Genomic DNA, 141,801 nt, shown 5'->3' with positions numbered 1-141,801 from the left:
CCAAGGACTACTAAAAGAAGATGAAGATTGCTCATTTTCAGCTTTACTGATTTGAATGTTCCCACAAGAAGATCCCACAGTTTTAAAGTGTTTTGGTGGTTTACAATTACAATATTTTGAGCAATTTGTCAAACTACCATTTTGCACGTACATTTAAACCATCATGAAAGACATGGTGTGTGATGTTTCTACACAACTCGCATTTGGTTATTTTTCATAAGCCTTCATGTTTCACTTACAACCAGCTTTTTCCTCAGCGCTCACCATTATCCATAATAAATAGCACCTATTAAAAATCAGGTATGGCCCAAGTCCAAAAATTGTAATATGAGAAATGGCCAGTTTTTGCAGATACTTCCTTGAACACTACAAATACAGCATGTGGAATCCATGCTGTCGAATACCTGCCCAACTAAATGAATGTTTTGCATTTGTATTGTGGATTATATTTGCATTTTTGTGAAATATGTCCATTAAGAAAAACTAACATGAAGGCTTCGTGAAATGCAGTAACTAAACAACACCTTAACATATTGCCAAGCCACCAGCTATCCATGTTGTCAAATGATTAAGTTGACGCTTATAATTAATAATTCCCTGAATTTAAATGTAACAAACAACAAAGTATTTGAAAAGCTTTATTTGTTACTAATAAAGTAATGTTTACAAAACATGTATCAAAACTTTTTTTTTATTGTACAAGTTTGAGCAGTCACACAAATTTAATTCAGAATTCGTTCAAGTTTGGAACACATTTGATTTCCTTATTTTGATTTTGGCAACTTGACTGTATTTACATATTCTTCAGGCGACTATGCTACATACCTTACTTGTTGTAAGGCATGGGAAGATTAATGTAGTCAGCAGGGCTCTTCAGTCTTATCTAAAAGGACAGGTGTGCTATCAAATATGAGTCATCAAGAGACCAAAATCAAATGATTAAATAGCTGGAATCAGATGACGTTCCTGCTTGGCTGGAACCAGCCCTTTGGTGATAGGCACACAACCTGGCATAGAGTATAGGACAAAAGTTGGTTAAAAAATCTGTAAGATCAAATATAATTATATATTATTATATACAGTGGGGAAAATAAGTATTGAACGTGTCAACATTTGTTTCAGTAAATATATTTCCTATGAGGTTATTCACATGAAATTTTCACCAGACATCAGTATTAACTCAAGAAATCTGGAAATATAAAGAATTCACAACATTGAAGTCCATAAATAATATTATGTGTAATGAAGTGGAATGACACAGAAAAAAGGTATTGAACACGCTAACTGAAATTTATTTAATACTTAATGGACAGAAATCTTGCGAGGAGCTCCTGTGTATGGCTGGTTGATGACGGAGTGATGTTGCTTCCACTTGCGGATAATGTCCCCAATGGTGCTTACTGGAGGATTCAGAAGTTTTTAAATACGTCTGTATCCGATTCCATCAATATGCTTTGCAACAATAAGGTTGTGAAGGTCTTGGAAGTGCGCTTTGCTTTTACCCATCCTGAGATGTTTCTTGTGTGACACCTTGGTAATGAAAAGCCTTTTTATAGACCATCAGTTTACTAACCCAGCTGATATTAATTTGCACAGATAGGAGGTATAATTACTTACAGATTTCAGCTGGTTCCTTGCCTTATCTTGCCTTGGAGAACTGCTTTTTCTTAGCGCGTTCAATACTTTTTTCCTGTGTCATTCCACTTTATTACACATAACTTTATTTATGGACTTCAATGCAGTGAATTCTTTATATTTCCAGATTTCTTGACTTAATACTGATGTCTGGTGAAAATTTCATGTGAATAACCTTACTCAAAAAAGTAATCCACAACAGTTTACTAATTACTACTTTAAAATTGTAATTTGATTACATTACTGATTACTGCATGTAAAAAGTAATCATATTACTAATTATTTTTCAAGTTAATCAAAACCTATCAAACCTACAAAAATACACTAAAAATTGAAACTCTTTCAGTAATTTTAGTCTGCCAATGTACGATCAGAAAAAGTAGGATTTATCATAAAAACTTGCCTCGTGTTGTCACTGTTTGTAGGACAACCATACCGATAAAATATAAAACTTTTCTAACTAGGCTAGTGTGGTGTCGCTAGCCAAGGGGAGGCACAAGTAAGCTATCATTGTATGGGTTTAGCTGCTACAGTGTCATGCAGAGTACATTATCTTTCCTTATGCTCTGCTCATATCATGTTCACAAAAACAGGAATTCATATAGACATTTACACACCTTGTTTTCCTGCTCAGCATCAGAGGATGTTAGTGTTTCAGTTTAAACCCCTTTACTGGTTTAAAAAAATATATATATCCATTTTACCTCACACTGACTTTGTGAGTTAGCGTTTGGCAGAATTGAGAGCGATTTTATTTAAAAAATGCATTTTACTTAATATTATTTTCTTAACAATAAATTTGTAACGCAAGTATCATAATTCTATTGACACCAGTAACTGTAATCAAATTACATACATTTAAAATGTAATGCGTTACATTACTGCGTTATCAGAAAAAGTCATTAGAATACAGTAATATGTTACTTTGTAACACGTTATACCCAACTCTGATTATTCCATAATTCACAGGTTTGTTAAATTCTAAATTCCCTCTCTCATAGAAAGTTTGAACAATTCTGATCATTGTTTTTGTTTGTGCACCTGCTTGTGATATTTTCGAATGGACTTAATTGGTTCTGTTTCTCAAAACACTGTGTAAACAAATGAGTCATTTAAAACACAGCAACGCTAACCAGGATAAAGCAGTTAAAAATGATGAGTGAATGAATGCTGTAAACATGTAGTGCAGCTTGTTAATGGCCTTTCTTTGTCCCATGAGCTTCATATCTGACTGCCTGCTCATGCTTGCATGAGACTAAAAACCATTTGTGTTTTGTTGCAGTTAGGGGATCTTTAACTGTGAAGGGTGTCTTAAAGCATGTAATAACAAGTAAACAAAACATAATTTATAGTATGTGCAACATCATGACAACCTGTAACATTAGCCTGAGTAACTTAAAAATTTGGCACATTATTCCAAATACCTGTGTTACCCTTTTTGTTAGACAGCTGTCATGGGTCCTTTTTTTTTTTTTAATATTCTCCTATAGCTTACAGTCATATGCATAATTTACTTACTTTAAAAATGTTAAGAAAGCTGTATAATTAAAATATATGTACTCACTCCATTAACTATTAAAAATAATTTGGCACTTCCTTTATACAAATTATTCCATAGACTTCAGACAAATCCCCCTCCTCCTCTACTATCATCCTCATCAGCAATCAGTTTCCCTTTCTTCTTCATCTGTTTCAGTCTCTTGGCCAGGCAGCTTGCAATGCCCAGAGCACCTCCCTTGAGGAAACGCACAAAATTGTCCCCAACCAGGGGACCCATGGCAAAAAGGCCTGGCTCAGCACTGCATTCAAATGTGTATGGGTTTATATCCACTGGGTTGTGCCTACAGGAGATGGGCTTGCTGGGGTCCAAACCCAGGTACCGACCATGCTCCTTCAAAAAGGACAGACTAGGATAGGTTCCAATAAGAACCAGCACCATTGACACTTTGAAGGCTCTCAGAATGCCATTCGATCCCCTTAATATGCAGTGCATGTCAGGCTGAAAAGAATGCACGCAGTGCTCAGGGAAGCTGGTGTAGTCTTGGTGCAGTTTTGTGGAAGCATTATGAACTGCAGGGTTGGCACCAGGGTTGACAGTGGGGCTTGCCAGGTAGGTCTGAGAACACATCATGTGATAGACCTTGTGATACTCAGGGTATATCGTTTTCGGTAGTTGTTTGAAGATTAGACTGGGATCATCGGTTTGCTTACGGAATGTATGCAGCACAGGAATGCTGTTGTTGTAGGCACACAGCACAGCATCAGCTGCAGTAAGGCCTGCTCCAACCACCAGGACTGGGTCAGAAGCAGGGCCCAGGTTCTCATGGTGGTTGATAGCTATGCCAAGATCACACACACTGTGGAACACGTAAGGAAAATCTTCCCCTTCCACACCTAAGCGAGCTGGCAAGTCAGATGCCCCAGTTGCTAAGACAACATTCTCAGCAAAAAGGCTAAAAGGAATATGGGTGTCACCCTGAAGCTGCTGGTAACCCCTGACCTCCCATAGTCCCTGTGAAAACCCCTGAGGAATCCTGCTGTCTCTAATGTCCTCCATGTCCTTCTTTTTCCTGCTATCCTCCTCTCCTGTTTTACCTCTTTCATTCTCTGTTGCATTTTTAAAACCCTTCAATTCCTTGTCCCTTCCACTGTTACTGTTTTCTGTTCTGTTTTGACTACAGGGGTCAAACCGATTTTCTATTCTGTTCCTCTGACCGTTTTTGGTGTCATTTTCAATCCTATCTTCTTTTTCAAAGCTAACGTCATGACCACGGTGGAGTTTTTGAATCGAGGTGACATAGGCGTTGTCTACAAAGTTCTTCTGGAGGCCCATGATCTTTACATAATTCTTATAGTAGGAGGAGAGCTCGTCTGGAGTGGCCCGGTCATTGGTCACATTCCTACAGGAAAGACCAAAGCTTGCATCAAGAATCACCACAACAATTGGTACTAGTATCCATTACAGTTTGTCAGATAAGGTTCACACTGTAATAAAAGGCTAACTGCAGGTTCCATACCAAAAACACACAATGATTAATGAACTTATTATTGATAATATTTAGTATTAGGGATAAAATCCTTAAGGGTACATTTCCAAATGCTGCAGGAAGTGACATAAGATGACATAAGTGTAACAGCACATCATGGTTGGACACTCAGGTTGCACACTCAAATACAGTACACATTTAAAAAAATAATAATAATTTAAGGTATTTAATTAGTACCTCCTTTTTTCAGGGGTAATGTCCCTGTAGTTGACCCCTGGCAGCTCCATCCAAATCCCCAGACTAATGGTGAGAATAGATCCTTCCATTGCCTAGGAGACAAATAAGGACAAGAAAATCAAAAAGGGAGAAAAGCTCTACATCTTGCTAAGTGCTTTCATTATCAGATACTACAGCCTATACTAGCTCTTGATGGGACAATGTTTTCCATGCTTTTCAAAGACTACAATCAACTTGATTCAAAACCGAGGCACTGCGTACTGGCCTGGTGTGCCCAGCAATATGTGATAAATAATTTTTGCTATGGATTAGAACAACAACAAAAACACAGTAAACCTTTTAAATCTAAGTTCACTCAACAATCATAGTGTGAGATTCCCTACTTTGCATTCCCTAGTATATGTTAGATAATTCCTGCCTATATAAAGTATTTTTATACAAACTGAAATACAGTGCCCTCCACTAATATTGGCACCCTTGGATAAAATATGAACAAAGAAGGCTGTGAAAAACTGTCTTTATTGTTTAACCTTTTGATCTTTTGTTCAAAAGGTTTTCACAAAAATACACTGCTCTCATTGATATCAAACAATTGCAAACACAACACAAGTTTATAAAAAAAAATGTCTGGCAATTACTGGCAACCCTATGAATTCATATGAGAAAAATATATTAGTATATTCCCATTGATATTTAAATTTTTTTTAGCACACCTAGGAACAGGAAATTGTTCAACCATGACTTCCTATTTCACAGGAGTATAAATATGAGGTAACACATAGGCCAAATTCCCTTAGTCATTCATAACAATGGGTTAGACCAAGGAATATAGCTGTGATGTGCGGCAAAAGGATGTTGAGCTTCACAAAATGGGAAGTGGCTATAAGAATATAGCACAAGCATTGAAAATGCCCATTTCCACCTTCAGGGCAATAATGAAGAAGTTCCAGTCAACTGGAAATGTTATCAATCCACCTGGAAGAGGATGTGTGTCTATATTGTCTCAACACACTGTGAAGGTTGAGAGATGGTTTGGGTGGCCAAATAATCTCCAAGAATCACAGCTGGAGAATTGCAGAAGTTACTTGTGTCTTAGGGTCAGAAAGTCTCCAAAACTACAATCTGAAGTCACCTACATCACCACAAGTTGTATGGAAGGGTTTCAAGAAAAAAGCCTCTACTCTCATCCAAAAACAAATTCAAGCGTCTTCAGTTTGCCAGACACTACTGGAACTTCAAATAGAATCTGGTTCTATGGTCAGATGAAACCAAAATAGAGCTTTTTGGCAATAAACACCAGAGCTGGTTTTGGTGCACACAGAGAGGTAGCCATATGGAAAAGTACCTCATGCCCACGGTTAAATATGGTGGTGGTTTTTTAAAGTTTTTCTGCCACAGGACCTGGACATTTTGTTAGGATACATGGCATCATGGACTCTATCAAATATCAAAAGATATTAAATGAAAACCTGACTGCCTCTGCCAGAAAACTTAAAATGGGTTGTGGTTGGATCTTCCAGCAGGACAATGATCCAAAACATGCATCAAAATCAACATAAAAATGGTTTACTGACCACAAAATCAAGGTCCTGTCATGGCTATCCCAGTCCCCTGACTTAATAAAGACCCATAGAAAACCTGTGGGGTGAACTGAAGGAGAGTCCACCAGCATGGACCTAAAATGTGAAGGATCTGGAGAGATTCTGTATGGAGGAATGGTCTCAGATCCCTTGCCATGTATTCTCCAACAAAAAGACAGCACTGTTATCTTGGCAAAGGGAGGTAGCACAGAGTATTGACTAAAAGGGTGCCAATAATTGTTGAACACCTATACTTAATTTTTTTCATAAACCTGTGTTTTGTTTGCAATTTGATATCCATGAGAGCATTTTTGTGATTTTTTAAACAAAAGATTAAAAGGTTAAACAATAAAGACATTTTTTCATAGCCTTCTTTGCTCATATTTACCAAGGTGCCAATATTAGTGGAGGGCACTATATGTATACATGTACATTCCATGGCCAACAGCAATGAATCTCTTGGAACTCAAGCTGAACTCACTATATTCCCAGACAAGGCTAAGCCACTTGTGCCTTATCAAAGCAGTTCTTGTTGAGCAACGCAACCAGGATTGAGTCCCAAGTCTCAAGTGTACTCCAGGCTACATCTTTGCTCCAAAAGCAGGCTTATTTCAATGGATAAGGTTGTTTTTATTTTAACCAATATGCATGGAAGTGTGTGCATTTACATGAGCACACATTACATGTGTGTAATGATATGCAATGTGGCTGAAATATAAAATATATTCATAATCAGAAAATAACTCCAGAAAAAACTCATAGTTCATAAAGCTTACACACAAAGCTTTGGCATGTATGAATGCTGTTTTTAAGGTTGATTTTAACAAGGTTTATGTTCAGTAAGTTAAAACTCTTTTGTCAGTATTGGAACAGCAAGGCCAATTATTTTGTTTTTGGTATACACTGAAGACATTGGGGTTTGAGATAAAAAAAATAAATATGAGATGTGTCTAGATGTGTTAAATAACTTAGAACATGGCAGCTTTGGTGGCAGACCTCCCAATTTTTAGATGAGCAAAATAGTCTTAAAGTAATTAACACCTTAATATTTGGTTGCATATCTGTTGCTTGCAATAATGGCATCAAGGCAAGGCACTTATAATTCTAAAGCACATTTAAAACAGCCACTGCTGACCAAAGTGCTGTACAATCTAACAAAAATTAGAAAATAAAATACGTAAACTGACAAGAAAAAAACATCTGGATCATGTGCAGATCCTTTCCATAACTTTTGTGTCTCATCTCGGTCACGTATTCCTTGTAATGAAGGTAGGACAGATGTAAATGCAGGTAAGAGTTTAATGAGAGATAGACAGGCAGACAAATCTAAAACACGAGACAATAGCGAGGTCAAGAAACAGGCAAAGGGTCAGGTGATTGGCAAACAGGCATAAACAGGACAAGACTAGAATCGAGAACGAGAATAAGATCAAGAACCATGAAACAAAACGAGGAACAGGGTAATATCGCTTGGTACAGTGGTAACACTAATACTTTTAGGTAACACTAAGACATTGTAGAAAACAGTCTCTTTATACTGTGGAGTGAGTGTGTGAAATTGTATGAGAATGAATGAGTGTTCTGGGCACTGCGGTCCATGGTGGCCATGTTTGTAGTCCGCAGTGCAGGATGGGAAATGTAGCCACTGGTTTGCTGTGATATGACAATCTCTGTATTTCTTTGCGAATTCCAATCAGACTTTACCATTCTTACTGCTGATGAGTGGTTTGCATCTTGTGGTATGGCCTATTCTATATTTCTTTTCTCTAAGTCTTGTTAAAACGGTGGATTTTACCTTCACCCCGCCCTGTAGAGGTTCTTGGTGGTCACTCACTGCTGTTTTTGGGTTTTTCTTCATAGTTGTCACAATTTTTGTGTCATCAACTGCTGTAGTTTTCTTTGGATGACCTGTTTTTGACTAGTTGTTAGTACACCACTGTACACCTTCTCTCTTTTTCAGGACATTCCAAATTGTTGTATTAGCTATGCCCAATGCTTATGCAATGACTCTGATAGACTTTCCCTCTATACTTTTCCCTAATAATTTCCCTCTACTACTATTATATTATAGCACAAACAAAAGAATTGGCCTTGCATTCCCATATGTTTGAGGTTACTGTATGTATCTGTACAGTCAAGTCCATACGTATTTGGACATCATTATTTTAGCTGTCTACAACAGTATATTTGGAGTTGAAATTAAGTAATAAACATGAGCTTAAAGTGCAGACTTTCAAATTTTGGAGTTGTTTGATGATGATTAAAAGGGTGTTGCATTTGGCAATTTTCCGGTAGGCTGATGAACAGCTAGAAATGACAGTCTAGCCTCATGAATGTGCATAAACTTTCCGACATTCACCTGAGCTCTTATTGGAACTATAGCACAGTAAACTGCATCTGACATCTTTCAAACTTTGTACCCAATATTAAATGTTGACAACTTGCAAATCCATTGTTCAGCTGTAAACTGTTTGAACAGAACCTCAGCTGAGATTTCTTTGCAATTTTTTAAGAATTAGGCTCATTTTAATGCCTAAACGAGCTTCTGGAGATGTGATGCAGGCCACCTCTTCTGATGAGCAACCTTTTGAAAAGCCTTGTGAATGATTCTGCCCATTCTGAGGTGGATCAGGTCCAATCAGAGATGTTGAAAATGTGCAAGGGAACACCGACCAGCTGAGTGCATGTTGAAAGCCGAGTGCAAGAATTGTGAGAAGCACCATCTAGAACAAGTGCAGAAGGTATCACGGTGAAGAACACTACTGGGCCTACACATAACAGGCCGATAAGCTCCACCTCTAAAACACTGTATATGGACAGACCCACAGGAAGCAGTAAGGTGCTACTAGTGATGAGATTGGTCATTTACAAAATGGTGATAACTCACCTGACACTTAGTCTCTGTTAAATGTCAGATCAGAGCATACCATCTTGCTCTACGAGGCAGCTCAGCAGCTTGGGCTTGAAGGTATTCCTGAAGATCTAACTTTGTGTACAAGTCTGAGAAGATGTGCTGCATGTTATCCCTACTGCCACAGTGTTATTCTCAGTTTCACATGCTAACCAACCTAATAAGATCTTCAACATCCATAGAGCATTCACTCCAAGAGCTTGGACTTGGTTCACACACTTACCCAGTTGCAGCCCTCAAGAATATGTGTCATAATATCAAGAGCCTGTCTCTACAGCCCATCAACTGTGCACAACTGTCTACACAGCATTTTCTCTACTGAAGAGGCATATAACCTATGCAACCTTCTCAGTGAGGATAGAATTGATCTTCATCAGTGAGCTAGCAACTGCCCAAACCTCATTAGTCATCTACTGCAAGAGTCTATCGGAAAGTGCCGATCTCTGGTTTAACCAAGACACTGCCCAGAAGAATGCACTCTTTGATTGATATGGCACTGCCAGTCTGATACACTTGGTTACAAGTGTACAGTGAGAAACTGCTCATTGGATATGACCATCCACATCTAATATCTCCAACTGATCCAGTTCATTTGGGCCCCCTGGAGGATGCAATCAATACTCAGCTGGGTTGGTCATGTCAAGGCCCCTCCAAGCATCTGAAGCACAGTTTTACATCTCATCAGTGTCTCCTGACATGAGATGTGCACAGACATACCCTCCGCCTCTGAGCGATTCAGTCAGGAACAGAAACTTTGGTAGCTAGACACTTTGCATTACAGAAGCAAAAAGTTGCTAACTCGCTTCAGACAGACAGGATACAGAGGCCATTCAAATACTGGAGTATAAGACAGCTGGGGTTGATGAAGACAGAGTCTTATGGTATGCCACTCCAATGTTGTGGAAAAGAGACCTACCCCATTGGTTACTACCTACCCCCAAAAGCACTATTAAGCTATCTGTGTTCCAGGAGCCAGGCTACATGAGGAAAATTCCTCCAGAGGAATTACCTGGCAGACCAGAATAGAATTGCTACTCTTTCTCTTATAGGGAGAACTATAAGGGCACTATATTGAACAATTATCTGTTACGTGGACTTGTGATGGGTGCCATGCTGCTCTGAGTCCTCTGTTTCTGGGAACATCCCTTTGCAATAAGCAGTGAGATCAAAGGTAAGTTCCATCAGCTTATTCTCCTGTCACATGATCAGCCTCTCCTAGGATTCCTATGGAGTCCTCCCATTTGGAACAACCTCACGCCCCAGCTGTGCCATGTTTGCCATGCAGAAACATGTGATAGACCACACTGAGCCTGGAGAAGATATGTGCACATCAGTGGAATGGTGTTTCTATGTAGACAACTATCTACAAAGCCTTTTCTCTGGTGAAGAGGCAAAGCATCTGGTGGGTAAGCTATGCAACCTTCTCACTGAGGATTAGTGTGACCAGATGCAAACAGACCAATTGTGGGACATAACACAAGTAGTAAGTCTGTGTAGGACAATGTGGGACATACTTCCGACACCGAAAGGCCTACCATTTTGATGTCTATCTAAATTAATAAGACACGTACACTCGGCCCATTTTTTATTTATGTCTTTGGTATCAAACAATGCAACAAAGACAACATTACTGCATAAAAAAAATTAATGAAAAAAAAAAGGATTTCTATGGCTTGACCTCACTTGTGTCCAGTTTGAGTGAAAGGTGACAACCCTTTGATGACAGGCTTTAATACTTTCTTCAGAGCCATTAGATGAATGCTAGATTTGGCCACCGCACCCTGGTTTATAACTTACTGAGATATTATAGTAGAAACATGAGAAAAAAATAACTAAAACCTTAGTGTAACACTTTCCTAGATTCAGGTAGGGAATGAGGAAGCTGGAGGCAGGCTTGGAACAACTCAAAAGGCGCTATATTCTTTATCTTTTGCTTTTCAAGCGGTTTTATTTTATAGATACACATGCACACACACTCTGTTGGTTGGCTCTCTTTGTCTTTCGAGGCAGCCGTCTCTCCCGTTTTTATTCTCGCCTTGGCTCACTGCAACACAGAACGATCATTACTATAATTCCCCGCAGGTGTGCAATACTTACCACTCACCATCTCCGGCTCCGCCCTCCATTCACAAACCGCCGCTCTAGCATGCCCACGTTTCCACACTTAGACTGTTCAAAACTGAGTTAACGCTTTATTTCCAATCAAAATGCGGAACATCATCTCAAGTTGTGGGATGTGGGACAAAGGACTAAAATGCTGTGCATTACAACACAAAGCAGGACGTCTGGTCACCCTACTGAGGATAGACTTGACTTTCATCAGTGGGCTAGCAATTGCCTGAACATCATAAATCATTTACCGCATGAGTCTAAGTCAGGATTGATATGGCACTACCAGTCTGATACACCTTGCTACAATCACGGCCAGATAGAATACTATATGAATGCTATACATATTGGATAGACTCAGTGACAGTCCTTACAAGACTTCAGTCAGAATCCTGCAAGTTCAAAGTGTTTATGGGCACTAGTATTGCTGAAATCCAGGAGCTAAACAATGCTAAAGCGTGGCGTGCTATTGACTAAGAGTAATCCAGCTGATGGCATCACATAAGGCAGGACATTGTTACAGCTAACAAAGCACAACCACTGGAGTTAAGGCGCAACCTTCCTCTGGCTAACAGAGTCAAATTGTGCTAGAGGACCAGCAGAAGCACTTTCTGATGTCACAGAAGAGCTGCAAAAGTCAAATTTCTGGAGAGCCATAAGAGCTGATCATGAGCTACTTAACCTCAATGTCATCCAGCAAAGCACATTCCTGGAGGTGGTAGAAACAGCAGCCCAGTTGCTTCATGGAGTCGCTTAATGAGTCCTCTTTTAGCTGATGACTTCAGAAAGGCTGAACTGGATGTCCTATACTGAGATCAGAATGAAAACATTCTGTTTGAGATTCCCCAATTACAGGCAGGAAAAGCAGTCTCTACAAGTAGCCGGCTAGCGACACTGGCCCCAGAATATGACACCAACACCCAGCTCATGCATGTCAGAGGCCATTTCTGGAAATGTGAGCATCTAAGCCAGAATGCCAAACACTCAATTGTGCTGGACCCGGCACATCAAATCACCCAATTTCTCATTAAACACTATGACAACCAGCTTCATCACTCTGGCCCAGAGAGGGTATTTCCAGAGAACAGAAAGCACTTCTGGATCCTAGAGACTTAGAGAGGCAGAGGGTCAATCCTGCCCCTTGTAGCTGGAGGCTCTTTTGCCCACCTTGTATTCTACAAGTATAGACTGCTTTGGCCCCTTCCTGATCATAGTAAGCATGTGAAATGAGAAACATTGGGGTATAAGTGCCTTACCAACAAAATGGTCCATATCGACCTCATTTCAAGTATGGATTCAGACGCTTTCCTGATGCCACTTTGCTGGGTTGGTTCTATGTTATTATGGAACTAATTTCAAGGGTGCTGACACCGAACTGCAGCAGCCCACCACAGTCGAATTTGTCACGCCCATTTTCATAATGAACCGAAAATATTTTCACACTTCTCAAAATAACATAAAAGATCTCTTTTTTGTGCCATTGCTTCGGCAAAGCATCTCTCACTCTCCATTCAATAGGTTTCTCCCCATTTGGAGAAATATTGGATTGATTCCCACATGTTTGCTTCACATTACTTTAGACAGAATCATCATTTCTATACATTTTCCAATAAATGATGAGATCTGATGAACATTAAATGTCATATAACCCTCAAAATCCATATCAGATCACAATTGTAAGTTAGTTTTTGAGTTTTAGAGTCTTGAACAAAAAACAGTATTAATCTCAAATTTTCATGCATAGCTTGATGCAAGGCAGTATAACTGAAGTTGAAATGTGTGCCAAACATTTAAACCCATTGATAAACTGCATGTTCTTCTTAACTAAAGAAGTATACAAACAGTGTGCTCCAAATGCATTTTTTATTTTCATTCATTTGGCTAATTTGCAGTTACCTTCATTTTCAAGTCAAATCGGCCCTTTTTAACAGGCTTTAAGGAGAACACCTGGCTGCCTGCCTGAGGGTCTCCATCAATTGGCCGAGACCAGAGGAATTCAAATACAAAAGGGCATTAGAACTGTTTTTCTCAAAGCCCAGGAAAATTAAATGTCCAAATTCAGGGTGCAGTTTGCCAATAGGAACATAGGGAGAGTTGATCAATACCATGTCCTCATCCAATACATTTTTTAATTTATATACAGTATCTCACAAAAGTAAGTACACCCCTCACATTTTTGTAAATATTTGATTATATCTTTTCATGTGAAAACACCGAAGAAATGACACTTTACTACAATGTAAAGTAGTTAGTGTACAGCTTATGTAACAGTGTAAATTTGCTGTCCCCTCAAAATAACTCAACAAACAGCCATTAATGTCTAAACTGCTGGCAACAAAAGTGAGTACGCCCCTAAGTGAAAATGTACAAATTGGGCCCAATTAGCCATTTTCCCTCCCCGGTGTCATGTGACTTGTTAGTGTTACAAGGTCTCAGGTGTGAATGGGGAGCAGGTGTGTTAAATTTGGTGTCATCGTTCTCACACTCCCTCATACTGGTTACTGGAAGTTCAACATGGCACCTCATGGCAAAGAACTCTCTGAGGATCTGAAAAAAAGAATTGTTGCTCTACATAAAGATGGCCTAGGCTATAAGAAGATTGCCAAGACCCTGACACTGAGCTGCAGCACGGTGGCCAAGAGCATACAGCGGTTTAACAGGACAGGTTCCACTCAGAACAGGCCTCGCCATGGTCGACTAAAGAAGTTAAGTGCACGTGCTCAGCGTCATATCCTGAGGTTGTGTTTGGGAAATAGACGTATGAGTGCTGCCAGCATTGCTGCAGAGGTTGAAGGGGTGGGGGGTCAGCCTGTCAGTGCTCAGACCATATGCCGCACACTGCATCAAATTATTCTGCATGGCTGTCGTCCCAGAAGGAAGCATCTTCTAAAGATGGTGCACAAGAAAGCCCACAAACAGTTTGCTGAAGACAAGCAGACTAAGGACATGGATTACTGGACCCATGTCCTGTGGTCTGATGAGACCAAGATAAACTTATTTGGTTCAGATGGTGTCAAGCGTGTGTGGCGGCAACCAGGTGAGGAGTACAAAGACAAGTGTGTCTTGCCTACAGTCAAGCATAGCGGTGGGAGTGTCATGGTCTGGGGCTGCATGAGTGCTGCCGGCACTGGGGAGCTACAGTTCATTGAGGGAACCACGAATGGCAACATGTACTGTGACATACTGAAGCAGAGCATGATCCCCTCCCTTCGGAGACTGGGCCGCAGGGCAGTATTCCAGCATGATAACGACCCCAAACACACCTCCAAGATGACCACTGCCTTGCTAAAGAATCTGAGGGTGAAGGTGATGGACTGGCCAAGCATGTCTCCAGACCTAAACCCTATTGAGCATCTGTGGGGCATCCTCAAACGGAAGGTGGAGGAGCACAAGGTCTCTAACATCCACCAGCTCCGTGATGTCGTCATGTAGGAGTGGAAGAGGACTCCAGTGGCAACCTGTGAAGCTCTGGTGAACTCCATGCCCAAGAGGGTTAAGGCAGTGCTGGAAAATAATGGTGGCCACACAAAATATTGACACTTTGGGCCCAATTTGGACATTTTCATTTAGGGGTGTACTCACTTTTGTTGCCAGCGGTTTAGACATTAATGGCTGTGTGTTGAGTTATTTTGAGGGGACAGCAAATCTACACTGTTATACAAGCTGTACACTCACTACTTTACATTGTAGCAAAGTGTCATTTCTTCAGTGTTGTCACATTAAAAGATATAATCAAATATTTACAAAAATGTGAGGGGTGTACTCACTTTTGTGAGATACTGTATATATATATATATATATATATATATATATATATATATATATATATATATATAAAAGTCAATTTTGTGTTTTGACCATTTGTGAACCACGTTAGACGCTGTCTTGTGTATCATGCTTTGTGGCTGTGACTTTTTTGCCGTATCATCACCATTCATATCTATACAACCAATGTGTTTATGATTAAATTACTACTAGAGCACAAAATGGTTTACAACAGCACAAAGTTCTTCATAGTTCTAGCCTCTTAATTTTGCTCTCAACTTTTAACTTAAAATGTACAATATTTTCTCATGGGGAGCATGCCCCAGGACCCCCCTAGAGGGCCAGAGGTCTCACAAAATCCTGAAGGAAACACTGCGTTTCGACCCAGACCTAGTCACTCCAAACATCCTCCTGATGGGGCTGTCTGATGCCTCTCTACTGCAAGAAGTATATCTAGAGTCAGAGCTAATGAGTTCAAAGAGATGGAGGCACAGCCAAGTCCTGGCCAAGCAGTTCTGTGCCAACTTAATCAATTATTACTTACTATCACTCGTCTCACCAGAAGTGTTTGAAGGAGAAAAAGGATTTGGCTGTTGGTACAGTGGTGATGATTGTAGACCCTCCGGCCCCAAGGGCCCTCTGGTTCATCGGTACAGACAAGGCCATCCAAGGCAGGAGGAAGAGCCAGGACTGCCAAAGTCCTGGTGAAGGATAGCATGTATCTCTGTCCAGTAGCAAGATTAATCAGACTCAAGTTGGGCAGGGGTAATTCTTAAGGATGGTGGATAGATGGCCTATCAAAAGCAAATCTGTACCACAGATTTGGTGGTGGCTGTACAAAGGCCACATATCTTTGGGTTTGACTGCTAACTTCACCTTGTTCCATTTGTCCAATGCAGGTTTTGAGCAGGCAATAAGTAGCCCACCTACTTGCCATTCTCAGGACCCCGATTAGGACATTTTGACCCTAGTACTATACTCGATACTACACAGAAATATGCCTATTCCTATACTTTTCATTTGTTGGAATCTCCCTCACTCTGCGTTGTTTAAACAGTTTCGTACGTGTTAATTAATGCTGACTGTGTGTCTGCATCAAAGAGACCACACACAAATTAACCTAAAGGGTCAATTTGTATAAACCAACTTGATTGTATCCATGTTGTTGGTGTAAAGACTTTTAATAAAAAAACCCCCTCATTTACAATTACATCTTAGTCAAGTGTTCTGAACAAATGCCCTGTGGATATTGCCTCTGTACAATACCGGCACACTTTTAAATTCTCTAACTTTATAGACCAATAAATTGTAAATAACACTTTCAGCAAAATCAATGTATATTGGGCAGGAAGATGTAAAATATGTTGGGCATGCTCCTGGCATGAAAGGACATGTCCATGACAAATATGGGTAGGATATACAGTCATTGGTTACACCATTGAAAGCTGGATGTTTAATTTTGTTCCATTTCATTTTGTAAAATGCTGATAATGGATCATGCAAACTGTGTCATTAGTAAGTTTCAATTGAAAATGGAAATTGGGGACACAGTGGCTTAGTGGTTAGCATGTTTGCCTCCCATCTCCACCCTGTGTGTGTGTGTACAGTTTACATGCTCTCTCCATGCTTCGGGGGTTTCCTCCCCAGTCCAAAGATAAGTGCTCTAGGCTGAAAGGCACCTCTAAAATTGTCCATAGTGTGGGAATGGGTGTGTGAGTATGTGTGCCATTGTGCCCTGCCAGGGTCCAGGGTATCCCCCGCCTTCTTCCCCCTGGGATAAGCTCCAGCCTCCCCATGAGCCTGTGTAAGATAAGCAGTATAGAAAATGTATGGATATAGACATACATAGATCAGTGTGAATAACATTGATTATCTCATTATAGCACCTGTAAATGAGTGGGATATATTAGGCAGCAAGTGAACAGTCAGTTCTTGAAGTTGATGTGTCAGATATGGATGTGTCCACTCAGCGCTGGACACTCCATTAGGCATTATAGGCAGTTGAGGATGAATACTGCCTAGGGCACCAAATGGGCTAGGACTGGCATTGTGCTGAAAGCACTGCTGAAAGCACCTACAATGGGCACGTGAGCATCAGAACTGGGCCATGAAGAACATGGCCTGGTCTGATGAATCACATTTTCTTTTACATCAAGTGGATGTAAAAGAACCAAGAATGGCGGTAAACCAAGATGGCAATGCAGTAGTATGCAGCGGCCACATCGGATCCTCTAGTATGGTGCATGTTACGTGTAGCCTACACCAATTTGGAAACATTTTAAACAGACATACATCGGAAGCACTGGTGTACATGTCTACAATCACCAAATTCTGCTGAACATTGGAGAACAAAGCTCATGAAGAATAAACGATGGGCTGTGGGATGAGCTACGAGACCTCAGGCTACTATGCAAACCAGGCCGTGTGACTGCTGTATTGCCTGATACCACTGGCCGGAAGAGAGCATGCTGGAAACGGTGTGCGAGGCACCGGAATCGTGGAAAGTGAGCCGACATCCGTGCTAGGCTAAAGGCTAACCCAAGCCGTCCAGCTTTACCATCTATTCTCCTCTCCAGTTTTCGCTCTCTTGACAATAAACTGGACCTACTCAAACTACAGCTAACTACCCAGCGTGAAATCAGGAACTGCTGTGTTCTCATTTTTACGGAAACATGGCTCAATGACAGCATTCCAGATGCAGCCATTCAGCTTGCCCGGCTAACCGCACATAGCACCGACAGGATAGCAGCAATGACTTGCGGCGATGGTCTGTGTGTCTACATAAACAACGAATGGTGCAGGAATGCCGTTAGGGTTTCAAGCTACTGTTCGTCACTGGTGAAGTTTATGACTGTGAAATGCCGACCATACTACCTGCCCAGAGAGTTTACCACGGTGCTCATTGTTGCGGTGTTCATTCCACCCGGCGCTAACATTAAGGAAATGCTAAGTGAACTCAACGGAGCTATCAGTAACTTACAGACAGCGCACCCCAACAGATTTTTCATTGTCAACCTGTGGTACAAACACTTTGGACCTTGTTTACACTAACATTCATGGTGCTTACAAGGCTGCACCCTGCCCCCACCTCAGTGGCTCGGACCACATCTCTGTTATGCTAATTCCAGCATACAGACCACTTCTGAAACGTGCCAAACCGGTTCTGAGACAGGTGAGAACCTGGTCTGAGAGCGCCATCTCAGCACTTCAGGACTGGAATATGTTTAGAGAGGCTGCTACATACCACAACAGCACAGACAGAATATACAGCATCAGTAACTGGCTACATCACTAAATGCACAGATGATGTAACTTCCTTCAAGACCATCAGCACACGTGCAAACCAGAAACCGTGGATGACTGCTGAAGTGCAACTGCTGCTGAAAACCCGAGACACTGCCTTCAGGTCTGACGACAAGGCAGCCCTCTGCACAGCAAGGGCCAGTCTGTCCCAGGCCATCAGAGAGGCAAAGCGCAACTACGCAGAAAGAATCCACAGTCACTTCATAAACACCAAGGACACAAGGCTTATGTGGCAAGGTATTCAGGCCATCACAGACTACAAAGCTACACCACCTGTCTGTGATGATGATGACGCCTCACTCCCAGATACCCTGAATGATTTCTACGCACGGTTCGAAGCACAGACCAACATGCCAGTGAGGAAAACCACCCCACCTCCCACTGACCAAGTACTTTGTCTGTCTGCAGTAGATGTCAACAAAACTGCCAGGAGTCAACCCATGGAAAGCTGCAGGTCCCGACAACATACCTGGCCGGGTGCTCAGGGAATGTGCTGATCAGCTTGCAGATATCCTCATAGACATCTTCAACATTTCCCTGAGCCAAGCAGTTGTTTCAGAGTGCTTTAAGACGACCACCATCATCCCTGTGCTGAAGAAATCATCTGTGTCCTGCCTGAATGACTACCGGCCTGTTGCACTCACACCTATCATCATGAAGTGCTTCGAGTGGCTAGCCATGAAACACATAAAGAGCAGTCTTCACACCACACTGGACCCGTTTCAGTACGCATACCATCCCAGCCGCTCAACAGAGGATACCATATCTGCTACCATCCATCTGTCTCTGACCCATCTGGACAAAAAGGACAATTACGTAAGGATGCTGTTCATAGACTTCAGTTCATCATTCAACGCAATCATCCCACAACAACTGACAACAAAGCTGAGCCTGCTAAACACCTCCCTGTGCAACTGAATCCTGGACTTTCTGACCAGGAGACCACAGTCTGTCATTGGCAACTCCAACTACAGCACCACCAACACTGGTGCCCCCTAGGGCTGTGTGCTCAGTCCACCCATGTTTACCCTGCTGACTTTTGACTGTGCTGCAAAGTTCAATTCTATTCACATCATCAAGATTGCTGATGACACTACAGTCGTGGGACAGCTTATGATGAGTCAGCTTACACCCCTCCAATGCCATGGGCAATGCTATCATCAATCAGTTATAGTTAGGGGAGATGACAGGACAATGGAATATTGCATATGGTCTCAGAAGCCTAATGGGCAGTCATAGACCTCTGCTACCCCTTTAGTAGCAAGGGTCACTGCTGTTTACGTGTCTGGAAGGGGCCCAAGAACATGACTTGGGCTTGCACAAGTCCTACTGAACTCCTACTGAACTACTGAATGTCATTTGGTCATTGAAATGACTTGACAAGCTGTCATTTGAGGGTTTTATATGGCCTATCCATTTGACTCTGCTGGATTCTAGTTTCTGAAACCTGTGTCATTCTCTTCAGGGCTTCTTTAGCTACAGGCCCAAAGAGCAAAGCTAACACATAGGTAGATTTCACTGGATTGATTTACAAATCCTGGCCTATGAGTCTCTCTGCCAAGAGGAAGGTTTCATTAAGCTCCATCACAGAGGGGTCAACAACTGCAGATTGGAGCACTCATTCCAATGCAAGCAACAGAATGGCAAATGAATTGACTGTATGCACAATCTGCTTGTAATACACTGCCTAGCCAAAAAAAAAAAAAAAGTCGCACACTCTAAAATTTCCTTACACCACCTTTACTGTAGCTTCGATTACAGTCTGCATTCATCATGGCATTGTTTCGACAACCTTGTGCAACGTGACAACATTTATTTCCATCCAGAGTTGCATTCATTTTTGGCCGAGATCTTGTATTGAGGATGGGAGAGTCAAACCACTCTGTGAAGTCTGTAAAGTCTTTCACACCCCAAAGACTTTCAATGCGGTTAAGGTCAGGACTCTGTGGTGGCCAATTCATGTGTGAAAATGATTCCTCAAGCTCCCTGAACCACTGTTTTACAATTTGAGCCCTATGAATCTTGCCATTGTCATCCTGGAATATGCCTGCGCCATCAGGGAAGAAAAAAATCCCTTGATGGGGTAACCTGGTCATTCAGTACATTTAGGTACTCAGATGACTTCCTTTTATTGCCGCATAATGTTGCTGAGCCTGGACCTGAGCAATTGAAACAACCCCAGATCATAACACTGCCTCCAGAGGCTTGTATAGTAGGCACTATGCATGATGGGTGCATTGCTTCATGTGCTTCCCTTCTTACCCTGATGTACCCATTGCTTTGATATTGGGTAAATCTGGACCCATCAGACCACATAACATTTTCCATTGCTCCACAGTACAATCTTTATGCTCCCTAGCAAATTTAAGTAGCTTTTATCTGATTAGCCTCACACTGATTAGGCCACACAGCTGTTTAGTCCCAATCCTGTAAGTTCTTGTCGCATTGTGCATGAGGAAATGCTCTTACTTTCACTATTAAACATAGCCATGAGTTGCACTGTCAATTTTTTACGATGTGACTTCACCAAGTGTTTTAAAGATCTCCAATCACGATTATTCAAGATTTTGAACATTCATTTTTCCGACCACATTTCTTCCTCAAAGTAGACAGTTCACCACTCTCCTTCCAGGTTTTAATAATGCGGTGGACAGTTCTTAACCCAATTCCAGGGATTTCAGCAATCTCTTTAGTTGTTTTCTTTGCTTGATGCAGGCCAATAATTTGCCCCTTCTGAAATACAGTAACATCTTTTCCCCGACCATACGATAAGTTTTCCTACATGGTTGTTTACAAAGTGAGAAGTTACACACTACATCAGTTAGGGTTAAAAGAATTGTTGCCAGCTGAAACATATTACTCACTGCAAAAATGATTCAATCATAGGCTCTTAAGTATTTGCTTATAATTAAATCCAAACAGTGACCTTTTTTTTTTTTGGCCAGGCAGTGTAACGTATACCATGTTAACTAAAGTGCACACCCTGAAGTTCAGTTGTGGTATAGCAGACAGTACAAAACTTCCTGTAATGCTCTCAATATTGTCTTTAGACTGTGGCAAAGTGAAATCCTTTGTGACAGGTACTGCCTTCATATTATGACACCACTTATTTTATTATACCAACGTAACATTTTTTTTCCTCCCCAAAACAGCAGTTTCACACTGAAAATAGAGCCTATTCATTAAGTTAATAATGACTTATAGCGTAAAGCATTACACCAAATAACAAATTATAAAATAAGACACATTGAAGATTAATAAGTCCCAACCAAAGCAATAAACTTATATTTACTCATTGTGATAAATGACCCAGTTATCAAAATGAATTAGAAAAAAGAAACATTATTTTGAAATTTCTTTGGATATTCTAATGGTTTATTTCAGCTACAACAGTTTTATTTATTTATTTATTTATTTATTTATTTATTTAATCATTTTGACATATCAATTAGGAAATGTAAAGCTCAACTAAAATCTGGGCAACACTGTTGGAACTCTATGAATTTTGGATAGTAACAATTCTTTTTTTCTTTCTTTTTTAAATTGATGAGGCAGTGGAGCCATTGCTTGTTTGGTCAACTGGAAAAAGTCACTCACATGCCAGGCTCCTCCTGGTTTGCCCTTGCCTAGTACCACATGGGGGATGTGGTGCTGCTTCTCCAGCTTCCACTGCAGTACTGAAGGAATCTCGAAGCCCAAGTCAGCATTTGGGTGAAGTAATGTATCGAATAGTACAGCCACTGGGTTGCCTGAACGACCCTCTAAACCCTCACACAGATATTCCAGATCCTACACACACACACACACACAGTTATTCATGTATGTTTATTTCATTTCATGTTAAGCTTGCATACCTGATGGGAATTATTAAACCGGTGCTAAATTTGATTTCAAAGACGATGAAACTATGAAATAATGTGAAAATTTTCCACTGTTATAAGCAATCTGTTAAAACAGTAACACTTTCACATAGAATAACTCATAAAATTACAATATTTTTATTGTAACATTTTGCTAATTGCATTTCTTTCTTAATAAAAAAAAAAAAAAAAGAGGAAGAAAATGGTTTCTCTGGTTTGCATCTTGTATGTTTGTTTTAAAACTTACCATACCCAGTTAAGCATATTTTAATATTTCTGGACCAGAAAATGATGTTTTGTGATATCTTTTGTTATCTACACCAATATCTGACTTACCTGCTCTATAATAGGCAGATGCTTAGCCTTTTGTAGTTTTTGGTAAAGTATGGGATTAGGATGCTCGGCTGCTGGATCTAAGTAAGGAGCATAGCCGCTCAGTAGATATGATAAACAGATACCCGAAGGGCCGTTTCCTGAGGGGAAGAAACATTATGCTAGCTTCCAAAATTCCAAAACTGCTGTACCTAGTATAAGACAGTTTTTTGTATATGTTCTTTACTCACCAATGATTATGACTGGAACAGTTGGAGGGCAGTCTCTGAGTAGAGGGCTTTCATCCAGAAGAGGCATTGCTACAGCCTGAGCTGGCACTGTGTGAATAAGACATCAGTTACATGAAGTCCAAAAGTATTTGGACACTGACACAATTTTTAATTTTATTTTGCATAATTATACCACCCTAATGAATTTGAGATTAAGATGTGATAGAAATGTAGACTTTTATTCAACAAAAATGTAATAAATTTAACAAAAGTATTGCATCAACTGTTTAGGAATTATAGCCATTTTTACAGATTCCCTCCATTTTCACAGGCTCAACTGTAACTGCAAATCCTTTGCAGTCAATGACTGCTTGAAATCTGGAACCCATGGACATCACCAAATGCTGAGTTTCCTCCCTTGAGATGCTTTGCCAGGCCTTTAGTGCAGCTGCCTTCAGTTGCTGCTTGTTTGTGGGTCTTTCTGCCTTCAGTTTTGTCTTCAGTAAGTGAAAAGCATACTCAATCGGACATTTTAGAACATTTAATTTAAGAGGTCATCAGACTTTTAAAAACATTTAATCTCTTTGCCTTAAGAAGCTCTTGGGTTGCTTTTGCGGTATGTTCTGGGTCATTATCCATCTGTACTGTGAAGTGCTGTCCTATCGGTTTTGCAGCATTTGAATGAATCTGAGCAGAAAGTATAGCTCTATACACTTCAGAATTCCTCCTGCTACTTCTATTAGCAGTCACATCATCAATAAACACCAGTGACTCAGTTCCACTGGCAGCCATACATGCCCATGCCATAACACTCCCTCCACATGTTTGACAAATAATGTGGTATGCTTTGGAATATGAGCCCTTCCTTTCCTTCTCCATACTCTTCTCCTCCCGTCATTCTGTTAATCTTGCATCAGTACTGTTATTTTTTTTTCTTTCTTTTTTTTTTTTTAAAAGAAGTATTTTTTAGCAAAGTCTAATCTGGCCTTTCTGTTCTTAAGTGTTAAGTGTTATGCATCTTGAGGTAAACCATCTGTATTTACATTCATGAAGGCATCTCTTGATTGTAGACTTAGACAATGACATGCCTACCTCCTCCAGAGTGTTCTTGACTGGCTAGGTGTTGTGAAGGGATTTTTCTTCAACAAGGAAAGGATTCTGCGATCATTAACTTTAGTTGTCTTCCATGATCTTACAGGCCTTTTGGTGTTCCTGAGCTCGCCAGTGCATTCCTTCTTTTTAAGAACGTACCAAATTGTTGATTTGGCCACTCCTAAAGTTTCTGCAATACCTCTGATAGGTGTGTTTGTTTTTTTCAGCCTAATGAAGGCTTCCTTCACTTCCACTGACACCTCTTTGGACCGCATATAGCGAGTTCCCATAAACAGCTACCAAATACATATTCAATGCTTGGAATGAACTCCAGACCATTTATCTCCTTAATCTGTCATAAAATAGCAATGAAACAGGCCACGACTGGTCATGAACCTGCTTTTCAGTCAATTGTCCAATTACTTTTGAGCCTGTGAAAATGTAAAAAATTACAATTCCTAAACGATTAATGCAATATTTTTGCTAAATCCCTTGAATTAAAGCTGAAGGTCTACACTTCAGTCACATCTTGATTGCTTCATTTCACTCTATTATGTTACTGGCCAGTACATAGCAAAAAATTTGTTCTAAATATCGTCAACTATGATGTTAGTGGGATTGCCTTTACAGCTATATTTATTGCTTTTTAGAACTTACGCTAAAAATAATTATTAAAATATGATGGCACAGTGATTTGATTAAATCTGATACAATCCCCCAAAATAATCATAATTACCTCAAATAATTGTGATAATTATATAATTATAAATTGTGACAGTCCTAAGAAGGCTTCCTGTGGCTGTCTATAATAAAGTGAACTGTTTAACCCAGAACACTCATTTAGTAAAATAAAAATACCTAGATCTTAAAGTGAAGAAGTCTATTGTGCCTTTAGAAGAGTACAATTGTGTTAAGTGGTGGAATGAAGCAGCTGTTTTTTTAAACATCCCTCAACTTTACAGATTACATTTATCTGAAGGATTCAACATGGCACATTCTGAAGAACTGTAATATTGTGTAAATAATGACTGGGAAAAAATTAAGCCTTGAATACAGACTCACGATTAGACATGACCGTCTCAGTAAAAAATTAAACTTTAGATTGCCAAGATGAGATATATTAAGGAGTATCTCTTAGAATTAGTATCAACAATAATTAAGTACATAAAACAGATGGCTCACCCTGGCTCTGACCTACCATACAACAGCCTCTTTAATACACAAGTGAACATTTGGGCCAGTTACTACAGCACACACACACACACACACACACATACGTAAGGCAATTTCTAGGACTAAGCATGTACCAATACAATATACATGATATTATTATTATTATTATTATTATTATTATTATTATTGTTGTTGTTATTGTTGTATCTCTATCATTGGGCAGCGTTTTAACTGAAGCCCACAACTGGCATCATCTTTGAGAGTTCCTTCAGGGTTATATTTGAACATGACCTTTGCCAAGGTTGCAAGTAATGCTGGCCTAATTAAGGTACTTTAGAAAATAGTTGTTTTCTGGCAGTTTTTTTTGAAGAGTCCATTATATTAATATTATGCAAGTTGAATATCGCTGTATAAACAGTTATCAGTGTGTCTAGATATGGACCTGCTCCTTGCTAAAATACTACATCAGGAGTAAAGCATTTATGCTTAGCCATTTCATGACAAAACTAATCTTACACAGTTTTAACAGAGCTAGACAACCCCATTATCCGAGCATGCTCAATGTCTCACTTGTTGGCCCATGGTCACACCTCTGGTCATCCTCTAACCTCACCTGCCTATGTTTATGTTCTTGATTACTTTAAAAATGTGCTTGCCATGCTGACATTTGTGGTCAATCTATTTTTCTTTGATCAGTTGCTTCCTCATTGCAAACCTAGGGCTTGAGATTCCAGGCATAATTGTCATGTCACAAGTGTGTGGGTGTTTGCTGTGGCGGTGTGTGTGTGTTATGGTTTGGATTGAGAGGAGTGAGAGCATTGGCAAGTTTGGGAACTGGTATTTCCAGCCCACTGCCCCATTTTAACAGTCTCTTGACCACATTCACAGTGGCGTCTCACATGGGCACATTAGCACTGTGTTTTTCATATTACAGTATGGCTTACCAACAGCAATATTCCTCCTCACAGTGTGCTGTAACATGTTAATGGAAGTGCTGTAAAAGGAATAATGTACATTTGATGTATATTTGAGTAATTTCATTTTCTAATCAAATTCATTATGATTCAAGAATAAGTGGCTAAACAACTAAAATCCTTTATAATCTATCATAATGTATCCGCAAAATATTTGACACAGTATATGATCAAGTATGTGACAAAGTAATCTATTAAGCAATGATTTTTGTTAGAGTTCCATAACAGAGAATATCTCAGGAACCTCCAAATCTCAGACTACTTATTTATAATTATGCAATTATGGGTTCGGAATTATACTGCACCTGAGAGGAAAGAAAAAACACTCACCTGGTCCGGAGTAATCGCACTTCTTGTGCGACACCAATTTGACACCGAATTGATGGCTTTTCATTTATGTCTTCAGATCTCCGTCAGCCCTTTCCGCCTGTTCTACGGGTTCGGGAAGTCTCAGTGAACATTCATTTGGTGTCAGAAGTGTGAGTACTCCAGATCAGGGTAAGTGTTTATCATTCTTCCCTGAGGCGGTGTATTCCCGAACCCGTAGAACAAGGCTGAAAGGGCTGACGGAGATCTGAAGACATAAATGAAAATCCAACAATTTTTATACTCTTTTTCACCAAAACTGCGCTTGATGTACAGTTTTGAGTGATATACAGTGGTGCTTTAAAGTTTGTGAACCCTTTAAAATGTTCTATATATCTGAATAAATATGATCAAAAACATCATCAGATTTTCACACAAGTCCTAAAAGTAGACCAAGAAATCCCAATTAATCAAATGAGACAAAAATATACTTGGTCACTTATTTATTCCGCATGTTTGTGGAAGTGTATCATGGCATGAACAAAGGAGATTTCTGAGGACAGAAAAAAAGTTGCTGATGCTCATCAGGCTGGAAAAGGGTACACAACCATCTCTAACAGAGTCTGGACTCCACCAATCCACAGTCAGACAGATTGTGTACAATTGGAGGAAATTCAAAATCATTGTTACTCTCCCCAGGATTGATCAAGCAACAAAGATCACTCCAAGAGCAAGATGTGTAATAGTCTGCGAGGTCATAAAGGAGCCAGGGTAACATTTAAGCAACTAAAGGACTCTCACATTGGCTAATGTTAATGTTCATGAGTACACCATCAGGAGAACACTGAACAACAATGGTGTGCATGGCAGGGTTGCAAAGAAAAAGGCTCTGCTCTCCAAAAAGAACATTGCTGCCCTTCTGCAGTTTGCTAAAGCGCACATGGACAAGCCAGAAGGCTACTGGAAAAGTGTTTTGTGGATTGATGAGACCAAAATAGAATTTTTGTTTTAAATGAGAAGTTTGGAGAAAGGAAAACACTGCATTCCAGCACAAGAACCGTATCCCATCTGTGAAACATGCTGGTTGTAGTCTCATGGTTTGGGCCTGTTTTGCTGCATCTGCGCCAGGACGATTTGCCATCATTGATTTAACAATTAATTCTGAATCATACCAGAAAATTCTAAAGTAAAATGTTAGGACATCTGTCCATGATCTGTATCTTAAGAGAAAGCAGGTCATGACGCAAGACAATGATCCTAAGCACACAAGTCGTTCTACCAAATAATGTTTAAAGAAGAATAAAGTTAATGTTTATGAATGGCCAAGTCAAAGTCCTGACCTTAATCCAATAGAAATGTTGTGGAAGAACCTGAAGCAAGCAGTTCATGTGAGAAAACCCACCAACATCCCAGAGTTGAAGCTGTTCTGTACCGAGGAACGGGCTAAAATTCCTCCAAGCCGATGTCCAGGACTGATCAACAGTTACGGGAAACGTTTAGCTGCAGTTATTGCTGCACAAGGGGGTCACACCAGATACTGAAAACAAAGGTTCACATACTTTGCCACTCACAGAAATGTAATACTGGATCATTTTCTGCAATAAATAAATGACCAAGTTTAATATTTTTGTCTCATTTCTTTAATTTGGTTCTCATTCTCTACTTTTAGGACTTGTGTGAAAACCTTATCATGTTTTAGATCATATTTATGCAGAAATATAGAAAATGAATTGTTCACAAACTTTCAAGCACCACCGTATAACTATTAGTGTTTGTGGTGAAGAACAGAGAGTTTGCTTACCTGATATAGTCTCATACTCAGATTTAGATACTACCTTTATGTATATTTGCATACGCATTCAACATGCCAAATACTTCAGCTTCCTGCAGTTCCTTTTCAAACAGAATCGTGTATTTAAAAATGAATAAATAAAAATGCAACATTGTGTCATTTTAGGGGTGCCCACGTGAATAATAAACACGTGATCTAATTAAAAAAAAAAAAAGTAACCCAATGTGAATATTTTACTCCTTGAGGCGCTCAACCTACAAGCCAATGAAAGGTTTGCACATCATAGCACACAGCATCCATAATAACATCTTTATCTATGATATTATGATATCTATGATATCACCACTTCAAAACAGTCAGTCTTGCTGAAATGTTTGATAGTGTCCTTCTATCACTTTTCAGTCACTGTAGTAACTCACTTAATTGTAACTGGTGCAAAACACTAAGTAAGTCAGGATGTTATCAGCCATCAGCCCAGGAGCCCTGGAGAATAAATGCTGCCCTATATTGAAGAACAGAGCAGCCCATATGTTGAGCTCGTTGCGTCGTCTCACGCGCCTTGCATTCAATTTAGGACACGTCCGCGGTTATGTGAATTATCCCACCAAAGGAACATGTGCAGTCTTTCACGTTGATCATTTCTTGCTTACCTCCACGCGAATAAAGGCTTCCGATGCGAACAGTCTCGAGCGCAGTGGGCAGCGTAAACAGTGCGCGACGCCGGTGGGAGGATACGAACCGTGCGCGAGAGCAGCATTAATCACACGGATGCACGCGATTCCCGGCTTCGCTGCCTGGGTTTTGTCACGAGATGCAAAGCAGTTTCGGTCAGAGATGAGCGGTTCGTCGTCTTCACACACTCACACACACCCACCCACATGCATACACGCTCAGCATCACGCACGGCGATGAACGAGATGCGGCGTGGCTTTTTCGCACGAGAGAGCTCTGATGTGCGCGTTTACCTAGGCAGCGTCCCAAATCGACAACTAGTGCACTAAGATGAGTGGAAAAAGAGCTGCTGAGAGATACTGTATGGAACATCAGAGGTGGCGTAGTAGTACAGGACGCGGTTTGGGACGCAGCCACAAAATTTTCAGTTTTTCAATTAATGCTGAGTTGTTAATTTCTGTACGCAGTTACACAAGTGATGTTTTGTGCAATTAGTGAACTGTGCGCATGTTTGGTGGGGGAATACTGTTATTTCGAGAACACGCGTGAAAATCTACAGTGCTTTATTACCGCCTGGCGTGATTAATTATTAATTAATGCAGGAATATTCGGTTAGTTAAGAGTGGGGGCCAGATTACATAAACAATTACCAGGTAATTGACCAAAGATGATCAATGAATTAAAACTCTTTAAATTACGTTTGTACAGTTGCAATCAAAATGATTCAACCCCCATTGCAAATCAGGTTTATTGTCAAAGTTTACAGACTATCAGCTGTTTGCAATGAACAAATCAAACAAAAGCAATTATAAATAGTTCAATACAACGAATGCTTCAAGTGGTCTCTACAAATTCAACTGAAAATGCAACTTTTAATGATTTCTCCAGTTTCAAAATTATTCAACCCCTTCATGGCACGCATTTTTATCTTAGCCCATTCCTTTTATGGAATTTGAGGTATGCTTGGGATCATTGTCCTGTTGGAAGGCACAATTATGCCCAAGCTTCAGCTTCCTCACAGACGGCATGATGCTTTCTCCTAGGATTTCTGATACTTCAATGAATCCATCTTGCCTTCACTGCAGGTTTCCACTACCAGAGAATGCAAAGCAGCCCCAGAGCATCACCGAGCCTCCACCATGCTTGACTGTGGACAGAGTGTTCTTTCTTCATTCTTCTTCCTCCAGACATACCGCTGATCCATTGTGCTGAAAAGTTCCAGTTTTGTTTCATCACTCCAGAGAACAGAATCCTAATACTTCTGTGGCTTATTTATATGATTTTGAGCTGACTTTTCTTGGGCTTTTGGGTCAGTAGTGGTGTACGTCTTGGAGTTCTGGCATGGAAACCTTCTGCGTTTAGTACATGCTATGCTATGCTCACTGAAACCTCAGAGCATGTTACCACCAAGTTTTGCTGCAGGTCTTTTGCAGTCACTCGAGGGTTGTTCACAACCTGCCTTCTCAGAAATCTGGTTGCAGCCATCGATAGTGTCCTTTTTCTGCCCAGTCAAGGTATTTCATGGATTTTCTGCCCCTAGGCAGTTCAGGTATTTCATGTGTTCCAGCTCAAGCACACCTGGTGCAACTAATGAAGCCCATGATTAGTTGCATCAAGTGTGATTGCGGCAACACATGTTTTGCATATTTGTGCTGTTGTGAGGGATTCTATTCAGGGGGTTGAATAATTTTTAAAATGGAGAAATTATTATAAGTTGCATTTTCACTTGAATTTGGGGAAACCACTTGAAGCATTCGTTGTGTTGAACTATTTCAATTGCTTTTGTTTGATTTGTTCATTGCAAACAGCTGAAAGTCTGTAAACTTTGACAATAAACCTGATTTGCAATGGGGGTTGAATAATTTTGATTGCAACTGTAGGTGCAAAGAAGTTCAAGTAGTCATGAGACCAATTATATGACACACAAGACATACATGAGACGAGAGCACTGTATCAGCAGCTTTATGAGTGCATATGGCCGGTGTGTCAGTGCACATAAAGCTGTTTCCATATTCAAATAGCAGCGTGCGCAATAGTTTCACTATTTTACATATTAGACAATGTGTGCATACACATGCAGCACTGTTACCTAGATATTTATTTATTTATTTACTGAATATTTTCACCATCTTACATATTAGACCACGTCTGAATACGCATGGTTTACATAGTGAGGAAAATTATTCAGTGATTTAAATGATTAACATTCTCAATGAAGTCAGGCTTGTGATGACAATTATTATTATCTGAGAAAGAATCACCATATTAGATGCAAATCCTCTGCTTCTGTGACAAATACGTTAGCTAGTGAAGCTGGAAATGTTGGCCAAAGTCGAAGGCCAAGTTCATACCTTGGATTGCACATCAAGGTGCATAACTTGAATATTATAGACTTAAAGCTGCTGAAAATAAAAAGACCCTGATGTTTATACTGTAGATCAGTGGTCACCAACCCTGTTCCTGGAAATACACCTCCCTGAAGACTAGCTCCAGCAATAATCGTGCCTACCTCACCATCTATTCATTGCCTTAAGAAGTTCTTGATCAACTAAAAGAGGTGTGTTAGATTTTGGTTGGAGATGAAAGTAGGAAGGTACATGCAAGGAAGAGGGTTGGTGACTACTACTGAAGATCTTTCCAACATACTTAGCACTGCTTGACTCTATAATATATGATACAGTTATAAAAGAGTAATGATTTCTAATCTTTCTATCTGGTGTCACCCATATGAGAGTCTGCTTCCTCTCAAGGTTTCTGCCTCATGTCATCTCAGGGAGTTTTTCCTTTCCACTGTCACCTCTGGCTTGCTCATTAGGAATCAATCTAAATCTTTGCTGCTTTAATGACAATGTTATTAAAATAGCTATATAAATAAAACTGAATTGAATTAAATAACCTTTTCTTTAAAAAACAACAACAACAACAACTTGGAGGTGGGTGCCTCGGGCACCATACTTACCCCTGGCATGCATGCGAAAGTTTCTGTGAGTCGATTACCACACCGCGTGCCTACACAATCCGGCTTTGTTTGTTTGTTTAATTGGTTTCTCACAATTCTTCTTCGGATTATATATTTTATATATAGTAATGCTGCAGCACTAATGCAGTTCTTACCAGTAACTTGAAACCCTTATTTCAGAAAATCCCAACATAACAATCATAATAACAGTAGTGCATTCACCTGACTAATACACAGTAGACTATTTACCTGACATTTAGGCTACTCTTCACCAAAGTGGGCGTGTCCAGGTCGGCTACTGTGTTTACTCATGATTGGAGTGCTTATTTCTTCTGAAAACTATGTATATATTGAACATCGATTTGTTGATTTGCAGGTGATTGCTATTATTGTTTTTGGAGATGCTGAGGCACAGCAGGTGCCTCACATGCCTGTAGGTCTGTAAAGCTGACTAATGCACTGTAAATGTTCATGACCTGTATAATTTGCTTCATCAGTGCTAAGGTCTGGCAGTTTCATATTACCATTATCCATGATTACTTACATCCTAATCGCTGTTCACAATGGGAGCAGAGTGAAAGTGGACATTTCTCATGATTTCTCATGATTTCTAAGGGATATGTTGAAAATATACAATCTCCAGACGGTTTTTTTTTTTTTTTTTTACACAAGTAGTCTAAATAATAATACATTTATTTACCCAGTTTTTAGTTACATAAAACACAGACATTGGACATCAGAATGAATGTTGACGGTCTCCTCCAGAGACAGCTGACCTTCTCCTACCCAGTCCATGCGCGCGCGACATCACACAGTCCACGTAGCGCTCCCAGAAAGCCTGCGCGAGCTTCATGAATAGCTCCTGGTGCCGGGGCTGCGGGGACGCGTGCAGGCGCGTCATTACGTCCCAGAGCGCCGCCACGCCGTCGACCGCGCGCATCTTCCGCGCCTCAATTAGCGCGAGCGACGCCGCGTCCCAGCACTCGGTATTGATCTCGGCTAGGCCGCCCGGAAGCGCGCTCCGGGATTCAATCGGCGACACAGCGCTCAGCATCGCCCTCGGAGCGGAGACAAAGCAACAAGAGGCTGTGGCGAGCGCGAGCGCACACACACACCTGATGCTTAATCCCGTTATTCGGTCCAGCGTCGAAGTCTTCATAGCTTTGGTTTAAAAAGTGACAGTGTGGACACAATGAGGTTAATTTTAAAGCGGAGACAAACAAACAAACAAACAATCAAACAATCAAAAAACACCACAAAAACTAATTAATAGTTTTCTTCCTGTCCACTGTTCTGCAGGATCTTCTCTGTCCCCCTTTTTTTGTTGTTAAGAAATATTAGAAAACATAGAAACATACCTGTAGTGTAATAATCTTAATCTAGAACTTCTATCAAAGCAGTGAGAGAATCAAATGATAGTAGCCTACCTATATTCCGGTTAATCTGTAAGAGCAAAGCACCACAGTGAACAGTTCTTCTGTTTAGCAAATTATTCTAAATCGTTGTCTGGTATAGTTTTATAGCTATTAACCCCCAGTTTACCCGCTTAAGCACAACAGAAGCGATAATAAATTGGCTTTATAAACGAGTTGCCACACTTCTGAAGGAGGTTCAAGCGCCACGCGCCCACGATTCAAACGTCATTGGGGTGACTGGCGCGCGCGCAATTGAGTGTAATCTGCTGGAGAGCTAATGGCCGAGGCGTGCAAATTAAGCTGAGTAGCTGAGCAGAAAGGCATTTGGTCCATCGAAATTGCCCGCATGCACATCAGCTTTTATTTTCTGTCTTTAGCCCGGGAAAAGTTCGGGAACCCCTGGCACAGATGACACCCTTTACACATTTTGCATTGGACTTCCGCATTTTAACCTCGGAGTACTCTTTAAGTCTTGAACTCTTCTTCTTCTTCTTTTTTTTTTTCTTCTTTATTCATGATAATAAAAACAGCACGAGCCAATCGACACATGAATCTGGAACCGGAAATTCACAAACAAACAAACAAACCAACCAACAACAACTGTGTGGAAAGTGTGGTAAAAAATACATAATTGGTAGGGTGTGAGATTCACTTAATTTGCAAAAGTAACATGTAAATAACTGCTTTTGACTATAATATTGCATTTCATCTGCGATATTAGACATTACATTAAATAAACAAGAAAATGTCGTATACCCTGTGCATGCCAAATACACACTCCTCAACAAAATCCACCTCTGCCAACAGTTTAAAATCCCCTCACGAAGAGGGGAACCAGCAGACGTGGCAACATGTTACAAGAGGCTGAACAAGATGTAATTGACTCTATTTTCAGCCAATGAGAAGATCTCTAGGGCCAATCACAATAAACCCGGACATTTTCCACTTCCGGGTTGTAGAATCCTACTCCTTCACCGTACACATGGCTGCATGCGTAAATAAGTCAGCGGATCGGTTGTGTGTTATTACTTAGGATTTTGCCATATCCATTAGATATATTATTAATTTGTTAAAACGGACAGTCGAGTAGTTCCTGTAGAAACATCAACATGGTTTGGATTAGCAGAGTGTGTTTCCGGAAGGTTAGTAGCTAAGTTCAGTCCCTCCCCAAAATAACATTTAAACGTGCACTACAGAGGACATTACAGACATTACGTATTGGTTGTAATGTAGGGATGGCGAGATGTAGCCTCATGGAGCTTTCTAGCAATTTATGTTTACAAAAAATATAGTTAATGGTAAGAGGCTTCAAGTGCCCACTGAAGACCACTAATGATATCAAAACACTGGACTGTGTAGCCTGCCATGTGAAGATGTTTGCACTGCGTGTGCAACCTTTAGATTAGTAAAAGCTAAAAAGTCATATACATCTGATCTAAACCATGTAAAATAAAACAACTCTTGAAGTGTATTTCACTTATCATAACCTAGAGAGGAGTTTCTTTCAATAATAGTGGACAGGGGTGTATTTTTTTTTGTGTATAAAGCTATTAGTTGCACTTAAGTTATGTTTCTTTTATAAGTAGTTGATATAACCATGTCTGTAAGATCCAAATGATTAGTGTGCTTTAAAAGGCCTGTGCATGGGGCTTTGAGATGCAGTGGTCTTGTATAGAGTATGGGTCAAAGCAGTCCATAATATGGCCAAATGACATCATCGATTACATCATTACAGGAAAACAACAAAAAGGTTTAGACAAAAAGCTTCACTTGAAAATGCTCTACCTTATAGACATGCAATGTATTGGTGCAGTGTATGTTTAATAGAGAGTCGTTCGTTAATCTAAAGTAACTGCTTTATCCTGGTCAGGGTTAGGACATACACACCTTTGCACACTCGTTTATATCTATGCACAATCTAGGTTAGTGAAGTGGAATGTTTGTGGGAAATGGGAGGAAATCCATGTGGACATGGGGAGAACAGGCAAAACTTAAAACGGACAGTAACCTGAGCTCACGATTGAACCAAGTACCATGGATATGTGAGGCAGAATCTCTACCCCTCTACGCCTCATTTTTGACTTGCACTATATGGTGAAAGGTTTGTGGACACCTGACCTGACTATCACAGGGGCCTCAAAGTTGGAAGCACACAGTTGTATAGGATGCCTTTCTATGTGGAACTAAGGGGCTAAACATGTTTCATCATAATAATGATCATGTTAACAAAAGCACGTGCCATGAAGACATGATTTGCCAAAGTTAGTGTGGAAGAACTTGGTCTGCACAGAGCCCTGACTTCAACCCCACTGAAAACCTTTGGGATGAACTGGAACACTGACTGTATCTCAGGGCCTTTCACCTAGCATCAGTGTCTGACCTTACTGATGCTCTTGAGGCTGAATTTGCAAATCCCCACAGCTATACTCCAAAATCTAGTGGGAAGCCTTCCCAGAAGAGTGGGGGTTTTTATAACAGAGGAGGGACTAAATCTGGAATGGGATGATCAGAAAGCACTTATGAATGTTATGTCCAGGTGTCCCCAGACCTGTACTACACATTCTGTAGTGTATTTCTATTCAGTCATTCTCAACCAGGGGGTGTGGAGAGATTGGAAGGGGGGCGCAAATTTTTTTCAAGAAAAAAACACAGACAGCGCATTATTTGGGGACTCTGTATTTTATTGCTTTTCAAATAGAATGTGCATAAATGAAAAACCCAGCGCTCTCTCTCCCTCTGTATTTTCCTTTTGCTGGGGAGAGGCAGAGTTTAGCTGCCTTTTATGTAGCAGTCAGTGCAGACCAGTGTAGCCAATTAGCGACTTTTCAGACCCCTTTATCGACTTAAACAAAAGTGCCTAGTGACTTTTTGGACAAACCGTAGAAACTTTCCAAATGTCACCAGTACTGTCCTGCAAGCACGAGTTTTTGCTTTCCCACTGCACTCACACCTCTGTCTGTGCCTGCTCTGTTCAGTGAGGAGCTGAGAGCCGGAGCAGCAGATCCATTGATCGCACGGTAGCTGATATAGACGTGAATGAAAAAAGAAGCAAGCGTAGGTGTCCCGCTGATCTATTTAATGAATGTCATGGATAACGAGACGCGCCCTTCGTCCCAATTCACATAATTCGTAAGCGAATGTTTTTAACGCAAGACGAATGACATGCAACGTTTTACATGTAATATATTACACATTAATACAGTTTAGTTCTCTTGTTCAAAGTAGTTATAGTGTTCAGAAACATTTTTGTTAATTCATGTTCCATACCTGTCCGTTATATAGTTTTATTAAAGTCATAAAAGTGTTGTTTTTTTTTTTTAAATCATAAAAGTTATGAAAAGTAATTAAAAAAGTACAAAATGTGGGGGCATGCCACATGATAGGGGTGGCTTGGGGGGCTTTAGTTACAAAAGGGGCCATAGTATGTCTGATTTATCCATTAGCTGTTGTATTTTCAAAGCTTTTTTTTTTTACGCTTGAAAGTGCATAGTTAGATTAGTCATCACATTTTCGAAGAGATAGCGTGCCAATGCAAACATTTACTGAAGAATATATTTTTAATGAGATGTCATTGAACCACTATGTAATGGTTTATTAGGACATTAAATCCTGTTTGTTTTTGAAATGACTAGCCTGTTTATTAATTCATCTTGTATCATATTTAAGGTGTACCATGACATTTGCAATATACATTCCTTGGAATTCCTGTTGTCATGTCCCCTTATACTGGTTTACCTTCAAAGACCTAAATAATAATCAGTTACATTAGCATTAAAACCAGCAATCGACTTGGTCATCATTTGTTTAAGTGGTTGTCCTTCTTAGGAGCTTACAATGATGCTTGCATTTGTCTCTAATGCTCATTGGTTTCAGGTCATGTGCCCTCAATTCCAGTCCTGGAGGGCCAATGTCCACCAGAGTTTTGATGGTTTTTATGCTTAGAGACACCTAGTTTACCTCACCTATTAATTAGTAGACTTTGTAGTTGTGTTGGAGCACATAAGTCCCCAAACCATGCTGGAATCTGCCTTCTGGGACCAAAACACATTCATTTTAAAGAATTAATCAAATGAAATGCTACAGCAAATAACATGACATTGTTTGTTTCTTACTCTGATTACAGTACGGGAACTTTGTGGATAACCTGCGGCTGTATGTAAGGGGTGGGAGCGGTGGCATGGGCTTACCCCGAATGGGTGGACAAGGTGGAAATGGAGGAGACGTTTGGGTGGTGGCTAAAAAAGACCTTACCCTGAAACGTATCAAAGACAAATATCCACATAAGCGCTTCGTTGCTGGTGTGGGCCACAACAGCAGGTGTGTATGTCAAGTCACATGTACCCCATATTAAACTGTGACGCACTTTTTGGTGTACCATTGGTCTATGACTTTGTTTGTTTGTTTGTAATACCTTACATCATGTTAGGGATTTGTCAGTTCATGAGCACAAAGGTAAACAGGTCTATTGATTATGTAAGTCTGGCATAGAATGTACTGGTACATGTTATCTGATTAAACACACAGCACAAAAAATACTGATTTTTTTTTTTTAGGTTTATCTATGCCTGTTTCTGTTGAGTGTTTACTGTTAATTTGACTGTGATCCCCAGAATTACATTGTACATGCAAACATTTGGTCAAGTGGTGTGGTGTTATTTGGCCTAGCTGGATTTTAATTTCTGGGCAGCTTTGCTTAATTTAACCTTATGAAGGGAATAAAAAGTATGTGTGATTACTCTTGATTAAATATATCACTAAATTTAAGTTGTAGTTGAACAGATTATTATTTAATCTTAATTAATTTTTTTTTATTTCAGTGCTTAAAATAACAGTGTGTTGTGCCAGTAATGTGCATCTTTGTCCTGTTTTTCAGTATCCGTGCACTGAAAGGAGCAAAAGGGGGGGATGTGGAAATCTCTGCTCCCGTTGGAATCTGTGTGACCGCAGATGATGGGAGAGCTTTAGGTAACATCATTAGTGCATTAACATCATGATAAAAATATCCTACATTCCTGTGACTTTACCATTTCATGCTCTAGGTTTAGTGTCCTGTATCTGCATTACCTTATGTGCACAATATAAAAAATAATTATTTTTGTGTCCTGTCCAGTCACTCAGTGTAACTCTTAACAGCTGATGTGCTGTTTTCCCCATTGCCGAAGTTCATCATGCAAAAAGTAGGATGTGCTGGATCAAGTGCTATTTTACATGCTGAAGAGTAATGAGGCCAGAAGCCATGTTGTTGAAATAAGACAAATTTTGCCGTGATGAACTGTTCATGCAGTTGGCGATATCCTAGACTCCTATTAGAGTTCAATTCATATTTTTGCATCTTCTCATGTATATATGACTGTATTATTCTTTTCTTATGTTCATTTTATGTTACGTTATATTACACTTGACCGCCCCCCTCTCTTTAAAGACAAAAAATGAAGGCTAAATTTTTGGTAACCACATCATCTTAATTTTATTATTAGCAAAGTTGAACTGATGAAGCCGCTCAAGCAAATGTTGACCCGTGTTAAGTATTAACCATCAGTTGCCCAGGCATACTACTGCGAGACTTACAATGTCACCTAGAAGATTTACAAGCCTTCACAGCATACCAAAAGCTGTTCATGAGATGCCAAATGAGTTTGTTAGAGCAGGGGTACTCGTTTGAAAATGAGGATTGAAAAAAAAATTTTTTTGTCATCCTCCTGCTTTTAAATTTGAGACCTTTGGTCTTGCTTCTTTCTACAGGAGAGTTGAACCATGAAGGAGAAAGGGTTATAGTAGCCAGAGGTGGTCACGGCGGAACTCTTCAGTCTGGGTTTCTACCCAGTAAAGGACAGACCCAGCACATCCGTCTGGATCTCCGGCTCATTGCAGATCTGGGTCTTGTGGGGTGAGTGGAACTACATATCACATAAATATCATATTACCAATCAGCAGTGTAGCTTATGTTCTGACTTTCAAAAATGAAAAAATGGCTCTTTGATGAAAAAAGGTTCCCGACCCCTGTTCTAATGAGTAATATTTAAGGACCATTATATTTATATTGGTATACTCAGTAAGAAATCAAGTTTATATTCATTTTAAAATTGTAAGTATGTGTTTTTTGTGGGTTATTTGTCCAGTAAATCTAGAGCAATAAAAGCAGTCCATCTGCTAAAAATGTTATTTTGTAATAAACCTATATTTATTTATTTATTTATTTTTAAAGGTTTCCTAACGCGGGTAAATCCTCTTTACTGACAGCCCTGTCACACGCCACACCTCAGGTTGCCAGCTACCCATGTGAGTATTGACCACCAGATGAATAGTTATTTTTGGGAACAAGCTTTCTGAAAAAGCCATTAGGAGGAAAACCAGTAACGCTACTACTGATTTATTTCTGTTGTTTATGTGGCAAGTAGTGTGCTTTAATGCTAATAGATTGTTTTTCCTTATGGCTGCTGAATTGTAGTTTGTGACTAGAATGCATGAAAGTTTGTGTGGCTCATTCACTGATGCAACAAATGGTCATGTGAATTAGGGACATGCACATGGTGAAAAATAGTACTTAAAACTATCTGGGCTTAAATAAAACTGATATCAATCATTAAGTCATTTAGTCAAGCCCATCATTAATGTGATGACTGACAAATATTTACATTAAAGTGCCATGAAACACTGAACTACATTTAGGCGTTCTTATGGCACATCATAAAAGACAATCTTAGCATCTGTTAATTTTAATTGTAGGAGAAAACTGGTTAAGTTTGAGCTTTTTTCAGATATTTTCATCTTCCTGGTTCAAAATCTCGTCCTGTTACACGTCACCTGGCAATGCACTATAGTACTTCGATGACGTGTCGGAGTTTCATAATTATTCATGAGCCTGCATGTTCTTATCCTATGAGAAGATGCTGTCTCTTAATTATTCATGACAGCACGTGGTGCTTTCCTACAGATGTAGTAGATGAGAGAGGCGTTCAAATGGGTTGCAAGTGTTTGTTTCAGTGGTGTAAGAGTTCGAGTGTGTTGTCTCTGGAGAGCTATGAGAATTGGAGAAAGGTGGACTTCAGACTTGCTCATGAAAGCAGTCTGTGTCTACACAATGATGCAGTACTCAATCCCGAGGACTTTTCTATCCCTTCAAATAACCTTCGCCTTTTTATTCGTGAAAAGCTTGAGCCTATTAGCTAACTACCATTCCGACACTCCTCCCATCCACGCTGCCTCTGGTTTTGTTTTGTTTTCCTCCATAGTCACGCCAAGGGCTAATGGTTTAAATAGACAGGGCAGAGGACCTGCACTGCTATCTATTGTGTCTCCACTTAGCCCTGGGGATTCAGGAGGAGAGAAGTCCTCTTCCTCATGTGCACACTTTGTCACTATCCATCTTTTTTTGAGTGTTCAGAAGGCTTCCCCCCTCTTCCTTTCCTGCCTTTCCCTGCCATGCCCCTTCCCCCTCCCTTCTTCACACAGCCATCCACGTCCATTTAAACTGCATTTTTCAAAAACATTGAGAGATAGACTTGAGCTGAAAGAGGGAGGTTTCATGACCCTTTAATGCAGTAATTGAAGCTTACTGCTGTTTTACTCTCAATAATTACTAACTTTTCAGACACACTGTAGAGGCTTAGTCATCATTCGTGACTTTGGTTTTAATTTGGCAATTTACTGATTAAAATAACTAACATGTTTTAAACTTGCAGGTAACAGAGTGTAATGTCACACATTAGCTTTTTTTCAGGTCATGCAGATATGTTTCTACTGTCTTTATACGTTATGTCATGTATCATTATCAAAATTAATGTTTTAATTAGTTTTCTCTTGCCTTTGTTTTCAGTTAGCATATTAACGCTTTCACGTTTATGTTTTCTTACAGTCACAACTCTGAGACCTGAGATTGGCAAGGTGATGTATGAGGACCATAAGCAGGTAAACAGCTTCTTTAGTACATAATATCCGCAAAATGAAAAAAAGAGTTTTTAAAATTTTTTTTTTTAGAGTTTGCCAAAAAATGAAAAGAAAACAAGAGGCTTCATCGTTTACCCATTTTATTTCAAACGATCATCAACAACGTGCTGATCGTTCGTTGATGATCATTTCAAATAAATTGGGTCTGAACAGCTCTAATTGGTGCATTTTAATTATATTGCACAGTCATCTTAATACTATGGTGTGATTTTCTTCACATTCTCTTGGTTACAGTTATAAACTATATAAAAAAATCATGATTACATGCCTATAGACACATGTAAAGAGGCCACCATACTGTAAAGCTGTTACTATTGACCATGATATTTTAATGGTCTGAGACAAATTTAGCTTGGTGTCTTAATTAACACTGTTATCAGTTTGCTAGCATAATGAATATTTTTTCAGATGCTATGTGCAGTATGGTGTCCCACAAGGCTCTGTTTTAGGTCCTCTATTATTCTCCCTATTGATCCTCTCGCACATGCACTTTACACCCATAAAATTAGCTTTCAATTCTGCATGGATGATACCATCACCTTACTTGGTCCTTTAGCATGTCTGAACTTCTGTGTGAGCAGCCTTGTTGTTGTGGATTGTTATAGGTGTCAGTGGCAGATTTGCCCGGCTTGATCGAAGGTGCTCACGTAAACCGAGGCATGGGACACAAGTTCCTAAAACATGTGGAAAGAACCAAACAGCTCATGTTTGTGGTGTGTGGTAATATTTAAAAAAGGCTTGTTGACATCAGTGACATCACTGTTGATTTATAATGAGCCCATATACCAATATAAATCTTTTGTCTCTGATTTCTTAGGTTGATGTCTGTGGGTTTCAGCTGGCCAGTAAAACACCATTTCGATCTGCATTTGAAGCAGTGCAGCTACTCACTAAGGTATTTCCTAGTGATGATAATAATAATAATAATAATAAAAGCTTTTTCCTTGCGAGAGTGCTATGTTATATTCAGAAAATAAGAGCGTTATTATTTAAAAAATGTATACACAGTAATAGTGAAAATAGCTCTTTGTTCTTTGATCCACAGTTAATATTTTTAACTTTATCCTCTACGGAATTATATTTATTTACAAATTTGAAGCCATGTATTTCACTAGCCATCTGGTCTTTTACCTAACTGTGTAGAAATCTTAAGTCTACACTTAAGTACATGCGTTCCCATTTATATTCTTTTTTTTTTTGTTGCATATTTTATATCATTATGGTTATCAAACTTCAGATATCATTCACCAAAGGTTTTAATCACTGTCACCTGTGAGCATGTGAATTTCATCTGCTAACTTCAGCCTGGATTTTGACTTCCATGTCAGGAACTGGAGTTGTATAAAGAAGAGCTGCTGTCCAAGCCCGCCATCCTGGTGGTTAATAAGATGGACCTGCCTGAGGCTGAGGAGAAGCTCAGAGAGCTGGAGACCCAACTCAAGGATCAGGAGGGTAAGAATGCCGTTACAGCTTCACCCAAGTGATTCAGAATTGTGAAAACAGGATGTAGGTTCTCCATTCTTTGGTGGTGCTTAGGTTAGGTGTTTAAGAACCATATAGTTGGCATGCTATTGAAGTGAACACAACTGGTTTTAGATTTAATTACCGAGTCAGATACCGCTGAGAATATGACTCTGGTCATTGATTTGTAAGACAATAAAATGGCACACTGTTTTCTCAGAGATCATTGAGACATAGAGAGCCTTTAAAACTTTTAAACTGTTAAGTTCAAATAGTGTGGTTTTCTTACCTCTCTGCTCTCTTGTACATCATTCAGAGTTCAGTCACCTCCTGCCTGAGGACATGATACCCAAGAGCTTCCTCAATTTTAAACACACCGTTCCTGTTTCTGCCCTGACTGGCCTCGGCCTGCCCCACCTTAAAGCTGTCATCCGTGAGTCGCTGGAAGAGCAAGAAGCCATAGAATCAGAGAGACACCGTATAGAGAAGCTTCAGGAGCTGAGACGGGAGATTCCTGTTGTTTCCAAGCCCACTTGGGGCCAGCCTCGCTCAGAGCCCATAAACTGGAACTGAACTTATGAGATGGAACATAATGGTTATTATTGCCACCACATTGTCACCAGTTCACTGGAACTATAATCCCCCAAGTTTGTTCAGCAGTGCTGCACTGGAATGAAATGACCTTGTGTCCACCTTCTGGAGTCTCTTCTCAGAGCTGCTGGCTTTGTGAGATATATTTAATGGTTGGAATGAAGAGAGGAAAAAATATTTATGGCTTTAATATTTTTTTTTACTGTTATGCCTTGATATAACATAAGTATTGTAAATAAAACATTACTTATTTGTTTCACACTTGAATGTATTTTCTGTGGTGCAGAAATTGTGGTGCAGCTTGTCTTTTTAGCCTGTTCTGAAGACCTTTTGGTTTTTCCAGACAGCTGTCTACTTACTCCACAGTGAAACTGATATCGAAACCACTTGACAGCTATTTGGTAGTTATGCACTAACATTTCTCATGCTTTTTAGGATATTGATCCAAAACCCTTGTCCTACTACTCATTAAAATTTAAATACTACATTTTAGTATCTTCTCTGCATTCAACACACTGGTTTGAAAACTCAGTAATAAGCTGAACTGAATTTGATTTGGTGTACACATGAAAATTGTAAAAACTGTGCAGGGCAGGTTTACTGTAGAGCAATCCAAGGAAACACTTCTATTAACAGTGAAGTGTACTTTTTATGTGTTATAGGTTGTAATATAAATGTCAACATATTGCTTGCTTGCAAACAATTTTCCTAAGTGACACCTATGTACACCTATGCACAGTTTCCCCTTTGGACCTTTCCACATTTTATATTGTAACAGCTTGGACCTGAAATGGACTTAAGTGGGACAATACACTCACTGGGCACTTTATTAGGAACAATTATGCATATTGATAGTTATCTGCTCAGTTAATCATGTGGCAACAGCACAATAGAAACGTCCCTTTTTCAGGAGACTGTATTTCAAAGATAATTTTGTTAAATCCAAATAAGCTTTTCAAATCTTTATTGGAAAGGGTTTAAAAAATGTTGTCCATGCTTGTTCAGTGAACCATAAACAATTATTGCGCATGCCACTGTGGAAAAGTCCTTATGACACGAATAGTTTACAGGCAGTAGGCAATTAAAGTCACAGTTACAATAACTTAGGACACTAAAGAGACCTTTCTACTGCCTCTGAAAAACCCCAGAAGAAAGATGCCTAGGGTGCCAGTCATCTGCATGAACCTGCCATAGGCCTGCTGCAGGGAGGCATGAGGACTGCAGGTATGGCCAGAGCAGTAAAATTCAATGTCTGTAATGTAAGATGCCTAAGACAGTGCTACAGGGAGACAGGAAGGACAGCTGATCGTCCTGAGAGTGGCAAACAACGTGTAACCATGTGTCCCCCCAGATGTGATCAAGAACTTGCAAATGCCTTGGTGGAAGAGTGGAGTAACATCTCACAGCAAGAACTGACAAATCTGGTGCAGTCCATGAGGATGAGATGTGCTGTAGTACTTAACGCAGCTGGTGAACACACCACATACTGACTGTTACTTCTAATATTGACCCTTTGTCCCTTTGTTCAGGGACACATTATTCCATTTCTCTTCATCAAATGTCTGTGAAACTTGTTCAGTTTATGTCTTGGTTATTGAATGTTTAGTTTAATACAAATATTCACACGAATGTGAGAGAATGTGAGAGTTTCTTTTTTTGCTATATATATATATATATATATATATATATATAATTTTATACTAATGAATTATAGTTTGTTAATCTGTTTATTATCTGTTAGATAAATGCTGATAAATTAAAACTTTCAAATGAGCTGTTGATGTGTTATTAGTCTTTTTTTTTTTTTTTTTTTTTTTTTTTTTTGTCCAGTCCACTTGACATTGTACAAAATGTAACATGGCCCATTACCTAAAATGTGATTGACACTTGAAATAAAGAGAATATATTCACCTGTAGTACCGGATTCCCACAGTAAGATGGGGCTACTAGATCTAATCACTCAACCCAACAGCTTTCTGCTGTTAGGTTTCAAAACAGTTCTTAATATTTAAAAGCATATAAAAGAGATTTAGGTTGGGATTCATTGCCATAATGATTCAAATCTCAGAACTGAAAGAAAGACACAGAAGCAAGCAACTCCCCTTCCATCACGTCCACAGCTTTATTAATCCATGGGCAGTTTTCTGAAGAGGGATTAAGTCTAGTCGAAGACTAAAGTGCCCTTTTAAACTAGACTAACTCTAAATCACTTCCTAAATAGCATATAGTCCTAAATAAAATATCATAGATTTAGCATAATCTAGATCTAATTTCCAAATCAAAGATTAATGTTATTCTAGAATTAAATGAGAGTTTAAATAAAACCTTCAAAGAGGTAGGTTTAACTTCATCACATGAGTTGCAACTCATGATTTCTTATAATAATCTCTGTGTGCTCAGTTTGGAGGTCTTGATGAGATTTTGCCTGGTGACAGTGGCTATGGCTAGAACTATGTGTTAACACCATATGTACAACCAGCAACCCTTGAATACTAGCACTACAGGCAGCCTTATATTTGTACTATTGGTCTAGTAGAGCACATATATTTTGTGTTTGGAAGAATTACTATCAGTGCCTACACTGCATTTCGGCTCATGAGTAGTACTAATATACCCAGTGCTAATGATCTCTTCATCTGAACTACTTAGACTGCTGAACTGCTTTATCATCATGGGTTTTCCAAAGATTGCTGGCTCTCTATTCTGTTTGCATCTCATCTAAGTCATCAATTACTTTATTTGCAGAACCCATGGTGGACTTAAAATTTCCCTTTTGGACAGTTTTTCTTGGACTCTTTCATGTCCTTACACAGTACCGGATTTGAGTAATATTCATGTTCAAGTACATTCATAAAAAGAGAAATAATGATTACAAAAGTCTTGTAAAATAATACTTTTAGATGTATGCATCATTATTAATTTAATTACAGAGATATTTATATATACCGCTTATGACAGGCTGACCGTGTTCTTTAGATTTCAGTAGTTTTAGTAGTTACATCTTTTAGATCTTTTATTGGTGCATTTATGTACGGTCACGTTATTCCACTATGAAGTCCATAAGAAGCACAATTTTATGTCACTGTACAAAGGTGACAGCCTGTACTTTAACCTTATATTCAATGCTTTGTTTTAAATTCAACCAAAGTTCCAAATCCAAAACACCAAATATATGCCACTTACATGGTTTCTCAGAAGTCTTTGCTTATGGAATTGTCACAATAACACACAAGTCTACCACAACAAGAAGACAACTCAGCTCCATCAAGAGTTAGCAGATAAAAAGTCATCTGTCTGCATGTGTCCACCATTCTTTATTCTTTTGCCAGATAAACACACAAGTTGTCTGGGAAGAGACATGAATATTAAGACCAACATTAACTGCTGTTTTGCTCATAAACATTATCAGTGTCAGCTTTGTATCACCACCAGCAATGAGACACTACACACCTAGAAAAATATTGTTCTTCAAGGCTTCTTTTGATAATTAAGGGTTCCTATATCCTCCTAAAAGGGTCTACTTGGAGTCCTTTCTGATAGAGAAACACTCTATTGTAGAGATCTAGGCAAAACCTTTTCGCATTCGCCCTGAAGGACAGGGTACAGAGGAAACCTTAAGCATTCTAAATTTTCAAAGAGTACACATGTTGTCGTCTATATTATTAGCAATTACCTCAACCAAATGTATCTTCATCTTGTTAATTACATTAACATTGTTAGAATCTTTAAAAAAAAAAAAAAAAAAAAAAAACATGGACAGAAAGGCAGTACTAGTTTCCCATATGTAGTAATTAAATATTCATTAGACTAACTTTGTGGAGAGGAGTAAAAAAACATATTAAAGCTACCGATACTAAATACAAATGTGTTTTCATTTTTTTAAAACACAACTTAAAAAGGTTTAATATCTGTTTCAAGTATTTACAAGAATAAAAGATAGAATAAAGATTGAAAAAACATTTGCAGTTTCTTTATCATGGAACGGTTCGTAGGTGTGATAAGTTATTTATTGTCTGTTTTTTTTTACATGGTGTATATCGAGACTGCCTGTTTGTCTCAATGTGATTCAGACTTCAGAGAAACTCTCACATGCACATCGTGAGTTGTCAGTGGACTCTGAACCTCCACGTTGTCTTTGTGATTAAAGTTGGGTGGGGATGAATGAAGTTTCCAGTAATGATCAGACACATGTAGACTGATAGACTATCAATCTATGGGACAGAAAGTCCATCCAATTAAAAATATTGGCAGCAAATTTTTTTATAATGACTTACAGATACAACGAAAGCTTTGTTCTCACTATATAAGCATGAGGAAAAGTATTTTGTTAAAGTAAAGTGTGTAAAAAGCATATCATAAGCATAGTCCAATGAAGGCCTAACTGGTGGGTCACAGGGGACAGGATCTGCATTATGTAACATAACTATATGACCAAAACATTCCAATAGTATGACAATATATTATTGTTAGTATTTCAAGTATAATATTTTGAACATTGAGTGGTTTGACACAAAAAATAAGTCTCTCACACACCCAAGAAACTTAATGTCTGATGTGCCTGGTATATTCACTGTAGAGTATAACAGAGTTGTGACCGATAGCATGGGTTTGAACTTCTTAACATATGTTTTTGCAGTCCATCGAATTTCTCTCTGCACTCTCCTGTAGGGCTATTACATGTCTGCTGGAAGAAAGTGAAATAATGAGTTTAACGGATACACGTTTCTCACTGGTACAAACAATCCCTATATATTTGAGTAGAATTACACACTGGGACTAAATGATTGACATAAAACATGTGATTGACTCAACTCTATCTGTTACTGCCTCCATACTTATATTAGGAAATATTACATGCATACTGTTATCTGTTAGCTAGCATCTGTCTTCAGCAAAAAATACAATAGACGATAAGACTGGTTTACAATTTAATTTCAGCAAGTAGCATATTCTGCCATGTTCTATTATTGTTCCATAACTGTTGTAGCTACTGTAACTAGATGTGTAGCGGGGCTGTTGGTGCTGGTTGTGGCTTTATCATCAAGGCATGAACACAAACTAAGCTTCTGGGGCAAAAGTTTAGATTTTCAAACAGCACTATTAACTGTGGAAGCCCAAAGGCCTTCTTTACTCCACTACTATTTTACTGTCCTACTCTAATACAAATTTCCATTTGATAGCAAACCTTTACTCAAGAAACATTTTGTCTAAGAATTCAGATATCCCATTATGTTTGCTCCTACCAGGATACCGTGAATTACTCAAGCAAGCAAGGTTAATATAATCACTGGAAAATAAATTCAGATACATTATAAAGGTGAAGTTTGCTTTCAGATTTGACAGGTTTCATGCATAAGCCCCGTCCCAGGTTGTAGGTCCAAAATACAATGTCATATGATGTCTACCTAATAATAGCACCAATGAAAATGAAAAAAAGAGGAGTGGCATTGACAACTAGACACTTTCTGTTGGACTTTGGGTTGTAATATCCAATATTCGCCTGCCTATATAACAACAGCCCTATCTACACTCACAAGCATACTGGACTAAGAAACATTCAGCAGGGAATATTCACAAAGAGGTGAGCTGCAGAACATTGATTAAAAAAAGCTAAATGTTGATTGCATATAAGTTGAAATGCATCTTATTTCTTTGTGTTTGTAGATAAAGACAACAAAGATGAAGGTTTTCGTGGTGCTTGCCATTGTGGCATTTGCAGGTAAAGGTTTTATGATTTTTATGAAATGTCTGTCTCCATTTATTGATAATAATAATTGTCAGTGGCATTTTTACTAGATGTTCTCAAAAAGCTCGGAATAAACTGAATTTAAAAAAAGGCCCAAAGGTTACACGGAAGCAGTCATTATACTGGTGCAAATGATCTATATGTATTTATGTGCCCCCAGGTTGCCAAGCCAACTTGTTCTATGCTGATGAGCCCAAACCACAGCTGGAGCAACTGACTGATGCTTTCTGGGAATATGTTGCCAAGGCAACACACACTGCCGAGGACACATTGAAAAAGATTAGAGAGTCTCAACTGGGCCAGGAAGTCAAGTAAGTTAACAGAACTGTTTTTACTGTCTTGATTGTGTGTCAAGTCAACTTTTCTTATATATCCACATTTCTTCTTCTTACTCTATAGCACTAGACTTACAGAAGGTGCTAATGTGGCCAGTGAGTATGCTGTCACTCTCCAGAAACAAGTGAGCCCTCTAGCCCAGGACATCATAACCAAATTTACCAAGGAGGCTGAAGTTCTGAAGGAGCGTCTCGAGCAGGACCTGACCACCGTGAAGGACAAACTGGAGCCCTATGCTGATGATCTGAAGACCCAAATTCAGCAGAGAGTGGAGGAGCTGAGAGTAGCTGTGGCTCCTTATGCTGAGTCCTTTGACTCTGAAGCTCTGAAAACCACGGTGCTGCAGAAGACCGAGGAGCTCAGGGGAAGTCTGGAGGAGAAAGTGAAGGAGCTGCAGTCCAAGCTGGAGCCCTACACTGATGAACTCAGACAGAAAGTAGATCAGCACCTGCAGGAATTCCAGAAGACCGTGGCCCCTCTGACTGAAGATCTTCAGGCCAAGGTTGCTGAGAGAGCCACTTTGGTTCAGCAGGGTCTGGCTCCCTATGCTGAGGACCTGAGAGAGAAACTGGACCCCTATGCCCAGAACCTGAAGGACCAGCTCACATCTCTTTATGAATCCTTTACCAAGACTAACTAAATACACCATTTTTCACTTATTGGACTGTGTTTTCACTAATGAAAACTACCACACTGAAATATTAAACATCAAATGTTCAGTTCTATATTATGGCATCTGACAACTGTCTTTTCAAACAATTTTTCCCATGACACAAAATATGTCGAACAGCACACTGTGCCAACCAACTAAATAAAGCAGTGAATTCCTACTTGCAAAGACATTAACATTGAAATATAATTGTTTTGTATTGATCCAGTGCTGCTAAGGTTTTCTTTGTAGATTTCTTTGTTATACATCACTTCCATTACTTGTATTTATACTATAATAAAATGATGGCAAACTAGCATGTGTAAAGCAGTTGATTCTTTACATACATAACATAATTATTTTCAACAGAACTAAATGGCTTTTTATTTATTTGTTAAAAAACTCAAAGAGTTTTGTAAAAATGTATGATAAGCCACAATAAAAAATTAATGCCTGTGCACTTTTAAAGTAGAAAACAATGCCAGAGCTCACAGCAGTGTGGATTTTATGATACTTCACTTGTATAACCGTAGGGATATGTACGTAGGGTTATCCGAAACAAGAATAAAATTAAATATGTAATATTAGCTTCCTGACAAGGCGCATAAACTTGTATGGATATGGAAGCAATAATATATAGGAAAAAATCTTGTCTGAAATTTAATCATGTTTGAAATGATTAACTGAATTGTTTCTTATCGTACTTGAAATGTCTTTCAGTGAAAAAGAAGGGCAGTAGGATAGCTATTTTATGTTATAAGTTTATTTCCAGTTTTTATTCTGAACCTATGAGTAAAAACACCAAGTGGAACCAACAAAAAGTCACTCACACACCCCAGAAACACCACTTTGTGATATGATACATTCAGTGTAGAGTGTAACAGGGTTGTGGCCTATGCAATTGGTATAAACTCCATCTGTTTGCACCAAGCATGTGACACTAGACATTTCTCTCTGCATTCTCCTTCTGGGGCATTATATCCCTTCTGGACCAAAGTGAATTAATTCATAATAAGGCTACACATTTCTCATTGATTTACCTAAACAATCTCCATATATTTTTGTACGATTACATACTAAAGCGAAATGATTAACATAAAAAATCACTGAAATGTAATCATTGGAAAATAGATCCAGATACCATAAACATCTTGGACACAGTGGTATTTACTGTCATATTATTAAGGGTTCATGTAAGGGCTCTGTACCATTCTGTAGTAGGTCCAAAATATTGCCTAATAAAGCCACTGAAAGCAAACAAAGAGGAGCAGAACTGACTGACATCTAGACACTTACTGTTGGACTTTGGGTTTTGCTACCCACTATTTAACAGCCCTGGCTACACTCAGAATCATACTGAACAGAGAAAACAGCAGGATCAGCAAGGAATAACTACAAAGAGGTGAGCTGGAGAACACTGATTAAAAAAACCTAAAGGTCAGTTGTATAAAAGTTAAAATACATTCTTTGTGGCTTTATAGCTAAAGACAGCAAAGATGAAGGTTTTCCTGATGCTTGCCATTGTGGCATTTACAGGTAAATGTTTTATGATTTTTATGAAATGCATATCTCCATTCACTGATTTTTAGTGACATTTATTTGCTAGATGATGTCAGTGCTAATGGTTGAAACAAACTGTTTAAAAAATAGGCTCAAAGTTACACGGAGACAATCATTATACTAGTGCAAAGAATCTATATGTATTTATGTGCCCTCAGGTTGCCAAGCCAAGCAACCAACTGATGCCTTCTGGGACTATATTAGATATTATCAACTGAGAGATGTAGTCAAGTAAGTTAAAAGAACTGTGTTTACTTTGCTGTCTTACTGTTATGGTTTAAGTCCTTTTTTGTTATATAGGCATGCTTCTCCTTCCTTACTCCAGAGTGTTGAATTATTATAAATTTTTTTTACATACATACATTTTTTTTTTTTTTTAAATTGTAATTCTTATTATTATGTTTCTTGCTGATATATATATGTGTGTGTGTGTGTGTGTGTGTGTGTGTGTGTGTGTGTGTGTGTGTATGTATCACTTACAAAATCTTTCTTCTTCTTCTTCTTCTTCTTCTTCTTCTTCTAATATGGCCAGTGAGTATGCTGACACTCTCCAGAAACAAGTGAGCCCTCTGACCCAAGACCTCATGACCAAAATTACCAAGGAGGTGGACGTTCTGAAGGATCATCTTCAGAAGGATCTGACCACTGTGAGAGACAAACTGGAGCCCTATGCTGAGGATCTGAAGACCCAAATTCAGCAGAGAGTGGAGGAGCTGAGAGTAATTTTGGGTTCCTATGCTGAGACCTTTGACTCTGAAGCTCTGAAAACTAACTTGCTGCAGAAAACTGAGGAGTTGAGGGGAAATCTGGAGGAGACAGTGAAGGAGCTGCAGTCCCAGCTGGTGCCCTACACTGATGAACTCAGACAGAAATTAGATCTGCACGTGCAGGATTTCCAGAAGACCGTGACCCCTCTGACTGAGGATCTCCAGAGGTGTCTGGCACCCCATGCCGAGGACCTGAGAAAGAAACTGGAACCGTACGCCCAAAACCTGAAGGACCATTTCTCCTCTCTTTATGAATCCTTCACCAAGACCAACTAAATACTCGAAACACCACTTTTCACTCACTGGAATGCTTTTCACCCCCACTAAAACCTTAAATATTAAACATCAAATGCTCAGTTCTTTAGTGCCTATCATAAGAATACACCTCAAACAGTGGACTGTACCAACTTGCTAAAAGTGCAGAGAATTTCTCCCACTTTATTTATACTACAATAAAATTACTGGCAAACTGACATGTGTAAAGCAATTGATTCTTAACCTAGAGCATATTTTCTCTTAATATTTCTCATAATTTCTCTTAAAAAATACTAGCAACTTTCAACAACAACAACAACAAAAAAATCTTTAAAAATGTTGTCAAACTTATTTTTCCACAGATATTTTTTACTTTTTTAATCACATTAGTCACATCTTTGTTGAATACATTTTCTATGGTAGATGAAATATAAAACTAATTAATGATGATGCAGGTCTAATGTGTAAAATACAACTTTTTATTTCCTTGTTAAAGAACTTAAAGGGGTTAGGTAAAAAAAAAAATGATTATGTTTGTAATTATTGCTGGTATAATTAATGTCTCTGCAAAAGAAGGATAGTGTCATTACATAAGTCAACACAATCTACATTTGTGTTAGAGTTTCGTTGTACAACTGTACAACTTACAACCATAAGACCTGCCCAATATCTTAGAAAAATATTTGAACACCAAAATAATTATGGTCAATGATTTTATGATACTGTGGCAGGTTGGCAATGCACCTGAAAAGATTTTTGATCAGGCAGTCACAGTGAGAGCTAACAGGTTTAGGGTAGCTGAAAGAAATGGTTGTTGACTGGTGTTTCCCTTTTCTCTGGAACACAGTAACTGTGACAGCTACACTGATGTACACAATAAAGTCATTTTATTCTCATAACACTTGTGTAATATTGAGCAATCAATACTTAGGCTGTGTCCCAAATGCTGCATACTACCATACAAAATACACCCCCCTTCCCACAACCTTGTGTTTCTGACCCTAAGTTTGAAAATCTATGTGATATATATATGTACTGACATACAGTACTGACATTGTATTATTAAGGTTAATGTCATATTACTTGAAATTGAAACTGTTACATGTTATGTGTTGGTTGTTTTTAGGTTTGCCTTTGTGCCACCATCTACATGTACCACAGTGCAAACCCAAGCTTCTATCACTAATCCAGCCTTGACCTCAGTCTGTCTTTGCTCCTGCTTTTAGTTCAATCTCAGTTTCTGCTCCTGTATTTTATTTATTTATTTATTTATTTATTTATTTATTTATTTTGCTCTGTTCATGATCATGTCAGTCTCCTTGATTCAAGACCCTGATTCTGTATCAATCTCAGAGGGGTTCTGTGCCATGATTGTTTCTCAGTGACGGCCTCTGCCACAATCCTTCATTTTTTTAATCAGTCCCACACTATATTTACATTTACATTTATTCATTTAGCAGACGCTTTTATCCAAAGGGACTTACAAATGAGGAAATACAAGCAAAGCGATATATCAAGTGGAGAACAATACAAGTAGTGCTACCATACAAGATTTATAATTGAGTTCTAGAATTCTCCTTCCCCTGTGCTGCTCTCTATATCTGTTCCTGACCAGTTCCTGTCTTTAATCTCTGGTCATGTCTCTGTTTCAGGCCCCACTCTAGCCAACCTACTCTGTCAGTGACTTGATTCTGAAACCATATCTCTGCCCCTGGCTCTGTCTTTCCTTCTTTTCCTTGTGTTACCAGAGCTTGACACTGCATTCTGTGCAATAAATCAGGAATGACTACAATCAAATCTACACAGTTTTATTCTGTATAAACGTTTTCTCACTGAAACTGGATAGACAGCAGTAAATATTTTACTTCTGATCTCCCACAAATAGACAGAAATCTGTGTAATATGATGCTGCTGAACATCTTTGTACTGCAGATCAGTAATACAAGACTAATTGCACAGTTTACTATCTGTATATAAGTTTTACAATTATTGTATTTATGATTTTATAAATGGCATGTTGTGGTGTTTTATATTAAATGTGCAGTCTATGTGACCACACAAGACTAACTATATATATAACTATAAAATCCTTAGCAATGTACAAGGATTATTTCTATTCTGTTGCCATTCCTGGACTAAGTTTTGAGTCACACATTGATAATGTCACTAAGACTATGTCTTGAATAGATAATTGTGTGTGTGTGTGTGTGTGTGTGTGTGTGTGTGTGTGTGTGTGTATATATATATATATATATATATATATATATATATATATATATATATATATATATATATATATACACAGTGCATCCGGAAAGTATTCACAGCGCTTCACTTTTTCCACATTTTGTTATGTTACAGCCTTATTCCAAAATGGATTAAATTCATTATTTTCCTCAAAATTCTTCAAACAATACCCCATAATGACAACGTGAAAGAAGTTTGTTTGAAATCTTTGCAAATTTATTAAAAATAAAAAAACAAAAAAAGCACATGTACATAAGTATTCACAGCCTTTGCCATGACACTCAAAATTGAGCTCAGGTGCATCCTGTTTCCACTGATCATCCTTGAGATGTTTCTACAACTTGATTGGAGTCCACCTGTGGTATATTCAGTTGATTGGACATGATTTGGAAAGGCACAGACCTGTCTATATACTTATATATACATATAGACTTCATATAAAAAAGTAACGATGAATGTAGCCCTTTATCAGAAGATTTTTGAGAAGAATCTGCTGCCATCCACCAGGATGATGAAGATGAGACCTGGGTGGACCTTCCAGTGGAGGCCTCATGGAGAACTTAGCTTCCCCCCTCTGGCTTCATGGAAAATGTCACTCCCCCTTTGGGCTCTGCCTTGATCTTCAGTCCCCCTGCTGGCTGCGTGGTGTCAGTTGCTCTGCGCTCAAACTCGGCCGGGGATACCGCGCCATCCCTCTGCGGTGCGGAAGAGACCGTCCCGCATCTGTACCAGAGAGAAGACGTCAAGCATCCTCATTCTGGCCCCGTGAGGGATGACACTCATATGGACTTTGTAATGCTTAGGGACATCTGGTCTGGGTGTCCAGCACCCCTCCCGAACTTATTACATGCTTCGACAGCTGCACTGGGGGTGGTTCTATCATGGATTTGCCAGAACGAACTTAAAACTATGATTCCCCTCAGCCACTGCACCGAGTCTCATGTCTCGTTTCACCTGATTCACGTTTTTGGCCCCTTAGCACTTCTGTATATATAGTCATGTTCTGCACTGCACTGGTTGTCTTGCATAGGTTGGTTTGTCTATCTTTGTCATGTTGTACTCTCTCTCTTGTTTCATGTTTATTGTGTCCTTATCCTTGTATCTTGCCACAAGTTCTTGAGTTGTTGTTTTGTTTCGTACTTTATTCAACTTTCAACTTCGTTTCATCCGCCTCTATCTACTTACCCTGACGATAATGAACATGTATTACGTTAATAAGATAAGAAGCAATTGGCCTAGCAAAATGTGATAAACCCAATTAAAACTTTGTACAACTTGTTAGTCATTTGCTAGTCAGTGATCAAAGTTCAAGAATACAGCAGCCTTATCTAAATAATAGTTTCGTTTAATAACGAACCTCCACTGTTACCATGAGACCTCAAGATCCCCCAAAGTCCCCCAAAGTCATAGCCATTTAATAATAATAATAATAATAATAATAATAGTAATAGTAATAAACAATTGACATAGTAAGCAGCAGGTTGCAGTGTTCATGTTACTTCTGCTTTTATTCAACAAGACAGTCAGACTATCAGTGTCTTACCTGAACTTTAAGCTCTGTGGTGACTGAAGGTCCACTGAGGACATTGTGATGTGGAGTAGTGTCGACAGCAATGCACTGCCTTCTGGACTTTGGGTTTCCAATTCAACATGCCTCTCTACAGTGTATATATACTGACTACTAAGACAGACTCACACACACAGCTGCCACCTGACAGAACAAGCAGGTAAATCAAAAAAGCTTGATTAGAATCACTGATTGTGTACACATACTTTAATATATTCACTGTCAATTTTTATTTATTTGTTCATAATCCTCAGACTGAATCAAGAACCATGAAGGTGCTTGTGGTACTTGTGCTGGCTCTTGTCACAGGTATAACTTTCTGTTATCTTCATGTTTAACATGTAAAAGCAATATAAAATCTGCAATATACTGTATAACACCATCACACAAAGAAATATTCTTCCTTAAATCAATTGAAATTGTTTGGTTCTTTCTCCAGGTTGCCAAGCCAACTTGTTCTATGCTGATGAGCCCAAACCACAGTTGGAACAACTGACTGATGCTTTCTGGGACTATGTTGCCAAGGCAACACACACTGCTGAGGACACACTGAAAACAATTAGAGAGTCTCAACTGGGCCAGGAAGTCAAGTAAGTTAACAGAACTGTGTTTACTGTCTTGATTGTGTCTCAAGTTTTCTTATGTATGAATATTTCTCCTTTTTACTATATAGCACTAGACTTACAGAAGGTGCTAATGTGGCCAGTGAGTATGCTGTCACTCTCCAGAAACAAGTGAGTCCTCTAGCCCAGGACATCATAACCAAATTTACCAAGGAGGCTGAAGTTCTGAAGGAGCGTCTCGAGCAAGATCTGACCACTGTGAAGGACAAACTGGAGCCCTATGCTGATGGTCTGAAGACCCAAATTCAGCAGAAAGTGGAGGAGCTGAGAGTAGCTGTGGCTCCTTATGCTGAGTCCTTTGACTCTGAAGCACTGAAAACCACCGTGCTGCAGAAGACCGAGGAGCTCAGGGGGAGTCTGGAGGAGAAAGTGAAGGAACTGCAGTCCCAGCTGGAGCCCTACACTGATGAACTCAGACAGAAAGTAGATCAGCACCTGCAGGAATTCCAGAAGACCGTGGCCCCTCTGACTGAAGATCTTCAGGCCAAGGTTGCTGAGAGAGCCACCTTGGTTCAGCAGGGTCTGGCTCCCTATGCTGAGGACCTGAGGGAGAAACTGGACCCCTATGCCCAGAACCTGAAGGACCAGCTCACCTCTCTTTATGAGTCCTTCACCAAGACCAGCTAAATACTCCAAACACTTCATTTCACTCACTGGATTGGGTTTGTACTAATTTGACAACTGACAACTGTCTTAACATTTTAAACTATTTTGCATATCATGCAAACACTAACATCTCAAACAACAGACTGTGTCAACAAAAAGGAATGAAATGCTGTTTAATCTAGTACTGTTAAGGAGTTATGTGTTCTTAGTAGATGTCATACTTGTTTGTGATACATCACTTTCATTCCTAATAGTTGTACTACAATAAAACACCTGGCAAACTGGCATGAATAAAGCAATTGATTATTAACATACAGCTTACCGTCTCTCATTTGCTACGTTGAAAAAACCTAGATAGTTCTAACCAAAAATGGCCTCTCAATATTTTAAACTGTATGTATCAACAGGTACTTTTTAATTGTCACATTTCTATTAGTCACATCTTTGTAATATACTTACTATCTATCTATCTATCTATCTATCTATCTATCTATCTATCTAGTATGTATCTAATAACCAGGCTTGCGGAGTATAGGTAACAGCGTTATGTAATCAGGATACAAAAAATTGATCATTCTGGATCACTTGGAGGTGGATGCAAGTGCAGGTGGATTTTTTTATTAAAGAAAACAGAAACAAAACAAACAAAGTGATAATCTGTGGATCATCCGTAGATCAAAGAAAAACAAGAATGAGAGATAGAACAATGTAGTACAATACATACATGAGATTAAGCACAACTGAGGTGAAAACTCAAATAAATGCTTGACAAAGAGACACACAGAAACCAGAATTTAAATAGGGGGCCTAATTAGGTGTAGTGGCATTTGGCACATTCTTTTTTAATAAATCTTACTGTCACACACCCATTATCTATGCCAGGTCGGTTACTCCCTCTGCACTATATCCTCAGAGTATTCCACATCCACATCTCCTGAGTCATTAATTAACTAATCCAAGTCATTTTCTAGGTGAATGTATGAGTTGCCAGCAGACATGACTCAGCATATTTAATGATTAGGATGCTGCAAAACTCATGTGGTGATGTTTAGGTTGATCTATTCAAGTATGAGGACTGGGCATATGCGGATACAAATAGTTGATAAGGTTTAACTGAGTTATACACATACACTCACTGGGCACTTTAATACAAACACCGATAGCCCTGTTCACACCAATTATGTGGCAGCAGCACAATACATAAAATCATTCAGATATCAAGAACTTAATCAATGTTCACATCAAACATCAGAATGAGGAAAAGAAAATGTTACATCAGTGATCAGATAACTTTCAGGGAATTTATGATCTCCTGGGATTTTCATGCACAACAGTCCACAGAGTATAAAAACAAACAAATAAACAAACAAAAAAACAGGTTCTAATCTTTTCAGCCAAGAACATAATTTTGAGTCTACCGTGGGCACAGGATTACTGAAACTGGACAGTTGAAGATTGGAAAAATGTGGTCAACACCTTGAACTTAAAATATACAGTTGCAATCGGAATTATTCAACCCCCATTGCAAATCAGGTTTATTGTCAAAATTTACAGACTTTCAGCTGTTTGCAATGATCAAATCAAACAAAAGCAATTGAAATAGTTCAACACAACAAATGCTTCAAGTGGTTTCCTCAAATTCAACTGAAAATGCAACTTATAATGATTTCTCCATTTTCAAAATTATTCAGCCCCTTCATGGCAAGCATTTATAGAACTTAGAAGAGCACCACTTTGCGGTTATGACCTGCTGCAAATGAGATGCATAGCTTCTGGCAGCATTCCTTAGGAATCTTAGTCCATTCCTCATGAGTAATGGCCTCCAGTTCAGTAATATTTTTGGGTTTGCGTGCTACAACCACCTTCTTCTAATCCCACCAGAAATTTTCTATGGGGTTTAAGTCAGGTGACTGTGATGGCCCTGTAGAATCTTCCAGGACTTCTTCTGTAACCAAGCCTTGGTGGAATTTGAGGTATGCTTGGGATCGTTGTCCTTTATTAAGGTCTAATGATGCCCCAAGCTTCAGCTTCCTCACAGACAGCATGGCATTTTCTCCTAGGATTTCTGATACTTCATTGAGTCCATCTTGCCTTCCACACGCTGCAGGTTTCCAGTGCCAGAGGATACAAAGCAGCCCCAGAGCATCACCGAGCCTCCACCATGCTTGACTGTGGACAGAGTGTTCTTTCTTCATTCTTTTTCCTCCAGACATACCGCTGACCCACCATGCGTAAAAGTTCTAGTTTTGTTTCATCACTCCACAGAACAGAATCCCCAAACTTCTGTGGCTTATTTATATGATTTGATGACTGTTCTTGTGATTATGTGTCAGTAGTGGTGTATGTCTTGGAGCTCTGGCATGGAAACCTTCTGCTTTTACTATGTGCCATGCTGTGCTCACTGAAACCTCAGTGTCTGTTGCCACCAAGCATTTGTCACAACCTGTCTTCTCAGAGATCCGGTTGCAGCCATTGATAGTGTTCTTTTTCTGCTCCATCCAAGTATTTCAAATATTTTCTACCCCTAGACAGTTCAGGTATTTCATGTGTTCCAGTTCAAGCACACCTGGTGCAACTAATAAAGCTCTTGATTAGTTGCATCAGGTGTGCTTGAGACAACACCTGTTTTACATATTTGTGCTGTTGTGAGGGATTCTATTCAGGGGGTTGAATAATTTTTAAACAGGAGAAATCATTATAAGTTGCATTTTCAGTTGAACTTGGTGAAACCACTTGAAGCATTGGTTGTGTTGAACTATTTCAATTGCTTTTGTTTGATTTGTTCAGTTCAAACAGATGAAAGTCTGTCAATTTTGACAATAAACCTGATTTGCAATGGGGGTTGAATAATTTTGATTGCAACTGTATATGTATGTATGGAGCACACATGACCATAAATATAATACACAAACTATTACAGCACTAGTTTACAAGCAGAAAAACAAAACTAATCAAAGTCTAGGACAACTAGGTAAGTTCAAAGTTCAAGACTACTTCGTAGAAGTACTTTAACAGAATCATCAGTGTTAACATGAGCTTTAAGAATAGTCATTGTGGCTATTCTTAAGTTGTTTAAAATAAAATAAATAGTTAAATGTTGTTTGCAAAAATCTTTTAATTACTAAAGGTCAACCATATATATATATATATATATATATATATATATATATATATATATATATATATATATATATATATATATATATATTTGTTTTGTTAATTCAAGGAAGTTGAAGCTTACTGATTGAACTTTTACCCATGTCTGCATGTTATCTGTGCTTTTATTACAGCATGGGTGTCAGATGTTTATTGCTGCCTTGCCTGAACTTCAAGATCTGTGGTAATTGATGGCCCATTTAGGAGGTTATGATGTGGAGTAGTATTGACAGCAATGCATTACCTCCTGGACTTTGGGTTACAAAACACACAACTCATGCCCCTCTACAGTATATATACTGACTTCTAAAACAGACTTGCACACGCACAGCTGGTGGCTGACAGAACAGGTTAGAAAAAGCTTGTACTGTTTGTATTGATTGTTATATTTGTTAGTTCTTGTTAATATCTACATATTTATTCAGTTTATTGCATGCATTAATACGTTTGTATATTTCTTTACAGACTCAAAGCAATAATTATGAAGGTCTTTTTGGTACTGGTTCTTGCTGTACTCACAGGTATCATCATTTTCTATCCTTGTAATTTTATGTAGCCTCAAGGCTGTGTAATGTTTATATCCACATTGACTGTACATAACCCTACATTCTCAAAGATAGATAGTACTCATTGTACAAATAATATTGCTTGGTTCTTTCACCAGGTTGCCAGGCCAACTTGTTGTACGGTGATGAGCCCAAACCACAACTGGAGAAACTGACTGATGCTTTCTGGGACTATGTTGCCAAGGCAACACACACTGCTGAGGACACACTGAAAACGATTAGAGAGTCTCAACTGGGCCAGGAAGTCAAGTAAGTTAACAGAATTTACTGTCTTGATTGTGTCTCAAGTCATCTTTCGTTATGTATGAAAGTTTTTCCTTATTTTTCTCTATAGCACTAGACTTACAGAAGGTGCTAATGTGGCCATTGAGTATGCTGTCACTCTCCAGAAACAAGTGAACCCTCTAGCCCAGGACATCATAACCAAATTTACCAAGGAGGCTGAAGTTCTGAAGGAGCGTCTCAAGCAGGATCTGACCACCGTGAGAGACAAACTGGAGCCCTATGCTGATGATTTGAAGACCCAAATTCAGCAGAGAGTGGAGGAGCTGAGAGTAGCTGTGGCTCCTTATGCTGAGTCCTTTGACTCTGAAGCTCTGAAAACCACAGTGCTGCAGAAGACCGAGGAGCTCAGGGGGAGTCTGGAGGAGAAAGTGAAGGAGCTGCAGTCCCAGCTGGAGCCCTACACTGATGAACTCAGACAGAAAGTAGATCAGCACCTGCAGGAATTCCAGAAGACCGTGGCCCCTCTGACTGAAGATCTTCAGGCCAAGGTTGCTGAGAGAGCCACTTTGGTTCAGCAGGGTCTGGCTCCCTATGCTGAGGACCTGAGAGAGAAACTGGACCCTTATGCCCAGAACCTGAAGGACCAGCTCACCTCTCTTTATGAGTCCTTCACCAAGCCCAACTAAATACTCTAAACACCACATTTCCACCACTGGATTAATTTTACACTCATGAAAACTGGTAAAACTACCATTCTGTATTTTGATATAAATCCCATCATTTTGCAAAAATACAAAAACAAACTGTTAAACTTGCTAAAGGACCAGTGAATTTCTCCTGTGCCAGGAACATTAATATCAAAATGTATCTATGTATTAATGGCATGCTTCTAAGGAGCTGTTTGTCCTTTGTGAACATGTTTTGTATCATGTCTAAAGCAATAATATATTTCCATTTCTTGCATATATCCTATATTAAAACATCTGCCAAATTGAATGTGTAAAATATTTGTATAAATATTATGTTATTATGTTCTTTGAATGTTGCGAAAAAGAAAACCAAATGGTTTTTATAGATGTAAATCAATCTAGTAACAGTACTGTTTTGACAGATTCTAGCTGTTCTAATGAACTAGGGCTACTACTAGTCAGTTCTGTGGTGTTCAAATGAAGTATGTTATATTAAATATTTAAAAGTAAACAGTTAGTAGTGCATTTACAAACAAGAAATAATAAAAGATGTCCAGAAATCTTGTGGAGATGCATGTAAATGACAAATTCTTAAAAAAAACAACAACCAAAAACAAAACAATAAAACACCACCACAACAAACATTTCTTTGCCAATTGTGACAATGGTCATAAAAATTCATTACAGTTTATTTATTGTGAAGTGTTTATTATTGTTTTAATAAACATGTTTTAGATGAATTAAAATCTATTTCTGAGTACATCTCTGGAATATTGCAGCACATTGTTTAGTGAAGTTTACTGATGATCCTCTTATGAGATGGTAGAATGAACGTTTCACGAGTAGTAGGCTATTGTTATGGTATGAAACAAGTGGAAAGATCCCATATATACCATAGCAAGCTTTCCACATAGCAGCTTGATACTATGGTTGGAACTACAGGTGACCTGCCCTTCAAAGCTGGTGATAGCCTGCTCTCATCTCTTCTGCAATGAGTATAGGCTTAACATTACAATGTTTTTCAAGTTATATGCTACAGAACTCCATGGCACCCACTATAACTGGGGGTGCTTACAGGCACAGCTGACAGGATCTAAACTAGCCGTGGCAGCCACTCTTAAATAGCAGGAGCCCAAGTGAGATAGTGCTACACAACCCACAGCAAAGAATGTGCTTTTTAACACAGCATTGGTCAAACATAATTCATTATTCACCAAAGCAAGCATTAAAAGAGGACTACTCTCAAATTTTGTGTCATTTAAGCTAATATAATAGATCACAAGCAAATAGTTATGGACCACATGCCTGCCATTGATGCCTATATTGCATTGTTGGTTGTTTCACCAGATGAAGCACTACCCTAGATGTGCACTGCCCAAGTGCTGAATAGAATGATGATGTTCTAGTGATAACTGGCATGTCTTTAAAAAACAAAACAAAACTCCAATCTACACACATTGACTGCTCTGTGGTAGAGCTGGTCAACAAAATGCTCTTAGCAGTAGGAAATTCAGTAGAATGGTTCTCTGCCAACCTGGTTTATGCATGACAAATGTGGTTAGCATAGTCTGTTCTGCCATATGTGCCCAAGCAACCTTGCAAATCTACCCTGTGTTCCAATTTGTTCTTTGGAGCTGACACCAAAGAAGCTTTGGAGAGGAGAGCACATGACTAAAAATCATGAAGCAAGCACAACCAAATCGATTGTTCATGCAACACTTTAGGTCACTGCAACCTCTGTCTTTTTTGCAATCTCCACATAGAAATGCCTGCCTCAGAAAGCTGTACAGGCAGGTAGAGTCACTTCTTACCTTTACAAGTGGTTTATCAGCCTATAGCTGGACTCCAAATGCAACAAACAGATGCTTGCACTTGTCTCAGCTTGCACTTGCACATACTCAGCTAATACAGGCTGGGGAGCAGAGGTAGGTAGAAATGTGCTACTTTGTTTAATTTACGTGGGGAACCTTTTTTTTTTTTTTTTTTAAATGACTTTTAAGAGTAGGTTTAACTGATCATACTCTTACTCAAGTTAATTTTTAATCACGGAAATGTATTCACCTACTCAGTGTGAACCCTCGCAGAGCCGGTGGACCAGATGGCATCCCAAGCCGCATACTCAAGGAATGTGCCCCCCGCCCCCCAACCCCCAAACACACACACACACACACACACACACACACACATACATACATACATCTTCCCCTCACACCCCAGCTCCCCAAGGACTGTGATCATAACCCCCCACTGCATTATCGTCACTTTAACATAATACAATACAAAGAACTGTATGACTCTACCTCATGCAACAAGTGCAATATTATCATTACATTACTGTGTGCAATAACTGTGTATCGCATTGCCATGTGATGTGCTAAAAATGACAACATAGCTGACTTTGACTTTGTACTTTTATTTCGCTACATTCGATGGCATCCCTCCATTACTGCTAAATGTTTATGAATATACAGTGGGTGAAATAAGTATTGAACGTGTCAACATTTTTTTCAGTAAATATATTTCCACTGAGGCTATTCACTTGAAATTTTCACCAGACTTTGGTATTAACTCAATAAATCCAGAAATATAAAGAAATCCAAACAATAAAGGCCATAAATGAAGTTATGTGTAATAAAGCGGAATGAGGTGATTGACTGGGCCATTCTAACTCCTTGATTTTTTTTTCTCTGAAATCAAGTGAGAGTTTCCTTTGCTTATGGTTTGGATCGTTGTCCTGCTGGACGGTCCACCCACATCTCATCTTCAATATCCTAGTGGATGGCAGCAGATTCTTTTCAGGAATCTCCTGTTAAAGGGCTCCATTCATCATTCCTTCAATTATATCAAGTCTGCCAGTACCATGCGATGAAAAACAGCCCACACCATGATGCTTCCACCTCCAAACTTCACTGTTGGTATAGTGTTTTAAGGGTGATGTGCAGTGCCATTTCTTCTCCAAACATTGTGTGTAGTATGACAGCCAAAGAGTAAAATTTTGCTCTCGTCTGACCAGACTACACTCTCCCAGTATTTCATAGAATTGTCCAAATGAATTGTAGCTTTTTTCCTGTGTCATTCCAGTTTATTATACATAAATTTATTTATGGAGTTTAATGTTGTGAATTCTTTATATTTCTGGATTTTTTGAGTAAATACTGATGTCTGGTGAAAATGTCATGTGGATAGCCTCATTGGAAATATATTTACTGAAAAAAATGTTGACGCATTCAATACTTATTTCCCCACTGTATGTAGTTTTAATGATTAGTCTATATCATGTATAATGAGGTCACAAGTCTCGCGATATGCTGCAGTGGTCTGAAGGCGGATGCAACAAGCACTCAATTTTTTTAACAGCTCAGTCCTGCAATATAATGAAGCCCTGAGAGGCCATGCAACATTAATTTTTTCTTTCTTGTTTTCTCATAATCTCGACATAACAAAAGTTTTTTTTTTTTGTGGGGCGGGCGGGTGGGGGAGGGGTGAGAGTTTGGGCTGACAATGACGGATTCTTTGTTATTGTACCCATCAAATGACTGGGATATGCTGCTTCATCTTGAACCCAGGTTTTATATCATATAAATAGAAAGGACAGACTTTCAAGGAGAGATGTGACTTGTCTGAGATTCAGGATTTTACCTTCATTTTAATCAGATCCGAAGTAACTAGTAACTTGCTACTCGAGTAGTCTTCTCATTGGATACTTTAGTACTCTTCTCAAGTAATTATTAACATTACTACGTTTACGCTTACTTGAGTAATTATTTTTATAAGTAGTTTTACTTATACTTGAGTACAATTTTTGGATAATCTTCCCACCTCTGCTATGGAGCAGCAGGGTGCCACAGGAGAGCGGTGGTGTGTGGCCCCCTGGTGTAAAGTCAGAACAAATCAACCAGCTAGATTTGAGTCATGTTCTTTTTGCTGGTTTGAATTGTCATGTGTTGGTTTGATCAGACAGTGTAACGATCAGCTACAGTAACCATCAGGGTGTCACATGGCTGAGCAGCTCCCTCCTCCTTACACCGAATGTCCTGAGCATACGTATACAGTTATCCTCTTTGAGGACAACTCATCTGCCGGGGTTGTCAAACAGTGGTTGCTGGGACAGAATGCACAAGCCCATGACAATCTTTACCATCAACTATAAGCTTTTCCTCCAGAAATTGTCCATTTTTGCCTTTGCAGGGATACATCAGGGTTTTAAGATTGCCCTGATGCCATGATGACTCTGCAATAAACCCCTTGAATTAAAGCTGAAAGTCTACACTTCAATGACATATTTATTGCTCAATTTCAACTCCATTGTGGTGGTGTACGAAGGTAAAAGTATAAAAAGTCCATACTTATGGACCTAGGTCTGTGAGCTGTCATGTATAAGTAGTTTAAACGAACTGCCATTGTTATCATAATGTGTGAAGCCAAAAACAGCACTTGATTTAAGTGTAATGAATAATGGCTTATGTTGAATAAGGTTACATAAAACATTAACGACTGAAGAAAATTTTTCATTACTTATAGCCATTGATTTATTTTAAATAAAAAAAGCAGTAAATATTATTGTTAAATTAAAGGAAGCCATAACTAAATCACTGAACCTTTACCCATGTCTGCATGCTATCTATCCTTTTATTAGGCCATGACAGTCTGACATCTATCAGAGTGTTAAGTGAACTTTAGGCTCTGTGATAACTGATGGTCCATTTAGACGGTTATGATGTGTAGCGTTGACAGCAATGCACAACCTCCTGGACTTTGGGTTTTCAATACAACACACACCTCTTTAAAGTATATATACTGACTACTACAACAACCTCACACACACAGCTGGCATCTGTCAGAGATAAAGGTAAGAAAAAGCATGTATTTTTCATTACAATACAATTTTACAATACAATCAATGTAATAAACAATATAAAAAAAAGTACATTTACATTTAAATGAATAAATGTAAATGTAAATGTACATTTTTGATATTGTTTGTTACATTGATTGTATTGTTACTGTCTACATATTTATGCAATTCATCACATGTGTTATAAATAAATACATACCATACAATTTTTTTACAGACTCAAAACAAGAACCATGAAGGTGTTTGTGGTACTGTTTCTGGCTGTGTTCACAGGTATTTTCATATCTTGTATTTAATGCTGCCTACTATTTATATACATATTGGTAGTACAGAATCCTACAAATGCAAGAATATATATTAATCTTTAAACCTACTGAAATTGTTTGGTTCTTTCACCAGGTTGCCAGGCCAACTTGTTCTCTGCTGATGAGCCCAAACCACAGCTGGAGCAGCTGACTGATGCTTTCTGGGAATATGTTGCCAAGGCAACACACACTGCTGAGGACACACTGAAAACAATTAGAGAGTCTCAACTGGGCCAGGAAGTCAAGTAAGTTAACAGAATTTACTGTCTTCATTGTGTCTCAAGTCATCTTTCCTTATGTATGAATGTTTCTCCTTATTTTTCTCTAAAGCACTAGACTTACAGAAGGTGCTAATGTGGCCAGTGAGTATGCTGTCACTCTCCAGAAACAAGTGAGCCCTCTAGCCCAGGACATCATAACCAAAATCACCAAGGAAGCTGAAGTTCTGAAGGAGCGCCTTGAGCAGGACCTGACCACTGTGAAGGACAAACTGGAGCCCTATGCTGATGATCTGAAGACCCAAATTCAGCAGAGAGTGGAGGAGCTGAGAGTAGCTGTGGCTCCTTATGCCGAGTCCTTTGACTCTGAAGCTCTGAAAACCACGGTGCTGCAGAAGACCGAGGAGCTCAGGGGGAGTCTGGAGGAGAAAGTGAAGGAGCTGCAGTCCCAGCTGGAACCCTACACTGATGAACTCAGACAGAAAGTAGATCAGCACCTGCAGGAATTCCAGAAGACCGTGGGCACTCTGACTGAAGATCTTCAGGCCAAGGTTGCTGAGAGAGCCACTTTGGTTCAGCAGGGTCTGGCTCCCTATGGTGAGGACCTGAGAGAGAAACTGGACCCCTATGCCCAGAACCTGAAGGACCAGCTCACCTCTCTTTATGAGTCCTTCACCAAGCCCAACTAAATACTCTAAACACCACATTTCCCCCACTGGATTAATTTTACACTCATGAAAACTGCTAAAACTACCATTCTGTATTTTGATATAAATCCCAACATTTTGCAAAAATACAAAAACAAACTGTTAAACTTGCTAAAGGACCAGTGAATTTCTCCTGTGCCAGGAACATTAATATCAAAATGTATCTATGTATTAATGGCATGCTTCTAAGGAGCTGTTTGTCCTTTGTGAACATGTTTTGTATCATGTCTAAAGCAATAATATATTTCCATTTCTTGCATATATCCGATATTAAAACATCTGCCAAATTGAATGTGTAAAATATTTGTATAAATATTATGTTATTATGTTCTTTGAATGTTGCGAAAAAGAAAACCAAATGGTTTTTATAGATGTAAATCAATCTAGTAACAGTACTGTTTTAACAGATTCTAGCTGTTCTAATGAACTAGGGCTACTACTAGTCAGTTCTGTGGTGTTCAAATGAAGTATGTTATGTTAAATATTTAAAAGTAAACAGTTAGTAGTGCATTTACAAACAAGAAATAATAAAAGATGTCCAGAAATCTTGTGGAGATGCATGTAAATGACAAATTCTTAAAAAAAAAAACAACAACAACCAAAAACAAAACAATAAAACAACACCACAACAAACATTTCTTTGCCAATTGTGGCAATTGTCATAAAAATTCATTACAGTTTATTTATTGTGGAGTGTTTATTATTGTTTTAATAAACATGTTTTAGATGAATTAAAATCTATTTCTGAGTACATCTCTGGAATATTGCAGCACATTGTTTAGTGAAGTTTACTGATGATCCTCTTATGAGATGGTAGAATGAACGTTTCACGAGTAGTAGGCTATTGTTATGGTATGAAACAAGTGGAAAGATCCCATATATACCATAGCAAGCTTTCCACGTAGCAGCTTGACACTATGGTTGGAACTACAGGTGACCTGCCCTTCAAAGCTGGTGATAGCCTGCTCTCATCTCTTCTGCAATGAGTATAGGCTTAACATTACAATGTTTTTCAAGTTATATGCTACAGAACTCCATGGCACCCACTATAACTAGGGGTGCTTACAGGCACAGCTGACAGGATCTAAACTAGCCGTGGCAGCCACTCTTAAATAGCAGGAGCCCAAGTGAGATAGTGCTACACAAACCACAGCAAAGAATGTGCTTTTTAACACAGCATTGTCAAACATAATTCATTATTCACCAAAGCAAGCATTAAAGGAGGACTACTCTCAAATTTTGTGTCATTTTAGCTAATATAATGGATAACAAGCAAGCAGTTATGGACCACATGCCTGCCATTGATGGCTATATTGCATTGTTGGTTGTTTCACAAGATGAAGCACTACCCTAGATGTGCACTGCCCAAGTGCTGAATAGAATGATGATGTTCTAGTGATAACTGGCATGTCTTTAAAAAACAAAACAAAACTCCAACCTACACACATTGACTGCTCTGTGGTAGAGCTGGTCAACAAAATGCTCTTAGCAGTAGGAAATTCAGTAGAATGGTTCTCTGCCAACCTGGTTTATGCATGACAAATGTGGTTAGCACAGTCTGTTCTGCCATGTGTACCCAAGCAACCTTGCAAATCTACCATGTGTTCCAAGATTGTTCTTTAGAGCTGACACCAAAGAAGAGTATATGATTAAAAATCATGAAGTGAGCACAACCAAATCGATTGTTTATGCAACACTTTAGGTCACTGCAACCTGGATCTTTTTTGCAATCTCCACATAGAACCGCCTGCCTTAGAAAGCTGTACAGGCAGGTAGAGTCACTTCTTACCTTTACAAGTGGTTTATCAGCCTATAGCTGGACTCCAAATGCTACAACAGATGCTTGCACTTGTCTCAGTGAGGGAGGCACATACTCAGCTAATACAGGCTGGGGAGCAGAGGTAGGTAGAAATGTGCTACTTTGTTTCATTTACTTGAGCAACTTTTTGAAAAAAAAAATTACTTTTAAGAGTAGGTTTAACTGATCATACTCTTACTCAAGTTAATTTTTAATCACGGAAATGTATTCACCTCCTCAGTGTGAACCCTCGCAAAGCTGGTGGACCAGATGGCATCCCAAGCCTCATACTCAAGGAATGTGCCCCCCCCCCCCCCAAACACACACACACACACACACACACACACACACACACACACACACACACATACATACATACATCTTCCCCCCACACCCCAGCCCCCCAAGGACTGTGATCATAACCCCCCACTGCATTATCGTCACTTTAATATAAAATACAAAGAATAGTATGAGTCTACCTCATGCTACAAGTGCAATATTATCATTACATTACTGTGTGCAATAACTGTGTATCGCATTGCCATGTGATGTGCTAAAAATGACAACATAGCTGACTTTGACTTTGTACTTTTATTTCGCTACATTCGATGGCATCCCTCCATTACTGCTAAATGTTTATGAATATACAGTGGGTGAAATAAGTATTGAACACGTCAACATTTTTTTCAGTAAATATATTTCCAATGAGACTATTCACTTAAAATTTTCACCAGACTTTGGTATTAACTCACCAAATCCGGAAATATAAAGAAATCCAAACATTAAAGTCCATAAATGAAGTTATGTGTAATAAAGCGGAATGAGGTGATTGACTGGGCCATTCTAACACCTTGATTTTTTTTTTCTCTGAAATCAAGTGAGAGTTTCCTTTGTTTATGGTTTGGATCGTTGTCCTGCTGGAAGGTCCACCCACGTCTCATCTTCAACATCCTAGTGGATGGCAGCAGATTCTTTTCAGGAATCTCCTGTTAAAGGGCTCCATTCATCATTCCTTCAATTATATCAGGTCTGCCAGTACCATGCGATGAAAAACAGCCCACACCATGATGCTTCCACCTCCAAACTTCACTGTTGGTATAGTGTTTTAAGGGTGATGTGCAGTGCCATTTCTTCTCCAAACCTGGAATGTAGTATGACAGCCAAAGAGTAAAATTTTGCTCTCGTCTGACCAGACTACACTCTCCCAGTATTTCATAGAATTGTCCAAATGAGTTGTAGCTTTTTTCCTGTGTCATTCCAGTTTATTATACATAACTTTATTATGGAGTTTAATGTTGTGAATTCTTTATATTTCTGGATTTTTTGAGTAAATACTGATGTCTGGTGAAAATTTCATGTGGATAGCCTCATTGGAAATATATTTACTGAAAAAAATGTTGACGCATTCAATACTTATTTCCCCACTGTATGTAGTTTTAATAATTAGTCTATATCATGTATAATGAGGTCACAAGTCTCGCGATATGCTGCAGTGGTCTGAAGGCGGATGCAACAAGCACTCAATTTTTTTAACAGCTCAGTCCTGCAATATAATGAAGCCCTGAGTGGCCATGCAACATTAATTCTTTCTTTCTTTTTTTCTCATAATCTCGACATAACAAAAGTTGTTTTTTTGGGGGGTGTGAGATTTTGGGTTGAGAATGATGGTTTCTTTGTTATTGTACCCATCAAATGACTGGGATATGCTGCTTCATCTTGAACCCAGGTTTTATATCATATAAACAGAAAGGACAGACTTTCAAGGAGAGATGTGACTTGTCTGAGATTCAGAATTTTACCTTCATTTTAATCAGATCCGAAGTAACTAGTAACTTGCAACTCAAGTAGTCTTCTCTTTGGATACTTTAGTACTCTTCTCAAGTAATTATTAGCATTATTACGTTTACTCTTATACTTGAGTAATTATTTTTATAAGTAGTTTTACTTATACTTGAGTAAAATTTTTGGATAATCTTCCCACCTCTGCTATGGAGCAGCAGGGTGCCACAGGAGAGCGATGGTGTGTGGCCCCCTGGTGTAAAGTCAGAACAAATCAACCAGCTAGATTTGAATCAAGTTCTTTTTGCTGGTTTGAATTGTCATGTGTTGGTTTGATCAGATAGTGTAACGATCAGCTACAGTAACCATCAGGGTATCACATGGCTGAGCAGCTTCTTCCTCCATACACCGAATGTCCTGAGCATACGTATACAGTTATCCTCTTTGAGGACAACTCATCTGCCGGGCTTGTCGAACAGTGGTTGCTGGGACAGAATGCACAAGCCCATGACTGGCTTTACCACCAACTATAAGCTTTTCCTCCAGAAATTGTCCATTTTTGCCTTTGCAGGGATACATCAGGGTTTTAAGATTGCCCTGATGCCATGATGACTCTGCAATAAACCCCTTGAATTAATGCTGAAAGTCTACACTTCAATGACATATTTATTGCTTAATTTCAACTCCACTGTGGTGGTGTACGGAGGTAAAAGTACAAAAAGTCCATACTTATGGACCTAGGTCTGTGAGCTGTCATGTATAAGTAGTTTAAACGAACTGCCATTGTTATCATAATGTGTGAAGCCAAAAACAGCACTTGATTTAAGTGTAATGAATAATGGTTTATGTTGAATAAGGTTACATAAAACATTAACGACTGAAGAAAATTTTTCATTACTTACAGCCATTGATTTATTTTAAATAAAAAAGCAGTAAATATTATTAAATTAAAGGAAGCCATAACTTAATCACTGAACCTTTACCCATGTCTGCATGCTATCTATCCTTTTATTAGGCCATGACAGTCTGACATCTATCAGAGTGTTAAGTGAACTTTAGGCTCTGTGATAACTGATGGTCCATTTAGACGGTTATGATGTGTAGCGTTGACAGCAATGCACTACCTCCTGGACTTTGGGTTTTCAATACAACACACACCTCTTTACAGTATATATACTGACTACTACATCAACCTCACACACACAGCTGGCATCTGTCAGAGATAAAGGTAAGAAAAAGCATGTATTTTTCATTACAATACAATTTTACAATACAATCAATGTAATAAACAATATAAAAAAAAGTACATTTACATTTAAATGAATAAATGTAAATGTAAATGTACATTTTTGATATTGTTTGTTACATTGATTGTATTGTTACTGTCTACATATTTATGCAATTCATCACATGTGTTATAAATAAATACATACCATACAATTTTTTTACAGACTCAAAACAAGAACCATGAAGGTGTTTGTGGTACTGTTTCTGGCTGTGTTCACAGGTATTTTCATATCTTGTATTTAATGCTGCCTACTATTTATATATATATTGGTAGTACATAATCCTACAAATACAAGAATGTATAGTACCGGTAATCTTTAAACCAACTGAAATTGTTTGGTTCTTTCACCAGGTTGCCAGGCCAACTTGTTCTCTGCTGATGAGCCCAAACCACAGCTGGAGCAGCTGACTGATGCTTTCTGGGAATATGTTGCCAAGGCAACACACACCGCTGAGGACACACTGAAAACAATTAGAGAGTCTCAACTGGGCCAGGAAGTCAAGTAAGTTAACAGAATTTACTGTCTTCATTGTGTCTCAAGTCATCTTTCCTTATGTATGAATGTTTCTCCTTATTTTTCTCTATAGCACTAGACTTACAGAAGGTGCTAATGTGGCCAGTGAGTATGCTGTCACTCTCCAGAAACAAGTGAGCCCTCTAGCCCAGGACATCATAACCAAAATCACCAAGGAGGCTGAAGTTCTGAAGGAGCGCCTTGAGCAGGACCTGACCACTGTGAAGGACAAACTGGAGCCCTATTCTGATGATCTGAAGACCCAAATTCAGCAGAGAGTGGAGGAGCTGAGAGTAGCTGTGGCTCCTTATGCCGAGTCCTTTGACTCTGAAGCTCTGAAAACCACGGTGCTGCAGAAGACCGAGGAGCTCAGGGGGAGTCTGGAGGAGAAAGTGAAGGAGCTGCAGTCCCAGCTGGAACCCTACACTGATGAACTCAGACAGAAAGTAGATCAGCACCTGCAGGAATTCCAGAAGACCGTGGGCCCTCTGACTGAAGATCTTCAGGCCAAGGTTGCTGAGAGAGCCACTTTGGTTCAGCAGGGTCTGGCTCCCTATGGTGAGGACCTGAGAGAGAAACTGGACCCCTATGCCCAGAACCTGAAGGACCAGCTCACCTCTCTTTATGAGTCCTTCACCAAGCCCAACTAAATACTCCAAACACTACTTTTCCCCCACTGGATTAATTTTACACTCATGAAAACTGCTAAAACTACCATTCTGTATTTTGATATAAATCCCAACATTTTGCAAAAATACAAAAACAAACTGTTAAACTTGCTAAAGGACCAGTGAATTTCTCCTGTGCCAGGAACATTAATATCAAAATGTATCTATGTATTAATGGCATGCTTCTAAGGAGCTGTTTGTCCTTTGTGAACATGTTTTGTATCATGTCTAAAGCAATAATATATTTCCATTTCTTGCATATATCCGATATTAAAACATCTGCCAAATTGAATGTGTAAAATATTTGTATAAATATTATGTTATTATGTTCTTTGAATGTTGCGAAAAAGAAAACCAAATGGTTTTTATAGATGTAAATCAATCTAGTAACAGTACTGTTTTGACAGATTCTAGCTAATCTAATGAACTAGGGCTACTACTAGTCAGTTCTGTGGTGTTCAAATGAAGTATGTTATGTTAAATATTTAAAAGTAAACAGTTAGTAGTGCATTTACAATCAAGAAATAATAAAAGATGTCCAGAAATCTTGTGGAGATGCATGTAAATGACAAATTCTTAAAAAAAAAAACAACAACAACCAAAAACAAAACAATAAAACAACACCACAACAAACATTTCTTTGCCAATTGTGGCAATTGTCATAAAAATTCATTACAGTTTATTTATTGTGAAGTGTTTATTATTGTTTTAATAAACATGTTTTAGATGAATTAAAATCTATTTCTGAGTACATCTCTGGAATATTGCAGCACATTGTTTAGTGAAGTTTACTGATGATCCTCTTATGAGATGGTAGAATGAACGTTTCACGAGTAGTAGGCTATTGTTATGGTATGAAATAAGTGGAAAGATCCCATATATACCATAGCAAGCTTTCCACATAGCAGCTTGATACTATGGTTGGAACTACAGGTGACCTGCCCTTCAAACTGGTGATAGCCTGCTCTCATCTCTTCTGCAATGAGTATAGGCTTAACATTACAATGTTTTTCAAGTTATGTGCTACAGAACTCCATGGCACCCACTATAACTGGGGGTGCTTACAGGCACAGCTGACAGGATCTAAACTAGCCGTGGCAGCCACTCTTAAATAGCAGGAGCCCAAGTGAGATAGTGCTACACAACCCACAGCAAAGAATGTGCTTTTTAACACAGCATTGGTCAAACATAATTCATTATTCACCAAAGCAAGCATTAAAGGAGGACTACTCTCAAATTTTGTGTCATTTAAGCTAATATAATAGATCACAAGCAAATAGTTATGGACCACAAGCCTGCCATTGATGCCTATATTGCATTGTTGGGTGTTTCACCAGATGAAGCACTACCCCAGATGTGCACTGCCCAAGTGCTGAATAGAATGATGATGTTCTAGTGATAACTGGCAAGTCTTTAAAAAACAAAACAAAACTCCAATCTACACACATTGACTGCTCTGTGGTAGAGCTGGTCAACAAAATGCTCTTAGCAGTAGGAAATTCAGTAGAATGGTTCTCTGCCAACCTGGTTTATGCATGACAAATGTGGTTAGCATAGTCTGTTCTGCCATATGTGCCCAAGCAACCTTGCAAATCTACCCTGTGTTCCAATTTGTTCTTTGGAGCTGACACCAAAGAAGCTTTGGAGAGGAGAGCACATGACTAAAAATCATGAAGCAAGCACAACCAAATCGATTGTTCATGCAACACTTTAGGTCACTGCAACCTCTGTCTTTTTTGCAATCTCCACATAGAAATGCCTGCCTCAGAAAGCTGTACAGGCAGGTAGAGTCACTTCTTACCTTTACAAGTGGTTTATCAGCCTATAGCTGGACTCCAAATGCAACAAACAGATGCTTGCACTTGTCTCAGCTTGCACTTGCACATACTCAGCTAATACAGGCTGGGGAGCAGAGGTAGGTAGAAATGTGCTACTTTGTTTAATTTACTTGAGTAACTTTTTTTTTTTTTTAAATGACTTTTAAGAGTAGGTTTAACTGATCATACTCGTACTCAAGTTAATTTTTAATCACGGAAATGTATTCACCTACTCAGTGTGAACCCTCGCAAAGCCGGTGGACCAGATGGCATCCCAAGCCGCATACTCAAGGAATGTGCCCCCCCCCAAACACACACACACACACACACACACATACATACATCTTCCCCCCCCACCCCAGCCCCCCAAGCACTGTGATCATAACCCCCACTGCATTATCGTCACTTTAATATAATACATTACAAACCAATTGGATGACTCTACCTCATGCTACAAGTGCAATATTATTATTACATTACTGTGTGCAATAACTGTGTATCGCATTGCCATGTGATGTGCTAAAAATGACAACATAGCTGACTTTGACTTTGTACTTTTATTTCGCTACATTCGATGGCATCCCTCCATTACTGCTAAATGTTTATGAATATACAGTGGGTGAAATAAGTATTGAACGTGTCAACATTTTTTTCAGTAAATATATTTCCAATGAGGCTATTCACTTAAAATTTTCACCAGACTTTGGTATTAACTCAATAAATCCAGAAATATAAAGAAATCCAAACAATAAAGGCCATAAATGAAGTTATATGTAATAAAGCGGAATGAGGTGATTGACTGGGACATTCTAACACCTTGATTTTTTTTTTCTCTGAAATCAAGTGAGAGTTTCCTTTGCTTATGGTTTGGATCGTTGTCCTGCTGGACGGTCCACCCACATCTCATCTTCAATATCCTAGTGGATGGCAGCAGATTCTTTTCAGGAATCTCCTGTTAAAGGGCTCCATTCATCATTCCTTCAATTATATCAAGTCTGCCAGTACCATGCGATGAAAAACAGCCCACACCATGATGCTTCCACCTCCAAACTTCACTGTTGGTATAGTGTTTTAAGGGTGATGTGCAGTGCCATTTCTTCTCCAAACATTGTGTGTAGTATGACAGCCAAAGAGTAAAATTTTGCTCTCGTCTGACCAGACTACACTCTCCCAGTATTTCATAGAATTGTTCAAATTAATTGTAGCTTTTTTCCTGTGTCATTCCAGTTTATTATACATAAATTTATTTATGGAGTTTAATGTTGTGAATTCTTTATATTTCTGGATTTTTTGAGTAAATACTGATGTCTGGTGAAAATGTCATGTGGATAGCCTCATTGGAAATATATTTACTGAAAAAAATGTTGACGCATTCAATACTTATTTCCCCACTGTATGTAGTTTTAATGATTAGTCTATATCATGTATAATGAGGTCACAAGTCTCGCGATATGCTGCAGTGGACTGAAGGCGGATGCAACAAGCACTCAATTTTTTTAACAGCTCAGTCCTGCAATATAATGAAGCCCTGAGAGGCCATGCAACATTAATTTTTTCTTTCTTGTTTTCTCGTAATCTTGACATAACAAAACTTTTTTTTTTTTGGGGGGGGGGGGGGGAGGACACGGATTCTTTGTTATTGTACCCATCAAATGACTGGGATATGCTGCTTCATCTTGAACCCAGGTTTTATATCATATAAATAGAAAGGACAGACTTTCAAGGAGAGATGTGACTTGTCTGAGATTCAGGATTTTACCTTCATTTTAATCAGATCTGAAGTAACTAGTAACTTGCTACTCGAGTAGTCTTCTCATTGGATACTTTAGTACTCTTCTCAAGTAATTATTAACATTACTACGTTTACTCTTACTTGAGTAACTATTTTTATAAGTAGTTTTACTTATACTTGAGTACAATTTTTGGATAATCTTCCCACCTCTGCTATGGAGCAGCAGGGTGCCACAGGAGAGCGATGGTGTGTGGCCCCCTGGTGTAAAGTCAGAACAAATCAACCAGCTAGATTTGAATCAAGTTCTTTTTGCTGGTTTGAATTGTCATGTGTTGGTTTGATCAGATAGTGTAACGATCAGCTACAGTAACCATCAGGGTGTCACATGGCTGAGCAGCTTCTTCCTCCATACACCGAATGTCCTGAGCATACGTATACAGTTATCCTCTTTGAGGACAACTCATCTGCTGGTGCTGTCAAGTAGTGGTTGCTGGGACAGAATGCACAAGCCCATGACTGGCTTTACCATCAACTATAAGCTTTTCCTCCAGAAATTGTCCATTTTTGCCTTTGCAGGGATACATCAGGGTTTTAAGATTGCCCTGATGCCATGATGACTCTGCATTAAACCCCTTGAATTAAAGCTGAAAGTCTACATTTCAATAACATATTTATTGCTTAATTTCAACTCCATTGTGGTGGTGTACAGAGGTAAAAGTACGAAAAGGGTTAGTAAATCTTTATTGCAGTGATGTAGACTTAGTGGAGGACTTGCATTACCCAATTTTCAATTCTATTAGTGGACTGTGCACAAACTTTGCTACTGGGTTAAATCTCCTGGATCTTCTTTGTGTAAATTGGAACTATCTTCTTGTAGGGAATCCTCTTTACCTGCTTTACTTTATTCCTCTCTACCTACAAAACTCTCCCTATATACTGATAATCAAATTGTCCTCAACACACTTAAGACTTGGTATCAATTTAGACGGCGCTTTAAATTTGTAGGTGCATCCTCTTTGGGTCCTTTAGACAACAGCCACCTATTTCATCCATCGTGTTTGGACTCTACATTTTCAGTGTGGTATGACAAGGGCATTAAACAAGTTAGAAATCTGTATGCCGATGGTGTCTTTGATAGCTTTGCCAATCTGTTATCTACTTATGACCTCCCTGTGACGCATCTCTTTCGTTATTTTCAAATTCGGAATTTCATTTCTAGATGTTTTCCTAATTTCCCCTCTGCGCCTCCTGAACAGGCTTGGGAAAGCTTGTTTTCAAACAATCCACATCAGAGAGGAATGATTTTTAGGATTTATGATTTTATTCTGACGCTAGGTAGTGAGGCGAGCACCAAAATTAAGAATGCGTGGTAAACGGAGTTAGGAGTACAGATAAGTGAGGAGTGTCGGGAACATGCAATAGGGAGGATACAGTCTACCACTTCTTGTGCTCATCTTGGACTTATCCAGTTCAAAGTTTTTTGTTTTTGTTTTCGGTGTTTGTACTTTTTAATTTTGTTTTCCTTTGTTAGTATAAAAAGAAAAAAAAACTGTGAATGATTGCTGCTGTGTGTCAGTCGGTTTGTTTTTCTTCTCAATAAAACTTTATTGGACAAAAAAAGTACAAAAAGTCCATACTTATGGACCTAAGTCTGTGAGCTGTCACGTATAAATAGTTTAACTGAATCACCATTGTTATCATAATGTGTGAAGCCAAAAACAGCACTTGATTTAAGTGTAATGAATAATGGCTTATGTTGAATAAGGTTACATAAAACATTAACGACTGAAGACAATTTTTCATTACTTACAGCCATTGATTTATTTTAAATAAAAAAAGCAGTAAATATTATTGTTAAATTAAAGGAAGCCATAACTAAATCACTGAACCTTTACCCATGTCTGAATGCTATCTATCCTTTTATTAGGCCATGACAGTCTGACATCTATCAGAGTGTTAAGTGAACTTTAGGCTCTGTGATAACTGATGGTCCATTTAGACGGTTATGATGTGTAGCGTTGACAGCAATGCACTACCTCCTGGACTTTGGGTTTTCAATACAACACACACCTCTTTAAAGTATATATACTGACTACTACAACAACCTCACACACACAGCTGGCATCTGACAGAGCACAGAGATAAAGGTAAGAAAAAGCTTGTATTTTTGATATTGTTTGTTACATTGATTGTATTGTTACTGTCTACATATTTATGCAATTCATCACATGTGTTATAAATAAATACATACCATACAATTTTTTTACAGACTCAAAACAAGAACCATGAAGGTGTTTGTGGTACTGTTTCTGGCTGTGTTCACAGGTATTTTCATATCTTGTATTTAATGCTGCCTACTATTTATATACATATTGGTAGTACAGAATCCTACAAATGCAAGAATATATATTAATCTTTAAACCTACTGAAATTGTTTGGTTCTTTCACCAGGTTGCCAGGCCAACTTGTTCTCTGCTGATGAGCCCAAACCACAGCTGGAGCAGCTGACTGATGCTTTCTGGGAATATGTTGCCAAGGCAACACACACCGCTGAAGACACACTGAAAACAATTAGAGAGTCTCAACTGGGCCAGGAAGTCAAGTAAGTTAACAGAATTTACTGTCTTCATTGTGTCTCAAGTCATCTTTCCTTATGTATGAATGTTTCACCTTATTTTTCTCTATAGCACTAGACTTACAGAAGGTGCTAATGTGGCCAGTGAGTATGCTGTCACTCTCCAGAAACAAGTGAGCCCTCTAGCCCAGGACATCATAACCAAAATCACCAAGGAGGCTGAAGTTCTGAAGGAGCGCCTTGAGCAGGACCTGACCACTGTGAAGGACAAACTGGAGCCCTATGCTGATGATCTGAAGACCCAAATTCAGCAGAGAGTGGAGGAGCTGAGAGTAGCTGTGGCTCCTTATGCCGAGTCCTTTGACTCTGAAGCTCTGAAAACCACGGTGCTGCAGAAGACCGAGGAGCTCAGGGGGAGTCTGGAGGAGAAAGTGAAGGAGCTGCAGTCCCAGCTGGAGCCCTACACTGATGAACTCAGACAGAAAGTAGATCAGCACCTGCAGGAATTCCAGAAGACCGTGGGCCCTCTGACTGAAGATCTTCAGGCCAAGGTTGCTGAGAGAGCCACTTTGGTTCAGCAGGGTCTGGCTCCCTATGGTGAGGACCTGAGAGAGAAACTGTACCCCTATGCCCAGAACCTGAAGGACCAGCTCACCTCTCTTTATGAGTCCTTCACCAAGACCAACTAAATACTCTAAACACCACATTTCCCCCACTGGATTAATTTTACACTCATGAAAACTGGTAAAACTACCATTCTGTATTTTGATATAAATCAGAACATTTTGCAAAAATACAAAGACAAACTGTTAAACTTGCTAAAGGACCAGTGAATTTCTCCTGTGCCAGGAACATTAATATCAAAATGTATCTATGTATTAATGGCATGCTTCTAAGGAGCTGTTTGTCCTTTGTGAACATGCTTTGTATCATGTCTAAAGCAATAATATATTTTCATTTCTTGCATATATCCTATATTAAAACATCTGCCAAATTGAATGTGTAAAATATTTGTATAAATATTATGTTATTATGTTCTTTGAATGTTGCGAAAAAGAAAACCAAATGGTTTTTATAGATGTAAATCAATCTAGTAACAGTACTGTTTTGACAGATTCTAGCTAATCTAATGAACTAGGGCTACTACTAGTCAGTTCTGTGGTGTTCAAATGAAGTATGTTATGTTAAATATTTAAAAATAAACAGTTAGTAGTGCATTTACAATCAAGAAATAATAAAAGATGTCCAGAAATCTTGTGGAGATGCATGTAAATGACAAATTCTTAAAAAAAAAAACAACAACCAAAAACAAAACAATAAAACACCACCACAACAAACATTTCTTTGCCAATTGTGACAATGGTCATAAAAATTCATTACAGTTTATTTATTGTGAAGTGTTTATTATTGTTTTAATAAACATGTTTTAGATGAATTAAAATCTATTTCTGAGTACATCTCTGGAATATTGCAGCACATTGTTTAGTGAAGTTTACTGATGATCTTCTTATGAGATGGTAGAATGAACGTTTCACGAGTAGTAGGCTATTGTTATGGTATGAAATAAGTGGAAAGATCCCATATATACCATAGCAAGCTTTCCACATAGCAGCTTGATACTATGGTTGGAACTACAGGTGACCTGCCCTTCAAAGCTGGTGATAGCCTGCTCTCATCTCTTCTGCAATGAGTATAGGCTTAACATTACAATGTTTTTCAAGTTATATGCTACAGAACTCCATGGCACCCACTATAACTAGGGGTGCTTACAGGCACAGCTGACAGGATCTAAACTAGCCGTGGCAGCCACTCTTAAATAGCAGGAGCCCAAGTGAGATAGTGCTACACAACCCACAGCAAAGAATGTGCTTTTTAACACAGCATTGGTCAAACATAATTCATTATTCACCAAAGCAAGCATTAAAGGAGGACTACTCTCAAATTTTGTGTCATTTTAGCTAATATAATGGATCACAAGCAAATAGTTATGGACCACAGGCCTGCCATTGATGGCTATATTGCATTGTTGGTTGTTTCACCAGATGAAGCACTACCCTAGATGTGCACTGCCCAAGTGCTGAATAGAATGATGATGTTCTAGTGATAACTGGCAAGTCTTTAAAAAACAAAACAAAACTCCAATCTACACACATTGACTGCTCTGTGGTGGAGCTGGTCAACAAAATGCTCTTAGCAGTAGGAAATTCAGTAGAACGGTTCTCTGCCAACCTGGTTTATGCATGACAAATGTGGTTAGCACAGTCTGTTCTGCCATGTGTACCCAAGCAACCTTGCAAATCTACCATGTGTTCCAAGATTGTTCTTTAGAGCTGACACCAAAGAAGAGTATATGATTAAAAATCATGAAGTGAGCACAACCAAATCGATTGTTTATGCAACACTTTAGGTCACTGCAACCTGGATCTTTTTTGCAATCTCCACATAGAACCGCCTGCCTTAGAAAGCTGTACAGGCAGGTAGAGTCACTTCTTACCTTTACAAGTGGTTTATCAGCCTATAGCTGGACTCCAAATGCTACAACAGATGCTTGCACTTGTCTCAGTGAGGGAGGCACATACTCAGCTAATACAGGCTGGGGAGCAGAGGTAGGTAGAAATGTGCTACTTTGTTTAATTTACTTGAGTAACTTTTTTTTTTTTTTTTAAATGACTTTTAAGAGTAGGTTTAACTGATCATACTCTTACTCAAGTTAATTTTTAATCACGGAAATGTATTCACCTCCTCAGTGTGAACCCTCGCAAAGCTGGTGGACCAGATGGCATCCCAAGCCTCATACTCAAGGAATGTGCCCCCCCCGCCCCCCAAACACAAACACACACACACACACACATACATACATACATCTTCCCCCCACACACCAGCCCCCCAAGGACTGTGATCATAACCCCCCACTGCATTATCGTCACTTTAATATAATACAATACAAAGAACTGTATGACTCTACCTCATGCTACAAGTGCAATATTATCATTACATTACTGTGTGCAATAACTGTGTATCGCATTGCCATGTGATGTGCTAAAAATGACAACATAGCTGACTTTGACTTTGTACTTTTATTTCGCTACATTCGATGGCATCCCTCCATTACTGCTAAATGTTTATAAATATACAGTGGGTGAAATAAGTATTGAACACGTCAACATTTTTTTCAGTAAATATATTTCCAATGAGGCTATTCACTTAAAATTTTCACCAGACTTTGGTATTAACTCACCAAATCCGGAAATATAAAGAAATCCAAACATTAAAGTCCATAAATGAAATTATGTGTAATAAAGCGGAATGAGGTGATTGACTGGGACATTCTAACTCCTTGATTTTTTTTTCTCTGAAATCAAGTGAGAGTTTCCTTTGCTTATGGTTTGGATCGTTGTCCTGCTGGACGGTCCACCCACGTCTCATCTTCAACATCCTAGTGGATGGCAGCAGATTCTTTTCAAGAATCTCCTGTTAAAGGGCTCCATTCATCATTCCTTCAATTATATCAAGTCTGCCAGTACCATGCGATGAAAAACAGCCCACACCATGATGCTTCCACCTCCAAACTTCACTGTTGGTATAGTGTTTTAAGGGTGATGTGCAGTGCCATTTCTTCTCCAAACCTGGAATGTAGTATGACAGCCAAAGAGTAAAATTTTGCTCTCGTCTGACCAGACTACACTCTCCCAGTATTTCATAGAATTGTCCAAATGAGTTGTAGCTTTTTTCCTGTGTCATTCCAGTTTATTATACATAACTTTATTATGGAGTTTAATGTTGTGAATTCTTGATATTTTTGGATTTTTTTGAGTAAATACTGATGTCTGGTGAAAATTTCATGTGGATAGCCTCATTGGAAATATATTTACTGAAAAAAATGTTGACGCATTCAATACTTATTTCCCCCACTGTATGTAGTTTTAATAATTAGTCTATATCATGTATAATGAGGTCACAAATCTCGCGATATGCTGCAGTGGTCTGAAGGCGGATGCAACAAGCACTCAATTTTTTTAACAGCTCAGTCCTGCAATATAATGAAGCCCTGAGTGGCCATGCAACATTAATTTTTTCTTTCTTGTTTTCTCATAATCTCGACATAACAAAAGTTGTTTTTTTTGGGGGGTGTGAGATTTTGGGTTGAGAATGATGGTTTCTTTGTTATTGTACCCATCAAATGACTGGGATATGCTGCTTCATCTTGAACCCAGGTTTTATATCATATAAACAGAAAGGACAAACTTTCAAGGAGAGATGTGACTTGTCTGAGATTCAGAATTTTACCTTCATTTTATTCAGATCCGAAGTAACTAGTAACTTGCAACTCAAGTAGTCTTCTCTTTGGATACTTTAGTACTCTTCTCAAGTAATTATTAGCATTATTACGTTTACTCTTATACTTGAGTAATTATTTTTATAAGTAGTTTTACTTATACTTGAGTAAAATTTTTGGATAATCTTCCCACCTCTGCTATGGAGCAGCAGGGTGCCACAGGAGAGCGATGGTGTGTGGCCCCCTGGTGTAAAGTCAGAACAAATCAACCAGCTAGATTTGAATCAAGTTCTTTTTGCTGGTTTGAATTGTCATGTGTTGGTTTGATCAGATAGTGTAACGATCAGCTACAGTAACCATCAGGGTATCACATGGCTGAGCAGCTTCTTCCTCCATACACCGAATGTCCTGAGCATACGTATACAGTTATCCTCTTTGAGGACAACTCATCTGCCGGGCTTGTCGAACAGTGGTTGCTGGGACAGAATGCACAAGCCCATGACTGGCTTTACCACCAACTATAAGCTTTTCCTCCAGAAATTGTCCATTTTTGCCTTTGCAGGGATACATCAGGGTTTTAAGATTGCCCTGATGCCATGATGACTCTGCAATAAACCCCTTGAATTAATGCTGAAAGTCTACACTTCAATGACATATTTATTGCTTAATTTCAACTCCACTGTGGTGGTGTACAGAGGTAAAAGTACAAAAAGTCCATACTTATGGACCTAGGTCTGTGAGCTGTCATGTATAAGTAGTTTAAACGAACTGCCATTGTTATCATAATGTGTGAAGCCAAAAACAGCACTTGATTTAAGTGTAATGAATAATGGTTTATGTTGAATAAGGTTACATAAAACATTAACGACTGAAGAAAATTTTTCATTACTTACAGCCATTGATTTATTTTAAATAAAAAAGCAGTAAATATTATTAAATTAAAGGAAGCCATAACTTAATCACTGAACCTTTATCCATGTCTGCATGCTATCTATCCTTTTATTAGGCCATGACAGTCTGACATCTATCAGAGTGTTAAGTGAACTTTAGGCTCTGTGATAACTGATGGTCCATTTAGACGGTTATGATGTGTAGCGTTGACAGCAATGCACTACCTCCTGGACTTTGGGTTTTCAATACAACACACACCTCTTTACAGTATATATACTGACTACTACATCAACCTCACACACACAGCTGGCATCTGTCAGAGATAAAGGTAAGAAAAAGCATGTATTTTTCATTACAATACAATTTTACAATACAATCAATGTAATAAACAATATAAAAAAAGTACATTTACATTTAAATGAATAAATGTAAATGTAAATGTACATTTTTGATATTGTTTGTTACATTGATTGTATTGTTACTGTCTACATATTTATGCAATTCATCACATGTGTTATAAATAAATACATACTATACAATTTTTTTACAGACTCAAAACAAGAACCATGAAGGTGTTTGCGGTACTGTTTCTGGCTGTGTTCACAGGTATTTTCATATCTTGTATTTAATGCTGCCTACTATTTATATATATATTGGTAGTACATAATCCTACAAATACAAGAATGTATAGTACCGGTAATCTTTAAACCAACTGAAATTGTTTGGTTCTTTCACCAGGTTGCCAGGCCAACTTGTTCTCTGCTGATGAGCCCAAACCACAGCTGGAGCAGCTGACTGATGCTTTCTGGGAATATGTTGCCAAGGCAACACACACCGCTGAAGACACACTGAAAACAATTAGAGAGTCTCAACTGGGCCAGGAAGTCAAGTAAGTTAACAGAATTTACTGTCTTCATTGTGTCTCAAGTCATCTTTCCTTATGTATGAATGTTTCTCCTTATTTTTCTCTATAGCACTAGACTTACAGAAGGTGCTAATGTGGCCAGTGAGTATGCTGTCACTCTCCAGAAACAAGTGAGCCCTCTAGCCCAGGACATCATAACCAAAATCACCAAGGAAGCTGAAGTTCTGAAGGAGCGCCTTGAGCAGGACCTGACCACTGTGAAGGACAAACTGGAGCCCTATGCTGATGATCTGAAGACCCAAATTCAGCAGAGAGTGGAGGAGCTGAGAGTAGCTGTGGCTCCTTATGCCGAGTCCTTTGACTCTGAAGCTCTGAAAACCACGGTGCTGCAGAAGACCGAGGAGCTCAGGGGGAGTCTGGAGGAGAAAGTGAAGGAGCTGCAGTCCCAGCTGGAGCCCTACACTGATGAACTCAGACAGAAGTAGATCAGCACCTGCAGGAATTCCAGAAGACCGTGGGCACTCTGACTGAAGATCTTCAGGCCAAGGTTGCTGAGAGAGCCACTTTGGTTCAGCAGGGTCTGGCTCCCTATGGTGAGGACCTGAGAGAGAAACTGGACCCCTATGCCCAGAACCTGAAGGACCAGCTCACCTCTCTTTATGAGTCCTTCACCAAGACCAACTAAATACTCTAAACACTACTTTTCCCCCACTGGATTAATTTTACACTCATGAAAACTGCTAAAACTACCATTCTGTATTTTGATATAAATCCCAACATTTTGCAAAAATACAAAAACAAACTGTTAAACTTGCTAAAGGACCAGTGAATTTCTCCTGTGCCAGGAACATTAATATCAAAATGTATCTATGTATTAATGGCATGCTTCTAAGGAGCTGTTTGTCCTTTGTGAACATGTTTTGTATCATGTCTAAAGCAATAATATATTTCCATTTCTTGCATATATCCGATATTAAAACATCTGCCAAATTGAATGTGTAAAATATTTGTATAAATATTATGTTATTATGTTCTTTGAATGTTGCGAAAAAGAAAACCAAATGGTTTTTATAGATGTAAATCAATCTAGTAACAGTACTGTTTTGACAGATTCTAGCTGTTCTAATGAACTAGGGCTACTACTAGTCAGTTCTGTGGTGTTCAAATGAAGTATGTTATGTTAAATATTTAAAAGTAAACAGTTAGTAGTGCATTTACAATCAAGAAATAATAAAAGATGTCCAGAAATCTTGTGGAGATGCATGTAAATGACAAATTCTTAAAAAAAAAAACAACAACCAAAAACAAAACAATAAAACACCACCACAACAAACATTTCTTTGCCAATTGTGGCAATTGTCATAAAAATTCATTACAGTTTATTTATTGTGAAGTGTTTATTATTGTTTTAATAAACATGTTTTAGATGAATTAAAATCTATTTCTGAGTACATCTCTGGAATATTGCAGCACATTGTTTAGTGAAGTTTACTGATGATCCTCTTATGAGATGGTAGAATGAACGTTTCACGAGTAGTAGGCTATTGTTATGGTATGAAACAAGTGGAAAGATCCCATATATACCATAGCAAGCTTTCCATGTAGCAGCTTGATACTATGGTTGGAACTACAGGTGACCTGCCCTTCAAAGCTGGTGATAGCCTGCTCTCATCTCTTCTGCAATGAGTATAGGCTTAACATTACAATGTTTTTCAAGTTATATGCTACAGAACTCCATGGCACCCACTATAACTAGGGGTGCTTACAGGCACAGCTGACAGGATCTAAACTAGCCGTGGCAGCCACTCTTAAATAGCAGGAGCCTAAGTGAGATAGTGCTACACAACCCACAGCAAAGAATGTGCTTTTTAACACAGCATTGGTCAAACATAATTCATTATTCACCAAAGCAAGCATTAAAGGAGGACTACTCTCAAATTTTGTGTCATTTTAGCTAATATAATGGATAACAAGCAAGCAGTTATGGACCACATGCCTGCCATTGATGGCTATATTACATTGTTGGTTGTTTCACAAGATGAAGCACTACCCTAGATGTGCACTGCCCAAGTGCTGAATAGAATGATGATGTTCTAGTGATAACTGGCATGTCTTTAAAAAACAAAACAAAACTCCAATCTACACACATTGACTGCTCTGTGGTAGAGCTGGTCAACAAAATGCTCTTAGCAGTAGGAAATTCAGTAGAACGGTTCTCTGCCAACCTGGTTTATGCATGACAAATGTGGTTAGCATAGTCTGCGCTGCCATATGTGCACAAGCAACCTTGCAAAACTACCCTGTGTTCCAAGATTGTTCTTTAGAGCTGACACCAAAGAAAAGTATATGATTAAAAATCATGAAGCGAGCACAACCAAATCGATTGTTTATGCAACACTTTAGGTCACTGAAACCTGGGTCTTTTTTGCAATCTCCACATAGAACCGCCTGCCTTAGAAAGCTGTACAGGCAGGTAGAGTCACTTCTTACCTTTACAAGTGGTTTATCAGCCTATAGCTGGACTCCAAATGCTACAACAGATGCTTGCACTTGTCTCAGTGAGGGAGGCACATACTCAGCTAATACAGGCTGTGGAGCAGAGGTAGGTAGAAATGTGCTACTTTGTTTCATTTACTTGAGTAACTTTTTTTTTTTTTTTTTTTTTCAAAAGAAGACTTTTAACAGTAGGTTTAACTGATCATACTCTTACTCAAGTTAATTTTTAATCACGGAAATGTATTCACCTCCTCAGCGTTATCCCTCGCAAAGCTGGTGGACCAGATGGCATCCCAAGCCGCATACTCAAGGAATGTGCCCCCCCACCCCAGAACACACACACACACACACACACACACACACACACACACACACACACACACACACACACATACATACATCTTCCCCCCACACCCCAGCCCCCCAAGGACTGTGATCATAACCCCCCACTACATTATCATCACTTTAATATAATACATTACAACCAATTGGATGACTCTACCTCACGCAACAAGTGCAATATTATTATTACATTACTGTGTGCAATAACTGTGTATCGCATTGACATGTGATGTGCTAAAAATGACAACATACAGTGAGGGAAAAAAGTATTTGATCCCCTGCTAATTTTGTACGTTTGCCCACTGACAAAGAAATGATCAGTCTATAATTTTAATGGTAGTTGTATTTGAACAGTGAGAGACAGAATAACAACAAAAAAATCCAGAAAAACGCATGTCAAAAATTTTATAAATTAATTTGCATTTTAATGAGGGAAAAAAGTATTTGACCCCCTCTCAATCAGAAAGATTTCTGGCTCCCAGGTGTCTTTTATACAGGTAACGAGCTGAGATTAGGAGCACACTCTTAAAGGGAGTGCTCCTAATATCAGTTTGTTACCTGTATAAAAGACACCTGTCCACAGAAGCAATCAATCAGTCATATTCCAAACTCTCCACCATGACCAAGACCAAAGAGCTCTCCAAGGATGTCAGGGACAAGACTGTAGACCTACACAAGTCTGGAATGGGCTACAAGACCATCGCCAAGCAGCTTGGTGAGAAGGGGACAACAGTTGGTGCGATTATTCGCAAATGGAAGAAACACAAAAGAACTGTCAATCTCCCTCGGCCTGGGACTCCATGCAAGATCTCACCTCGTGGAGTTGCATTGATCATGAGAACAGTGAGGAATCAGCCCAGAACTACACGGGAGGATCTTGTCAATGATCTCAAGGCAGCTGGGACCATAGTCACCAAGAAAACAATTGGTAACACACTACGCTGTGAAGGACTGAAATCCTGCAGCGCGCGCAAGGTCCGCTGCTCAAGAAAGCACATATACATGCCCGTCTGAAGTTTGCCAATGAACATCTGAATGATTCTGAGGACAACTGGGTGAAAGCGTTGAGGTCAGATGAGACCAAAATGGAGCTCTTTGGCATCAACTCAACTCGCCGTGTTTGGAGGAGGAGGAATGCTGCCTATGACCCCTGGAACACCATCCCCACCGTCAAACATGGAGGTGGAAACATTATGCTTTGGGGTGTTTTTCTGCTAAGGGGACAGGACAACTTCACCGCATCAAAGGGACGATGGACGGGGCCATGTACCGTCAAATCTTGGGTGAAAACCTCCTTCCCTCAGACAGGGCATTGAAAATGGGTCGTGGATGGATATTCCAGCATGACAATGACCCAAAACACATGGCCAAGGCAACAAAGGAGTGGCTCAAGAAGAAGCACATTAAGGTCCTGGAGTGACCTAGGCAGTCTCCAGACCTTAATCCCATAGAAAATCTGTGGAGAGAGCTGAAGGTTCGAGTTGCCAAACGTCAGCCTTGAAACCTTAATGATTTGGAGAAGATCTGCAAAGAGGAGTGGGACAAAATCCCTCCTGAGATGTGTGCAAACCTGGTGGCCAACTACAAGAAACGTCTGACCTCTGTGATTGCCAACAAGGGTTTTTAAACCAAGTACTAAGTCATGTTTTGCAGAGGGGTCAAATATTTATTTCCCTCATTAAAATGCAAATCAATTTATAACATTTTTGATGTGCGTTTTTCTGGATTTTTTTGTTGTTATTCTGTCTCTCACTGTTCAAATAAATCTACCATTAAAGTTATAGACTGATCATTTCTTTGTCAGTGGGTAAACATACAAAATCAGCAGGGGATCAAATACTTTTTTCCCTCACTGTAGCTGACTTTGACTTTGTACTTTTATTTCGCTACATTCGATGGCATCCCTCCATTACTGCTAAATGTTTATGAATATACAGTGGGTGAAATAAGTATTGAACACGTCAACATTTTTTTCAGTAAATATATTTCCAATGAGGCTATTCACTTAAAATTTTCACCAGACTTTGGTATTAACTCACCAAATCCGGAAATATAAAGAAATCAAAACAATAAAGTCCATAAATGAAGTTATGTGTAATAAAGCGGAATGAGGTGATTGACTGGGACATTCTAACACCTTGATTTTTTTTCTCTGAAATCAAGTGACAGTTTCCTTTCTTATGGTTTGGATCGTTGTCCTGCTGGACGGTCCACCCACATCTCATCTTCAATATCCTAGTGGATGGCAGCAGATTCTTTTCAGGAATCTCCTGTTAAAGGGCTCCATTCATCATTCCTTCAATTATATCAAGTCTGCCAGTACCATGCAATGAAAAACAGCCTCACACCATGATGCTTCCACCTCCAAACTTCACTGTTGGTATAGGGTTTTAAGGGTGATGTGCAGTGCAATTTCTTCTTCAAACATGGTGTGTAGTATGACAGCCAAAGAGTAAAATTTTGCTCTCGTCTGACCAGACTACACTCTCCCAGTATTTCATAGAATTGTCCAAATGAGTTGTAGCTTTTTTCCTGTGTCATTCCAGTTTATTACATATAACTTTATTATGGAATTTAATGTTGTGAATTCTTGATATTTTTGGATTTTTTTGAGTAAATACTGATGTCTAGTGAAAATTTCATGTGGATAGCCTCATTGGAAATATATTTACTGAAAAAAATGTTGACGCATTCAATACTTATTTCCCCCACTGTATGTAGTTTTAATAATTAGTCTATATCATGTATAATGAGGTCACAAGTCTCGCGATATGCTGCAGTGGACTGAAGGAGGATGCAACAAGCACTCAATTTTTTTAACAGCTCAGTCCTGCAATATAATGAAGCCCTGAGTGGCCATGCAACATTAATTTTTTCTTTCTTTTTTTCTCATAATCTCGACATAACAAAAGTTGTTTTTTGGGGGGGTGTGAGATTTTGGGTTTAGAATGACGGTTTCTTTGTTATTGTACCCATCAAATGACTGGGGTATGCTGCTTCATCTTGAACCCAGGTTTGATATCATGTAAATAGAAAGTACAGACTTTCAAGGAGAGATGTGAGTTGTCTGAGATTCAGAATTTTACCTTCATTTTAATCAGATCCGAAGTAACTAGTAACTTGCTACTCAAGTAGTCTTCTCATTGGATACTTTAGTACTCTTCTCAAGTAATTATTAACATTATTATGTTTACTCTTGCTTGAGTAATTATTTTTATAAGTAGTTTTACTTATACTTGAGTAAAATTTTTGGATAATCTTCCTACCTCTGCTATGGAGCAGCAGGGTGCCACAGGAGAGTGGTGGTGTGTGGCCCCCTGGTGTAAAGTCAGAACAAATCAACCAGATAGATCTGAGTCAAGTTCTTTTTGCTGGTTTGAATTGTCATGTGTTGGTTTGATCAGATAGTGTAACGATCAGCTACAGTAACCATCAGGGTATCACATGGCTGAGCAGCTTCTTCCTCCATACACCGAATGTCCTGAGCATACGTATACAGTTATCCTCTTTGAGGACAACTCATCTGCCGGGGTTGACAAACAGTGGTTGCTGGGACAGAATGCACAAGCCCATGACAATCTTTACCATAAACTATAAGCTTTTCCTCCAGAAATTGTCCATTTTTGCCTTTGCAGGGATACATCAGGGTTTTAAGATTGCCCTGATGCCATGATGACTCTGCAATAAACCCCTTGAATTAATGCTGAAAGTCTACACTTCAATGACATATTTATTGCTTAATTTCAACTCCACTGTGGTGGTGTACGGAGGTAAAAGTACAAAAAGTCCATACTTATGGACCTAGGTCTGTGAGCTGTCATGTATAAGTAGTTTAAACGAACTGCCATTGTTATCATAATGTGTGAAGCCAAAAACAGCAATTGATTTAAGTGTAATGAATAATGGTTTATGTTGAATAAAGTTACATAAAACATTAATGACTGAAGACAATTTTTCATTACTTATAGCCATTGATTTATTTTAAATAAAAAAGCAGTAAATATTATTAAATTAAATGAAGCCATAACTTAATCACTGAACCTTTACCCATGTCTGCATGCTATCTATCCTTTTATTAGGCCATGACAGTCTGACATCTATCAGAGTGTTAAGTGAACTTTAGGCTCTGTGATAACTGATGGTCCATTTAGACGGTTATGATGTGTAGCGTTGACAGCAATGCACAACCTCCTGGACTTTGGGTTTTCAATACAACACACACCTCTTTACAGTATATATACTGACTACTACATCAACCTCACACACACAGCTGGCATCTGTCAGAGATAAAGGTAAGAAAAAGCATGTATTTTTCATTACAATACAATTTTACAATACAAACAATGTAATAAACAATATAAAAAATGTACATTTACATTTAAATGAATAAATGTAAATGTAAATGTACATTTTTGATATTGTTTGTTACATTGATTGTATTGTTACTGTCTACATATTTATGCAATTTATCACGTGTTATAAATAAATACATACCATACAATTTTTTTACAGACTCAAAACAAGAACCATGAAGGTGTTTGCGGTACTGTTTCTGGCTGTGTTCACAGGTATTTTCATATCTTGTATTTAATGCTGCCTACTATTTATATACATATTGGTAGTACATAATCCTACAAATGCAAGAATATATATTAATCTTTAAACCAACTGAAATTGTTTGGCTCTTTCAGCAGGTTGCCAGGCCAACTTGTTCTCTGCTGATGAGCCCAAACCACAGTTGGAGCAACTGACTGATGCTTTCTGGGAATATGTTGCCAAGGCAACACACACCGCTGAGGACACACTGAAAACAATTAGAGAGTCTCAACTGGGCCAGGAAGTCAAGTAAGTTAATAGGATTTACTGACTTTATTGTGTCTCAAGTCATCTTTCCTTATGTATGAATGTTTCTCCTTATTTTTCTCTAAAGCACTAGATTTACAGAAGGTGCTAATGTGGCCAGTGAGTATGCTGTCACTCTCCAGAAACAAGTGAGCCCTCTAGCCCAGGACATCATGACCAAAATCACCAAGGAGGCTGAAGTTCTGAAGGAGCGCCTTGAGCAGGACCTGACCACTGTGAAGGACAAACTGGAGCCCTATGCTGATGATCTGAAGACCCAAATTCAGCAGAGAGTGGAGGAGCTGAGAGTAGCTGTGGCTCCTTATGCTGAGTCCTTTGACTCTGAAGCTCTGAAAACCACCGTGCTGCAGAAGACCGAGGAGCTCAGGGGGAGTCTTGAGGAGAAAGTGAAGGAACTGCAGTCCCAGCTGGAACCCTACACTGATGAACTCAGACAGAAAGTAGAACAGCACCTGCAAGAATTCCAGAAGACCGTGGGCCCTCTGACTGAAGATCTTCAGGCCAAGGTTGCTGAGAGAGCCACTTTGGTTCAGCAAGGTCTGGCTCCCTATGCTGAGGACCTAAGTGAGAAACTGGACCCCTATGCCCAGAACCTGAAGGACCAGCTCACCTCTCTTTATGAGTCCTTTGCCAAGACCAACTAACACAAAAATAACTTCCCACTCCAAATGACTAATACATATGACAAATGCCTTCTTTGCACAAGACAATTCCAATATTCGTATTATGTTATTATAATTGCCTAATTAAACGTATTTATTTCCCACAGAAACTATATATTATGTTATGTCTGGTACAATGTTTCTAATATCTTATAATGTCCTGTATAAAATAAAGAATAATTTGAAAACATATGTTTTTATCAAAGTGATTTACTTTATTAGTCATGACACTTACACACAATATTAATTCCACTAGCGATTTTTTCCCTTAAAATTGTATTGAAATTCAATTGAAAATTGAATAATTGAAATTATTATATCTGTGAATGAAACCCTCATTTGGACAACCAAAAGTATAAGTATTATGTAAAAGGTATCAAAACTATTTAAACTTCTTAAATAGTTTTTTCCTCAGCTTCCGGATAATGTGCCCAGTTCTATGCTGATGTATGAAGAAATTAACTAAAAAGATCCAGAGTGTCATAAAACACTCTGGGCCAGACTGGGTCACTGCCTCAAGAGAGGGTGGCCACCAGTGACAAAAATGAAAACTATGGAAAAATATTTTAACATTTATGGTACACTATTAAAAAGTGGTAAACTGCAAATGTTACCTTAAGGCGCTTTTGATCCAACCCTTACATGTAATTTTACTGGTGTAACCTAATGTATTAAGAGTTGATTCACTATTGTTTAATATTTTATACTTGAATAAATTCAATTAATTACCACATGAAGGACACTTTTAGGTTAACTTTTTTTTTTTCCATTTCCCCCGTATAGATTCATAAAGTTACATTTCTGTGAAGACAGTGTTTTTTTTCCTTCCTTTGCCTTTTCAAATAACACATCAGTAATATTCATCATTGATCCTAACAGCCATTTTCAGACTGATGATTTAATTCTTTAGGACCTATTCAATATAATTCAATGATGTAAAACATTTAAAGAGATATTTTACTCAAATAAAAATACTTTCATCATCCTCATGTAGATACACTTGTTTTGTCTCAGACGTAAAGGCTGCAACAAACCACAAAGGCGTAATATTACAATACTGACAAACACTGACACAATAAATTCGAACAACTTTAAAAACCCAGAAGGCACACTAAAGTTGACCATTTTCGTGGTTTGGCCATAACATCATACAGTATTTCATTCACAATTTCTTTCAGATTTTAAGTATAAGTTAGATTTGAGAGATACACAGAATGAAAATTTTAGCACTGTAACAGTTCAAATGCTACTTTCATGTCTCTTGTATCACACCACGGACTTGCATCTTGCGTCTCAATTATTGATTGTAGTGAAAATGACCTCACAGGACAGTATTAAGATTACTGTAATATCGTTGTTCGTCTTGTTGCTAGGCTGATTGTTTTGTACATTTTAATGGACTCCTTTTCTTCTTAATGGAAGCTTTACGACAATATACTAGTAAGATTATGAAATAATTTAAACTAATAATATTTCATGTCCATGTATGTATTTATTTAATGAGTAAACATATAATAGGCTGAACAATATACAGTCAGCAGGTCATTATCACAAAATAATTCAGTTTGATACAAGACACCCTGAATCACCCTGTCTGGGTTTATTATGTGATAGTGACCATATTAAACCACACACAGAGGCTACCTACCTGTACTTTTGTTTGCATGATAACGTAATATCCACTTGATGACATTATACACTCCATTCAATATCCATGACCATTGCCAGGTTTGAGTGATGAAAGTCTTTGAATCATTAATTTCCCCAGAAACAAAACAAGGCAATCGCAAGACTGCTTGTGGGGGGCGGTATTTCAAACATTAAACTGAAAACATGTGTGGAAGAAATTGAAAGAATCATAAAAAAAAATAAGTGTCATTAAACAGCTGGTGTATGCTTTAAAAAAAAAAAAAAAGAACCTGTAAAGGCTGGCAAGTTGATTTATTCCAATAGAAATATGGAATGACCACTAGATAGTGCCATGGAGTGAGCTGAAGACAGAGCTAAGGAGATGCAACCTAGGTTTATTATATAATACTGTGCAGTTTCACTCTGAGAAACAGGCAATAAATCAATAAAATGTATGAGGAAAAATAAATAAAATTCATTACACATGATGGGTTTTTTTGAGCTCAAATATATGTGCATGACAAATAATGTTAGTACAATGTTTTTTAAAATAAACTTTTAAAAAGTAGCGCAATTGATTATTCCCATGTCTATTATATAGTGAAGCCTTAAACTGCAGAGAACAACAGCACTGAGTATCCTCCTATAAAAATCTGACAAGGTTGGAGAGACTTATAGAGATTTCCCTTTCAAAAAGGGAACTCAACATTGTGTGAGCTCCATGCTGTGGGAAGCGCCCTCGCACGTGACCGGCATCTGAAGCTTGTGTAACATCATGCCTATTTATAGGCCTGCCGTGATCAGGTGACATGGCAATTAAATGGGTCGCATGATATAAAAATGGCACCAGTGAACCATGCCATTAGCCTTATAATCTTCAGACTGCATGGCGATCGTTTGTGTAACGCTTACAAAAAGACTCTTCATTTCTTCTCTATCTTTTCATAAAAAATCTCTTTACTTTTCTGTCCCTTTAAAAAAAGAGAGAGGAAAGTATAAGTGAGAGAGAATTCAGGAAGTGTGTTATGCCTTGCTCCTGTTTCATCAAGGGTGGGGGGGGGGACGCTTTCTGTGTGAAGTGTCTAGGGGTGGTGCACACCAGGACAGCCCTAAAGAGGTCTGGCTGTGCGCATTGTGAATGCCTTACAATCAGGCAGCTCCACTCGGGATTTCATATGGATCTGTCTTCCGGGTCCAGCTCTCCACTGGACTCCTCCTTCCGCTATGGAAAGCCAAAAAAAAAATTCCTCTCTGACTCTGAGGAACCAGAAGGGTGTGCCAAAAACAGTTAGCAACTCTCAAGCATATAAACAGTTGATTGAAGTGATTACTAAGGCTGGATTAGCTCTTTTCTCCCCAGTGAAAATAAATGTCCCTCACACTACAGAAAACTCCTCTTTTTTCCAGACGTGCATGACAAAATATCATGGTTCTTGGGAAAAACTACATAAACCATATTTATAACCCCGCGATGACTAATTATTCGGCCATCATGAGGAATGGGAAGTATGGCTATTTAACAATGCCGAAGGTGAAGGAGGCACTTGCAAGCTATCTCTCTCCATCGATGACAGGTAATTTAGGGGGGCTGGCTTTGCGATACAAGCCATGTAAGGCCACCTTGGCGTTGGTGGGCAAGGCCTATAAGATAGTGGATCTTGCTTGTGGGTCACTGCATACAATGCCAGTGTTGCAGGCCTACCAAGCAGACTTGATGAGTGAGCTCGACATACGGTGGCATTCAGCCAGTTCCTCCCCCAATGTGCCGAGTTCACCTGGGCACCTACGAGTGGAGCCCAGGTCAGCGCTAGTGTGAGGGAGGCACAGAAGGCGAGTGTGGTGGCCCACCTCCCCCCACAGAGAGCCAGGCAAACTGTGTGGCCACAGTCACAGCCTGATAATAGGCCTGATCTGAGAATATTCATAAAGGCCAAGCAGACAAAGAAGGAGCAGTCCTGAGGGGTCACAGAGGGACGTATAAAGGGAAATGAGGTTGTTAGGGTAGTTAGCCCCAGTACTATTGTAGGGCCTCCCATAGCCAAGGCTGTCCCAAGTTTTCAGTGTTCTCTGGTCAGCGAGCTGTCACAGGGCAATGAAAATCTGATGCTTTCCCTCCAATAGAATGTGGAAAAGTTGACATCACTAAAAGACCATCTGGCAGCATGGAAACTACTGCCAAATGTGTCTCCATGGGATCTGTCTACCATAGAAAAGGGTTACCAGGGCCAGTTCAGAGCTCGACACCCCTGTTTCAGAGGTGTGCTCACCACAGTAGTCAGCACAGAGCAGAGCCTGACGTTAGCACAGGAAGTAGGAACCCTCCTTCCTGAGGAGGGAGGGAGGGAGTTTTTACAGACATTATTTCCTGGTCTGCAAAAAATATGGAATTATGCAACCAATTTTAGATCTCTGTCATCTGAACTGTACTCTTCGGACATACAGGTTCAAGATGCTGACACTCAAACTTATCGTTCCACAGATTCAGATTGAGGACAGGTTTGTGACGATAGATCTAAAAGACTCATATTTCTAAATAGAAATATTGCCCAGTTACAGGAAGTTCCTGAGGTTTGCATTTGGAGGCAACACATACCAATATCGGGTTCTTCCCTTTGGGCTAGCTTTATCCCATTGCACCTTCACAAAGTGCATGGATGCCGTTCTGTGATTCCAGGGCACCTCTGCACTAAACTACCTGGACGACTGGTTAATTCTAGCATGATCCAAGGAATTGGTGATTGAACATCAAGATGTTGTTCTTGCCCACATGAAGAGCTTGGGGCTCAGGTTGAACCTCAAGAAAATAATGCTTTCTCCAGTGCAGCGGAGAACTTTTCTAGAGGTTATAAGGATTCTAATACATTGAGGGCATTTCTATCCCCAACATGCGTAGGGTCAATCCTATCAACATTAAGCAAGATAAAACTAGATCATGCCAACCATCATAACGTTGGACATATTGCACAGGAGACCATTTCAGTGGTCGCTGAAAAGTTGGGGTTTCGACTGAGGATGTAACCTCTGAGAGTAATCATGCGGCAATGCCTAGCTTCTCTGAGAATTTGGAGATTTCCCCAGTTTCTAGCTTCGGGTCACATTCTAGGGCCATCTCCTTATCGCATGACGGTAATGACAGACACCTCCCTCACAAGCTGGGGTGTGGTCTTAAATGGCTGTTCAGCTCACGGTCTCTGGAGCAGCCCTCATCTGGAGTGGCATATACACCGTGGCGGCTGTGGCTCAGGTGGTAGAGTGGGTTATCCACTAATTGTAGGGTTGGTGGTTCGATTCCCGGCCCACATGGCTACACATACCGAAGTGTTCTTGGGAAAGACACTGAACCCCAAGTTGCTCCTGATGGCAAGTTAGAGTCTTGCATGGCAACTTTGCTACCATTGGTGTGTGGGTGAATGAGACACAGTGTAAAGTGCTTTGGATAAAAGCGCTATATAAGTGCAGACCATTTACACCGCCTAGCACTGAAATTCTGTCTTCCTCAATTTAGAGGTTGCTAGTTGCAACAGACAACACAGTGGTGGTCTTGTATATCAACCACTACCGAGGATTATGTTTGCACCCCCTGTTCAGGCAGGCACAAGAAATTATTCTCTGGGTAGAGGGAAAGTTTTTGTCAGTGTGCGCAATGTACATTCTGGGCAACTGGAATGTGGGGGCAGACATCTTCTTGAGGCAGGGGCTGAGGCCAAGGGACTGTAGGCTCCATCCACAAGTGGAGTCCATATGGTGGAGGTTCAGCCAAGCAGAAGTGGATGTGTTCGCCTCCGAGGAGACAACACACTGCCTGCTGTGGTTCGCCCTCACTCCTCCCACACCATTGGTGCTGGGCACCATGGTGCACACATGGCCGAGGTCACATCTGTGTATTTTTCCTGTGATCACTCTGCTTCCACAAGTTCTAGCGAGAATTTGCAAGACTGTCTATGTCTGCTGCTAATACCACCTTATTGGCCAGTTCGAATATGGTTCTCTGAGATAATATCCCTGCTGGACGGCACTCCTTGGGAGATTCCCATCCACAGGGATCTAATGTTTCAAGCCAGAGGTCTGATTTATCACCCTCGGCCAGAACTATGGAAACTGTGGGGCCACACTTTTTGTCTTGTGGTGTAAGGTACATCAGCAAGACCCAGTGAACTGCACAATAGCTACAGTTCTGGAGTTCTTACGAGGACGTTTCTCAGCAGGGTTGGCTCCTTCTACAATCAGGGTCTACGTGGCCACCATTTCGGTCAGCCACACCCCTATTGATGGAGCCTCTGTGGAGCAACATCCTCTAACTACCTTCCTGGGACCTTTCTGTCGTCCTGGAAGGTCTGTCAGGTGCCCCATTTGAGACGTTAGAGTCAGCCTCAGAGAAGATTCTGACTCTAAAGGAAGCTCTTCTGCTGGCAGTGGCATCTCTCAAGTGAATAGGAGATTGCTCTCTCTGTTGCCCCTTCCTGCCTTGAGAGAGCAGCTGCTGGTCTGCTTTGGTGGCGACAGTAGAGATGATGCTGTGTCAAAGCAGAGCATCTCCTAATTGGATAAATTAATACATTTAAATTAATAAATGTAAATGGATAGTGCAAGCAATCTCTATCGCTAATGAGGCGCGTGGTCTCGCTACTCCTCTGGGCATAAGGGCTCATTCCACTAGGGGTGTCGCCTCCTCAAAGGCTTTGTCCAAAAGGGGTACCCTTACAGGATGTGTGTACTGCAGTGGGGTGGGCTACGGCACACACATTCATTCGATATTACAGCTTGGATATACATTCCACCCTGGGCTCTAATGTTTTGCAGTGACCCTCAGTCTCTGATCTTTTTTTACAGGTCATACCCTCAGTATGACAGAGTGGGTGTTGTCATTCCCACAGCATGGAGCTCACACAGCATTGAGTTCCCTTTGAAAGGGAACGTCTGGGTTATGCATGTAACCCTGTTCCTGGAGAAGGGAACGATATGTTGCGTAGCTTGGTCATACTGGGGCATGCCTGTGAATTGCGTCTTTGCTTCAGATAATAGAGGTTGACGGCACGGTTCACAGGTGCGGTTTTTATATCATGCAACGGGCTAAATTGCCATGTCACCTGATCACGGCAGGCCTATAAATTGGCATGATGTTACACAAGCTTCAGATGCTGGTCACACATGAGGGTGCTTCCTTCCTACAGTGTGGAGCTCACGCAACATCTCGTTCCCTTCTCAGGGAAAAGGGTTACATACGTAACTCAGATGATCTTCTACCCATCCACCTCCACATGCAGAACATTTCAAGCTCCTTTATATTCTTAACTTGCGCATGTGGAATCTCCTGTGTAGTTCAGACTTCATGGTTTTATTGGACATCCAGAGACTGAAATGGCCTGTATGTTGTCTTTCATGCATCTTTCAGTAACCTCCTCAATGTGTTTGTGAGCAGAATGCTCATACATCCTATTCTTGGCAAATTTTGAACTGTTCCGTATGTTTAATTCTATTTTAACTTAATTCAATTTTAATATCCATTATTTAATATATTGTTTGTGCAGATCAGTAGCCGGTTGTCTCTTTTGTCTTTGGCTTTCCAAATACTGGTGGATTACAAAAGTATATCACTTTATATTTACACCCCAGAGAAACATGGGCATGGTCAACGACAATTATATATATATATATATATATATATATATATATATATATATATATATATAGTAACTAAGATTCGGTGGTAAAACCCAGATTTAGTCATTAGACAAAATGCACAATTAAATCATTGCCAAATTCTGCATGTCAGGAATTGTCCCCACAGATCTGTTTTCTGTCCCTGCCTTTCCCCTTTTCTATGCCAAGAGCTCCCCCCACACAAAGCAGCTCTACCTGTCCAGTCATAATCCTAATCATAGTGTCTGTTAATCAGGCAAAACAACCATGAGCACATGTCCCAACACATGAGGGAAAATACAAGATCACTGGTTTGTAAAAGGAGTAAAACACGTCACACCTCTGGACACCAGTGTCATGTTAAGTTCATATCGTCTGTGTAAACCATAAACACTGTTTTCTCGCCAGTACTGATAAAGCTCTTCAGATGAGAGGTAAAATGCCTATATAATTGAAATACTGAAAGTCCTACTAAAGTGCTACTATGAGAAAAACATGATCAGGTTATCAGCAAATTGTATCTTTGCAATGGCAAGATGAGAAACCATAACAAAAACATTATTTAATAAACACTTCAATTTAGACATGCATATACCATTACCTCTATATAGGTAATGGTATATTGTGGAGGCATACCTCCACATTATTATTATATATAGGCATACCTCCACATTATTATTTATTTCAGTCAGCAAATGTGCATTTTCTTTATTTCTTCATTCACTCGTAATAACCTTATTAATACTTCGGCTTGCAATACAAAACTCACTTGAAAGGGGATCAGTGTAAGTTTCCAGAGTTATCTCATTTTGTTGTTTTAAGTGGTAAAGTTGCATTTCTTCATTCAATATGAATCATTGTAACTTTGCTGTTTGCTCTTCTGTCATGATTACTATGGGCCTGAAGAGCACAAGCCATAAGAATGTCCCCGATATCTCTGAGATCTCTTGCCTTCTGGAAAGTAATTCTGAGCTGCTGCCTGGAAGATGACTGCTAAGATTCAGATGTCTGCTCTTGCTGACACAAAACAGCTGAGAGCCCTTTGACCTGATTTGCTAAGCTGATGTGAAAACAGTGAATAATGCAAAATGAAACAAAGCAGAAAGCACCCACATCTGTCGCAACTAAGCTCTGAATCATAGCCAGCCAAATAAGAGCACAACACAACAGAAAATGGGGTTACAAGAGTTCATAACAGCACCTATACGTTTTACACTGTTATGGTTTACACTTTATTGTTGCACATAGTTTATTTTGCAAGAATTAGCACCTTCTCTCACTGTATATATCACAAATAAACAAACTGTTTGGATCCTTATGGTACCAAATCCTAAACAAATACAACTGTTGTAAAACAAAAAAACAGCACAAGAATTGCATATAAAAGATTATACAACTGTACAGCTTTTTATAATAGAAAATTTGTTCCTGTGTTCCAGTTATGCTACATCTCAAACCTTTATGTGTAAGAAATCTAATTCTCAGCATACAGATTATAATAACCACTCTGATACATCAATCTAAATCTAAAGGACAAAAGTTACAGAAATTTACTACTGCAATTCACCTTTGCTAGTTCAAACTTGTTATGATGACCTAATCTGTCAGCTACAATGAGTATTTGTTGACTGCATAAACCAAGGCATCTATATGTTTTAAGGGTGAAGCCCTTTGCTGTTTGACTGGTCAAAGATTAATGAACGAAAAATGAGTGATCACACAACATACACTGTACTTGCCCTTCTCATGTAATTAACAGGATTAAATAAACCCCCAGTAGATATCTGTTCCCAGCTGGAGTTATATAAATATTGTAAGTGTAAGATCAAAAAACTGCAGATATTCAGATAGTAATGGTCATTCAGATTGTTGCATAATGAGTAAAAATTTACTGTGAGTATGCTACTAGCCAAGGACAGATATAAATCTGTAGAATATGAGAAATGTCTAACTGTCATCTGTAACAAGCCACCCTTGGGGCCAATTGCCAAGCTTTTGGACCAGGTCCCATATTTGACAAACAAAAGTTATTTATGCAAAACCCTGTTCCTGGATATCACTGTTTAATGGTAGAAAACCTGCAACACATATTAAACTATAGCAATATACACTACATGACCTTGTGTGAATGAACAGCCAAGTATTAGTGGTTGTCAGCTGCCAGTGGACCACATGCACACATTGCACCTCAGCGCAAGCCTTGAGTAGCTGTTAAATACCAATGTTAGCGTTGTGCTTGCAGCTCAATGTAAGTAATTAACGGGGAATTAATGCCTATTAATAAACAGCACAGCAAAGCATGCAACCAAACATAAACGCAAATATGTATGCCATCCCAGGCTAACTGATAAAATGTAAACAATAAACCAATTTCAGTTGTACAAAAAAAAGAATACATACTCCATTATGGTACATTGATGAAATGGATTTCATACAGTTTCACAATGAAATCAGAACAGAGCTCCATAACACTATTGTTGGCCATAGAAATCATCTGCAGGAGACTTCACTGAGAATGCTAGCCACCCTGTCACCCCCAAGTATGGCAGACATTATTATGATTGCCATGCAACACAATATTCTGTGAATGATACAGTAACAGTAATTTCCTGAGGCTTGCTAGAGTTATGAACTTTTCAGAACTGGGTTATCCACCTATGACTGGACTCCAAACTGACACATGTCCTTGTCTCAATTATAGAAGCCCAGGCTTTAGCTAGCTGGAGTCTCAAAGCTTTTCTAGTGCCACAAGGACACAGAGACCATGTGGACCCCTGGAATAAGATCAGAATACATCAATCAGCCACAATTGAGGCCAGTCCATCTGGCCTTCAAATACTTCTGACCAGTTCTGAGACATTGCCAATTGTTGGTTCACTCTGACAATGTTGTGACAGACAGCTACATCAACTATCTGGATGACACAAGGCTGAGCAGCTCTCTCTCCTTGCAAGTTTAGTTTCACCGAGGGAAACATATCTGCCAAGGCTGTACAATCATGGCACAGTTGGATAGCATGCAGACGCATTAGAATCTATTATACACCTTTTTTCCTGTACCAGTGATTTGTCACACATCGTGTCAACTTCAGGAAGGCCACAGAATTCTGCTCCTAGACCTGAGATGCCCAGCAAGACTTTGGATTCCGCTACTATTTGTGAGGTCAACTTGGCAGTTTCCTCCCTGACCAGCTCTGTATCCCAAATGGATGGAGAGATTTGGCAGTCTCAGCAAAAGTTGCCTGTGCCTGTTGATTTGGTGCTTGGATATGTAGAACCAACTGAGGACTGCAATAAAGCAGCACAGGAAATGTTCCTGAATGCAAGAGTCTCTAGTGCTTCCTATGAGCTGGATTCATTGGCCTATTCCCAAAATACTAACTTTTGTCCATGGACTGCTAGACAGCAGTAAGTCCATACTTATGCTTAAGGTGAATTTGGCTGCCACAGCACCTTTCATGGCATCACTCTGGGGTCTCATAAACTTATGACAACCATTCTGAATCAGCTGAGGTGCTTCCATCCATCACATTACCCTAAGAGCCTGGTGTGGGATCTCCTCTTTGTGTTGGAATCCCTTAATGCCCCTCCTTATCATCCTTTGCAAGATGCTGATCTGAATGGGGCTGTTTGAAAGCTGCCTTTTGCCAGTAATTACAATAAGCAAAAACAGTGATAAACTTTCCTTGAGTGTCTTGGTGGGCAGAGGGCATACATTGTGGTTTATTCAGTGATTCATGACTAAGATCAAATCACCGAATTTTGTGAATAAGTCAATTCATTGACTCCAGTTCAATCCCTGGTACACACCATATGGTGCTATTTAGACAAAACAATGACCATTTGATGAAACTGAGACTGAGACTGTTCACCTGTCATGGAAGAAACGCACAAGGCTCCCTTGTCTATGCAGTTGCTGGTCTACTGGGTGGTGGATATCCTCAACATGGCTTAAAGACAGGCTTCATACTCAGCCTGTATACCATGATGTGCCACTCTACAAGGAGAAGCACTGTTGCTAGCTGAGCATCACTGTGCATGTTCTCCAGGTGCTACAACCTCAAAATTGCTTGTATAACAGCGAAATTTGTTGCAAATGCTGTGTCATACAGTACTGTGCAAAAGTTTTAGGCACATGCAAAGAAATGCTGTAGAGCAAAGATGCCTTCTAAATAATTAAATTAAATGTTTCTACATTTAAAAATAATTACTGTAAAGAGCAGTAATCAGTAGTAAATAAAACAAAGTCAATATGTTTTATGACAAAATTTAAAAAAAAAAAATTAACTTATGTTTTTACAAAAAACATCTAGAATGCGTTGAAATTTCTTGGGGATCTAGAGGACATACTATGAATGACCCTTTTTTGTGCTGATTTTGTGCGGATATGTCAAATATTTAAAAAATAAAAAAGATATTTCAACATATGACAGTTTTCAAAATGGTGGATAGACAGTTTGTCCGATGCTGGCAAAATTGGTATCCCTGGATTCGGCATAACCCACTGAATCAGTGGACACTGAGCTCACAATTTACTGACAAAATATTCAAAAGTTATAAGCAAAAATATTAATTTTTCAAATCTCATGACCTGTAGGTAGCACTGTTCTCAAATTCGGCTTGGGCCCTCAGATAATGCTGCTGATGAAGTTTACCAAGTTTTGTTATGATTTATCAAAGTATGGCCGAGATACACCCTCTGAATCAATTTTGGTACTACATTGTTAAATTTGTGATAACATAACTTTTGAACTTCTATGAACTTCAAAATTGTGGCTCTGTCCACTGATCATCTGAGCCATTTCTGGTAAGAATTGGACAAAATTTGAATGAGGAGTAGCAAAAAATACTGAATACTGTACATTTCAAAATGGTGACTACTGTAATGGGTGGAGTCTTAATGTAAAATATGGATTGTGATCAGCATGAGGAGACTAATCTGATGAGCTAAATTTCTTTTCTCTAGGGAAAAGTGTTCATCAATTATAACCATTTGAAAAGGGAATTTTTGAACTAGTATTGGCGCTACAGAGTTGGTCATAGAGTGCCCATAATTAGTACAGATACTATTCATCGTCCTATCTATGAGTGGGCCAAATTTCATAATTTTACCTACTTACAGTTCATAGGGCTGCCACAGACTCCCAATGGGGAAGAAGCAGAATACTAAGAAAATAACAGATACAGTTGGTGCCTACGCACTTTCGGTGCTTGGCCCCTAAAAATAGTACTCCCCGGTTCAATTTGTGCAGTTTTATAAGGAAATTAGCTGGTAGGTTTTATTGAGCATCTTGCAGAACCAGTCACACAGTCGCATTTGCGTCTTATTTTTGCAGAAAAGCCCAACAGCCTTCATTGTGTTTTTTGTCTGAAAAGTGGTCTCTTACATAATATGCTACTTTCTTTATTGACATACAAACATTTTTCTGTAGCATTTAATTTTGTGCTAGAAAACTAATGTTTGGAATTTAAAATGTTTTTGTACTGACTTGATAATGTAAAGCCATGAAGTAAAAAGAAATCTATAACAAAGTTTGTAATAAAAAAATAGGGTGCCTACAATTTTTGCACAGAATTGTATGTTGCTCCTTGACTTTATTGAAAGGTCTTATGACATGCAAACAAGATGATATTCAGGTAATTCTAATATGGGGTTCATAGAACCACCATGGAAAATAGGAAAGATATTTGTATTTTACCTCTGATATACTAGCATGTGTAAGTATATTTAGACCTTTACACAAATTAATATTTATGTGATATTTGTGTGCAGTATTGTGGTTGAAACTTGAGCTATATAAATAAAAGGGACCTGACCTGTCTCATGAAATAAACCAGTGAACAAAAGTCCAAATCAATTATAAAAAAAATTATTTGCAATTAATTGTGTCCTGTGATGGGCTGGCATCCCATCCAGGGTGTTCCCTGCCTTGAGCCCCAAGTTTACTAGGATAGGCTTCAGGGTCACCCGTGACCCTGTGTAGGATAAGTGGCATGGTAAATGGATGGATGGATGGATTTAAAATGCGAAATAGTGATAAAATATAGTTGCGTGATGGTGACTTCTGGCAATGCCATCACCTTCCTTATCCAGATAATGTGTCTTGGACAAAGCACCATCTTAAAATGTATAGTTCCATCCATTTTCTATACCACTTATCCTACTTGATTGCGGGGAACCTGGAGCTTATCCCAGGGAGCATCGGGCACAGGGCAGGGTACACCCTGGACGCAGGGCACAATCACATTCACACACCCATTCATACACTACGCCATACATACACATGCCAAATAGCCTACCATGCATGTCTTTGGACAGGGGGAGGAAACCGGAGTACCCGGAGGAAACCCGCACAGCACAGGGAGACCATGCAAACAGAGAGCAGTGGCAGGAATCGTACCCCCAACCCTTGAGGTGTGAGGTGAACGTGCTAACCACTAAGCCAACATGCACCCTAAATATACAAGTATAGAACCAATGCATGGATAGTATATAAAATAATACGTTTTTTCCTATGAAACATGTTCTTATATTACATTGGAGCCAAAGTATACTCTTGTTGTCTAAAGTTATTATAATAGTTTGTCCTAAAGCAACTGAATACCAGGAGGTGAACACATCTCTAAATAAGTTATAAGTTAGCCTATTAATTACATTTGTTGGCTGGTGAACTGACCTACTCTAAACACATTTTTTGGTGAAAATAACATAGATATGTTTTCCCAGATGGAAAGCCACTGCATGTTAGTCTATAACCAGAGATGCCATGTGATGTGTTAAACTCCTCTGACCAGCCTTTACACACTATAATGACTAATATATTGTAATATCCCAATTTGTATTTTTAACTGCAACTTTCTTCACATTTCAATAAACCACATGCTTCTGTAATGGGAAGTTTCAAAACAGTGAGAAGGGCAACATCCTTCAACCTCAACTCAACATGACATCAACTTGGTCTTGAAAAAAAAGTTGTTGTTTTTTATGCTGACACTCTTCATTAAAACATTGTACACAGATAATCATGTTTGCAATTTCCTAGTTCTTTGTGCATGTAAGCAGAAGATAAAGTAATTCAGTGCAACTTGTTTAAACATGTTTTAATGCACTCAGCTTTAGTTACCACTCTTATATAAGGTATAAATCCAGACCTTTAATAGGTGTGCTTTATAGAGATGTTTTGATATTGTGAAACAACTTAGGCCATGTAGTCAGGGAGCAAAAAAGGTACAGAAAAAGGTACGTTGTAACCAGCATTCTTTTTAAAATCCTACTAAAGTTATGAACTCAAAAGAAGAATTCTCGCACACATGTACACAATTTTTTGAGCTCTGAAAGTTATACTCTAGACAATTTTTTTTGATGGCATCTTTAAATGTAATTGTTAAAATCCCTTTTTTGTGAATCTGTTAAACAGTTTGATGCAGGTAGTACACTCCTTGAAATAAGTTAATCAGTTTGTCCCTCTGGGAGAAACATTTACATGGTGTGATAAAAAAAAAAATAGTTGTAAGATGTTATCTAATTTCACTTAAGCTTGCAAACAAATGTTTTATTCTTTGAGAAATAATGAGAAAGGGATAGGCTACAGCTGGAGAAAGAGACAAGCTGGGGCAAGATGCTTACGTTGTATGATTTGTAGAACACTTTATCAATCTCCCAGATATATATATACGAGTTCACAAGTAGCATATAAAGGACACAAAAGAATACTTAAAACTTGCATCAGAATACTTCAGGCTGTTTTAACAAAGCCAACACCCAGTTTCCATCCAGAATCGAGTTGTCCGATCTGTTGCACTGCCATCATGAGTTACAGACAGGGATTATATGTTTGCAGGATCATATTAAGTGCAAATAGTGGCCTTGTACATGTGGAAGAGCCCTGTGAACGTTCTGGACCAAGAACACAATCCTAATCTCATTTGCCTGCAAAGCACAATGACCTCAGAACAGCTCACTACTCAAAGGTTAACTTATCAGCTGCATTTACAGTCATGAACCTAGATCAAAAATCCCTGCCCTTCCATGTGACTAATTAAATATGTTGTACTTTGATTGTGTTATAAGTAGGCCTAGCAAAAAAAAAAAAATCCTTTCTTTCAAATACAATACAGCATAAAGCTGTACTATGAGAAAACACTCTATTGATAAAAAAAAACAAAAAAACAAACAAAAAAAACCAACTCTAGTTCATTAAAAAAAATCATTCTAATTCTAATTGTAAGTATGTTTACAGACTGGAAACTTCATGGATTTGTCATTGATAACTGATGGCCCTCAAATTGTTTTAACTGAACAGAAACCATCCAGAACCATCTTCATGCTTGTAGGCAGAACAAAAGAATGTGATGCTGGCATTTGATATTGTTAATCTAGCATTCAACTGTAAACTAGGCTACACAAGACATCTTTATTTTGCATGTGAAAAGAGCAATTGGGCGATAAATGTGTTAATGATTTGGATCATTGTGGCAGCAATCTGGAGCCGAAATATCAGAAGGCGCCAGACTAATAGACTCTTTGCTCTCCAACAGTTAAGAAGACCAGACAATTTGACTGATTAAAAAAAAAAAGTATGTAAGTTACAAAAAGATTTAAAGTTCAGAGATTGATGTCGGATGAGCTGTTGAGGAAATTTAGACAAGAAAGTGCTTCAGACTTTTAGCATTAATCAGTAATTGAGTGATTGATTATATATAAAGATTTAGCAAATGTTTAATATGTTGCATTGAGCAATCTAGGGCAATGCAAGAAAAAAAAAAATCTCGACATGCTCAGAGAGATTCTGAAAAAAAAAAATTGCGCAACATGTTTTCACTGGTGTGCGTGATGCTGACTGTAGACCCGAACAAAGGGAAGAGAAAGTCTCGTGATCAGCGCTATTGTGAAGGCAGCTCGGAGAGTATAAAAAGCGCGCGCACCTATACTGCTCATAACACGGAGCAAAGCGGACTTCTTAGGTGGGTATGAAAAAGACAGGGGCAGCAATACTAAAATAACGGGAAATATTTTTAATAATGGCATGACTACTTTTCTTTGCATTTATTATGCAACAGCTCATAGGCTCTTTTCCACACCATCACCTATTAATCACTTGCAGTGCTTTAGATCACTTTTAGAAAAGAAATGAAAATGGATGTGTATGTGATAATACAGCAAACTATGTACTGATGTTCTCTTTATTCTGCATTCTGCAAGCCTAAAAAGTAAATTAATGTTTTGGCTGAAATCATCGTAATTGCATATTTTATTCAAATAATAATTATATAATATATATATATATATATATATATATATATATATATATATATATATATATATATATATATGTTGAAATTGATATTTTGAATAACTACCTCCCACAACTATGATAGTGGGGAAACTTACTGACTGTCATTCTATCTCTAGGTGTTCTTGTCTGTCTATCAACATGAAGGCTGTTGCATTTGTACTTGTTGCGGCAATTATTGCTGGTAAGTAGAAAATCCCTAATTTATTTATCCTTGGCTTTTCTATGCATGCAACACAAGTATGCACACTAGTTAAACTGTAAAGCAGTTATAGTAAAAAATGTTGTGAACCTTACTCACAGTCTTGTGAGTGTTTACATATTTAACAAAACTTGATGGGTTTAATCAGATGTGTTAGAATTGGGCCAAAATGTGCGAGGAGTCACATGCACTGGAACTGACAAATGCTTCTGTTCCACCAGACTGCATTCACTATAGCCATGTTTAATCAAGTAGCTCAATTGTATTTTTTTCTGAATCTCCTTCATCTTTTAGGCTGCCACACTCGCGCAGTGCCCCAGGCTGACGAGCCTCTGGTCAAGTGGGAAGAGACAGTGGATCGATTCTGGCAGTTCATCTCAGAGCTTAACACTCATACTGATAGTGTGGTTGAGAACTTGAAGACTGACCAACTCAGCAGGGAACTTGAGTAAGTTGACACAAAGAACCATGAATGTATACAAGAATCTTGTACGACTCTGTTCATTTAAGTTGCATCTCATTATGAGAGTTCTGCATATCCTAGATTGTAAAAGCATCATATAATGTCACCAGCAAGTTAAATCAGGAGCCCCTAAAGCTTTTCTGCAATGTTCCCCACAACTATTCCATTGTCTCTGATCTTCTGTATCATGGTCCCCCTCCTCTTCTCAACTTTAGTACTCTGATCACTAACACCATGGCTGAGCTGAACGTGTACAGGGCAGACATCGAGACCAAACTGGGCCCCCATGCTAAGGACGCCTCAGACCAGCTGAAGCAGGATCTGGATCTGCTGACCAGCAAGCTGCAGACTGACATGCTTAATGCCAAGGACCGCTCCACCCAGTACCTTCAGGAGCTGAAGACCATGTTGAAGCAGAATGCAGATGATGTCAAGAACCGTGTCAACAGCTACATTCGTAAACTCAAGAAGCGCCTGGGCACAGACACCGACTTGATCCGCAAGTGAGTGTGAATCAAGAACTTTAAGTAGTTATTATGGTAGCAGATAGAATTGCAATTTCAGTAAATGGTATATTTATATCTACTGCTTGGTGGACAATCTATGTTTATTGATGTCTTAAATTTCTAGCAAGTCATGGTAACTGGACCTAAGTGATCTTGAAGACACATTAAAACATAAGTTCAGTTGTCTTGATCTAAATGGATAACTGAAAACCTTAACTCCTTTATTGTTGCACCTTTTCCAGCACTGTGGCCACTTACCTGGGTGAGCTGCAGTCCCGTGGTGAGCAGAATGCTGAGTCAGTAAAGACCCACTTCGAGCCCTACGCTAAACAGGTGCAAGAGGGCATCGGTCAGAAGTTGGGCACCATAACCGACTTGTTTCAGAGCCAGACCCAGGGAGTGAGCCAGCAGCTGGAGGAACAGGCCAATGTGCTGAAACAGCAGCTGGAGCAGACCGCCGACAGCTTGCGCATTTCCCTTGAGGGCCGGATTGAGGAGCTCACCGGCCTCCTGAATCCTTACACTGAGAAGATCCGTGAACAGCTGCAGACTGTCTTGGAAAAGATCCAAGAGGCCTCAGCTGCCCTCCCTGGCCCATTGTAAAACCAACAATTATAACACATTGTACCAAACACAGGGAGAGAAAGTGGGGGTCATGTTAGTTACTGATGCTTTATAGTCTTCACTGTTTGATAGGGAAACAAGAAAGGGAAAGAACATGAAAAATGGAGTACTGTTTATTAATCACCATGTGGGCTTTCTCAGTATTAATCCACTAAATAATACTTCTTAAAGTGCAATAGTATAACAACCTTGGCTAGTCATGTTACTCAGATCTTTTAGATTGCATACAGGCGTGCTTTTGGGATGACAGCAGGTGTACAACCAAACCTCATGAAACATTGTCCACCATTTCAATCACAAAATCTTCAAATAAATGTCTGATGCTGTTTTTGAACCTGTATGCAATAAAAATGGGTAATGGATAAAATTGATCTTGGGTGTTTTCTTCTTATTCCACTTCTTTGCATGTTTACAACTACCTGCCTTTGTGAACAATAGTCCATTATGATGAAAATGAAATTAACATACAAGCAAACTGTGGAAAACTTTGGCCTATGTAAAGGTCTGTATCATACACTCACTACATGAATGTATTAAATAGGCATACTCAAATGTGAAATAAAGCTTCCAAAGCAGACATCCATCCATTTTCTATACCGCTTATCCTACTGGGTCGTGGGGAACCTGGAGCCTATCCCTGGGAGCAGGCCAAGGTGCCAATCCATTGCAGGGCACACATTCACACAACGGACATTCCAATAAGTCTGCCATGCATGTCTATGGACTGGGGGAGGAAACCTCCCGGAGCATGGGGAGAACATGCAAACTCCGCACACACAAAGGACCGAACCCCCAACCCTGGAGGTGTGAGGCGAATGTGCTAACCACTAAGCCACTGTGCCCCCATTTGACAGACATACTACTTTGATTTTGTATGAACACATCACTGAATACAAATGTCAAGAGTTAAAGCAGAGAAATAATTAAGTAATTAATTTAGTTGTTTTTCTACTTTAAGAAAAACAGTAGATGGGAACAAGCTTAAACTTGTAGGTTGACACTGAAAAACATAAAGGTTGGTCTGTACTGGGTCAGAAAATGTTTCCTGTGTGTAATTATGCTTCATTTTGCCTCCAATGAGGGACAAGAAATGTAAAAGGATCTCTGCCTCATATTTAGAGATAATGATCATCTTTTTTCTGATATATATATATATATATATTATTCTGAACACCCCCACAACCCTAAGCCTTTCTTTGTCACGCCACCTCCGTGTCTTTCCAGGCTTACATAATCAGACATGTACAGGCAGTAACCTAATTGCTCTTATCCCCTGCACACATCTTCTCTTTCTATGAAGTATAGGTGGAAGATTACAGGTCATGCTGCCTTTTGTGCACCTTTATCTGAAATATATATTCTCCCTGGTTTTGTAATTAATTAGAAGAATCAATTAGTTACAGGAAATGTGTGACATGCATGTACTGTGATTACAATAGTCATGGTAAATGGTGCACTTATATTGCACTTTTATCCAAAGCACTTTACACTGTGTCTCATTCACTCATTCACACACACACAATCACACACCAATGTTAGCAGAGCTGCCATGCAAGGCGCTAACTTGCCATCGAGAGCAACTTGGGGTTCAGTGTCTTGCCCAAGGACACTTCGGTATGTGGAGTCACGTGGGCCGGGAATCGAACCGCCAATCCTACGATTAGTGGACAACCCGCTCTACCACCTGAGCCACATCCACCCCGATATAGTTACTGTAATTACACTTAATAGTGTCTTTTGCACATTCGTAGTAGATATTCTGATCTAATGCTATTTTTTTGCAATCTGAATTGTTTTGTACTTATACACTAATCAGCCATAACACTATCCCCACCTGCCTAATATTGTGTAGGTAAATCTTGTGCCACCAAAACAGCTCTGACCCATTGAGGCATGGACCCCACAAGACCTCTGAAGGTGTACTGTGGTATCTGGCACCAAGACGTTAGCAGCAGATCCTGTAAGTTGCGAGGTGGGGCCTCCATGGATTGGACTTGTTTGCCCAGTACATCCCACAAATATTTGAATGGACTGAGATCTGGTTAATTTGGAGGCCAAGTCAACACCTTGAATTCTTTATCATGCTCCTCAAAGTATTCCTGAACAATTTTTGCAGTGTGGCAGGGTGCATTATCCTGCTGAAAGAGGCCACTGCCATTAGGGAATACTGTTGGTATTTAGGGGTGTACTTCGTTTGCAACAGTGTTTAGGTAGGTGGTACATATCAAAGTAACATCCACATGAATTCCAGGACCCAAGGTTTCCCAGCAGAACATTGCCCAGAGCATCACACTGCCCCCGCCGGCTTGCCTTCTTCCCATAGTGCATCCTGGTGCCATCTCTTTCTCGGGTAAGCGACATAGACACACCCGGACATCCACATGATGTAAAAGAAAACTTGATTCATCAGACCAGGAAACCTTCTTTCATTGATCCATGGTCCAGTTCTGATGTTTATGTGTCCATTGTATTTGCTTTCAGTGGTGGACAGGGGTCAGCATGGGCACTCTGACCAATTTGCTGCTATGCAGCCCCAAAGCTGCGATGCACAGTGTGTTCTGACACCTTTAAATCATAGCCAGCATTAACTTTCAACAATTTGTGCTAGAGTAGCTCTTCTATGGGATCGGACAAAATGGGCTAGCCTTCACTCCCCAAGTGCATCAGTAAGCCTTGGATGCCCATGACCTTGTCGCCAGTTCACCAGTTGTCCTTCCTTGGACTACTTTTGGTAGGTACTAAACACTGTATACCGGGAACACCCCACAAGACCTGCAGTTTTGGAGATGCTCTGAACCAGCGGTCTAGCCATCACAATTTGGCACTTGTCAAAGTTGCTCAGATTCTTATGCCCATTTTTCCTGCTTCCAGCAGATCAACTTTGAGAATGGACTGTTCACTTGCTGTCTAATATATCCCACCCCTTGACAGGTGCCATTGTAATGTAATAATCAGTGTTATTCACATCACTTGTCAGTGGGTTTAATGTTATGGCTGTTTGGTAAATGTACATGTCAATTTGAGCAGCTACAAACTTCTCGTTGAATTTTACTTGGCTAAATGATACTGATTTTGATACTGATCAGCATTTCTTTATACCATCCATGAAAACCTGTTTCTGCAAAACGTCATAATTCACTCCAAGCAAAGCAGCTTAAAGAAACGTTCCATTGTCACTATGACAAAAGAAGAAATTCTTAGTGCAAGCACTACACATGAAAGAAAAAAAAAACATTCATTTTATGTTAATCTCAATTTATGCACCTATTTCAAAGTCCTTTGCACAAATCTCAAAAACATCTCCTTCTACATTTCCTTTTGGACTAGAACATGTAGAAGCTTACCACTGCCGGATGGCCATTATGTTAACATTAGCCACAACCCTCCCCAGAATCATTTTCTCCCATTCTTGTTGCTGCTGGGGACGTGTTCAGAGCTGTTCACACATTCCAGTGGGCTGCCTGCATGTCTGCCAGGATAAAGGAACATGCTCTCCCATTATTTATGTGAATCAGACTTGCTTTTGTACACCATAATCCTTCCTATCTCTGTCACATGCACACACACACACACACACACACACACACACACACACACACACACACACAACATGTAGTGTGACTTTATGCCAGTAGATGCAGTAGATCTCTGTCACACACACACACACACACACACACACACAACATGTAGTGTGACTTTATGCCAGTAGATGCCTCTCTCTCCTTCAAAAGAATTAATTTAATATTAAAAACAACACAACAAACTACTGAAACTACTGATATATAGAAGGATGGTTTCAGATGCTACTATTTATTATAAATTATTTTTGGAAAAATCAATTTGTTAATTCAACAATAAGAGGAGAAAAGAAGGTGAGCATATAAAAGAGAGTTTATTACAGGGATCCAGAGAAAATACTTTCCTAAAATCCTTTTGCTCTAATTAATGCCAGCATCTCTAATAAATAAATAAATAAATAAATAAATAAATAAGATTAAAATGCCTTTTCACTGAGGACCTGCAGGGGTTAGATAATTTGCTGGAGGGATAATGAGGACACTGCAAACATTCTGCAAGCCAGTGCTCTTTATGAAAAACTGTGTGCCTTCGTCTAAACTCCCCAGCTCTCCGGCACACAGGAGTTTGGGAGGAATGAACTACAGTAACCTGACGAAATGTCAGAATCTCCTCGACATTTTCCCTCTCGAGAACGACAAAGCAATTCTCACTTCAAGCTGTAGTTATTTTACATCCACTGCTTTAAACAGATATGCTTGCATTTTTAGAAATCTAAAACAGCACTGAGATATTTTTCCTGGCATATGAATGTTTTCTGCATAAAGGGAAGTGCAAAGTCTTTTAAAGGGACCTTTCTTTACTTGTTTACCTCCATAAGGTACATTTGGTGCAGGTCCTGACCTGCAATTTTTATGCCCCAAATAACAAAGGATCTCAAATGGCATCACACAATCTCTCTCTCTCTCTCTCTCTCTCTCTCTCTCTCTCTCTCTCTCTCTCACACACACACACACACACACACCGAAAAAATTGTGATAACACACATAAAACTGAAAAACACGGCAACAGCACACAAGCAAAGCAGCTTGGTGTTACATATTCATGAGTAAAACTCATTGTAAAGGTGTCTAACTCCAATCTCTTAATGAATGACCCAACAATCACTTGCTGATGACCCTGAATGGCTGTACTTTAAGAAGTTCTGAAAGCTCTATATTGTGCAGTTCATTCCCCCTGGCCTCAACTTTCCATATTCACAATACAGAGGTAACTGCAGTTCACTGCCTCACTGCATGACTCCATCATCAGCAACGTCCTCATGTGCCCAGAGCTTCACTTCCCTTTCCCAGAGTCTAGACTTCACTAAAAAAAACTTTTTTTAGCACTTAAAGTAGACTAAACAACAGCCATGATGAAATCAAGGTCTTAATAGACTTGAACATGTCACATAACCATAGAAAACAAGGGCAGAGAGAATTCACTGAACAGGAAAACAGAATAGAGGAAGTGGAGGAGTGGTCAAGAGCTCATAGGCCATGCTCTGTATTCTGTGTTGATTTCGGTCAGCTTTTTTTGCATAGCCAAGTGCAGTAAAGAGATTTAAAAAAAAAAAAGACTGGATGTCTACATAGTATAATGTTTTTAAATATAGGGAGCTTATGTGTGTGGGAGTTTGGACAAAAAATTGACATGAAGTTAAAAATTATGTTTGGATGTTTTTTAAAGAGGGTCCCATAAGTGTCAAGAACCTCATGAATTGAATAATCTAATAGTCTAATGGAGGCATTTAGTGCAGTATTTTACTACCAATCATAAAGTAAAAATATCAAATCAAATACCCCAAATATCAAAAGAATGTATCAAATTATCTTCTGATGAAAATAAGAGCACCCTGATGAGAACATCTTTCTTAAGAGTGGACTTTTGACCACCACATGCACAACAACACTGCATTAGATAAATAAACTGATGCAATCGTTTAGAAATGCTGTAAGAATGGACACACTGATGACTACAAAAATACAACATAAACACCATTCTACAGAAACACCACATTGTTGTGTGCATTTTATGTTACATTGTGAAATGCTTTCTATAGAACTATAGTATATCACTATATATGGCTGCAATGGATGAATTATTATTTAGTTACTTAAAATTAGTCCAACATTTGAGCTAAATAGTGTGTTGAAATAAATGAACTGAAACTTAATCACAAGTTTGGTATTTGGATCTAGGTCAGTGAGAATCTATGGGATAATACTAATCAGACCACTACATCTGTATTATGTACATCAGCAAGTAAAATAACCTGTGCTGCTACAGATCAAATCAGAGCCTAAATAGGCCTTTGTGATTCTGATTAGTCTTCTGCTGCTCCATTGTGGCACATGAACATTGCATGGCATAGTTGCTTGAACTCTGGTCTATGTTAGTACATGCAGATAAACATGTAAATATGACATAAATACGTAAGCCTATTTTATTGACATCAATGTTGTGAATTTATTCTTATTTACAGGTACTGTGAAGCACATCATGGCCACATTTAGACTAGATGGCATTTTAGAAGGTCAATATAGGCTTGATAGCACAGAACATTTTAGTGCTACATGTTTTCATTTTTCTTTCTTTTTTTTTTCTATTACAGCAAATAGTTTTGAGGCCTTTTTGGTTTTGATAACAAGTGGACTTCACACCATTCCATGCCAACATCATGTTGTATTCTATGGGCATGAGATATGGGTCTCAAAGGTTAATGATACTGCATGTCCCAGTTATTAATTTTTATAACTAAGAATACGTGCACACCCCATTAAATCCACTGGGCTGAAAAAACAAGCATTGTGGGCTCTTATGTAACTTCACACACTGCACAAAAACAGTCTTCACCCCATGCAGGTGAGAAGTCTGATACATGAAAAAGCAGAGTTGATAGGGCTAAGAGAGAAATCTGCAAACGTTACAAAAGGCCTTGATAGGTCAGAGGTGGTGGCCGTCAGTGACGTCAGCACGGCTGACGGGGTTATATAGAGTCTTGCCTTCTGTCTGCTTAATAGGCTTCTCTCTACAGTACACTACTGGAAGACAACAACACAGGTACAATTATATTCAGGCTTTAAAAACTATTATTTTATACAGTATATAAAATAGTTTTGCTCAGTGGTCTTGGCTGTTTATCAAATATCAGTACCATAGTGTATCAATAAGGGATTTTAGTTATTTTACTGGTTTGGAACATTACTTTATTGTTATTTTAACATTGGAACAATATTTTATTCTAGTACTGTTAGTGTTTAACCATGCAATTAAGAATTTGATCAATTGAAAAAGTTGTTTAAATAAATAGTTTTTATAAAGTGCTAAATTGTGTTATGGCAACATCTAGTGGGCAGGTTATCCTGGCAGTCAAATGTTCTATTATTACAAAATACAATTTCAAGTAGCAGTAGGTCATCATAGTATTTATCGTAGGTAGTATACTATTATTACACACTCTTAAGTTTGCTAATTATTATTACTTGACTAGCAGCATTAATAGCAGCATTGTGAGCCTTTAATGTCAATTTTGTGAAATTGTCTCCAAGTATAAGCAAAATTAATGTTTGTCTCATGTTACTTTTACGTCACATTTTAGTCTAATAGATCTTTAATCTTTTTTCAGAAAAAACGTCAATATGAAGCTGTACCTGGCTGTTGCCACCTTGATGCTTGTGCTGATTGCACACTCTGGTAAGAACCAAAAATGTATAAATAACATCTACATTTTGGTCCTTCTAACTCCAGTTCTTGGTGGCTTTTATTAAATTGTTTTTTTAAAGGTTTTATCCTCCTTACACAGAGGCTCAAGAGGAGTCCACAATTGAGCAGCAATTTGCCAATTTCCAGGCAAGATTCAAGGAGTTTGGGGATGACGTGACAGAGAAGACCAAAAACGCCCTGACGCAGATTGAGAATAGCGAGATTGTCAGCAAGACTAAGTAAGATCAAGTAACACATATGAGCAAGTGGTTGTACATTGACCAGTCAAGGCCATCTTTCATGATTTGAACCTACCAGCTTTGTTTAACAGTGACTTTCCCAGTCTTAATGGTAATGTCTGACATATTGACATTTTTCTGCCCACAGGGACTGGCTTACTGAGCAGTTGGAGAAGATTAGGCAGAAGTTTGATGAAGTAATCAACAAGTCCGAGTAAACCCTGCAGTCCCTGCCAAAAGTGACATCTGAGTCCACATGCCTTGTTGTGCCTGACAGACACAATCTGCTCAGCGATAATCTGTGCAATAGCTTGTCATTTTCAAAAGCAAGACCAATGCTTTCAACTTCTGAAAATGTTCCAATAAATCCTGGAAAATATCCAAACAATTAAAAAGAACTAATCCAGTTTTTGACTCATGTCTGCATTTATTTAATATTTTGAGAGTTATATGTCATAAGACATATATACTACTGGAATAATACAATTTTATGTCATTTATGATTTCAATATGAAATGGAAATTAAAAAGAAAGAAAACAATTAAAACTGATAAGCACACATTTAAGTGAGTCAGATGACATGAACATGCACATAAACAAGATTCTGTTCATTGGTCTCTTAGTACGTGTTTACTATAAATCTTTAATAGCAAATTCAAATATTGTTCCATGCCCTTTAATGGTATGGGCTCAGAAAATGACCCCCACCAGGCCACTTGATTTTACCAGGTTAAAGTCACTATTTGATCTCTGTTAATAATCATCAGTCTTGTCCAGTTAAATCAACACCCCTACTCTAAATTGTTTTTTATTTCAGTCAGCTAATGTAAATAGCATGTCATCTGTCTTTCTGGTATAAGGGTCACAGTCCCATTAACCACTTCTACTCATTAATCTGTTTGTTAATGTCTGTATCAACTCTCAATACAAATATTTTGGTCTTCTTGCAGCTACAGTGGTTCTTGAAAGTTTGTGAAACCTTTAGAGTTTTCTATATTTCTGCATAAATTTGACCTAAAACATCATCAGATTTTCACACAAGTCCTAAAAGTGTACAAAGAGAACACAATTATGCAAATGTGACAGAAATATTATACTTGGCCATTTATTTATTGAGGAAAATGACCCAATATTACATATCTGTGAGTGACAAAAATATGTGAACCTCTAGGATTAGCAGTTAATTTGAAGGTGAAATTAGAGTCGGGTGTTTTCAATCAATGGCATGACAATCAAGTGGGAGTTAGCGAATCAATCAATGTCTCATCTTGTTTGTGGAAGTGTATAATGGCACAAACAAAGTAGATTTCTGAGGACCTCAGAAAAAGTGTTGTTGATGCTCTTCAGGTTGGAAAAGGGTTGCCAAAACTATCCCTAAAGAGTTTTCTGGGTTCTCTTTATCTACTTTTAGGACTTCTGATGATGTTTTAGGTCATATTTATACAGAAATATAGAAAATTCTAAAAGATTCACAAACTTTCAATAGATAAAATTTATCGATCTATCTGGGACCCCCTGTTTATACATTACAGATCACATAGCAGCCTTCTGTCTGACTAGTTCATCCATAGATTTGATCTGATGTCTTTACCATTCACTTAAACCACCTGTTTTTGCAATTAGTGTAAATTTTTTCCAACCTTATTTTTATTATTGCGAGTTTAGTTATGTGGTTAGGTATGTGTATAATTTCCTTACCACAGCTGCATATTCTATCACTGGCACTCTTTTTGTATGTTTGCCTCTTTAATAAAAACCGTTGTTATAAAATACAGTTTCCTATATTTAGTGTGCACTGAATAAAAAAAAAAAAAAAAAAATATATATATATATATATATATATATATATATATATATATATATATATATATATATATAATGATATATTTTATATATTTCAAAATATTTTCAGTATTCATACAGCATGGCATAGTGGTGTAGTAGCATTTCTGTCTTGCAGCTCTAGCATCCCGGATTGATCCTGAGCATGTTCTCTTTGTACCCTCATGGGTTTCACCTGGGTTCTCATTTTTTCCCCACCTCCCAAACTCATGCCAATGGGTATATTGGCTATGTGAAATGGAGTGCAATGGAGTGGAGTGCCAGTGACAGAATATGTAGCTGTGGTAAGGAAATTATACACATACCTATCCATGGTGTAGATCCAGCTTCATGTCTAGCATTTCCAGGATAGACTCTGGATCCACTGAGACCCTGACAAGGATAACACAGTTACTGAAGATAAATGAATGAATGAATGAATGAATGAATGAATGAATGAATTAATTGAAATACAACCCCTGGCAGAAATTATGGAATCACCACACGTAGAGGATGTATACCCGTTTTTTTTTTTTTTTTTTACTTCGTAGCACATAAACAAATCACAGACATGACAGAAAACAATTTTTTTGAATAGCTGGACATTCTGGCTTTGTGAAAAAAAATCACAATTAATACTTTGTTGCTCCTCCTCAGGCTTTTATTATAGCCCAAGTGAAGGTATGGACTTCAGTAATGAAAAACAATATTCTCAATCAAGCTGGCTCCAACTTTCTCGAATAGCAGTTGACAGATCAGCTTTGCTGGATGGAGCCTTGTCATGGAATGAACTGTTTGCTGGCCATGTCATTGAGTTCATAAGCCTTTCCTGAAGAAAAGCTTTAGCACTCTTTGCTCTGAAGCAAGATGCATTATAATCCTGAAAACTGACTTCATCATCACCAAACCTATTTTCTGGATGGAATGAGAAAAGTGTCCAAAATTTCAGTGTACACCTTTGCATTGACTGTTCAGGTCTTCCCTGGTCCTTTACCTGACATACAACCCCATATCAAAAATGAATTTGGAAATTTGATTGCTTTCTTCAGGCAGTCATCACTATATCTTTCATTAGAACAGCACCAGAGAATAGTTCTAGCATCATCTCCATGGCCAGTGCAGATTCATGATTCATAATTGAATATTATTTTTATCTAATCATCCACACTCTATGATTGCTCTTTAGCCTACTGTAACCTTGTTCCCTTTCAAAGAGAACTCAACGTTGCATGAGCTCCACACTTTGAGAAATGTAAGGCTGGTGCCAAGATGTCTGAACCTGGAGAGAACTGCTCTCTGAGGAAAGAGGAATCTCATGGGAATTAACACTCGAACTCTCTCCCACCTAATTAGCATCCTCACCTGTGACAGCACATCATGCTGAGTGGAGACTGGAAGAGCTACATTGTTTCCTTCCTCCTCTCTCCTCACACCCTTCTCTCTCTGTGTCGAGATCACCTTAAATACACCCAAGGACTATATGCATTACATAACATGTTTTAATGTGAATAAGATGTTGACTATACATGTTTGCTGTCATACAAAAGGTCTCAGTGCGTCTGGAAAATATGGTCTCATTCCCTCAACAGCAGTTCAAATAAAAATATTACATGCCATTAAAGATATACCCTCCCAGGGTCCCTCACTCAAATTACCTCCTATATGTAAATTAAGGTACATCCTTCCACAAATATCAAATTATAATCACAAACAACACCATTTGTTGGACCCTCAGAGCATCTGGGTATTTAGGGGAGAGCTGGCCAAAGATTCAAGGAATCTGTAGACAGATCTCCCGCACGGCTGCTGTGTGTAGTTTTTCTAAACCAGGTATGCAAGTTTTGACTTTCTTATGTTGTATTATTATGTTTTGAATTTGATTGGTAATGTAATGCTGAATGTAATTATTTCTTCTTATTATTAATGTGTTCATACCTGGTTGAATAAATTATTAGACTTGATTATATTCTGACTTAATTATTGTATCTAGTAGATTATGTTAAGTCCTTGTTACCGCAAATCTGTGACCAGGTTAGTACAGGCTAAAATCCAGGTTTAGCTGTAGCATTGGGGCATGCCAACTGAGATTTTAGAGGTCAGGCTAACAACTTGGCTTTAAGTTAAGTGTACTTAATGTGTACAGGCTTGATATGGAATTTCCGTTTAGGACCAAGTCTAAATAGGGTGAAGTCTAAACCTCTGGTTATTGTAATATTTTTCTAGTTACATGTACATAGGAAACTATGGCATGATTATATAAAGCTAATTTTAACTCAGATATTATTGGTCTATCTCTGTAAATTTTAGTGGTCATGACCTCTAACTAGAAATAACGTTACTATAATTAAGTGTTATTATCTAAGTAGACTAAACAAAGTACTTTTTAGAAATGGGCAAGCATGAGTGGCCATCTAAATAATATTAGTCAATTATCTCTGGCTAATGACCAAGACTGCCGAGTTTGTGACCGTGATATCCATGTACACAGCCGGCGCAAGACTCTGAGCAACATGGAATCCGAATGAACGAGCACAATTTAAAGTATAGAATAAACTAGAATTAATCAAATGTAAAAGATCAAACGTATTTACAGATCAGTGATCTACAAATAACTAGGAAGCAAATACAACATTGAGGTTTTTACAATTGGAGTCAGATTTAATTTAAGAGAGAGTCAAGCAGAATTGGAATAATCAATTTGATAATCTAAATGTATTCACATCGATTCGAAAAGACAGAAACATGCAGGAAACCTTCTACCATGTCATTGGATACCGTCGTTGGACCACTGAGTGGACCATTACAGGATGCGCGCTGAAGCTTGTGTAACATCATGCCAATTAACAGGAGTGCCCTGATCAGGTGACATGGCAATTAAATGTGATATCAACGCCATCAGCCTTATTCTCTTAAGCGAGACTGCATGTTGGTCGTTTGTTTAACGCTCACAAAAAGACTCTTCATTTCCTCTCTATCTTTTCAAAAAAAAGAAAGAACATTTTTTTACTTTTCTGTCCCTTTAAAAAAGAGAGAGAAAAGTATGATTGCGAGAGAATTCAGGAAGTGTGTTACGCCTTGCTCCCATTTCATCACGGACGGAGGACGGACACACTTTCTGTGTGAAGTGTCTAGGGATGGAGCACACCAGGGCAGCCCTTAAGATGTCTGAGTGTGCGCATTGTGAAAGCGTCACAATCAGGCAGCTCTGCTTGCGGCTAGCTCTCTTCGTAGCTGAAGTCCTGGGGATGTCGAATGGATCTGGAAGAGGAATCGGAGATGAGAGCTTCTCTATCTCTTGCTCTGTTTTCCAGGTCCGGCTCTCTGCCGGATTTTGGAGCTCGCATCGTGACTCCTCCTTCTGCTATGGAAAGCCAAAAATAAAATAAGAAAAAATCCTCTCTGACTCTGACTCTGAGGAGCCAGAAGAGTGTGCCAAAACGGAGAGCAGCTCTCAACCATATAAAGAGCTGTTTGAAGTGATTACTAAGGTTGGATGAGCTTTTTTTCTACCCAGTGAAAATAAATCTCCCTCACACTGCAGATAACTCCCTTTTTTCCAGAAATGCATGACAAAATATCACACTTCTGGGGAAAACCAGCTGCATTTATAAGCTCCATGATGTCGGATTATTCGGCCATCGTGGGGAAGGAACGGATATTTAGCTATGCCGAAGGTGGAGGAGGTGCTTGTGACCTACCTCTCTCCATCGACGGCAGGTAATTTAGAAGGGCCGGCTTTGACATCCAAGCCATGTAAGGCCACCTCAGCGTTGGTGGGCAAGACCTATGTAATAATGGGTCTTGCTTGTGGGTCACTGCATACAGTGGTAGTGTTGCAGGCCTACCAGCAGACCTGCTGAGTGAGCTCTACATACGGCGGCATTCAGCCAGTTCCTTCCCCATTGTGTCAAGTTCACCTGGGCATCCACGAGTGAAACGGCCCGCCTCCCCCCACAGAGAGCCAGGGGAACCAGGTGGCCACAGTTGCATCCTGCTAATAGGCCTGGTCTGAAAATGATCATAAAGATAAAGCAGACAAAGAAGGAGCAGTCCTGAGGGGCCACAGAGGGATGTATCACGGGACATGAGGTTGTTAGGGCAGTTAGCCCCAGTACTACTGTGACCGTGGATTTAGATTTACCACGAGGAACACATTTAAAGGGTTCTTTATATTTACATTTATTCAGTAATTGATCTGATAAGTGATTTGACTATAGTGTTGCTAACAAGTTTTACGTCTGACAATACGGCAGTGGGGCTAATTTTATAAAAGAAAAAGAAAACAAATGAATATATTCTTCACCTTGCCCACTTACATCGTTTGAAACAAATAAAAACGAAATAACACTCACAAAATTATGAGCTCCTGCACCGCACAATACCTTCAATTCCCAGGAGTTGAAACTCCCAACATTTTAGATGAACACTGTATAAAACAACAGAAAGTAACAAATCACATAAGAACACAATTTAAATTGAAGTATATAACCGTGAACTAGCAAAGGAAAATAAATAGCCTTGCACCACATGGCGTTGCATCATACCACTGCAGAAATTACACGCGATATAACTCTCTTAATATGATACTTTGTTGCCATAAACTGAGAAAACATACATCCAGAAGTGGTATTTAACCAAAATATTGTCATGAACTATTACACTTACCACTGGATGGTATGAAATCTACCAAGCAAACCCAAGAGCGGACTTCTCTCCCGCACTTCTCACAGAGCATTGCATAGTGTGTGTGCGCATGCCTAGCCTATTCACTTGAACCTAACATCGCTACTCACTGACACCTCTAGGACAACTTAGGCAATAATCAGACCATTTACCACTTGGTTACACTATTGTAGGGCCTTGCCTAGCCAAGGCTGTCCCAAGTTTTCAGTGTTCTCTGGTCAACGAGCTGTCATAGGACAATGAAAATCTGATGGTTTCCCTCCAATGGGAATGTTAACGTCACTAAAAGACCATCTGGCAGCGTGGAAACCACTGCCAAATGTGTCTCCATGGGTTCTGTCTACCGTAGAAAAGGGTTACTGGGTCCAGTTCAGAGCTCGACCCTCCCCGGTTCAGAGGTGTGCTCCCCACAGTAGTCACCACAGGAAATAAGATCCCTCTTGGACAAAGGGGCCATAGAACATGTACCCTGTTCCCTGAGGGAGGGAGGTTTTTACAGCCATTATTTCCTGGTCTGCAAAAAAAGATGGATGCAGCCAATTTTACATCTGCATCATCTGAACTATACTTTTCGGACATACAGATTCAAGATGCCCTCATCTGGAGTGGCATATAAATTGCCTAGAAATGATGGCCGTATTTCTGACACTTAAATTCTTTCTTTCTCAATTGAGAGGTCACCATGTGTTGGTTGTGACATATATGCTGTGGCGGTCTCATATATCAACCACCAGGGAGGATTATGTTCATGCCTCCTATTCAGGAAGAATTCTTTAGTTTCAGGAGGAAACTAATTCTTCTCTGAGCAGAGGGAAAGTTTTTGTCAATGAGTGCAATGTACATTCTGGACAACTGGAATGTGGGGGCAGACATCCTGCTGAGGAAGGGGCTGAGGCCCAGGGATTGGAGGCTCCATCCACAAGTGCTGGAGTTTAAATGGCGGAGGTTTAACCAAGCAGAAGTGGATGTGTTTGCCTCCGAGGAGACAACACACTGCCCGCTGTGGTTCACCCTCACTCCTCCCACACCATTGGGGCTTGACGCCATGGTGCACACATGGCCGAGGTCACATCTGTATGTTTTTCCCATGATTGCTCTGCTCCCGCAAGTTCCAGTAAGAGTTGACCAAGACTATCTACGTCTGCTGCAAGTAACACCTTATTGGTTAATAATATAATAGATAATATCACTGCTGGACGGCACTCCTTGGGAGATTCCCATCCACAGTGATCTACTGTCTCAAGCCAGAGGGAGGATTTATCACCCTCGGCCGGAACTATGGAAACTGTGGGTTTGGTCCCTGTGGTGCGCCAGCTCATAGATTCTGGACTCGCAACTGAGGTTGTAGAGACCATGTTGAACACTAGAGCACCTTGCACAAGGAAATTGCATGAGCTCATGTGGCGACTTTTTGTCTCGTGATGTGAGGAACGTCAGGTAGACTCAGTGAACTGCACAGTAGCTACAGTCCTGGAGTTCTTATGAGGACCTTTCTTAGCAGGGTTGGCTCCTTTTACAATTAGGGTCTACATGGCCACCATTTCAGTCAGCCATGCCCCTATTGATGGAGACTCTGTGGGGCAACATCCTCTAACTTCTAGGTTTATGTGTGTTGTCAGATGGCTGAGGCCAATCTGCAGACCACGTTTACCTTCCTGGGACCTTTCTGTGGTTCTGGAAGGTATGTCAGGTGCCCCATTTGAGCCCTTAGAATCAGCCTCTGAGAACCTTCTGACTCTAAAGGTAGCTCTTCTGCTGGCCCTGACATCTCTCAAGCGAATAGGAGACCTACAAGCTCTCTCTGTTGCCCTTCCTGCCTTGACTTTACCCCTGGATTAGCCAAGGCCTTCCTATATCCTAGGCCGGATTATATTCCTAAAGTGCCTACGTCTGCTGCCCAGCCAGTAGTGTTGCAGGCTTTCTGCCTTCCTCTGTTCCTCACACAGGAACAAGAGAAATTGCACCTACTGTGTCCAGTAAGGGCTCTCTGCTGCCGGTGTAAGTCGTAGCAGCTGCTGGTCTGCTTTGGCAGAGACAGCAGAGGTGATCCTCTGTCAAAGTACTGCATCTCTAATTGGATAGTGGAAGCAATCTCTATTGCATATGAGGTGCATCGGTCTCACTATGCCTCTGAGCATACGGACTCATTCCCACTACAGGTGTCGCTTCCTCAAAGGCTTTGTCCAAAGTGGTACCCTTACAGGATGTGTGTGCTGCAGTGGGGTGGTCTATGCCACACACATTCATTCAATATTACAGCCTGGATATACATTCCACCCTGGGCTTGAATGTCTTTGTAACGGAATGTCTGGGTTACCCTTTTCCCTGAGATGGCAATGAGACATTGCGTAGCTTTGTCATACTGGGGCACGCCTGTGAATTGCGTCTTTGCTTCAGATAATACAGGTTGATGGTGCGGTTCACAGGTGCCATTTTTATATCACTTTTAATGTCTGTAAGCACTCTCTTTTAACTGCAGACTAATTTGCATTTTTAAATTTGTGCTGGTGTTTGTTTTAGAAATGCAAATTACAAGGTGATTCCATATTTTTTTTCTTCTACTTGATCAAGAAAAAAATATGCCATTGATTAAAATAAATTCATTTAATTTGTTTGAGGTTTTCACGAAGCCAGAATGTTCGGCTATTAAACAAAAATTGTTTTGTGTTATCCATCCATCCATCCATCTTCTACCGCTTACTCCGTTTCAGGGTCACGGGGAACCTGGAGCCTATCCCAGGAAGCATCGGGCACCAGGCGGGGTATACCCTGGACAGGGTTGTTTTGTGTTATATCTATGTTTATTTTTACTTGCCAGAAGCAAAAAAGCCTGGTGAACATCCTTCAAGTGTGGTGATTCCATAATTTTTGCCAGGGATTGTAGCAATATGGCTGATTGGTTAGGGATCATAATTTACCTTACGCCACAAATTCCACCATAGCAGTGTTAGGCATGTCCTTGTACATCAACTCATGTGGAGATGAAGACACCTCAATCAGTGATACCAAAAAAATGCATTAATAGATCAATAACTGCAAATTAGTCCTTACAGTGGAGGAAATAAGTATTGAATGCATTAAGATATTTGTCCAATGAGGTTATTCACATGAAATTTTCACCAATCAGTATTAACTCAAGAAATCCACAAATATAAAGAATTCACAACATTAAAGTCTATAAATAAAATTATGTGTAATAAAGTGGAATGACACAGGAAAAAAGCATAGAACACGCTAAGAAAAAGCAGTTCTTCAAGGCAAGGGACCAGCTGAAATCTGTAAGTAGTTAGAAAGTAATTATACCTCCTATCTGTGCAAATTAATATCAACTGGGTTAGTAAATTGATGGTCTATAAAAAGGCTTTTCCTGACCAAGGTGTCACACAAGAAACATCTCATGATGGGTAAAAGCAAAGAGCTCTTTCAAGACCTTCATAACCTTATTGTTGTGAAACATATTGATGTAATCGGATACAGATGTATTTCAAAATTTTTGAATCTTCCAGTAAGCACCATTGGGACCATTATCTGCAAATGGAAGCAACGTCACTCTGTCATCAGCTGGCCATGCACAGGAGCTCCTCGCAAGATTTCTGACCAGGGAGATAGAAGAATAGTCAGAAGAGTAGCCCAAGAGCCAAGGACCACTCAGAAAGAGCTCCAGAAACACTTGGAGGCAGCAGGTACCATCGTCACAGAGAAAACAAGAGGCAATGCACTCCACTGCCATGGCTTCTGTGCAGGCTCACCGCAAGACCCCACAATTACAAAAAAAAAAAGCATGTCGAAGCTTATTTAAAGTTTGCTACAACTCATTTGGACAAGCCTATGAAATACTGGGAGAGTGTAGTCTGGTCAGACGAGAGCAAAATGTAACTTTTTGGCTGTCATACTACACCCCATGTTTGGAGAAGAAATAGCACTACACATCGCCCTAAAAACACTATACCAACAGTGAAGTTTGGAGGGTTTTACCAGGAGATTCTTGAGAAGAATCTGCTGCCATCCATTAGGATGATGAAGATGAGACGTGTGTGTACCTTCCAGCAGGACAACAATCCAAAGCATACAGCAAAGGAAACTCTCAATTGGTTTCAGAGAAAAAAAAAAAAATCAAGGTGTTAGAATGGCCCAGTCAATCACCTGACTTGAATCCAATTAAACAAGATTTAAAGACAATATGTTTAGAAGAATGGGCCAAAATCACACCTGAATACTGCAGCCGATTAATTTATTCATACAGGAAGCATCTTGAAGCTGTCATTACAAACAAAGGCTTCTCCACTAAGTATTAAATACATTTCAGTTAGTGTGTTCAACACTTTTTTCCTGTGTCATTCCACTTTATTACACATAACTTTATTTATGGACTTTAATGTTGTGAATTCTTTACATTTCCGGATTTCTTCAGTTAATCCTGATGCCTGGTGAAAATTTCATGTGAGTAGCCTCATTGGAAATATATTTACTGAAAAAAAATGTTGCTGCATTCAATACTTATTTCCCCCACTTATTTCTTCAGTACCAGACAGTCAACAACTGGACAGTCAGATGAGACCATGCAACTAACAGTGAAAATCAATTTGACTAAACAGACTAGGCTGATGCTGTAATCCCTATCATGGTAAACAAGAATTTTTAAACAATCAATAATCCATTTCTCTGAATGTTAATTCAAAGTAGCATGATTACATCACCTTCTAACTGAAGTAACCTGAAAATGTCAAAGTATTTCACCATAAAAACACTGATATACACTCTGCCAGATCTGCTTAGTGAGCAGTTGATCCAGATATTAGTTAGTCTTCTATCTCAACTTGTTACGGTATTTACGTGTATTTAATTGCTATTTCAATTCACTAACATTTTATAATGCAACATAATGTTAACATAAATTTGTTTAACTGGCATGCTTGTTCTTTAACAGATGTCCAAGTTTGTGCTGCTTGCTGTGGTTATTGTACTACAAGGTTTGTGGTTTGTTTACTTCATGAATATTTGTTTAGTTTGCTACTTAAAAAAAAAAAAATCCATTCTTACACATACCAATCGCTCAGCTCACATTACTCCAATCCTATCTGAACTGCATTGGTACCAGGCTCATTTCGCATTAAATATAAAATAATCCTGCTTACATTTAAATCACTCCATTGTTTGGCACCTTGCTATCTTAGTGAACTGCTTCTCCCCTACAACCTGACCTGCTCTCTCAGGTCCTCTGGGCTCGGACTCCTCTCTGTCTTTAGATCTTGTCTCTCTACTATGGGTGGCAAGTCTTTCAGTGTTGTAGTACCCAAAATCTGGAATTCACTCCCTCTGACTCTTCGCAGCATCACATCCATCTCAGAGTTCAAATCTCAACTTAAAACGTATCTGTTTTCTCAGTGTTATTTGTCCTAATGTGTTGCTATTCATTTTGCTCTCACTGACTGTACTGTCTGTACTGTGTTTTAATTTTTTTGTGTTTGATTGTTCATTGTTTGTCATATTTTGTGTTTGTCCATGATTGTTCATTGTTTATGTATTATTGTATTGCTATTGTAAAGCATCCTTGAGCTCTGGAAAGGCGCTATATAAATTAAGCATATATTATTATTATTATTATTATTATTATTATTATTATTAATAATAATAATAATAATAATAAAATACATTGTATGTATTCAAAAACAGAAATGACATTTTCTATCAAAGATGACGGGGTGTTACAAAACAAAGTGTAAGCACTGTATATCTAATATATCTACAAGAAATCATTAGTAAATGCGATAAATCATGTGGAGTGCTTGACTCCTCTGTGAGCTTGATCATTGAAATAATTTATTGTAATATATTTACAGTGTGCTGGACCATGGCGGACATTTCAGCCAATGCAACTATATCTGAAAGACTTCTAGAGAGGGCCGAAGGGGCATACACGTATGAACTGAGCACTTTCAGAACTGTTGCTTAATCACAGTCCACATACAATACTGAAGTACTGATGAATTTTCCAGAAATAAAAAAACAACATTCCTTAGAGATTGGATGCATATATGCAAATGTGTGTGTGTGTGTGTGTGTGTGTGTGTGTCGGCAGGAAACTGAAGACGAGGGTTGTGAATGCTGGCAGTATAGCTGTTGAATACGCTCTAATGTACTATGAGGACCAGGTGAAGCCTGTGACTGACCCATACATTGAGTGGGCTAAAGAGACAACAAGCTCTTTTTGGGACAAAATCAAAGAAAAAGTATCCAGCACTGGGTCTGCTTAAAGTGACAAAATATCTGCAACACAACAAGAATCAGTAATGCCTTCTGTATGCATGTATTCAGTGGTTCATTCTGTACTGTGTGAAGTAGCCACAAACTGCAAGCACATAGCTAAGTAAATTAGTCATGAGACTATCTTGAAATGACATATTTTATTCAAATGAAATATGCATCTGTACATCAGTTTTAAATATGTGCTCTAATGTCACCATCTTTTCAGTATTATGATGGCAAATAAAACATTATCTCAATGGTATATTGCTTACGTGCCATATTTTTCTACTACTTTTGTAGCTCACTGAGCATAGCTTGTGACCTATTCATTAAATAACCTCCTAACACTATCTGCACTGGTGCATGTGCATATATTCACATGTACTGTGTGTGTATCTTTGTAGGTAGTAATAATCATATTTCAGAGGAATGATATTGAGATAAAAAGAGACATAATAAGGGGGAAATGAGAAAAAAATTATCCCCAAATAATTGCAGGATCATGATTGAAGAGACAGGATACAGACACATAATGTTCCAAAGGGGAAAGTTCATGAGGATTGACCCAGAGCCTCACTAGTATGTGGAAATCTTTCCACCTTTGTACAGACATCAGATATTTTTTATCCACTCAGCTCATTATGTACACAAAAAGGGACAAGATTATCGATTCTGGAATATGTACAAGATGTGGAAGAGACAACATGGTGCTGCAATCTGCAATCAAGCAGTTCTAATCTGTAGTTTGTGTGCACATCCAGCATAAGTTTGTGCTGTTTTTAAATGTTTTGCACCTTTTTAAACAATCAAACCAGACCATGCACAAAAAAAACCCTAAGTGGAGTTTTCACAAGTGCTTTGCATGTTCTTGCACACATACGATGTAACACTAATAACAAAGACAAAGCAATTTCCATTTAATAATAGTACATTAGTAAAGAAAAACTTACAAGAACAATTCACACAGTACAATAATAATAATAGTTATGCTATTTGCATAAAACATACCATCAGGAAATAAATACTTTACCATCCACTTTGCAAATAATCATGCAAACACTTTCTACAGTTTTCACTAATAATTATGTCACACATAAGCACTAAAGTTCTGGCACTGATGTAACAGTAAATGTTATAACTAACTGAAGAAACTGTTTCATTAACCAACTTTTTAATTAATTTAGTTATTTATTAAAGTTTTTATTGTTCTTTGTATTCATAGTTTAAAATTGTACTAATGTGAACATTTGATATAAATACAAACGTTTAGATTGTGTACATTTTTGGTTGGTGTCAGATTATTTATAACATAATAGTGATGAAAGCTGGTTGGAGGGGCCCCCTGAGAATTTTTGCCTAAGGCCCCAACAGACTAGAATTGCCCCTGGTTCAGTGCTTAACTGTTTATTAACAGTAAATGTTATAACTAGCTGAAGAAGAAACACACAACATCAGTAAGAAACTGTTTCATTGAACCAACTTTCTTGGTAAAAAAGCAAGCTATTAAAAAAGAATGCTTATTAAGACATTATGCAATAAATAAAAATAAATCATTCATTCCATTGCAAAGTGCATAGAGTGGAATTGAGGTCATAGGTCAATGACTGCACAGACATGAACACCTCCACACTGACTGTGGACTTTGGGTGGAAAAATGAATGTGAGGATGCATGTATCTAGAATAGTGGGTTCTACTGTGGGGGTGTTTGAGTTTGATAAGTGAACAGGTGATTGTGAATGCATGAGAGAGCAAGATAGACAGATAGGCAAAATCTGATTAACTAGTTGTGTACCTCAGTGTGTGTGGGTGTATGTGTGTCTGTGTGGGTGATGACGTTTGTTTGGTCACAGGGTCAGGCTGATAGAAGCCTTAAAGGCAGACCATAACTGCAGGGAGGTGCAGTCGTCTTCAGTCTTGCTGCTCTTTAGTTTCCTCTCATCAGGATCCATACTGTCACAAGGTAATGCACTTTAAATGAAATTCCTATTGCTATATTCAATTGTTCCATATTATTGTTACACAAGGTGTAGTTTTAGACGCATCTGGTTACCCATGTGGCTTGGTGTAATCATGTAATTGTGACTACTTGAACATATTAATATAAAACACACTCCCTTTGCAATTTGGCAAGAAGGTCTTAAATGTCTACCTATGTCTGTTTCTTTTTTTCGTTCTTTCTTTTTCCAGATGAAATTGGCATTAGCTCTCATTGTTGCACTCCAGGGTAAGAAATGTGCATGTGAACAAATTTATTAACAGGTCATCTATAAAAAATGTGGGATAACATGCTTTATTAGCATACATATAAAAGTAAAAGAAAACCATCTTTGAAAGAAAACAAGAAAGATTAACAACAGGGAGGAACTTTTTCATCCCTGTTGATACAAATCATGCCAAACAGTGCATAATTCAGTGCACTGAATGGTCTTAGATGCTTTCTTGTCTCCCCCTTAGTGTCTTTGAGCCTGTGCACGTTGCCAGAGCCTGATAAGGAGCTTGTGGATAAGTATGAGGGTTTAAAGGCTGTGTTCCTCAAGAGACTTGCTGTCGCCTATGGGAATGCTCATACCACCCTTGAGAAACTGGCTGAGGGCACAATCACAGGGGAGAAGGCCAAGGAAATCGCAAAGCATGTCAATGAAAATGAGAGGGTGCAAGCTATTTCTAAGCTAGCCGTGTGAGTATCTGAGACAGTGTTTTTAGGCCATACCACACTACCCCAGTGTTCTATAAGGAACACCATCAGACCTAAGCACTGCACTAGTATGAAATATAGGATATTGTTGAGTGTCTAAAATGCTGTTTCCAAACTCTGCTGGCTCATTTTACCTGTTGGTACTATTTTTGAACATTCTAACACAAATCATTATAGAATTATTTTTTTTTATATATCTTTTTAGGTGTATCCTCGCTCTTTGATCAGAAATGTTACTACAACATGTTTTTAACAGTGCACCCAGGTGAAAAAACTGTTTTTTTGTTTGTGTTTGTGGTAAATTCAGTGCTGTTTTTGAGGAGCTACAGCCTGCTATAGAAAAGGCACGTTTGGCTGTTCTTGGCACCTACGGTGAATACCTGCGTCCCTACATTGGCATTTACCTGGACACTGCCATCAACAACATCAAACCCGTGCTGGACACATTCCTGCCTTCTGAACAACATTAAAATCAAGGCCACGTGACCTCCAACCACTTTCCCTGCACCTCTGACTGTGCTGCCTGAGATGCTTTAGCTTTAGCTATTCATTTCTCAATTTCCCAGAAATCAGATGTGCAATCCACCATGGCCTTAGCAGGTATATCATTACAGCAGAAGAGATAACAATGATAAAGGTAGTCATGTGCAGGTGTAGATCATACACCTGTACTGTACATAACTGTATATTATGATGCTCTCCTGTGCGTGCATTAAAAAAATGTCAACATTTGTGCAGCATTAATAAAGAATAAAAACAACAATATGACTGTTTGAGTATGACAATATGGATGTTTGAGGACTGAATTGACTAAAATATGATCTTCAGTATGTCAGAGATTAATATTTTCAATATGTTGAGTATCTTTCAAGCACATTCTGTGGTGCATAATGACATGTTTGTTTTATTGATGTACAACTCAGTGATTTAGTGATTAATTTAACCACTTAAACCATGAGCAGAGTCACAGTGGACATGGAGAGTGTTTTGGGAAAACACACACACACACACACACACAATTTAGCTCAGGACCAAGACCATGCAGATATACATGTGTGTGATCTTGATATTGAAGCATTAATTTTATAGTGATGACTATTGGGCAAATTCAATGGCCAGAAGTAAAAAGCTAAGGTTAGGCTATAAACAAACTACACCAAGGTCACATGACTTCCACGTCACCATCACTAAGCTTCCAAACTCTTTCGATCTTTAATTAAAAACACTACAATTGGAAAATACTCTAAATTGATAAAGCTACAAGTTGAAAACTTTGAGTTGGAATAGGTTGTAAGAGCACAAGTATAAACACAATGAAACTGTAGTAGATGAGTTTTCCTGTTCAGCGTGATGATGGTTAATGTCCCATATCTGTCTTTCTCCTTCTGTGGTTTTCCCCGCCTCCTGATTGGTCAACTTCAGGTAGACTGCCAAATGGACTCATTCAACTGAACACACTACACGAATTCAAGCTGACAGCACCCAAATTTTTTCAACATGTTTAAAAATGTTCGGAAGGTTTTGCCGGAATGCAGTGTTTTCCCTTCTCCAAACATAACGCTTGTCATTTAAACCAAAAACTCTATTTTGGTCTCACCTGTCCACAAAATATTTTCCCAATAGCCTTCTGGCTTGTCCACATGATCATTAGCAAACTGTACTAGGGCAGCAGTGTTCTTTTTGGAGAACAGTGGTTTTCTCCTTGCAACCCTGCCATGCACATCCTTGTTGTTCAGTGTTCTCCTGATTGTGGACTCATGAACATAAACGTTAACTAACGTGAGAGAGTCCTTTAGTTGCTTAGAAGTTTGTGACCTCACAGACTATTTCAGGTCTTGCTCTTGGAGTTATGTCTGTTGGTCGACCACTCCTGGGGAGGGTAATACCGGTCTTCAATTTCCTCCATTTACTCATAATTTGTCTGATTGTGGATTGGTGGAGTCCAAACTCTTTAGAGATTGTTTTGTAATCTCTTCCAGCCTGATGAGCGTCAACAACTCTTTTTCTGAGGTCCTCAGAAATCTCCTTTGTTTATGCCATGATACACTTCCACAAGCATGTGTTGTGATGATCAGACTCTGATAGATTCCTGTTCTTTACATAAAACAGGTTGCTCACTCACAACTGATTGTCATGTCATTAATTGAAATCACCTGACTCTAATTTCACCTTCAAATGAACTGCTAATCCTAGAGGTTCGCATACTTTTGCCACTCACAGATATCTAATATTGGATCATTTCCCTCAATAAATAAATGACCAAGTATAATATTTTTGTCCAATTTGTCTAATTGGGTTCTCTTTGTCTACTTTTAGGACTTGTGTGAAAATCTGATGATGGTTTAGGTCATATTTATACAGACATATAGAAAATCCTAAAGGGTTCACAAACTTTCAAGCACCACTGTATAGTACTCAATTAAAAAGAAATGGAAAGCTGTGTTGATTAAATGATTTATATTCGCCATATACAGCTAGTTGGTTCAATAATATAGTTTGTGTTGTATTAGCTATTTTTGTTTAGTTCACCTAACTATTAGACCATTATCAGAAAGCTGACTGAGCTATATATGAGCATATAATTAATGCTACATGACTCATTCACTCTAACCTTTTCAGGGTTACATGTTTTTGAGAGAAAGCCCACTCAGACATGGAGAGAACATGCACAGAAACCACACACAGACAGTAATACAAGCTCAGGATTGAACCTGGGCTCTTAGAGCAGTGAGGCAGAAATGCTATCCACTGTACCACCACCCACACTGTTAGAGCAAACAAATGTTTGTTATTGGGGGAAATTATTTCCATATCTAACATTGCAATCTAAAATTGTCTAAAAATGTAATCTACAATAACTGTGACTTCCTTCCAAGCTTTATTGCAGCATGGTGGTATAGAGTGTAGCATTGTCGCTTCACATGTCCACTGTCCCAGAGATTCAATTCTGAGTTTGGGTGATTGTCTATGAGGAGTTTCTGTGGATGTTCTCCCAAAAACCTGCCAGTAGGTGGACTGGCTAAGATAAATTTCCCTTAGGTGTGCGTGAATGTTGTGTGCATGATGCCCTGTGACTGACTGGTACAATCACATAAAGAGTGTGGTCCTGTCTCACACCCAGTATTCCTGGGATAGACACCAGATGCACAGCTACTCTAACAAGGATTAAGCAGTTACTGAAACTAAGTGAGTCATTTTTCATTCATTATATGCTACAGTTCCCTCCAAAAGTATTGGAACAGCAAGGCCAATTCTGCTGTATTTACTACATTATACATTGAAGACATTTGGGTTTGAGATCAAAAGATGAATATGAGATGACATATTAGAATTTTAGATTTCATGTACTCATATTTACATCTAGATCTGTTAAACAACTTAGAACATAGCACATTATGTTTGAACCCACCCAGTTTTTCGAGTGATCAGAATTTTTTGGAATATGTGACTGATAGGTGTTTGTTGCTGCCCAGGTGTGCCCTGTTAAATTGATTGTTTAAAGAATTAATAGCTCTGGATGTCTATGCTTGGTTTGAGCCCTACTTTCCACCTGTGAAGACTGCATTTGTTGTTAAAAAGGATAAACCAACATGTAGACCAGGCAGCTGTCTATGGGAGAAAGGCAAGCCATTTTGAAGCTTAGAAAAGAGGGAAAATGTCACAAAAAAAGAAAGAAACCACTGGATACTAACAACCAGACATGGAACACATTGGCTAAAGAAAACAACAGCAGCTGATGAAAGAAGCAATGTGAGAGCTGTGAAGAAAAACCCCAAAACAACAGCTAGTAACATCACCAACAACTTTCACAGGACAGGGGTGAAGGTATCACAATCCACCATTCGAAGAAGACTTCAAGGGCAGATATATAGAGGCCAAACCACAAGATGCTCAGGAGCAGTAAGATTCAGAAGGCTAGAGTTTTTTTTCCGCCCCACCCCTCGGCTATGTGGTTGCTCCTCATCCACAACAGTGGTGCTGAAGTGGTTCTGTCCTTTCAGCACCCGGGGGGCAATCATGTGAGGAGAGTGCAGTGGTTTGTGCATGTGCACTGGAGGCCCACCATCACGTGGTCTAAAGGCATAAAATATGGATTCAGGAAATAAATACTATACTATCAACCTTGCAAATAATCATGCAAACACTTTCTACAGTCTTCACTAATAATTATGTCACACATAAGCACTGACGTTCAGTGCAGGGGCGCAGCTTGTGAACAGGCAAGGTAGACAACTTCTTGGGGCCCCAGGCTGTTGGGGGCCCCTGAGAACTGACAACTCTGTGGGTCCAACTCTGCTGGCTGGTCTTTTGACCTGGAGTTATTTAGTTATTTATTTAAGTTTTTATTGTTCTTTGTATTTATAGCTTGAAAATTGTACTAATGTGAACATTTGATATAAATACAAAAGTTTAGACTGTGTACATTTTTGGTTGGTGTCAGATTATTTATAACATAATAGTGATGAAGGCTGGTTGGAGGGGCCCCCTGAGAATTTTTGCCTAGGGCCCCAACAGACTAGAATCGCCCCTGGTTCAGTGCTTAACTGTTTATTAACAGTAAATGTTATAACTAGCTGAAGAAGAAACACACATCAGTAAGAAACTGTTTCATTAAACCAACTTTCTTGGCAAAAAAGCAAGTTATCAAAAAAGAGTGCTTATTAAGACACAATGCAATAAATAAAAATTAATTATTCGTTCCTTTGCAAAGTGCACAGAGCAGATTGAGGTCATAGGTCAGTGACTGCACAGACATGAACACCCCCACACTGACTGTGGACTTTGGGTGGAGAAATGACTAGCTAGTTGTGTGTGTGTGTGTGTGTGTGTCTGTCTACATCCACTGTGACTCTGGTATAGGTTGTTACTGGATATGTGTGATCTATGTTAATCATTATGTCTGAGTTGTACATCAGTAAAACAAACATGTTTAATTTAGACATACTGAAAATGACATTTTAGTCAGTTCAGTCCTCAAAACTTTGATATTGTCAAACACAAATAGTCATATTGTTGTTTTTATTCTTTATTAATGTTGCACAAATGTTGGCTTTTTTGTTTGCATTTACAGGAGAGCATCATCATACATATTTAGTTATACAGTACAAGCATATGTTCTTCACCAGCATATGACTATCTATCACATTGTTATTTATTCTGCTGTAATTATATCACCTAATGATAAGGCCATGGCGGATTGCACATCTGATTTCTGTGAAATTGAGAAATGAATAGCTAAATCACCTCAGGCAGCACAGTGCAGCAAAAGTAGTTGGAGGTCATGTGGCCTTGACTTTAATGTTGTTCCTCAGGCAGCAATGTGTCTAGCACATGTTTGATGTTGCTGATGGCAGTGTCTAAGTGAATGCCAATGTAGGGATGTAGGTGTTCGCCGTAGGCACCAAGAGCTGCCTTATCTACAACAGGCTTCAGCCCCCAACCAGATGACTGAATTTACCACACACACACACACACACAAAACAATTTTTTAAAAGCAGTGATAAAAACATGTTGGAGCAATATTTAATTCATTTGTTCCCATGTGA

At 39.0% G+C, this 141,801-nt stretch overlaps 16 protein-coding genes and 1 pseudogene across 17 annotated transcripts in view; 15 read left to right on the top strand and 2 right to left on the bottom strand.

Moving 5' to 3' along the window:
• Nucleotides 1-643, top strand: part of nbn (nibrin) — a 21,381-nt gene extending 20,738 nt beyond the window's left edge. Inside the window, exon 16 of the mRNA XM_053623344.1 lies at nt 1-643. This exon is cut by the window's left edge and continues 7 nt beyond it. Within this exon, the coding sequence (XP_053479319.1) occupies nt 1-24 (24 nt within the window). The 3' untranslated portion in view covers nt 25-643.
• Nucleotides 644-666: 23 nt separating this feature from the next.
• osgin2 (oxidative stress induced growth inhibitor family member 2) lies at nt 667-26,581 on the bottom strand. 2 transcript variants are annotated; one of them, XM_053623366.1, is made up of 7 exons: nt 26,499-26,581; nt 26,139-26,188; nt 22,951-23,037; nt 22,724-22,860; nt 22,125-22,316; nt 4,860-4,951; nt 667-4,535 (listed from the first exon to the last, which is right to left on the bottom strand). In XM_053623366.1, exons 2-7 carry the CDS (start codon nt 26,173-26,175, stop codon nt 3,257-3,259), a joined length of 1,824 nt encoding a protein of 607 aa, XP_053479341.1. In that variant the 5' UTR covers nt 26,176-26,188; nt 26,499-26,581; the 3' UTR covers nt 667-3,256. The 2 variants fall into 2 exon arrangements, with proteins under 2 accessions (XP_053479341.1, XP_053479331.1); XM_053623356.1 differs by lacking the exon at nt 26,139-26,188 and having other exon boundaries at nt 26,499-26,574.
• Nucleotides 26,582-32,572: 5,991 nt separating this feature from the next.
• Nucleotides 32,573-33,300, bottom strand: LOC128606844 (protein FAM237B-like). The gene has a single exon (XM_053623332.1). The coding sequence runs from the start codon at nt 33,054-33,056 to the stop codon at nt 32,634-32,636; it is 423 nt and encodes a 140-aa protein (XP_053479307.1). The 5' UTR covers nt 33,057-33,300; the 3' UTR covers nt 32,573-32,633.
• A 973-nt stretch (nt 33,301-34,273) lies between these two features.
• Nucleotides 34,274-43,479, top strand: gtpbp10 (GTP-binding protein 10 (putative)). The gene is made up of 10 exons (XM_053623323.1): nt 34,274-34,454; nt 37,436-37,629; nt 38,186-38,277; nt 39,055-39,199; nt 39,518-39,591; nt 41,168-41,220; nt 41,865-41,972; nt 42,077-42,154; nt 42,588-42,711; nt 43,037-43,479. Exons 1-10 carry the CDS (start codon nt 34,422-34,424, stop codon nt 43,291-43,293), a joined length of 1,158 nt encoding a protein of 385 aa, XP_053479298.1. The 5' UTR covers nt 34,274-34,421; the 3' UTR covers nt 43,294-43,479.
• Nucleotides 43,480-48,809: 5,330 nt separating this feature from the next.
• LOC128606835 (apolipoprotein A-I-like) lies at nt 48,810-50,358 on the top strand. The gene is made up of 4 exons (XM_053623310.1): nt 48,810-48,892; nt 48,976-49,030; nt 49,218-49,368; nt 49,457-50,358. The coding sequence occupies exons 2-4, from the start codon at nt 48,991-48,993 to the stop codon at nt 50,031-50,033; spliced, it is 768 nt and encodes a 255-aa protein (XP_053479285.1). The 5' UTR covers nt 48,810-48,892; nt 48,976-48,990; the 3' UTR covers nt 50,034-50,358.
• Nucleotides 50,359-51,343: 985 nt separating this feature from the next.
• On the top strand, nt 51,344-52,842 carry LOC128606832 (apolipoprotein A-IV). The gene is made up of 4 exons (XM_053623297.1): nt 51,344-51,444; nt 51,524-51,578; nt 51,761-51,833; nt 52,135-52,842. The coding sequence occupies exons 2-4, from the start codon at nt 51,539-51,541 to the stop codon at nt 52,643-52,645; spliced, it is 624 nt and encodes a 207-aa protein (XP_053479272.1). The 5' UTR covers nt 51,344-51,444; nt 51,524-51,538; the 3' UTR covers nt 52,646-52,842.
• Nucleotides 52,843-56,530: 3,688 nt separating this feature from the next.
• On the top strand, nt 56,531-57,979 carry apoa4b.3 (apolipoprotein A-IV b, tandem duplicate 3). The gene is made up of 4 exons (XM_053630031.1): nt 56,531-56,598; nt 56,693-56,747; nt 56,878-57,028; nt 57,112-57,979. The coding sequence occupies exons 2-4, from the start codon at nt 56,708-56,710 to the stop codon at nt 57,686-57,688; spliced, it is 768 nt and encodes a 255-aa protein (XP_053486006.1). The 5' UTR covers nt 56,531-56,598; nt 56,693-56,707; the 3' UTR covers nt 57,689-57,979.
• A 3,088-nt stretch (nt 57,980-61,067) lies between these two features.
• LOC128606826 (apolipoprotein A-I) lies at nt 61,068-63,330 on the top strand. Its single transcript, XM_053623284.1, has 4 exons — nt 61,068-61,173; nt 61,289-61,344; nt 61,488-61,638; nt 61,724-63,330. Exons 2-4 carry the CDS (start codon nt 61,305-61,307, stop codon nt 62,298-62,300), a joined length of 768 nt encoding a protein of 255 aa, XP_053479259.1. The 5' UTR covers nt 61,068-61,173; nt 61,289-61,304; the 3' UTR covers nt 62,301-63,330.
• A 3,946-nt stretch (nt 63,331-67,276) lies between these two features.
• On the top strand, nt 67,277-68,786 carry LOC128610438 (apolipoprotein A-I-like). The gene is made up of 3 exons (XM_053629798.1): nt 67,277-67,431; nt 67,558-67,708; nt 67,794-68,786. Exons 1-3 carry the CDS (start codon nt 67,392-67,394, stop codon nt 68,368-68,370), a joined length of 768 nt encoding a protein of 255 aa, XP_053485773.1. The 5' UTR covers nt 67,277-67,391; the 3' UTR covers nt 68,371-68,786.
• A 3,281-nt stretch (nt 68,787-72,067) lies between these two features.
• Nucleotides 72,068-74,450, top strand: LOC128606820 (apolipoprotein A-I-like). Its single transcript, XM_053623272.1, has 3 exons — nt 72,068-73,472; nt 73,605-73,755; nt 73,841-74,450. Exons 1-3 carry the CDS (start codon nt 73,433-73,435, stop codon nt 74,415-74,417), a joined length of 768 nt encoding a protein of 255 aa, XP_053479247.1. The 5' UTR covers nt 72,068-73,432; the 3' UTR covers nt 74,418-74,450.
• Nucleotides 74,451-79,904: 5,454 nt separating this feature from the next.
• LOC128606813 (apolipoprotein A-I-like) lies at nt 79,905-81,403 on the top strand. Its single transcript, XM_053623261.1, has 3 exons — nt 79,905-80,309; nt 80,436-80,586; nt 80,672-81,403. The coding sequence occupies exons 1-3, from the start codon at nt 80,270-80,272 to the stop codon at nt 81,246-81,248; spliced, it is 768 nt and encodes a 255-aa protein (XP_053479236.1). The 5' UTR covers nt 79,905-80,269; the 3' UTR covers nt 81,249-81,403.
• Nucleotides 81,404-86,175: 4,772 nt separating this feature from the next.
• Nucleotides 86,176-88,805, top strand: LOC128609692 (apolipoprotein A-I-like; annotated as a pseudogene).
• Nucleotides 88,806-93,401: 4,596 nt separating this feature from the next.
• LOC128609570 (apolipoprotein A-I-like) lies at nt 93,402-95,195 on the top strand. The gene is made up of 3 exons (XM_053628153.1): nt 93,402-93,997; nt 94,121-94,274; nt 94,360-95,195. Exons 1-3 carry the CDS (start codon nt 93,958-93,960, stop codon nt 94,934-94,936), a joined length of 771 nt encoding a protein of 256 aa, XP_053484128.1. The 5' UTR covers nt 93,402-93,957; the 3' UTR covers nt 94,937-95,195.
• Nucleotides 95,196-111,105: 15,910 nt separating this feature from the next.
• On the top strand, nt 111,106-113,681 carry apoeb (apolipoprotein Eb). Its single transcript, XM_053623250.1, has 5 exons — nt 111,106-111,186; nt 111,635-111,699; nt 112,012-112,165; nt 112,396-112,683; nt 112,929-113,681. Exons 2-5 carry the CDS (start codon nt 111,657-111,659, stop codon nt 113,287-113,289), a joined length of 846 nt encoding a protein of 281 aa, XP_053479225.1. The 5' UTR covers nt 111,106-111,186; nt 111,635-111,656; the 3' UTR covers nt 113,290-113,681.
• A 6,157-nt stretch (nt 113,682-119,838) lies between these two features.
• apoc1 (apolipoprotein C-I) lies at nt 119,839-121,216 on the top strand. The gene is made up of 4 exons (XM_053623239.1): nt 119,839-119,928; nt 120,494-120,561; nt 120,671-120,809; nt 120,958-121,216. Exons 2-4 carry the CDS (start codon nt 120,507-120,509, stop codon nt 121,025-121,027), a joined length of 264 nt encoding a protein of 87 aa, XP_053479214.1. The 5' UTR covers nt 119,839-119,928; nt 120,494-120,506; the 3' UTR covers nt 121,028-121,216.
• Nucleotides 121,217-132,000: 10,784 nt separating this feature from the next.
• On the top strand, nt 132,001-133,821 carry apoc4 (apolipoprotein C-IV). The gene is made up of 4 exons (XM_053623225.1): nt 132,001-132,138; nt 132,241-132,283; nt 133,154-133,232; nt 133,393-133,821. Exons 1-4 carry the CDS (start codon nt 132,034-132,036, stop codon nt 133,565-133,567), a joined length of 402 nt encoding a protein of 133 aa, XP_053479200.1. The 5' UTR covers nt 132,001-132,033; the 3' UTR covers nt 133,568-133,821.
• Nucleotides 133,822-135,399: 1,578 nt separating this feature from the next.
• Nucleotides 135,400-137,018, top strand: LOC128606792 (uncharacterized). The gene is made up of 4 exons (XM_053623214.1): nt 135,400-135,520; nt 135,748-135,784; nt 136,015-136,237; nt 136,563-137,018. The coding sequence occupies exons 2-4, from the start codon at nt 135,748-135,750 to the stop codon at nt 136,723-136,725; spliced, it is 423 nt and encodes a 140-aa protein (XP_053479189.1). The 5' UTR covers nt 135,400-135,520; the 3' UTR covers nt 136,726-137,018.
• Nucleotides 137,019-141,801: the final 4,783 nt, after the last annotated feature.

The sequence above is a fragment of the Ictalurus furcatus genome, chromosome 1, assembly GCF_023375685.1.
Source record: "Ictalurus furcatus strain D&B chromosome 1, Billie_1.0, whole genome shotgun sequence".
NCBI lineage: Eukaryota > Metazoa > Chordata > Actinopteri > Siluriformes > Ictaluridae > Ictalurus > Ictalurus furcatus.
The sequence above is the reverse complement of the archived record's forward strand: the minus strand, read 5'-3'. Positions and strand labels throughout refer to the sequence as shown.

Excerpts from the sequence above, each read along its gene's own strand:
- LOC128609570 (XM_053628153.1), top strand. The coding sequence starts at position 93,958 with ATGAAGGTGTTTGCGGTACTGTTTCTGGCTGTGTTCACAG. Across the intron at positions 93,998-94,120 it reads GTTTCTGGCTGTGTTCACAG|CAGGTTGCCAGGCCAACTTG; the intron begins GTATTTTCATAT and ends TGGCTCTTTCAG. Across the intron at positions 94,275-94,359 it reads CAACTGGGCCAGGAAGTCAA|CACTAGATTTACAGAAGGTG; the intron begins GTAAGTTAATAG and ends TTTTCTCTAAAG.
- LOC128610438 (XM_053629798.1), top strand. The coding sequence starts at position 67,392 with ATGAAGGTGTTTGTGGTACTGTTTCTGGCTGTGTTCACAG. Across the intron at positions 67,432-67,557 it reads GTTTCTGGCTGTGTTCACAG|GTTGCCAGGCCAACTTGTTC; the intron begins GTATTTTCATAT and ends TTCTTTCACCAG. Across the intron at positions 67,709-67,793 it reads CAACTGGGCCAGGAAGTCAA|CACTAGACTTACAGAAGGTG; the intron begins GTAAGTTAACAG and ends TTTTCTCTAAAG.
- LOC128606832 (XM_053623297.1), top strand. The coding sequence starts at position 51,539 with ATGAAGGTTTTCCTGATGCTTGCCATTGTGGCATTTACAG. Across the intron at positions 51,579-51,760 it reads TGCCATTGTGGCATTTACAG|GTTGCCAAGCCAAGCAACCA; the intron begins GTAAATGTTTTA and ends ATGTGCCCTCAG. Across the intron at positions 51,834-52,134 it reads CAACTGAGAGATGTAGTCAA|TGAGTATGCTGACACTCTCC; the intron begins GTAAGTTAAAAG and ends TAATATGGCCAG.
- gtpbp10 (XM_053623323.1), top strand. The coding sequence starts at position 34,422 with ATGGTTTGGATTAGCAGAGTGTGTTTCCGGAAG. Across the intron at positions 34,455-37,435 it reads GCAGAGTGTGTTTCCGGAAG|TACGGGAACTTTGTGGATAA; the intron begins GTTAGTAGCTAA and ends CTCTGATTACAG. Across the intron at positions 37,630-38,185 it reads GGTGTGGGCCACAACAGCAG|TATCCGTGCACTGAAAGGAG; the intron begins GTGTGTATGTCA and ends CCTGTTTTTCAG.
- LOC128606820 (XM_053623272.1), top strand. The coding sequence starts at position 73,433 with ATGAAGGTGTTTGTGGTACTGTTTCTGGCTGTGTTCACAG. Across the intron at positions 73,473-73,604 it reads GTTTCTGGCTGTGTTCACAG|GTTGCCAGGCCAACTTGTTC; the intron begins GTATTTTCATAT and ends TTCTTTCACCAG. Across the intron at positions 73,756-73,840 it reads CAACTGGGCCAGGAAGTCAA|CACTAGACTTACAGAAGGTG; the intron begins GTAAGTTAACAG and ends TTTTCTCTATAG.
- apoc4 (XM_053623225.1), top strand. The coding sequence starts at position 132,034 with ATGTCAAAGTATTTCACCATAAAAACACTGATATACACTCTGCCAGAT. Across the intron at positions 132,139-132,240 it reads TTCTATCTCAACTTGTTACG|ATGTCCAAGTTTGTGCTGCT; the intron begins GTATTTACGTGT and ends GTTCTTTAACAG. Across the intron at positions 133,233-133,392 it reads AGGGCCGAAGGGGCATACAC|GAAACTGAAGACGAGGGTTG; the intron begins GTATGAACTGAG and ends GTGTGTCGGCAG.
- apoc1 (XM_053623239.1), top strand. The coding sequence starts at position 120,507 with ATGAAGCTGTACCTGGCTGTTGCCACCTTGATGCTTGTGCTGATTGCA. Across the intron at positions 120,562-120,670 it reads TGTGCTGATTGCACACTCTG|AGGCTCAAGAGGAGTCCACA; the intron begins GTAAGAACCAAA and ends CTCCTTACACAG. Across the intron at positions 120,810-120,957 it reads GAGATTGTCAGCAAGACTAA|GGACTGGCTTACTGAGCAGT; the intron begins GTAAGATCAAGT and ends TTCTGCCCACAG.
- LOC128606826 (XM_053623284.1), top strand. The coding sequence starts at position 61,305 with ATGAAGGTCTTTTTGGTACTGGTTCTTGCTGTACTCACAG. Across the intron at positions 61,345-61,487 it reads GGTTCTTGCTGTACTCACAG|GTTGCCAGGCCAACTTGTTG; the intron begins GTATCATCATTT and ends TTCTTTCACCAG. Across the intron at positions 61,639-61,723 it reads CAACTGGGCCAGGAAGTCAA|CACTAGACTTACAGAAGGTG; the intron begins GTAAGTTAACAG and ends TTTTCTCTATAG.
- LOC128606835 (XM_053623310.1), top strand. The coding sequence starts at position 48,991 with ATGAAGGTTTTCGTGGTGCTTGCCATTGTGGCATTTGCAG. Across the intron at positions 49,031-49,217 it reads TGCCATTGTGGCATTTGCAG|GTTGCCAAGCCAACTTGTTC; the intron begins GTAAAGGTTTTA and ends ATGTGCCCCCAG. Across the intron at positions 49,369-49,456 it reads CAACTGGGCCAGGAAGTCAA|CACTAGACTTACAGAAGGTG; the intron begins GTAAGTTAACAG and ends CTTACTCTATAG.
- apoa4b.3 (XM_053630031.1), top strand. The coding sequence starts at position 56,708 with ATGAAGGTGCTTGTGGTACTTGTGCTGGCTCTTGTCACAG. Across the intron at positions 56,748-56,877 it reads TGTGCTGGCTCTTGTCACAG|GTTGCCAAGCCAACTTGTTC; the intron begins GTATAACTTTCT and ends TTCTTTCTCCAG. Across the intron at positions 57,029-57,111 it reads CAACTGGGCCAGGAAGTCAA|CACTAGACTTACAGAAGGTG; the intron begins GTAAGTTAACAG and ends TTTACTATATAG.
- LOC128606813 (XM_053623261.1), top strand. The coding sequence starts at position 80,270 with ATGAAGGTGTTTGTGGTACTGTTTCTGGCTGTGTTCACAG. Across the intron at positions 80,310-80,435 it reads GTTTCTGGCTGTGTTCACAG|GTTGCCAGGCCAACTTGTTC; the intron begins GTATTTTCATAT and ends TTCTTTCACCAG. Across the intron at positions 80,587-80,671 it reads CAACTGGGCCAGGAAGTCAA|CACTAGACTTACAGAAGGTG; the intron begins GTAAGTTAACAG and ends TTTTCTCTATAG.
- osgin2 (XM_053623356.1), bottom strand. The coding sequence starts at position 26,562 with ATGAAAAGCCATCAATTCGGTGTCAAATTGGTGTCGCACAAGAAGTGC. Across the intron at positions 23,038-26,498 it reads GTGCGATTACTCCGGACCAG|TGCCAGCTCAGGCTGTAGCA; the intron begins GTGAGTGTTTTT and ends TTATTCACACAG. Across the intron at positions 4,536-4,859 it reads ATTACCCCTGAAAAAAGGAG|GAATGTGACCAATGACCGGG; the intron begins GTACTAATTAAA and ends TCTTTCCTGTAG.
- LOC128606792 (XM_053623214.1), top strand. The coding sequence starts at position 135,748 with ATGAAATTGGCATTAGCTCTCATTGTTGCACTCCAGG. Across the intron at positions 135,785-136,014 it reads TCTCATTGTTGCACTCCAGG|TGTCTTTGAGCCTGTGCACG; the intron begins GTAAGAAATGTG and ends TCTCCCCCTTAG. Across the intron at positions 136,238-136,562 it reads GCTATTTCTAAGCTAGCCGT|TGCTGTTTTTGAGGAGCTAC; the intron begins GTGAGTATCTGA and ends TGGTAAATTCAG.
- apoeb (XM_053623250.1), top strand. The coding sequence starts at position 111,657 with ATGAAGGCTGTTGCATTTGTACTTGTTGCGGCAATTATTGCTG. Across the intron at positions 111,700-112,011 it reads TGTTGCGGCAATTATTGCTG|GCTGCCACACTCGCGCAGTG; the intron begins GTAAGTAGAAAA and ends TTCATCTTTTAG. Across the intron at positions 112,166-112,395 it reads CAACTCAGCAGGGAACTTGA|TACTCTGATCACTAACACCA; the intron begins GTAAGTTGACAC and ends TCTCAACTTTAG.
- LOC128606844 (XM_053623332.1), bottom strand. The coding sequence starts at position 33,056 with ATGAAGACTTCGACGCTGGACCGAATAACGGGATTAAGCATCAGGTGT.